Here is a 136012-nt window from a genome sequence, read left to right as displayed (position 1 = left end):
TCACAGGGTATTTCAAAAGGCATATTTCGAACCTTAGCGTGGGATAATTTTTCTGCTAGCTTGTATTAATAGCATTTTTTCTGCCTTTTTGACACACAAAGTGAGTTTGCACAGTATATTTTGCAAACCTTATGCATGCTACGACTGCATAATACTTCATATGTTTCTCAGCTATGTCGCCTGAGTACAGCAAACTTTAAATTTTTACGCTGTGTCCATGTCCCATTTTAGACTATTTTAGCAGGCTAAATAATCCAACTACCCCATAAAGGCGTACCATTTCTTAAAGAAGACATCCCAGTGTATTTCAAAAGGCATATTTTGAACCTTAGCATGGGATCATTTTTCCGCTAGCTTGTACCAAGTGTAGTGGTAATAAGCGTTTTTTCTGCCTTTTTGACACACGAAGTGAGTTTGCACAGTATATATTGCAAACCTTATGTGTGCTACAACTGTATAATATTACATATGTTGCACAGCTATGTCGTCTGAGTACAGCAATACCCCCGTATGTGTCTTTGCCAGGTATATGTGGATGTTGAAGGGACGCATTTGAGACGCAGCCAGTCAGTTTTTTTCTAACTTAAAAAAAGGTAAGTCTCTACATAAACCTGTCACAGCACTCTGATTGGTTGGCTGGAAATCCACCAATCAGAGTGCTCTGTGTCATTTTACACAGCGTGGGAAAGTTCTTTGGAATTTTCCCACGCTGTGTAAAATGACACAGAGCACTCTGATTGGCTGGATTTCAAGCTAACCAATCAGAGTGCTCTGTGTTATTTTACACAAAGCCGAGAATGAATTCAGTGATGGAGAGTTTTTTATTAAGACGTGGGTCCCTTGCTTTGAGGATGACAGAAATGTCTCCGTAATTAAAAGCTCTATTTTCTAAAATGTCCTGCGAAGCAATAAGGAGAGAGACTAGACTGACATCCTTGACATCCAGAATGTCTTTCTTAATGGCAGCTGGGACCGAATGTGCTGGGGTGATGTATGGTGAAGTGGAGGGAGTGATAGTAATGGCACTACCTTGTGTATTTGCAGGTGCTGGACCTGGAGCATCAGGTGCGTTGATAACCGTAGGGATGATGGTTTCTCTCTTGGTCATCCTCTCATTAAATGATTGAAGGGTAGACAAGATAGATGACAAATTGTCTTGAACTTGTCCTAAACCGCTGGCATGGGACTCCTGAGAGCTTGTGCCGGGCCTGGAATTGTTGGACTGGGCTGTTAGTAACTTATAGAGTTCTGCTTTCCTAGCTGTTGCCGGGAAAGGAACATTCCTATGGTGTAGTTCTGCTGCCAGTTTAGGAATGATCAAAGCTCTCAGAGACCCGGGGGTAGCTGGTATGAGAGATTCAGCGGGTGAGCTAGGTCTAACGGGTGTGCTGTGACTGGAGGCAGTGCCTGGAGAGACATGTCCTCTTCTTGGAGTGATTCTTGTGATATCCTATGAAGAGATTAGCAAATACAATACTATTTTGAGCCAATGGTAATATACCGTATATAGAACTGGCTTGCTAGCTAGTGAAGGTGGTGAAGAACTTAACTGCCCGTGACAGGTGAATTCCTGCTAACTGCCAAGTGGCAAAGAGAGGCTCTACCTATGATTTGGCCCGTGGGGAAATGTGGCCGCCGAACCATGTGGTGGGATGTGGGCCTCTCGGTGACAGTACGGAGAAAAATGTGTATGGCCGTGGCATGTGACACTCCAAACACCCCCTGCATGTGGGTTTAACGTGGGGTCATGAAGATCATGTAGAAAAGCTCTCTCCTTAATCCCTATATTTAGACAAATTGGAGGGAATGCCCGCCTGCCAACGTCAAGGCAGACCCCCCTAAGCGGGTCCTAACACTGACCCTTCAGCCTGCTTCCTTGAGCTTCTGGCAAAGATATCTCTAATGAGACAGAGAGGGGTATTTTTTATATACACCCCTATATACTTATTAACCCTAAATAGGGAACACATGGGATGGGCGGCAGCATTGTAACCAGGCTGTGTGATACAAAGTAAATACAAATACAAAAAGAGAAGTCCTGCGCTCACTCCCATCACAACTGGGCCGGCAGCAAGGACTACAGTACACATCAGCCCCAATATATAGAGATGTCGTGAACATAAAATTTCCGTTTGCGAACGCGAATTTCCGCAAATGTTCGCGAACCGGGCGAACCGCCATAGACTTCAATAGGCAGGTGAATTTTAAAACCCACAGGGACTCTTTCTGGCCACAATAGTGATGGGAAAGTTGTTTCAAGGGGACTAACACCTGGACTGTGGCATGCCGGAGGGGGATCCATGGCAAAACTCCCATGGAAAATTACATAGTTGATGCAGAGTCTGGTTTTAATCCATAAAGGGCATAAATCACCTAACATTCCTAATTGTTTGGAATAATGTGCTTTAAAACATCAGGTATGATGTTGTATCGATCAGGTAGTGTAAGGGTTACGCCCGCTTCACAGTGACAGACCAAACTCCCTGTTTAACGCACCGCAAACAACCACAAACAGTCCATTTGCACAACCGCAAACTCCCCATTTGCACAAGGTTGGATACCAAGCTAGCCATGTCCCGTACCTTGTCCTCACTGATGTAATTTAAGGTCTCTTCCTCCACCCAGCCACGTGGGTGGAGGGGACGTTTATATGGCATCGATTTTAGGAAGCGGGAGATGGAAAAAGATGCTTGGTCGGTCCTCCTACTTCAAATTTGGGGCACTGCGCGTGCAATCTAATGTGCCACCAGATAGGAGTGGTGTGTTAAGTAGTACTATTCTTATCAGTTTAATCCCTGTTACGTCCCCCTCATCAGGCCTTTTTTAGTCGAATGTATCGCCCACTGTCAGTCCCTTCGGGATCCATCCCTCATTCATCTTAATAAAGGTGAGGTAATCTAGACTTTTTTGACCTAGGCGACTTCTCTTCTCAGTGACAATACCTCCTGCTGCACTGAAGGTCCTTTCTGACAGGACACTTGAAGCGGGGCAGGCCAGAAGTTCTATCGCAAATTGGGATAGCACAGGCCACAGGTCAAGCCTGCACACCCAGTAGTCAAGGGGTTCATCACTCCTCAGAGTGTCGATATCCGCAGTTAAGGCGAGGTAGTCTGCTACCTGTCGGTCGAGTCGTTCTCTGAGGGTGGACCCTGAAGGGCTGTGGCGATGCGTAGGACTTAAAAAGCTCTGCATGTCCTACATCAACAACACGTCTGTAAAGCGTCCTGTCCTTGCCAGCGTGGTCGTGGGAGGAGGAGGATTACTTTCACCTCTTCCCCTATTAGATTCCCGTTGTGCTGTGACATCACCCTTATACGCTGTGTAAAGCATACTTTTTAATTTATTTTGGAACTCCTGCATCCTTTACGACTTGCGGTAATTTGGTAACATTTCAGGCACTTTCTGCTTATACCGGGGGTCTAGAAGCGTGGACACCCAGTACAGGTCGTTCTCCTTCAGCCTTTTTATACGAGGGTCCCTCAACAGGCACGACAGCATGAAAGACCCCATTTGCACAAGGTTGGATGCTGAGCTACTCATTTCCCGTTCATCGTCCTCAGTGATCTCACTGAAGGTATGTTCTTCCCCCCAGCCATGTACAACACCACGGGTACCAGATAGGTGACAACGAGCACCCTGGGATGCCTGTTGTGGTTGGTATTCCTCCTCCTCCTCAAAGCCACATTCCTCCTCTGACTCCTCTTCCTCACAATCCTCTTCCAGCATTGCCGCAGGTCCAGCAAGCGATGCTGATAAGGCTGTTTCTGGTGGTGATGGTGACCACAACTCTTCCTCTTCCTCTTCATGCTCATCTACGGCCTGATCCAGCACTCTTCGCAGGGCACGCTCCAGGAAGAAAACAAATGGTATGATGTCGCTGATGGTGCCTTCGGTGCGACTGACTAGGTTTGTCACCTCCTCAAAAGGACGCGTGAGCCTACAGGCATTGCGCATGAGCGTCCAGTAACGTGGCAAAAAAATTTACAGCTCCGCAGAGGCTGTCCTAGCACCCCGGTCATACAAATAGTCATTAACGGCTCTTTCTTGTTGGAGCAGGCGGTGGAACATTAGGAGTGTTGAATTCCAACGTGTCGGGCTGTCGCAAATCAAGCGCCTCACTGGCATGTTGTTTCGCCACTGGATATCTGAAAAGTGCGCCATGGCCGTGTAGGAACGCCTGAAATGGCCACACACCTTCCTGGCCTGCTTCAGGACATCCTGTAAGCCTGGGTACTTATGCACAAAGCGTTCTACGATCAGATTACACACATGTGCCATGCACGGCACATGTGTCAACTTGCTCAAATTCAATGCCGCCAACAAATTTCTTCCGTTGTCACAAACCACTTTGCCGATCTCCAGTTGGTGCGGAGTCAGCCACTGATCCACCTGTGCGTTCAGGGCGGACAGGAGTGCTGGTCCTGTGTGACTCTCTGCTTTCAGGCAAATCAGCCCCAAGACGGCGTGATACTGCCGTATCCGGGATGTGGAATAGTACCTGGGGAGCTGGGGGGTGCCGTTGCCATTGCCGCTGTGGAGCAAGACGCAGCAGCAGAAGAGGACTCAGCCGAGGAGGTTATGGAAGAGGATGGAGTAGGAGGAGTAGAGGAGGTGGCAGTAGGCCTGCCTGCAAGTCATGGCAGTGTCACCAACTCCTCTGCAGAGCCACACATTCCATGCTTGGCAGCCGTCAGCAGGTTTACCCAATGCGCAGTGTAGGTGATATACCTGCCCTGACCATGCTTTGCAGACCAGGTATCATTGGTCAGATGGACCCTTGCCCCACCACTGTGTGCCAGACTTCCTTTTGCACAATCGAGTACAGGTTGGGGATTGCCTGTTGTGCAAAGAAATTTCGGCCTGGTACCTTCCACTGTGGTGTCCCAATAGCTACAAATTTTTGGAACGCCTCAGACTCCACCAGCTTGTATGGTAAAAGCTGGTGGGCTAAGAGTTCAGACAAGCCAGCTGTCAGATGCCGGGCAAGGGGGTGAATTTGTGACATTGGCTTCTTACGCTCAAACATGTCCTTGACAGACACCTGACTGTGGGCAGATGAGCAGGAACTGCTCAAGGCGAGAGACGGAGTGGCGGATGGTTGAGAGGGGGCAAGGAGGACAGCAGTGGTTGACATGGCTGAAGATGCTGGACCAGGAGGAGGATGGCGGCTTTGAGTTTGTGTGCTGCTTGTACTCATGTGTTGATCCCATAGGCGTTTGTGATGTGCGATCATGTGCCTTCGCAAAGCAGTTGTACCTAGGTGGGTGTTGGACTTCCCACGACTCAGTTCCTTTTGGCACAGGTTGCAAATGGCATCGCTGTTGTCAGAGGCAGACACACAAAAAAATGCCACACTGCTGAGCTCTGCAATGATGGCATTCTGGTGGTGGCAACAGCATGCGTTGATTGGCGTGCTGTCTGGCTGACCCCGGGTGCCGATGCATGCTGTCTGACTGTGCCACTAGCTCCTTGCGATGACCTCCCCCTGCTTCCAACTCGTCTCCTCCTCCTCTCTGTCTCCCCATCTGAACTTTCCCCCTGTTCTTCTTCTCTTCTAGCGGGCACCCACGTGACATCCATGGACGCATCGTCATCATCAACTGCTTCACTTGTATCTGACAACTCAGCAAAGGAAGCAACAGCGGGTACAACATCATCATCATCACACCGTACGTCCATGTGTGTAATGCTGCCTGACTGAGACATATCCCTGTTATCTACATCCTCTGGCAATAATGGTTGTGCATCACTCATTTCTTCCAGCTGATGTGCAAATAACTCCTCTGACAGATCAAGTGAAGCGGCTGTGGTGCTAGTGTTGGTGGTGGCGCAGGCGGGCGAGTGGTAACTTGAGAGGTGCCCGAAGCTAAGCTGGAGGAGGATGGTGCATCAAGGTTCCGAGCTGAAGCTGTAGAAGATTGGGTGTCCTGTGTTAGCCAGTCAACTATGTCCTCAGAACTTTTTGAGTTCAGGGTACGTGGCCTCTGAACACTGGGCATTATTCTAGGGCCAAAGGGAATCACAGCACCACGACGGCCCCGCGGGGTGGCCTGCCTCTGCCTGTCATTTTTTTTTGATTAGTGGTACTATGCGTGCAAGCTACTGTGACAACAGATATGAGTGGCACTGTGCACAGGCAGAAGTTGGCAGAGTAGACGCTGTAGGCCTGACACACACGCTTGCAGACAACTAACTGCTATTCAATCTATTACAGTTAAAAACATTTTTTTTTTTAAATGTACACTACTGTTACACCAGATATGAGTTGCACTGGTGTGACACTGTGCCCTGGCAGGCCCTGAAACGCACACGTGTGAAGGAAACTGACTGCTATTATTTCACAGTCAAATTTCTAGGTTTTTTTTTAATGTACACTACTGTTACACCAGATATGAGTTGCACTGGTGTGACACTATGACCTGGCAGGCCCTGAAACGAACACGTGTGAAGGAAACTGACTGCTATTATTTCACAGTCAACAAAAGTGTTGTTGTTTTTAAATGTACACTACTGTTACACCAGATATGAGTTGCACTGGTGTGACACTGTGCCCTGGCAGGCCCTGAAACGCACACATGTGAAGGAAACTGACTGCTATTATATTACAGTCAAAAAAGTTATTTTTTTTTAAATGCAAGTTATTGTGACACCAGATATAAGTGGTGGCACTGGGCAAGTGGGCACAGTATACGCTGTGAGCCTGACACACACGCTTGCAGGCAGGCAACTGCAATTAGATTACACAGGGAAAAAAAAAAGCAGACTGATGTTCTAGCCCTAAAAAGGGCTTTTTGGGGTGCTGAGATCAGATGAGTCCTTCAGGACTGTAGTGGACACTGAATACACTAGCCTAGCTATTAATTTCCCTATTAAATCAGCAGCAGCTACACTGTCCCTCCTCTCACTAAGAATGCAGCTTCCGAATGAATCTAAAATGGATGCTGTCCAGGAGGTGGGAGGATCTGGGAGGGAGGGTCTGCTGCTGATTGGCTGGAATGTTTCTGCTAACTGTGAGGTACATGGTCAAAGTTTACTGAATGATGACGAATAGGGGTGGACCGAACATCGCATATGTTCGCCCGCCGTGGCGAACAAGCTATGTTCGCCAGGAACTATTCGCCAGCGAACTATTCGGGACATCTCTACCAATATATAGTAAAAACCAAAGAAAATAAAAAGTTAACTGCGCTCTCTCCTTAATCCCTATGTATATTTAGACAAATGGAGGTCATTTAGTTGCTCCAATGGCCATTGGAGGGAATGCCTGCCTGCCAACGTCAAGGCAGACCCCCCTAAGCGGGTCCTAACACTGACACTTCAGCCTGCTTCCTTCTGGCAAAGATATCTCTAATGAGACAGAGAGGGGTATTTTTTATATACACCCCTATATACTTATTAACCCTTAATAGGGAACACATGGGATGGGCGGCAGCATTGTTACCAGGCTGTGTGATGCAAAGTAAATACAAATACAAAAAGAGAAGTCCTGCGCTCACTCCCATCACCACTGGGCCGGCAGCAAGGACTACAGTACACATCAGCCCCAATATATAGTAAAAACCAAAGTTAAGAAAAAGTTTCATGCACTCTCTCCTTAATCCCTATGTATATTTAGACAAATGGAGGTCATTTAGTTGCTCCAATGGCCATTGGAGGGAATGCCCGCCTGCCAACGTCAAGGCAGACCCCCCTAAGCGGGTCCTAACACTGACCCTTCAGCCTGCTTCCTTGAGCTTCTGGCAAAGATATCTCTAATGAGACAGAGAGGGGTATTTTTTATATACACCCCTTTATACTTATTAACCCTTAATAGGGAACACATGGGATGGGCGGAAGCATTGTAACCAGGCTGTGTGATACAAAGTAACGTCATGTAGATCATACCTCCGCAAGAGGTGGAGGGAGGGGGGGGGGGGGGGGGGGGGTTGGCCTCATGAGAATGAAAACTTAAACATGTAGTAAGGCCAGCTCCTAACCCTTGCAGCCAGTTATCTATCCTTAGCAGGGGCTTGTCTTATGAGAAGCAGTGTAAACGTACGTACCTCAATAGGATGAGATAGAAATAGCTGGAGGGAAGATGTTGAACAGGCATACTAAATAGCAACTGTGAGTGACTATTTAGAAATAGTATCTCATGAACAGAAATCCAGACAAACTGGTGAAAAAATATTATAATTTTTCTTTCAATTTGACAATTATATTTTGTTGATTTTTCAAAAACACGCGGGAACAGAAAAGGAAGGGGGGGAGGGAGTAAGATTGAGACATACATAGTTTTTTGTTATTTTTGATACATAGTTCCTCGCGCTACCCCCCATGGCATATTTCGTAACCATGCAACTTAGTACAAAATATAATGATACAGACATTAGCTGAGTGTGAGGGTACAACGGTGACAAATGTGGGCTGTGCTATTTCCATTATGGTCTATATATAAGTTTTGAGCCTCTGGTTGCATGTAGTTGGGGCCACTCCTGGGCGATGTTAGTTAGACCATCTGTTGGCTTGGGTTGGGGCTAGGCCCCATTGTGGCCTGTGGCCACGATACTGTTGGGTGTATGGTTGGAGGAGGGGGCAAGTGGTTCTGTGTAGACCCTCTAGTCCCCTTAGTCTGCAGGGTAGGATGGAGTGTTAGTTGATGAAGGGGTTAGGGAGTGATGTGGAAGAGGTCATCTTCTCGATCAATTCGGTGCTGAGTGTAGTGCCCCAGAAAAGTTGTACCTGGGTGCAGGTCAAGGTTTCTTCTGCTCCATTTGGCAAGTCTTGGACAGTGTTGTGGGATAGTGAAGGGGGGGGGGGGGGGAATGCACATAAAACATAACAGGGGTGCACTGAGGTGGGGGTGGAGATGTGAACTGGGAGACTGCAGCATTTTTTTCCCTCTTTATCCCTTCGGCTTGTACTGAGGGTCTGTTGGAATTCTTTCCATATTCCATGTGCTGTGTGGCTCATCTTTCCTATTTTCGCCTGGTTCCACATCCGCACTTCATATTCCAGTGTGGCTGTCACCAAGGCTATTATTTCTTTTGAGGTGGCCAGGGATGGGGTTTTCCAATATTTAACTATCAGTGTGGACACTATATTCAGTATAATATATACTAGTTTTAATGTGATCCTGGGCATCCCTTCAGGGAATAGTTTGAGTAAGAATGCTTCCCGTGTTTGTTCTAGAGCATATCCTGTTGCTGCTTTAATTAACCCTGCTACTTCAGTCCATATCGTTTGTACTCTACTACAGGCCCACCAAATATGGAACATTTTTCTTGTGTACTTGACACCTCCAGCAGAGATCATTCACTGCAGGGTAGATTTTGTTTAGTCGTGTGGGGACCATGTACCAGCGGTACAATAGTTTACAGGATGTCTCCAGGTGTGACGCACACGATGATAAACCTGTATGTGCCTTGAATATTTTTCCCCAGTCCTTGTTTGTTAGTGTGTGTTTGATATCTTCCTGCCAAGCTGTCATGAACTTTCATGCTGTATTTTCCTGACCTGTTGTGATTTGTTTGTAATACGTTGATAATGGTTTTTGTGTTGGGTGCGACTAAACGCACATCTGTTCAAAGGTGGTTAGTGCTATGGTTGTGTTTGGTGTTGTGCACCACAAGTCATTTGTAGCTATGAGCGCTTTTAGTTGTAGGTATGAGAATGTGAGTCTGGTTGGGAGTGTGTACTCTGCTTGTAGCTCTGGAAAGGGGCTGAGGCCTTGCTTGTTGTATAGGTGGTGTAGATGAGAGAGAACCCGCTGCTGCCAAACGGGATAGGGGAACGTTTTGTTGCAAAGATAAAGTGTGTGTGCAATGGGGTTGGACCAGGGTGTGCTGTACACATTTTCTGTCTGTGGGAGTCCCATAGCTTGAGCATTAGGCGGGTAGATGGGGGGGTGTTTGGCGAAACCTCTCATAGGTGTTTTGGGGTCCAAATTGCCGCTGTGAGTTCCGTTACGCTACAGCACTGTCTTTCTATTTCTATCCATTGGGGTGCGTATATAGTGGAGTGGGCACCTATCATGTAAGTGAGGTGCACTGCATGATAGTAGGCTTTTAGGTTAGGGAAGCCCAATCCCCCGCTCCCAACCTGTTTCAATAGTAAGTCTCTTGGCACCCTTGGGAGTTTCCCTCCCCAGCTAAATTTGAGAAGTAATGATTGGAGGTGTCTTAGGAACGAATTGGGTATTTGGACTTGTTGCAAATGAAACAAATATAGGATTTTGGGTAGGACAGTGATTTTTATTGCTGCTATTCTCCTCAGCCATGACAAGAACTTGGGCTGCCATGAGTGGAGTAGTTGCTCCACCTCTTTGTAGAGTTTCTGGTAGTTCATGGGGAATAAGTCCCTGTAATGGCTACCCAGGTAGTGACAGGGTATCAGCCGTTGGAGACGTCCTTTTTCCTTGCAAGTTGCTGTGTAGTAGTGGAGTTGCTTATTCCCATCCACGAGATCCAAGTGAAGAGTCAGGCATAGCTATTAAAAGAGCAAGGTGGTTATGCTATAAAACCCCTTCCAAGAACGAGACAAGGCTACATTTTGAAGGGTCAAGAAGAACTGAATTTTAATGGCAGGTACTCTCCTTTTATGTGATTCTGCCCATGCAAGGGAGAAACCCACATAATTAACACAACAACCAATAAAACATAAGGTACATCCCACACATCTCCTCCCCTCAGATAAGCTTGTAACCCAATTAACAAAGACACATTTTTCCCCAAGTTTTGGATGTCCCCCTATTCTGGGGGACCAACATATTAAAAAATCAGCTAATTCAGTTCAGTGGTTCGGGAGTTATGGCACTTTAAAGTTTTGACCGACCGCACAGGCAAAGTAGTTGAAAATAGTTCCATGAATTTTGGCCTTGCGGTCGGTCTTTGTTCGTGCGATAAAAGTCCCAAAAGGCTTGCCATCCATGCGTAACTCGACGTTCGCTAGAATCCCCATATGCTATTAAGTCTTTCTACCGAACGGCAGGGTGTTTGGTAGTTTTGGCACGAATCTCCGGTGCTATGGAGGTCTCAGCGGTGTTTGCCTACTTGAGTGTCCGATTTTAGTTCCAGACACTCGACGGCAAAACACCGCTGTTCGGGAGTTAAGATGGCCGCGACCACGTGTAAAAGTCCCGAAATGGCGGCCACCCAGGCACTTCACAAAGCGTTCATGGATTTCCTATGAAGACTGTATTCGCGGATCAGGGAGGTAAATTACCCATAATTAGGTAGCAGGGTGGTCCGGGTTTCGGTAGTTTACATTCGTATAGTGAATACGTTAAAAGTCCCGAACTGCTGTATAGCAACATCCCCACGAAAGCAGGTAAGGATCTTCAATTTGTTACATGGCTCCCCTTTTGTGGAACACGCCGGCAGACCCGGATTGATCCTTTTTCGTGTCAACTTGGCCTGTCCGGCCGACGGTTAGGGCAGAAGTTCGGTTTGCCTGGACAGTCCATCCGCGTTCCCGTTGAACTTGCCAGGACGATATTGGATAGAAAAGTTATATGGTTGCAGTGCTAAGCTCCATCTCAATAAGTGTCCATTATCTCCAGCCACTCTATTCAACCATACTAGAGGGTTATGATCAGTAATAAGTGTGAATTCCTGACCATACAAATACGGGGTAAGTTTCTTTAACGCCCAGACCAGGGCTAAACACTCCTTCTCCACTTCCATGTAGCTTACTTCCCTGGGCAACAATTTTCTACTTAAGTACGCAACAGGGTGCTCTCCTCCATCTTCCCCGACCTGGCTTAGAACTGCCTCCAGTCCGTACATGGATGCATCTGTATGGACGACAAATCTTTTGTTAGGGACGGGGGCAGATAGAACAGGAGTGTTGATTAGCGCTTTCTTTAATGCTTGGAAGGCTGTTTCACTGGAGGGAGACCACAGGACTATTCTAGGCAGGTTCTTTTTAGTTAGGTCGGTCAGGGACTAAGCGATGGCGCTATAGTCAGGGACAAATTTCCTGTAATATCCTGCTGTCCCTAGGAAAGCCAGTACCTGGGTCTTGGTGTGGGGTGTGGGCCAGTTGGCCACGGCCTCCACCTTGGCTGGCTCCGGTCGCTGTTTCCCACACCCTACCCGGTGTCCCAAGTACTGGACTTCGGCCATGCCAAAGTGGCACTTTTCTGGTTTCAGAGTTAGGCCTGCTGCCCGAATCTGGTCCAGTACGGCCCCTACATGTTGCAAATGTTTCCCCCAGGTCTCGCTATAGATCGCAATGTCATCCAGGTACGCACATGCGAAGTCCTGGAAGCCATCAAGGAGCCCACCAAGCGTTGGAAGGTGGCGGGGGCATTCTTCATCCCGAATGGCATGACCTTGAATTGGTACAGGCCAAATGGGGTGACGAATGCCAACTTGGGGATGCCAACTTGGGGATCTGCCAGTATTCCTTGCACAAATCAATAGTGGTCAGATATCGTCCCCCGGCAATGTGATCTAATAGTTCGTCCACTCGGGGCATTGGGTATGCATCCGTCACTGTCCGGTCATTGAGGCGTCTATAGTCCACACAGAACCAGGTGGTTCCGTCCTTTTTGGCTCTATGACACCAAGCCTAAGCATCTCCTGTATCTCTTTTCTCATTTCCTCCTTAACTGCCTCAGGGATTCGGTAGGGGGTCTGTCTAAGGGGGGTTTGTCCCGGAGTCTCCACATAGTGGGTTGCTAACGTGGTGTACCCGAGTTCTTGAGAGAACAATAATCCCTTTTCGGTTAACAACTGTCTGATCTGCCCCTTTTCTGCTGGATTTAAGCGCTCCCCTAGTTGGACAGTACTGAGCAAACTATTGGGCCCTGTGCGCGCTAGCAGATCTGGGATAGGTAGACTGTCGGAGTCCTCTGTAGCAGGAATACATATGGCCACAATATCCTCTGGCCTCTCTTGGTATTCCTTCAGCAGATTAACATGGAAGGATTTCTGAATCGGTTCAACCTTGTTACTGGCAATTACATAGGTAGTGTCACAGACTTGTGCCAGTACCTTGTAAGGGCCCTGCCAGGAGGTCTGGAGCTTATTTCCTTTCACTGGTCTAAGTACCAGAACCTTCTGTCCCACCTGGAATGTTCTCTGTCGGGCGCCCCGATCATACCATCGTTTCTGTCGACCCTGGGAGATGGTCTTGTGCCATCCGAGCTAACTGCTTCGTGCGGTAGCGCATCTCCAAAACATATGGCACAATGGGGACACCCTCATGTTCCATCTCTCCTTCCCAGTGCTCCCGAATGAGGTCGAGGGGGCCTTGAACTCTCCTTCCATAGAGCAGCTCGAACGGAGAGAACCCAGTGGACGCCTGCGGCACCCTCTCAATATGCAAACAAGGGGTGCGTCAAGAATCGCTCCCAGTTTCTGTATTCCGTAGTAACTGTTTCAGGGTACCATTAAAGCGCTCACAGAGACCGTTAGTCTGGGGGTGGTAAGGTGAACTGAAGAGGGTCTTAATACCGCAGACCTTCCACAACTGTTGGGTTAAGTCTGCGGTAAACTGAGTCCCTCTGTCAGACAGTATTTCTTGTGGGAATCCTACTCTGGGGAATATCCCGACCAAGGCACTGGCGACCGTGTCAGCCTGGATATTCGTCAGAGCGACTGCTTCCGGGTAGCGTGTAGTATAGTCCACCACGGTAAGAATATATTTCTTACCGGATGGACTGGGGTTGGGTAGGGGCCCTACTAGGTCGACTGCCACCCTGCTAAATGGCTCTTCGATCATGGGCATGGGTGATAGTCGAGCCTTAGGGTGATCCCCTCTCTTCCCTACTCATTGGCAGACGTCACACATGCTGCAGTAATGTCGCACATCCTTCGAGATCCCTGGCCAAAAGAAGGTCTGGGTGATCCTGTATGTGGTGCGGTTACCACCTAGGTGTCCTGCCAAGGGAATATCATGGCCGATTCGAAGAAGCTCCAACCGGTACTTTCTAGGTACCACCAGTTGGCGCTTCTGCGAAGGGACACAGCCTCTTTTCCTACCTAGGTTAACCTGTATAACCTGTCGTTAACCCATATAAACCTTTCCTGCTCATCCCCCCCAGTGTCGGCTATTTCCCGGTACCTTTGAAGGGTGGGGTCCTCTCTGGTTTCCCTCCCAAACTCTTCTGGGGTATCCCAAGCTCTACTGTATTGGGTCTAAGGGTCAGTTCATTGCTTACCTGGGTCTCCCGTCCTGGAGTAGAGTCATCGGCAGCACGGGTCTGTGATCGAGTGGTCACTGGACAAGCAGCAGCGGTTGTGGGTAGGTAGGCCGAAGCTAGCGGGCCAATATCATTGCCCAACACGACTTCGGCAGGTAGCTTGTCCATAATGCCCACAGTGGTTTTCCCAGACCCGACCCCACAGTCCAAGTGTACCCGGGCAGTAGGTAAGCAGAACACAGCCCCTCCCGCCACACGTACAGCAACTGTGTGGTTAGACAAATGTTCCGGTTTGACTAGATGTCTTTGCATCAGGGTGATGGTAGCACCGGTGTCCCTCAAACCTTGTGCCACCTGACCATTTACTCGCACCTCCTGGCGATGATGCTGACGGTTATCGGGTGATGCGGCCTGGATCGGGTCGGCCTCATATTGGATGCCCAGGATGCCTAGGCAATGGGCGGCAGAGGTCCGAGGTGAGGTGGTCTCATCGTTGGGTGAGGGGCGCCTCCAGTTGTTAGCGTTGGGTCCCAAGGTGCAAAAACGGGCAATATGTCCAGTGTTGCTGCACCGGTGACAGGTTGTCTTAGCCAAATCTTGGGGGTAGTTGTTGGACCCCTGAGGGCGAGACAGCTCTGGGGGTACGGGAGCACAGAACTCCGGGCGAGGTACGGTAGCAGGGGCACGATGTTCTACCTTGTGAGCTGGTCGAGGAGTACTTTGACTCACTTTTCTCGTTTCGGCGTACTCATCGGCTAGCCGAGCAGCATCGGTTAAGGTGATGGGACGGCGGTCTCGCACCTAGTCCTGTAAGTCAGCAGACAAGTCCTGGAAGAAGTGTTCCATTAGAAACAACTGTAAGACTTTCTCTCCGGTATCTGCGTGGCAGCCCTTGACCCAGAGGGATGCTACTCTTTGTAGCCGGTTTGCCCATTCCATGTGGGAGTCCACAGCCTTTTTCTTGGACTCCCGGAAGCGGCGACGATAAGTCTCTGGAGTCACGGCATATCTGGTGAGGAGGGCATCCTTGAATCGCTGGTACTGCAATATATCCTCTGGGGTGAGAGCCCGAAGGCTTCGTTCGCCTTGCCGGATAGTTTCCCGGACAGGATAGTGACCCATTGCTCTGGGGGGTACTTGATGCAACTAGCACTGTCTCTCTCTCAAAATCGGCTAGATAGCCGTCAATCTCATCTTCATTCTCCACAAATGCTTTAAACGCTGTGAAAGGAACTTTGCCATGTTAGTTGGAGGGGGGGCCTGAACTGTCTGTGTAATAGGCTGCCGTGCCCTTACCCGGTCGATTTCGTGGCCCTGCTTCTCCCGGTACTCTGCTTTCACGTCGAGGAACAGCCGCTCAATCAGTTCTACTGACGTGGTTGGGTACATGGCTAGTCTCCTCTGCACAATGCGGTTGATGTCATCCTCTTCGATGATCGTGTCAGGGGTTCGGTGACTTCCATGGACTGATCCATTTCGTCCAGTTCCAGTAGGTCAGCTATCAGCTCTCTCCATGGTCTGTTACTGGCACTCCGTCCACGACTCTGCAGTAGATCTTTCAGTGTGAGTCTCTTCAGTCTGTCATACTGAGACTCCATTCAGCACTTGCTCTGTGGATGAAAGGACCATCCCAGCGCTTGCCACCAATGTAACGGCTACCCAGGTAGTGAGAGGGTATCAGTCGTTGGAGACGTCCTTTTTCCTGTGTAGTAGTGGAGTTGCTTATTCCCATCCACGAGATCCAAGTGAAGAGTCAGGCATAGCTATTAAAAGAGCAAGGTGGTTATGCTGTAAATCCAATTCCAAGTCATAGATACATTGTTACACATATAGTAGACACATACAGTACAGTTATAGATACATTGTTACACATATAATAGATATATACACCGTATAGTTATAGATACATTGTTACACATATAATAGACACATACAGTGCAGTCATAGATACATTGTTACAGATATAATGGACACATACAGTACAGTTATAGGTACATTGTTACACATATAATAGACACATACAGTACAGTTATAGATACATTGTTACACATATAATAGTGTCAATTATAGATACATTATAGATACATTGTTACACATATAATAGACACATACAGCACAGTCATAGATACATTGTTACACATATAGTAGACACATACAGTACAGTTATAGATACATTGTTACACATATAATAGACACATACAGTACAGTCATAGATACATTGTTACACATATAATAGACACATACAGTGCAGTCATAGATACATTGTTACACATATAGTAGACACATACAGTACAGTTTTTAGATACATTGTTACACATATAATAGACACATACAGTACAGTTATAGATACAGTGTTACACATATAATAGACACATACAGTACAGTTATAGATACATTGTTACACATATAATAGACACATACAGTACAATTATAGATACATTATTACACATATAATAGACACATACAGCACAGTCATAGATACATTGTTACACATATAGTAGACACATACAGTACAGTTATAGATACATTGTTACACATATAATAGACACATACAGTACTGTTATAGATACATTGTTACACATTTAATAGACACATACAGTGCAGTTATAGATACATTGTTACACATATAGTAGACACATACAGTACCGTTATAGATACATTGTTACACATATAATAGCTACATACAGTATAGTTATAGATACATTATTACACATATATTAGACACATACAGCACAGTCATAGATACAGTGTTACACATATAGTAGACACATACAGTACAGTTATAGACACATTGTTACACATATAATAGACACATACAGTACTGTTATAGATACATTGTTACACATATAATAGACACATACAGTACAGTTATAGATACAGTGTTACACATATAGTAGACACATACAGTACAGTAATAGATACATTGTTACACATATAGTAGACACATACAGTACTGTTATAGATACATTGTTACACATATAATAGACACATACAGTGCAGTTATAGATACATTGTTACACATATAATAGACACATACAGTGCAGTTATAGATACATTGTTACACATATAATAGACACATACAGTACAGTTATAGATACATTGTTACACATATAATAGACACATACAGTACAGTTATAGATACATTGTTACACATATAATAGACACATACAGTGTAGTTATAGATACATTGTTACACATATAATAGACACATACAGTGCAGTTATAGATACATTGTTACACATATAATAGACACATACAGTACTGTTATAGATACATTGTTACACATATAGTAGACACATACAGTACAGTTATAGATACATTGTTACACATATAATAGACACATACAGTACTGTTATAGATACATTGTTACACATATAATAGACACATACAGTACAGTTATAGATACAGTGTTACACATATAGTAGACACATACAGTACAGTAATAGATACATTGTTACACATATAGTAGACACATACAGTACTGTTATAGATACATTGTTACACATATAATAGACACATACAGTGCAGTTATAGATACATTGTTACACATATAATAGACACATACAGTGCAGTTATAGATACATTGTTACACATATAATAGACACATACAGTACAGTTATAGATACATTGTTACACATATAATAGACACATACAGTACAGTTATAGATACATTGTTACACATATAATAGACACATACAGTGTAGTTATAGATACATTGTTACACATATAATAGACACATACAGTGCAGTTATAGATACATTGTTACACATATAATAGACACATACAGTACTGTTATAGATACATTGTTACACATATAGTAGACACATACAGCACAGTCATAGATACATTGTTACACATATAGTAGACACATACAGTACAGTTTTTAGATACATTGTTACACATATAATAGACACATACAGTACAGTTATAGATACAGTGTTACACATATAATAGACACATACAGTACAGTTATAGATACATTGTTACACATATAATAGACACATACAGTACAATTATAGATACATTATTACACATATAATAGACACATACAGCACAGTCATAGATACATTGTTACACATATAGTAGACACATACAGTACAGTTATAGATACATTGTTACACATATAATAGACACATACAGTACTGTTATAGATACATTGTTACACATTTAATAGACACATACAGTGCAGTTATAGATACATTGTTACACATATAGTAGACACATACAGTACCGTTATAGATACATTGTTACACATATAATAGCTACATACAGTATAGTTATAGATACATTATTACACATATATTAGACACATACAGCACAGTCATAGATACAGTGTTACACATATAGTAGACACATACAGTACAGTTATAGACACATTGTTACACATATAATAGACACATACAGTACTGTTATAGATACATTGTTACACATATAATAGACACATACAGTACAGTTATAGATACAGTGTTACACATATAGTAGACACATACAGTACTGTTATAGATACATTGTTACACATATAATAGACACATACAGTGCAGTTATAGATACATTGTTACACATATAATAGACACATACAGTGCAGTTATAGATACATTGTTACACATATAATACACATACAGTACAGTTATAGATACATTGTTACACATATAATAGACACATACAGTGTAGTTATAGATACATTGTTACACATATAATAGACACATACAGTGCAGTTATAGATACATTGTTACACATATAATAGACACATACAGTACTGTTATAGATACATTGTTACACATATAGTAGACACATACAGTACAGTTATAGATACATTGTTACACATATAATAGACACATACAGTACTGTTATAGATACATTGTTACACATATAATAGACACATACAGTACAGTTATAGATACATTGTTACACATATAATAGACACATACAGTACAGTTATAGATACATTGTTACACATATAATAGAGATATACAGTCCCGTTATAGATACATTGTTACACATATAATAGACACATGCAGTACAGTTATAGATACATTATTACACATATAGTAGACACATACAGTACAGTTATAGATACATTGTTACACATATAATAGACACATACAGTACAGTTATAGATACATTGTTACACATATAATAGAGATATACAGTCCCGTTATAGATACATTGTTACACATATAATAGACACATGCAGTACAGTTATAGATACATTGTTACACATATAGTAGACACATACAGTAAAGTTATAGATACATTGTTACACATTGTGACAAGACCAATCTCGCCACATTGCATTATAGAAGCCTGGTTACCCACCCTTTTGCCTCTGGACTATGGCCCCATGTTAAAAAGCTTGATTTTCCCCTGCAAAGACACGAAAGCCGGGTCATTCGGTGCTTGCCCTGTTTTAGCGGTGATATACCAGATAGATATGCCATGGAGCCCATTCATATATTGAAAGACTATGGGAAAGACTTTGGCTCCATGGCAATTGAACTGTATGTGTGTGATCTGAGCACCGTTCAGTAATACTGTGCACTCAGATCTGAGCTATCTGGGGATATGTTGAATGTACCTGTTTATGCAATGGCTGCACAGTTATATATTTTTATGTATTTTATTGTCTTTTGCTGCCATGTGTTCAATTGAGTTTTGCCTCTGTCCTTGGAGATAATTGGATTACTTCCCAATTATCTCCAGGATAGAAGACTCTGTGGAACTGGTTTTGGGCAGAAAAGCCATGCTTCATTTGGTCACAAAGGACTACAATCTATCTTTTGAGCCAATGGACCAATTTGGATGATTTTGACATATGTTCGTATTTGGAGTATGCTGATGAAAATTTACGTTTTATGTGAATGTGATGCATACTTTTAAAGTTATGAATAATGTGGAAAAACTGTATTACTCTGCTTGTGATAATTACATTACCCATTGTGTAAGGTTATGCTGTATCACAGGCAGAGGGGAGGATTTTGTGAGTGAGTTTCTGAGTGTATTGTACGTGTTTATTGCTTGTTTTTCAAAACCCTGTGGGTGGTATGAACGTGTATATAAGAACAATAAACCCACAGCTCTGTCTGTTCACTGCTTGACCCTCAACACGGAGCTTTGTCTCGTTCTTGGGGGGATTTATTGTATGCTGTTCCAGTTTGACTGCTAGGAGTGTAAACCTATTCATATGGTTTTTCCTATTCGGCTGTTTACAGCATTCGTATGGTTCCGGTTCAGCTGTTTATGGCATTCACATGCTTCTCCGGTTCGCTGTATTGGTGTCTACAGTAGCTGTGCCTGTGTCTCTGGAAGGGAAGATCTACTAAATGGCGGTTTAAAACTTTTATGCCTGGGGGTGCCGTTACAATTGGTGGCAGCGGTGGGAGTGTTCCTACAGCCAGAAGGACAGCTACAGGAGACATCATTCCCTGGATTTACAAATTGAGGGCAACGCATGTCTGAGTACAGTGACCCTGACAGCACCAGGATGGAACCAGCAGTGGAGCATAGCTACTCTAGGAGAGAGTTCGATAATATGATGGGATTGCGGCTGAAGTTCTTCGGACACAATCCAGCTGAGAAATACGTGCAGTCCATGAGGAACCTAGTGTTCAAGAATCTGCAACACCGGTCAGAAAGAGAAGGTCAGCTGGCACGTTGGGAGGAACTCCAGCAGCAGGTACTGCAGGGAATTGGGAGCCCAGTCTCCATTCCCCAGCGGCAGTGTGATCTGCAGGGAATTGGGAGCCCAGTCTCCATTCCCCAGCGGCAGTGTGATTTATTGGGAATTGGGAGCCCAGTCTCCATTCCCCAGCGGCAGTGTGATCTGCAGGGAATAGGGAGCCCAGTCTCCATTCCCCAGCGGCAGTGTGATTTATTGGGAATTGGGAGCCCAGTCTCCATTACCCAGCGGCAGTGTGATCTGCAGGGAATTGGGAGCCCAGTCTCCATTTCCCAGCGGCAGAGTGTCCTACAGGGAATAGAGAGCCCAGTCTCCTTTCCCCAGCAGCAGGACTCTGTATTGGGAGCGGAGACAGTCGGTCTCCCTCCCCGCGTCTGGAAGTATTTATGGGATAGGAGCTTGTTACCCCCTCTGCCCAGCGGCAGCTTAACGTACCAGGGGGAGACAGTAGGCACACAATCGTGCAGATGGGACTGTGGTCTCTGAACTTACAGTACAGGGGGTAGGGACGGTCGGTCCTGCCCCCCAGCAACAGGGCTGTTTAGCCAAAGGGGAGACAGTCGGTCTCCCCCTCCAGCAGCAGAGCTGTGTATCCAAAGGGGAGACAGTTGGTCTCCACCTCCAGCAGCAGAGCTGTGTATCTAAAGGGGAGACAGTCGGTCTCCCCCTCCAGCAACCAGGCTCCAACCAGACTACTCTCGTGGTAGTGCTGGCACCAGGGCAGAGTACCGCTGGTCTCTGCCCACGCAGCAACCCACCAAGTCAGCATACCAGTCCCCCACACAGCCATGGTGAGGCACCTGGACATGGAAAAGTTTCTCCTTTAGCCAGGTGTAGTAACCAGTTATTGTGGGTGGGCTGTATCACTGTTGGTGCTTTGTGGGTGGTCTGCTGGACTAACCAGGGCACTGACCGGTTTTATGTGAATGTGATGCATACTTTTAAAGTTATGAAAAATGTGGAAAAACTGTATTTCTCTGCTTGTGATAATTACATTACCCATTGTGTAAGGTAATTGTATCACAGGCAGAGGGGAGGATTTTGTGTGGGAGTGTCTGAGTGTATTGTACGTGTTTATTGGATGTTTTCCAAAACCCTGTGTGTGGTACTAACGCGTATATAAGAACAATAAACCCACAGCTCTGTCTGTTCACTGCTTGACCCTCAACACAGAGCTTTGTCTCGTTCTTGGGGTGATTTACTGTATGCTGTTAGAGATTGATTGCCAGGAGTGTAAGCCGCTTGGGTGCTTTTCCTGTTCATCTGCTAGCAGCTATTCGTGAGGTTCCAGTTTGGGAGTTTGGAGTGCTACTTGGTATCTTGTTCGGGAGTACAGTTATAGATACATTGTTACAAAAAATAATGGACACATACAGTACAGTTATAGATAGATTGTTACACATATAATAGACACATTCAGTACAGTTATAGATACATTGTTACACATATAATAGACACATACAGTACAGTCATAGATACATTGTTACACATATAGTAGACACATACAGTACCGTTATAGATACATTGTTACACATATAATAGACACATACAGCACAGTCATAGATACATTGTTGCACATATAGTAGACACATACAGTACTGTTATAGATACATTGTTACACATATAACAGAGATATACAGTACCGTTATAGATACATTGTTACACATATAATAGACACATACAGTACAGTAATAGATACATTGTTACACATATAATAGAGATATACCGTAATGTTATAGATACATTGTTACACATATAATAGAGATACACAGTACCGTTATAGATACATTGTTACACATATAATAGAGATATACAGTACAGTTATAGGAAAATTGTTACACATATAGTAGACACATACAATGCTGTTATAGATACAGTGTTACACATATAATAGAGATATACAGTACTGTTATAAATACATTGTTACACATATAATAGAGATATAAAGTACTGTTTTAGATACATTGTAACACATATAATAGACACATACAGTAGTTATAGATACATTGTTACACATATAATAGACAAATACAGCACAGTCATAGATACATTGTTACACATACAGTACTGTTATAGATACATTGTTACACATAAAATAGAGATATACAGTACAGTTATAGGTACATTGTTACACATATAATAGACACATACAGTGCAGTTATAGATACATTGTTACACATATAATAGACATACAGTACAGTTATAGATACATTGTTACACAAATAATAGACACATACAGTACATTAATAGATACATTGTTACACATATAATAGAGATATACAGTACTGTTATAGATACATTGTTACACATATAATAGAGATATAAAGTACTGTTATAGATACATTGTTACACATATAATAGACACATACAGTAGTTATAGATACATTGTTACACATATAATAGACAAATACAGCACAGTCATAGATACATTGTTACACATACAGTACTGTTATAGATACATTGTTACACATAAAATAGAGATATACAGTACAGTTATAGATACATTGTTACACATATAATAGACACATACAGCGCAGTTATAGATACATTGTTACAAATATAATGGACACATACAGTACAGTTATAGATACATTGTTACACATATAATAGACACATACAGCGCAGTTATAGATACATTGTTACATATAATAGACACATACAGTGCAGTTATAGATACATTGTTACACATATAATAGACAAATACAGTGCAGTTATAGATACATTGTAACACATATAATAGACACATACAGCGCAGTTATAGATACATTGTTACATATAATAGACACATACAGTGCAGTTATAGATACATTGTTACATATAATAGACACATACAGTGCAGTTATAGATACATTGTTACACATATAATAGACAAATACAGTGCAGTTATAGATACATTGTAACACATATAATAGACACATACAGTGCAGTTATAGATACATTGTTACACATATAATAGACATACAGTACAGTTATAGATACATTGTTACACATATAATAGAGATATACAGTACCATTATAGATACATTGTTACACAAATAATAGACACATACAGTACATTAATAGATACATTGTTACACATATAATAGAGATATACAGTACTGTTATAGATACATTGTTACACATTAAATAGACACATACATTAGTTATAGATACATTGTTACACATATAATAGAGATATACAGTACCATTAATAGATACATTGTTACACATATAATAGAGATATAAAGTACTGTTATAGATACATTGTTACACATATAATAGAGACATACATTAGTTATAGATACATTGTTACACATATAATAGAGATATAAAGTACTGTTATAGATACATTGTTACACATATAATAGTGACATACATTAGTTATAGATACATTGTTACACATATAAAAGAGATACACAGTACCGTTATAGATACATTGTTACACATATAATAAACACATACAGTACAGTTATAGATGCATTGTTAAACATATAATAGAGATATAACGTATAGTTATAGATACATTGTTACATATATAATAGACACATACAGTACAGTAATAGATACATTGTTACACATATAGTAGACACATACAGCACAGTTATAGATACATTGTTACACATATAATAGAGATATACAGTACAGTTATAGGTACATTGTTACACATATAGTAGACACATACAATACTGTTATAGATACATTGTTACACATATAATAGAGATATACAGTACTGTTATAGATACATTGTTACACATATAATAGAGATATACAGTACAGTTATAGGTACATTGTTACACATATAATAGACACATACAGTGCCGTTATAGATACATTGTTACACATATAATAGACACATACAGTACAGTTATAGATACATTGTTACACATATAATAGACACATACAGTACAGTTATAGATACATTGTTACACATATAATAGACACAAACAGTACAGTTATAGATACATTGTTACACATATAATAGAGATATACAGTACTGTCATAGATACATTGTTACACATATAATAGAGATATACAGTACAGTTATAGATACATTGTTACACATATAATAGAGATATACAGTACAGTTATAGATACATTGTTACACATATAATAGACACATACAGTACATTAATAGATACATTGTTACACATATAATAGAGATATACAGTACTGTTATAGATACATTGTTACACATATAATAGAGATATACAGTACTGTTATAGATACATTGTTACACATATAATAGAGATACACAGTACCGTTATAGGTACATTGTTACACATATAGTAGACACATACAATGCTGTTATAGATACATTGTTACACATATAATAGAGATACACAGTACAGTTATAGATACATTGTTAGAAATATAATGGACACATACAGTACAGTTATAGATACATTGTTAAACATATAATAGATATATAACGTATAGTTATAGATACATTGTTACACATATAGTAGACACATACAATGCTGTTATAGATACATTGTTACACATATAATAGAGATATACAGTACAGTTATAGGTACATTGTTACACATATAATAGAGACATACAGTACAGTTATAGATACATTGTTACACATATAATAGAGATATACAGTACCATTATAGATACATTGTTACACAAATAATAGACACATACAGTACATTAATAGATACATTGTTACACATATAATAGAGATATACAGTACTGTTATAGATACATTGTTACACATATAATAGATATATAAAGTATTGTTATAGATACATTGTTACAAATATAATAGACACATACAGTAGTTATAGATACATTGTTACACATATAATAGAGATATACAGTACAGTTATAGATACATTGTTACACATATAATAGACACAAACAGTACAGTTATAGATACATTGTTACACATATAATAGAGATATACAGTACTGTTATAGATACATTGTTACACATATAATAGAGATATACAGTACTGTTATAGATACATTGTTACACATATAATAGAGATACACAGTACCGTTATAGGTACATTGTTACACATATAGTAGACACATACAATGCTGTTATAGATACATTGTTACACATATAATAGAGATATACAGTACAGTTATAGGTACATTGTTACACATATAATAGAGATATACAGTACCATTATAGATACATTGTTACACAAATAATAGACACATACAGTACATTAATAGATACATTGTTACACATATAATAGAGATATACAGTACTGTTATAGATACATTGTTACAAATATAATAGACACATACAGTAGTTATAGATACATTGTTACACATATAGTAGACACATACTCTACTGTTATAGATACATTGTTACACATAATAGAGATATACAGTACAGTTATAGATACATTGTTACACATATAATAGAGATATACAGTACTGCTATAGATACATTGTTACACATATAATAGAGATACACAGTACCGTTATAGATACATTGTTACACATATAGTAGACACATACAGTACAGTCATAGATACATTGTTACACATATAATAGAGATATACAGTACTGTTATAGATACATTGTTACACATATAATAGACACATACAGTACTGTTATAGATACATTGTTACACATATAATAGAGATACACAGTACCGTTATAGATACATTGTTACACATATAATAGACACATACAGCACAGTTATAGATAGTGTTACACGTATAATAGACACATACAGTACAGTTATAGATACATTGTTACACATATAATAGACACATACAGTACAGTTATAGATACATTGTTACACATATAACATACACATACAGTACAGTTATAGATAGTGTTACACGTATAATAGACACATACAGTACAGTTATAGATACATTGTTACACATATAATAGACACATACAGTACAGTTATAGATACATTGTTACACATATAATAGACACATACAGCACAGTTATAGATAGTGTTACACGTATAATAGACACATACAGTACAGTTATAGATACATTGTTACACATATAATAGACACATACAGTACAGTTATAGATACATTGTTACACATATAATAGACACATACAGTACAGTTATAGATATATTGTTACATATATAATAGACACATACAGTACAGTCATAGATACATTGTTACACATATAGTAGACACATACAATACTGTTATAGATACATTGTTACACATATAATAGAGATATACAGTACCGTTAGATACATTGTTACACATATAATAGACACATACAGTACAGTTATAGATACATTGTTACACATATAATAGACACATACAGCACAGTCATAGATATATTGTTACACATATAATAGAGATATACAGTACCGTTATAGATACATTGTTACACATATAATAGACACATACAGTACTGTTATAGATATATTGTTACTCATCTAATAAACATACAGTGCAGTTATAGATACATTGTTACACATATAATAGACACATACAGTACAGTTATAGATACATTGTTACACATATAATAGACACATACAGTACAGTTATAGATACATTGTTACACAAATAATAGACACATACAGTACAGTTATAGATACATTGTTACGCATATAATAGACACATACAGTACTGTTATAGATACATTGTTACACATATAATAGAGATATACAGTACTGTTATAGATACATTGTTACACATATAATAGAGATATACAGTACTGTTATAGATACATTGTTACACATGTAATAGACACATACAGTACAGTAATAGATACATTGTTACACATATAATAGAGATATACAGTACTGTTATAGATACATTGTTACACATATAATAGAGATATACAGTACTGTTATAGATGCATTGTTACACATATAATAGACACATGCAGTACAGTAATAGATACATTGTTACACATGTAGTAGAGATATACAGTACTGTTATAGATACATTGTTACACATATAATAGAGATATACAGTACTGTTATAGATACATTGTTACACATATAATAGACACATACAGTACAGTTATAGATACATTGTTACACAAATAATAGACACATACAGTACTGTTATAGATACAGTGTTACACATATAATAGACACATACAGTATAGTCATAGATACATTGTTACACATATAATAGACACATACAGTACAGTTATAGATACATTGTTACACATATAATAGACACATACAGTACAGTTATAGATACATTGTTACACATATAATAGACACATACAGTACTGTTATAGATACAGTGTTACACATATAATAGACACATACAGTATAGTCATAGATACATTGTTACACATATAATAGACACATACAGTATAGTCATAGATACATTGTTACACATATAATAGACACATACAGTATAGTCATAGATACATTGTTACACATATAATAGACACATACAGTATAGTCATAGATACATTGTTACACATATAATAGACACATACAGTATAGTCATAGATACATTGTTACACATATAATAGACACATACAGTATAGTCATAGATACATATCATAGGATACATTTACAGTAAAGATATACTCCACCCATGGAATCTGACTTCTTAACTCTTTGATTTCCAGAGGGATATATGACCAACACATTGCAAAGCAATCTGAATGACTTACCACCGTTTTTGATAGAGTTAATATATTGCACTCAGTATAAAGGAAACTGGTTATTATGAGTTACACTATTTCTGCTTTGTTAGAAGAATGTATGCTAAAATATAAAACTATTACAAATAGTGAGCGCAGAAGATTTAATTTTTAAAACAACTTGAGGATACAGTATGTACAGACCTGGACACAGATCATAAATGGACAAGTGATAGACAAGGGGTGTAACTCTGGAAGAAATGAAACCTGATTATCTGGCGGGTTTTCAAATTTGTTTCATGTTTCAGCCTTTATCACCAGTCTTACAGTAAGCGAGGGGACATGTTTTTTAGAGCTCTGCCTATATTCTAGAGGGAAAGATTAACTGGAGCCCTCCTGAGTGGGAACCTTAGATTGATTTAAAACATATAAAATTGATACAGCTCGATTTCACTCATTTTGAAGTATGTCGTGGAAATAGGAGAAATATTGTAATAATTGTAATAATATAAATGTCACAAATACTTTTATTCTGACCAGGTGATTAGCATATACACATTTTAATGAGGTCTCCATGTATGTTTTATTGAGTTGTTAGAAATATTTGTATTCAGCTAAAAAAAAAACTAAAGAAAAGTTCAGCTAAAGAAAGTGAAAGTAGATACCGACCTGGACACAGATAGTTAATGGTTAATATACAGCTAGGTGGAGCCTCGGGGGGGGAGAGATTGGTGCTGGTGTCTATTCAGGAAATTAAACCTGCTTTCTTTGGCGGGCTCTTCAAATCTGTTCTGTGTTTTTACTTTCATCGCCTGTCGTACGGTAAGAAATGTGTTCATATTCCTAGATCTCTGTCTTTTCATTCTAGAAGTTAAAAATTATTGGAGGCCTCCATCGTGGGAACCTTACATTGATTTATATAAAACATATTGGAAGTTACAGTTAGATTTATCTCATTTTTTCCTAGTATATCCTAGAACAGACCTGTCCAACCTGCGGCCCAAGAGATGTTGCTGAACTACAACTCCCATGATTCTTTGAATGGCGGGTCCTAAAGAACAGATATAAATTGTTATACATTGAATAGACATATAGAGCACAGATCTAGATGCATTGTTACACATATTATACCTAATTGTTTTTAACCTTTTGAATGCCACAGGTATGACTAGCACATTGCAAAACAATCTGAGTGACTTACTGCCAGCATTGAAAGAGTTAAACTATGAAACTATTACAAATTATAAGCGCAGAAAAGTTCATGTAAAAAAAAAACTTGAGGATACCTCACATGGGCTGGAACGCAGATAGTTAATGGACACATTCTATCCAGCAGGGTGTGAGAGTTGTGCTATACAGACCTGGACTCAGATAGTTAATGGACACATTCTATCCAGTGAGAGTTGTGCTATACAGACCTGGACTCAGATAGTTAATGGACACATTCTATCCAGTGAGAGTTGTGCTATACAGACCTGGACTCAGATAGTTAATGGCACATTCCATCCAGCAGGGTGTGAGAGTTGTGCTATACAGACCTGGACACAGATAGTTAATGGACACATTCCATCCAGTGAGAGTTGTGCTATACAGACCTGGACACAGATAGTTAATGGACACATTCCATCCAGTGAGAGTTGTGCTATACAGACCTGGACTCAGATAGTTAATGGACACATTCCATCCAGTGAGAGTTGTGCTATACAGACCTGGACACAGATAGTTAATGGACACATTCCATCCAGTGAGAGTTGTGCTATACAGACCTGGACTCAGATAGTTAATGGACACATTCCATCCAGTGAGAGTTGTGCTATACAGACCTGGACTCAGATAGTTAATGGCACATTCTATCCAGCAGGGTGTGAGAGCTGTGCTGTACAGACCTGGACACAGATAGTTAATGGACACATTCTATCCAGTGAGAGTTGTGCTATACAGACCTGGACTCAGATAGTTAATGGACACATTCCATCCAGTGAGAGTTGTGCTATACAGACCTGGACACAGATAGTTAATGGACACATTCCATCCAGTGAGAGTTGTGCTATACAGACCTGGACTCAGATAGTTAATGGACACATTCTATCCAGTGAGAGTTGTGCTATACAGACCTGGACTCAGATAGTTAATGGACACATTCTATCCAGCAGGGTGTGAGAGCTGTGCTGTACAGACCTGGACACAGATAGTTAATGGCACATTCTATCCAGCAGGGTGTGAGAGCTGTGCTGTACAGACCTGGACACAGATAGTTAATGGACACATTCTATCCAGCAGGGTGTGACTGCAAGAAATGAAACCTGATTTTTCTGGCCCTTGGTTTCCAGTTTTACCACCTGTCTTACTGTACATGATGCAACATATTTCTGGAGCGCGGACCTCCTGAGTGAGAACTTTTGATTGATTTCTATATCATTTATAGGAAGGATGACAGATTTCACTCATTTTCAAGTGTGTCCTAGCGAGCAAAGAAATTCAGTTTCACAGACTGTATAATAGGAGACAGATATATTGTTACATATACTGTATGATTATAGATTATTATTATCGCCATTTATATAGCGCTAAAAGATTCTGTAGCGCTTTACAATATTATGAGAGGGGGGATTTAACTATAAATAGGACAATTACAAGAAAACTTACAGGAACAATAGGTTCCATGGATGTTCGGCTATTTGAACAGCGTTTGGTAAGAACAAACTCCCAAAGGAGAGACATAGACTAAGTGCCATATGAACTCTCCAAATTTGGTATTTTTATTGTTACTTCGAATCCCCAAAGTAGACCGACCACACAGCCTAATTTTCTGGAACTGTTTTGAGCATGAAACCATGCATTCAGTCGGTCAAAATGTGACTTCCATAAAATTCCTGAACCCCTGAACTGATCTGAGTGATTTTTGGATATGTTGGTCACCCAGATCAGGGCTATCAGGAAATCAGAAAGCATCCCTCTGGACAGGGGAAAAAGAACGGCTAAGAGGGCGAGTAGACAATTGGTGGCAAGAGGCAGGATGGTTCTTGTTCCCCAGAGAAGATTCTGAGTTTGGATGCAGTAACAGCCTAGCGGATGGAGAGTCAGTATGCACAACTGAAGCGATCCACACTAAAGGATATCTTGGAGAAACGTGGGCAAACAGTGAACAATCATCCTAAGAGAGAACTGATACAGGAATTGCTGGAGATGGATAGTGCTAATGTTTTACCCGAACAGATGCTACCGAATGCGGGAGAACACAAACGAATGTGGAACATTCGGTCACGACTAACCCTGTTTGGTCCCAACCCTCCCGCTGACATTGTGATGCAGGTGATGGAAATTGTAGATGCAGAGGAAAGAGCTAAATTAGAAAGCAAAGCCCTAATAGCAGCAATTCAGCTAATTGAAATGGTCCGGGTGCAATGTCCTATTTGCACCCAGTGCTACAAAGTTAAACATTGCAGTTCCAGAGAAAGTATAATGTTTACATTGCAGCACTTAGCCTGCGCTCAGTGGCTGTCTACCAGACAGCCACTGGGGGTGCTTCCGGAATCGTAACGGACCTTTGATTTGGCAACTGATGCTGGACATCCTCACACTCTGCAAGACGACCTCCAGCGCCAGATTTTTCCCAATAGGAAAGCATTGATTCAATGCTTTCCTATGGGGAGGTCTAATGAGCGTACTGCATTTGCCGCGCATACAAATTAGACACCACTCGTCGCGGGATGTCGGAGGTGGCTGAGCTTTAACCCCAGTGCAGAGGGACATCGGCGCTGGGAAAAGGTAAGTAAATTAAGGGGTTTTAACCCTTTATTTACCGGGGAGGAGGGCGCAAGGGAGGGGGGAGCGCTAGTGCCAGGAATACAGCTTTGTATTCCTGGCACTACAGTATCTCTTTAAAATAAAGCAGTTATTTTGTTTATTTTTGAGTCTCAAATAATTTAAGGAGGGAGTTGGACACCAGAGATGTAAAGACCGGGAGACCGGGAGAATTATTCCCTATGACTAGGTTTCTCTTATCAAAGTAAGGGTTTACGCTGATTACTGAACAGTCATTCCTCCACCGAAAACCTTCCGAACGCAAAATCCAGAAATCCATTCTCTGCCAAAGGACCCAGCCATATACATTCCTCCATGTTACATTATAGGGCTGGTATAAACAGGTCTCTTCAACTCCCAGCTGGGCCCTGTCCATTCTCCTTTCTTACTCATAATATACTACAATACAACTTAATGGGAATAGTTTAATAAGGTGTTATTTTAGTCTCCATTTCCAAAAATATATTCTTTTTTTTTAATTGAAATTCTCCTCTCTTAATCAGAAAACCTTTCAGCTAAATCATGAGTGGAAAACGTCAATCTACAACTCCAGCTAAAAAGAAGAAAACATGTGATAAGGAGAACAACGAGGGGAAACAAGGAAATTTGGATGTATGGTTGGAAAAAATAAAACAAAACAAATCTGAAAACCCTCAACCTCGGCATGAAATTGTAAGTAACACGCATGGAAATCTGGCTGAAAATTGTAGATTATGCTAGCTTTAGTGTACCTATAATCTTAATTTTATTAATGACAGGAGGCGAGTATTTGCTTAAGTCTCTCTTTACTAGAACTCCACAGCAGCACAGAAAAACAACCAATCAGAAAAAAGTTAGGTACTATAAAACTCCCCTCCCCATGCAGCATTTCCTCTTTCAAGCTGCGACAAAACAGAACAAAAAGCAGAAAAAAATAATGGGGAAGAAATGAAGTCCTAGATACAATGAATATAACAATGTCCACCTTCAGAGAAGAACTGTCAAACCAGATAGCGTTGATGGACTGTAAACTGAAACGAGAGAAAAAACAACCAGTTTCCTAGCAGTCGGTCCATGAACCGGCAAGCTGACCCATCGGCTTTTTTTCCTGTAGTTGTAAAATATCGAAGGCCGCTTGCGGACGTAGGGCCGCGAGAAGAAACTGACACCCTGTCTCAACTCTTGACCTGTAGGGTGGTTCCTCCGATCGTGCCAGGGTCATCCGGCGACATGGCCTTGCAGGTAGATCTCCAACCTCAAGGAATGCGCCTAAGTCCACCCCCAAATAGCAATAGAACCGAGTAGGATCTTTCGTACCCCCCTGGTCTACCTGGCGAGATGTCTCATCCGAGAATAAATCTATAATGCAGGCAAGAGTGTGGTCAAACCAGCCGTATCCTAAGTCATTCCGATATTCCAAATTAACTGTGTAATCCTCGGACCCGGTAGAGAAAAGATTCCAAAAGGACGTCCATTCAGGGTTCTGAACTGAACTTGTGTGGAGGAACGGTGGTCGACTATCCTGGAATAGTGAATCCAGAAATATTCAAAGGGATGGGAAGTGCAAACCGGAGTGCAGATTTCCATCCAGATATGTCCACGTCTGAGAGTGAGAGATGTCCGTTTAGGAGTCGAGGCACACCAGGTACCCCCATAAAATCTCGTAGGTCTCCTCGACGGTAGTCGAAAAGTAGGTTAGTGGAATCCAAAACAAAACGGCTCCCGTGAGGGTTAAATAGAGAATAGACAGAGGACCCACCATCTCCGAACCCTGATCACCAGGTATGTGTTCCGAGGAGATGGGACAGACCTGCCATTTTAACACATGATCGTAATGACCAGGGAACTCAAGACAACCGGGATGTCCGGTCTTACCATGTGAACCATGCGTACGGTTACCTTCAGGCCGGAGAACAGGCCTTCCTTAACCTAGGTACCCGAGCAAGGCAGTGTCCATTTGCTCCATGAAGGTTTCCGTAACTCCTGTCATCTTGATATGGGAGAAAACTGTCCGCGCGGTTGGTCCGCAATAGTCTGGATATCCAAAACAGAAAGCAGTTCTCCGATTTATATGGTGCAGCATATACCAAAACCTGCACTCTTGTAATACCTGAGGACCTTAGCCGTACCTTAGCCGTACCATCTCCAGAAGTGTGTGTGTCAGGATCGGGACAGGGATCCAACACGCAGAGTACAAACAGGTACTAGGTACGTATACCGGACCTTAGAATGGCCGGACTAACGTAAGGAGTAAACAAAGAATGGTCTAGAGACAAGCCGAGGTCGAGGGAACGAGAGAGCAGGTAAGCGAGAGACAAGCCGAGTCAAAGGGTAATAGAGGTAAGCGAGGTAGAACAGACAAGCCGGGTCAAAACCAAAGAGACTGACAAATAACAAGAGCACTGAGTGACTAGACAAGCTAGAACCACGACAGGGCAATGAACCAATGTCGAAAGCCCTACTTTATACCCTGGTCCTAAACAGGTAATCACGCCCCCGACGAGTCCTCATTCGTGCTCGGGGCTTGATTGACAGGTCGGGTTGTCGTCATGACGTCGGCTACTGAGCGCCGCGTCATAAAAGGAAGTAGATCCCTCGCGGCCGGCTTGTAAACGACCGAGGGAACCGCGAGGAACGAGTGATTCAGCCCTTTTGCGAGGAAGAACGTCCAAGTGTCTCACCTCCACAGAGGTAGAGACAACAGGTACCCTGACAGTACCCCCCCTCTCAGAAACGCCCACTGGGTGGAAGGAACCGGGACGAGATGGAAAACGGGAGTGAAAAGCCCTGCGGAGGCGAGGCGCATGCACATCCTCCTGAGGTATCCAAGACCTCTCCTCAGGTCCATATCCCTTCCAATCAACCAGATATTGTAACTTCCCCCGAGAGATACGAGAATCGATGATGGAGTTGATTTCATACTCCTCCTGTCCCTCAACCTGAACAGAGCGAGGGGAGGATACAGTGGAGGAAAACTTGTTACATACTAGGGGTTTCAACAAGGAGACATGAAAGGAGTTAGGAATGCGTAAGGCAGATGGAAGAGCCAGACGATATGCAACTGGGTTAATTCGAGTCAAGACCTTGTAAGGACCAATGTAACGAGGAGCGAATTTCATAGAAGGAACCTTCAAGCGAATGTTTTTGGTACTCAGCCATACCCTATCACCTGGAACAAAAACTGGAGCCGCCCTTCTATGTTTATCAGCGTGTTTCTTGAACAACATGGAATTATGCAGAAGGATTTGTCGAGTCTGATCCCACAACTTCCTCAAATTGGCAACATGAACATCAACCGACGGTACCCCTTGGGAAGGAGAAACCGAGGGAAGAATGGAGGGATGAAAGCCATAATTCATGAAAAAGGGGCTAGAACGAGTAGAATCACAAACGAGATTGTTGTGTGCGAACTCCGCCCAAGGAATCAGACCAACCCAATCGTCCTGATGTTCGGAAACGAAACAACGCAAATATTGTTCAATCTTTTGATTAGTGCGTTCAGCAGCTCCATTAGACTGGGGATGATAGGCAGAAGAGAAATTCAATTTGATACCCATTTGAGAACAGAATGATTTCCAAAAACGGGAAACAAATTGGGAACCTCTATCGGAAACAATTTCGGAAGGTATCCCATGTAAACGAAAAATCTCTTTAGCGAATATCTCAGCCAATTCAGGAGAAGATGGGAGTTTAGGTAAGGGCACGAAATTAGCCATCTTAGTAAACCTGTCCACCACCGTGAGAATCACAGTCTGCTTTTTAGAAACAGGTAAATCGACAATGAAGTCCATAGCCAAACAGGTCCATGGTTTTTCGGGAATTTCCAAGGGATGCAAAAACCCACAAGGAAGCGTCTGAGGTCGTTTAGTCTTCATACAGACCTCACATGCTTTGACGAAATCCCTAATATCTTTACGTAATGAGGGCCACCAGAAATCTTTAGATATTAAGGAACATGTCTTGCGAATGCCAGGGTGTCCAGCCACCTTACTGTTGTGAAAGCATTGTAACAGTTCTAGTTGGAGTTCAGCAGGAACAAAATACCGTGACTCAAGACTCTGTCTAGGAGCCAGATGTTGTAACTTCATAATCTCGGCAAGCAACGGAGAATGAATCCTGAGGCTAGTGTTGGCGATAATATTGCACTTGGGAACTATAGAGGACAAAACCGTCTCAGATATAGTAGAAGGTTCATGTTGGCGAGACAAAGCATCGGCCTTAGAATTCTTAGAACCAGGTCTATAAGTGAGCACGTAATTGAAATGAGTGAGGAACAAGGACCAATGAGCTTGCCTGGCGGATAAGCGCTTGGCCTCCCCAATATAAGACAAGTTCTTGTGATCCGTCAAAATAGTAACAGGATGCAAGGTCCCCTCCAATAAATGTCTCCACTCCTTTAAAGCCATGATAACAGCTAGTAGTTCCCTGTCACCAATATCATATCTGCTTTCAGGCCCAGATAGTTTCTTGGAAAAAAAACCACATGGATGTAATGGTTTATCCACGCCTAACCTTTGAGACAAGATGGCACCTATACCTGTCTCTGAGGCGTCTACCTCGAGTAGGAAAGGTAACGTTGTATCGGGGTGAACTAAAATTGGTGCAGAAGCAAAAAGTTCCTTAAGTGTCTTGAAGGCAACGAGAGCTTCAGTAGACCAAGTCTTAGTGTCAGCCCTCTGTCTGGTCATATTGGTAATAGGAGCAATAATGGAAGAGTATCCTTTAATGAAGCGCCTATAATAATTGGAGAATCCAATAAACCTCTGAATGGCCTTGAGACCCCTAGGTAATGGCCAATCTAAAATAGACTGGAGTTTATCCGGAGAAATCCCGTAACCAAGAAAGTTTATCTGAGATTGGTCAAAACTACATTTCTCCAATTTGCAGTACAACCCATGTTGTAGGAGTTTGCGCAATACCCTTCTGACTTGTCTGTGGTGGGTCTCAATCTCTCTAGAGTGTATTAGTATATCATCCAAATATACAATAACACAATCATGTTGAAATTCTCTAAGAACTTCATTGATCAGATCCTGAAATACTGCCGGTGCATTACAGAGCCCAAAGGGCATTACCGTGTACTCATAGTGCCCATAGCGAGTATTGAACGCTGTTTTCCACTCGTCTCCCTGCTGAATTCTCACCAAGTTATACGCCCCTCTGAGATCTAACTTGGTGAAAATCTTGGAACCCTTTAAACGATCAAAGAGCTCAGTAATCAAAGGGATTGGGTAGGCATTTCTAATAGTTATTTTATTTAAACCTCGGTAATCAATGCAAGGCCTTAACGTGCCATCCTTCTTATTCACAAAAAAAAAACTGGCCCCGGCAGGCGAGGATGATCTCCTAATGAATCCCTTGTCTAGATTCTCACGGATATACTCCTCTAAGACTAAGTTCTCCTTAGTGGATAAAGGATATACATTGCCCCTCGGAGGCATAGTACCAGGTAGGAGATTAATCTTGCAATCAAAGGACCTGTGTGGGGGTAAAGTATCAGCATTCTTCTTGTCAAAGACTGCCTTTAAATCTAGATACAGAGACGGTATTTGTAAGTCTGTAGACTGGGTGGAGTTAACCAGTGTATTTCCTACGCAAAGTGGTGAGACTTTCTGTAAACACCTGTTCTGGCAAGCCTGACCCCATGAGGTTATCTCCCCTAGCTCCCAATCAATAATAGGGTTATGTTTCTTTAACCATGGATACCCCAGAACTATAGGAACAGAAGGGGACGAGATAAGCATAAGGGATATACCCTCCTCGTGTAAGATACCAACAGTCAAATTAATAGGTATAGTCTCATGAGAAATAACAGGTTCAGATAATGGTCTACCATCTATGGCCTCAACGGCCAAGGGGGTGTCTCTTAGCTGGGATGGGATAGAGTGTTTAGAAACAAAAACTTGGTCAATAAAGCTCTCGGCAGCTCCGGAGTCTATCAAAGCCATAGTTTTTATTACTCCCTTCTCCCATGCTAAAGAAACAGGTAGCAGAAGCCTGTGATCTTTGTAATTGTGTATAGAGGACAAAATAGAAACACCCAAGGCCTGTCCTCTAGAGAAACTTAGGTGCGAGCGTTTCCCGGGCGATTAGGACAATTTAGGCGTAGGTGCCCTCTTACTCCACAATACATACACAAGCCTTCCCTTCTCCTGTACTGTCTCTCCTCTTCTGAGAGGCGAGTATTGCCTATCTGCATAGGTTCAGAAAAAACTGGGATAGTGGTTTGAGGACTTTGAAATAAAGGAGCTAGTTTAAAGGAAGGTCTACGAGTACTATCTCGAGTGTTCTGTCTCTCTCTTAAACGTTCATCAATACGAGAAATAAAAGAAATTAAATCCTCCAAATTTTCAGGAAGCTCTCTAGTAGCCACCTCGTCTAGAATTACATCTGATAATCCGTTTAAAAATACGTCTATATAGGCCTGTTCATTCCACTTAACTTCTGCCGCCAATGACCTGAACTCTAGTGCATAATCCACAAGGGTTCGGTTATCTTGTCTAAGGCGCAACAGTAATCTAGCTGCATTGACCTTTCTACCTGGAGGGTCAAAAGTTCTTCTAAAAGCAGTGACAAAGGCATTATAATTATAGACTAACGGGTTATCATTCTCCCACAGAGGATTGGCCCATCTCAGTCTTATCAATGAGGAGTGTTATAATGAATCCAACCTTTGCCCTATCTGTAGGGTAAGAGCGAGGTTGTAATTCAAAATGAATACCAATTTGGTTTAAGAAACCACGGCACCTCTCCGTAGAACCACCATAACGTACAGGAGGTGTAATACGGGAAGAAGCACCTACAGTGGCTACTTCTAGACCTGAACTTACAGGGGAGATGGACGTGGCTCGCATCTCTTCCGGTGGATTACTAGAACGAGATAATAAAGCTTGCAGCGCTAGAGCCATCTGGTCCATTCTGTGATCCATGGCATCAAATCTAGAGTCGGAAGAACCAACCTGAGTGTTTGTACCTGCAGGATCCATTGGCCCTGTCGTAATGTCAGGATCAGGACAGGGATCCAACACGCAGAGTACAAACAGGTACTAGGTACGTATACCGGACCTTAGAATGGCCGGACTAACGTAAGGAGTAAACAAAGAATGGTCTAGAGACAAGCCGAGGTCGAGGGAACGAGAGAGCAGGTAAGCGAGAGACAAGCCGAGTCAAAGGGTAATAGAGGTAAGCGAGGTAGAACAGACAAGCCGGGTCAAAACCAAAGAGACTGACAAATAACAAGAGCACTGAGTGACTAGACAAGCTAGAACCACGACAGGGCAATGAACCAATGTCGAAAGCCCTACTTTATACCCTGGTCCTAAACAGGTAATCACGCCCCCGACGAGTCCTCATTCGTGCTCGGGGCTTGATTGACAGGTCGGGTCGGGTTGTCGTCATGACGTCGGCTACTGAGCGCCGCGTCATAAAAGGAAGTAGATCCCTCGCGGCCGGCTTGTAAACGACCGAGGGAACCGCGAGGAACGAGTGATTCAGCCCTTTTGCGAGGAAGAACGTCCAAGTGTCTCACCTCCACAGAGGTAGAGACAACAGGTACCCTGACAGTGTGTACCTAAGTGGTCCGGATCCAGTAGAGCCATTACAGGAGATAGAATAGAGGGATCCAGTCTAAAATGTATATCTTGCATGACTAGGCAGTCCTCTATAATGAAATCAGTTGCACGGACGTCAGATCTAATTGAATGCAGGAGGGACGCCCCTCTATGTAGTCATCAATGTCTTGCACAGGTACGAGCCTGTGTGATGAGCAAATGGCCGGCACTGTAGAGTGTCGAGTATATGAGAGAGCCGCGCTCTCTACTAATGTGATCGATTAACGTGATAGCGTCCGGCTCATAGCCTGAGCGGGCCGCGCCCGTTAATAACCAACAACAGAGTCTACATCCGTGACCGGTTCTCTCTATAAGAATGTGTCCTCCAAACATGTCCTCTGTATCCAGCACAGTATCTGGCCGAGGTTGAGGGAGGGCTGCGCCCTCTAATAACAAATCAGTGTCCGGTCCTGTATCTGAGAGGGGTTCGCTCTCTGTTCCTGAAAACAAAGCATTCTTGGATCGAGAAGATGGAGGGCCGCACCCTCCTGTGGTCCAAACTAGAGTCCCTAGAGACTCAGGGTGACCAATTGCAGGGTACACCAAATACTAATATCAGCATAAGGCTGATGGCAATCTACGGAAAAAACAACAATGAAAAAGAAAACTAGCAACTGACCACCCGGATCCTGTGTGCGCGCGCGCGCGGGGTCCAGGATGACCGTTGGTAGCCTGAGGAAAGCTGGAGACGTTCTCCGCAATCCACAAGCGCCCGGGAGGTCGGAGGAGGTCAAGTCAGGCCTCTCGACGACCCGAGCGAAAGGAAGTCACGAAAACGAAAAAATAATGTAGATAAGAGAAAAATACGTAAATTCTATTTCAGATAGAAGGCAAATAGCAGGCCGGAAGGTAAGACAGGTAAGCCCCACTGAACAGAGCCAGGAGCTAACCTAACGCAGGAAATACCCACCGATACCTCTAAGGATACCGGGAAGCAGATACGGAGGTAGATGTAAAAGACAAGGAAAAACACCGCGTTCTCCTGTAGGTGTCTGAGCACCGATCCTTGCCTGTGCGAAGTTCTCCTTGGAGATGTATGACCGGGGTCCTCTTAAGAAACCCTGCCCTTCAGGCATGAAGTTTAGGGCCTTCACCCTACCCACCATATTCAGATGGCCGTACACTGGTGTCCTCTTGGATAGTATGGCAATGGTGCTTGTCTGGACACCCGCTTATTTCCATGTCACTGGTGGGCACTGGCATTTCCTCAGTGATATTCCCCCAGGCCTGCGGCCTAAAAGGGGTTCGGCACCAATAGAGCAGGCCCGTCAGAAGGGCACAGGCCCAGCAGGTCAAACGAATGGATACGGGATAGTTGGCAAATAGGCACGGACATAGGCCATTCAGATGGGCACAGACATAGCAGGCCGTTCTTATGGGCACAGACATAGCAGGCCGTTCTTATGGGCACAGACATAGCAGGCCGTTCTTATGGGCACAGACAGTGGCGTACACATGACCCATGGGGCCCCGGTGTGAAAATCCGTGGGCCCCCTCCCCCCCCTCCCCCCGCGCAGAGTACTCTGCGCGGGCCGGGGCAGCAACACATGGCGGCGGGCACCTGGTCGCAGGGGTTGCAGGGCTGCGACCCCTGCGACCGCGGTATGTACGCCAGTGCATGCAGATGCACACACACTTAAAGGACCACTACAGACACCCAGATCACATCAGCTCAATGAAGTGGTCTGGGTGTCAGGTCCCTCTAGTTTTAACCCTGCAGCTGAAAGCATAGCAGTTTCAGAGAAACTGCTATGTTTCACTGAGGGTTAATCCAGCCTCTAGTGGCTGTCTCACTGACAGCCGCTAGAGGCGCTTCTGCGATTCTAAGACACTGAACGTCCATAGGAAAGCATTGAGTAATGCTTTCCTATGGGCGGTTTGAATGCGTGCGCGGCTCTTGCCGCGCATGCGCATTCGGAGCTGAGAGGCGGAGGGATCCCCATCGCCATGGGAGTCCGGCGCTGGAGAAAGGTAAGTGCTGAAGACACACACACTCTCACGAACAAACGCATACACACTAGTTAACAGACACACACATTTACTGACAGAGACACACTCAGCGGCAGACATACATACACACTCACTTACAAAACATACTCTCACTGACCAACACACACTCACTAACAGACATCAAACAGACTCACTAGCACACACACACACACTCACTCACTCACTAGCAGACACACACACTCTAACACACACACAAACACTCACACACACACAAACACTCACACACACACAAACACTCACACACACACACACTAACACTCACACACACACACACACACTAACACTCACACACACACACACACTCACTCTAACACTCACTCTAACACTCACACTAACACTCACACTCACACACACTAACACTCACACTCACACACACTAACACTAACACACACACTAACACACACACTAACACATTTTTTTTAATTTAATCCCCCCAGCCTCCTTACCTGGCCGTTCTTATGGGCACAGACATAGCAGGCCAATCCTGGGTTGTATATTATTGTTATATTATGATAACATGTTATTTATATAGCGCCATCCAATTCGTAGCGCGTTACAATGGGTATTGAATGAGTAATGGGGACCTCTGAGTTTCAGTAGAGGTCCCTAAGAATAGTAGATCCTCAGAGCATCCTGTGACATAGGACCTCTAGACACCAACCCTTTAGGCAGCGTAATGCCGTGTGAATAAACGGCACAGTAGTCAGCGATATGCACTGTCCGCAAAACTCTCAGCGATCGGAGATATACACTGTCAGCAAAACTCACATGTCAGTAAAACTCACAGCAGTCTGAGATATACACTGCTAGGAAAACTAAATCTCGAAGTACACTGGCAGTAAAACCAAATATGCGATATACGCTGCCAGAAAAACCCACAGCAATCTGTAAAATACACTGTGCAAAAACCACAGTAATCTGTGATACACGCTTGTCAGCAAGATTCAATTTTAGGAATATTAAGCCAATAAAACTCACAGCAGTCTAGCTGTAATCTGCCAACTAAGAGATAAAAGATTGATCTATATATTTATGATCACACAATGCATATAAAATATGTGGGTTATTAGAACCTAAAAGATAGAAATACAAGTCATAATGAGGAATGGCAGTCACAGATATCTACTGCAATAAAACTAATAGTCATATCTGAACAACAATCCGCCGGCCAGCAGGGCGACAAAAACAGAGAACCGACCACCAGAACGGAGGAGGGGCTGCGAGAAGGCGCACTCTCCTCCACCCGGTTGGCTGCCCGCGGCTCTGAGGAGGAGCTGAGTACCCCGGATGCCCGGCCGTGAGTACCCCGGATGCCGGTAAGCTCACAAAGGAGCTTGGGGAATCAGAGGAGGCAGTCAGACGGCTAGCCTCCTCAAACCCCGAGCCAAACACATGTAACCCGCGGCTAGCAATGGCGGGACCAAAGCATAAGGGAGATAGAGAGTGGGTAGCAGGGGGGGAGGGTAAAAGCAAGGGAGAGCGACCGGATAGGTATCTCCAGGGACCCCCATAAACCACCAGAAAGGGTAAAGGGGAGCCAAAAAGGCACATTAATCCCATGAAACAAAGCATAATTAATCTAAATCATAAAAACATAAGAAATCACCAAAACTAAGCATAATCTTCTAAATCATAATAAAACATAGGAAATCAAAATTAAGCATAATTAATAAAACATAGTAATAATAAAACATAGTAAATCACCAAAACTAAGCATAATAATATAAATCATAAACAAGTCATAATAAATCCCAAAGCCACCCACTATAAGCAGGAGGCAGTGGTACTCTGACCTGTACTGTCTGCAGAGCAGCAAAGAAAGAGGAAATGCTGCATGGGGAGGGGAGTTTTATAGTACCTAACTTTTTTCTGATTGGTTGTTTTTCTGTGCTGCTGTGGAGTTCTAGTAAAGAGAGACTTAAGCAAATACGAAGCCTCCTGTCATGTTATAAAATTCAGTTTTCAATGTGATCGGCAGCATTTTCTATTTCTGTTTCTAGAATCCAAGGCGGATAAATAATAAAAACACCTCCTCCTCCCAAAAAGCTGTAGATAAGAACACATTTAGATTTCATAGATTTTTAAAAAAGGCTTTTTTTGTAAAAACTGAATTTTCAAGGATATAATTGATATGTATGTGAGCAGGTTGTCGATCCAAGGATAAATCTGGTTGCCATTATGGAATCAATAATTGGAAATGGACACAATAGTTTTTGCCTTCTTTTGGATCAACACCATAAAATAATAGGCTTCATGGTTGAACTTGTCTTTGTTCAGCCTAGACAACTATGAAACTCCTATTCTTTTCAAATTAATAAAATAATAATGTGTAGAGAGGCAGCTCTGTAATAAGGCGAATTAGGCGGCCACCTAAATCCTTGCACTGCCTAAGTCACCCTTGGGGAAGACTGACTTGTGCAAGGCAACTCCAGTCAGTCCTGAGGAGGAGCGCTCTGCAACAATCAGTCTGCAGCTCTGTGGGGTGCAGAGCTGCAGACTGTGAAGTAAGTGTCTTGAGATCATGGCAATGCCCTGACTTCTGGAGATTGCGAGATTCTTAACACATGGTCTGTGGCAAAGAGCCAGCCTCCTGGACTACCAGAGAATGAGACCACTGGACCACCAGGGAACCATTTAACAAAATAAAAAGGTATTTCTAACAGTTCAACAACCTTCCACACTCTGCCCCCCCTCCACACTCTGTTACCCCCCCTCCACACTCTGTTACCCCCTCCACACTCTGTTACCCCCTCCACACTCAGTTACCCCCCTCCACACTCAGTTACCCCCTCCACATTCTGTTACCCCCCTCCCACACTCTGTTACCCCCCTCCACACTCAGTTACCCCCTCCACATTCTGTTACCCCCCTCCCACACCTGTTATTCACCTTCCACACTCTGTTCCCCCTTTCCACACTGTCACCCCTCATCCACACTCTCACCCCCCTCCCACACTGATCACACACAGCACTTTCACACCCATCACACACAGCACTTTCACACCCATCACACACAGCACTTTCACACCCATCACTCTCACACCCATCACACACAGCACTCTCACACCCATCACACACAGCACTTTCACACCCATCAGACACAGCACCCATCAGACACAGCACCCATCAGACACAGCACCCATCAGACACAGCACCCATCACACCCATCACTCTCACACCCATCACTCTCACACCCATCACACACAGCACTCTCACACCCATCACACACAGCACTTTCACACCCATCAGACACAGCACCCATCAGACACAGCACCCATCAGACACAGCACCCATCAGACACAGCACCCATCAGACACAGCACCCATCAGACACAGCACTCTCACACCCATCACTCTCACACACAGCACTCTCACACCCATTACACACAGCACTTTCACACCCATTACACACAGCACTTTCACACCCATTACACACAGCACTTTCACACCCATCACACACAGCACTCTCACACCCATCAGACACAGCACTCTCACACACAGCACTCTCACACCCATCACACACAGCACTTTCACACCCATCACACACAGCACTTTCACACCCATCACACACAGCACTTTCACACCCATCACACACAGCACTTTCACACCCATCACACACAGCACTCTCACACCCATCACACACAGCACTCTCACACCCATCACACACAGCACTCTCACACCCATCACACACAGCACTCTCACACCATCACACACAGCACTCTCACACATAGCACACTCAGCATTCTCACACACATCACTCTCACACATAGCACACTCAGCCCACACACATCATACACAGCACCCCTCAAACACAGCATGCATCGCACACACATACTGCACCCTTCACATACACACTACATCCCTCACAGACACCCACTGCACCAAACACACACACACACACAATACTTCCGAATATATATATATATATATATATATATATACACACACACACACACACATACTGCACTCCTAAACACATTACGTTCCAGACACACACTAGATCCCTTACCCAACTTTGGATCATATACGCACACTAGATCCCTTTATACACTCTGAATCCTTATATACACACACACACTCACTAGATCTCCTACACATTCTGGGTCCTTCAAACACACACTAGACTCCTGTATACACAAACACTGCACCATCTACACACACACACACACTACATTCCTAAAATACACACTCTGGATCCCTTATAAACACACTAGATTCATTGTAAACAAACACATACTACATCCCAAAACACACACTCTCTACAACCCCTACAAACACTACATCACCTATATACACACACACACTATAGCCTGTATGCACACACATACTACATCCCCTATACACACATTCTCTACAGCCCCTAGCCATATATGCATTACATTACACCAAAAACACAACACTACTAAAACCGACCTTATTACACAATACCACACCACCACTCACTCTACACACACGCAATACCACAAGCAGGCTCCAAACACATGCACAATACTCTTTACTGGCCCTTTTGTCTCCTGGTATCCATTTATAGAGACACCAGAGACAAGTTGCAAGGAAACACAGTGCAAGCATGTTATTAAATTTGCTTGCACTGTGCAGAACAAATACAGGGCTTTTTTTTCTCATGCTAGAGCTCTTTAGCAGAGCTCTGTGCATGGTCTGCCCTGGAAGAGCATTGAACCAACATGCTCACTTTGAGAGGGGGTGTGTTTGTCATTGGTGATGACGAAACACACCCTCTCTGCCCCGCCCCCTTCGTAGTGGGCCGCCGTGATAAAAAAATGCCTGGGCTGAATTTTTCTGTATATAGAGAGGAGCCATGTTTACACTGTATATAGAGGGAAGCCATGTTTACACTGTATATAGAGGGAAGCCATGTTGCTCTGTATATAGAGAGGAACCATGTTTACACTGTATATAGAGGGAAGCCATGTTGCTCTGTATATAGAGAGGAACCATGTTTACACTGTATATAGAGGGAGCCATGTTTACATGGTATATAGAGGGAAGCCATGTTACTCTGTATATAGAGGGAGCCATGTTTACATGGTATATAGAGGGAAGCCATGTTGCTCTGTATATAGAGAGGAACCATGTTTACACTGTATATAGAGGGAGCCATGTTTACATGGTATATAGAGGGAAGCCATGTTACTCTGTATATAGAGGGAGCCATGTTTACATGGTATATAGAGGGAAGCCATGTTACTCTGTATATAGAGAGGAGCCATGTTTACACTGTATATAGAGGGAAGCCATGTTGCTCTGTATATAGAGGGAGCCATGTTACTCTGTATATAGAGGGAGCCATGTTACTCTGTATATAGAGGGAGCCATGTTTACACAGTATATAGAGGGAGCCATGTTTACACAGTATATAGAGGGAGCCATGTTTACATGGTATATAGAGGGAAGCCATGTTACTCTGTATATAGAGGGAAGCCATGTTACTCTGTATATAGAGGGAGCCATGTTACTCTGTATATAGAGGGAGCCATGTTTACACTGTATATAGAGGGAAGCCATGTTGCTCTGTATATAGAGAGGAACCATGTTTACACTGTATATAGAGGGAGCCATGTTTACATGGTATATAGAGGGAAGCCATGTTACTCTGTATATAGAGGGAGCCATGTTACTCTGTATATAGAGGGAGCCATGTTACTCTGTATATAGAGGGAGCCATGTTACTCTGTATATAGAGGGAAGCCATGTTACTCTGTATATAGAGGGAGCTATGTTTACTCTGTATATAGAGGGAGCCATGTTTACTCTGTATATAGAGGGAGCCATGTTACTATCTGAGGTGGTTAACTATGATTTGGCCCTGGCATGTTTGTTAGTCTGGCCTGCATGGTTGTCTGGCATGAATAAAAGTAGCATGTTTCAACTATATTAGTAGTTAGACTAGTTTGCACTAAAACATGTGGGACAAATGGGGAGTTTGCGGTTGTGCAAATGGACTGTTTGCGGTTGTTTGCGGTGCGTTAAACGGGGAGTTTGGTCTGTCACTGTGAAGCGGGCGTAACCCTTACACTACCTGATCGATACAACATCATACCTGATGTTTTAAAGCACGTTATTCCAAACAATTTAGGAATGTTAGGTGATTTCTGCCCTTTATGGATTAAAAACAGACTCTGCATCAACTATGTAATTTTCCATGGGAGTTTTGCCATGGATCCCCCTCCGGCATGCCACAGTCCAGGTGTTAGTCCCCTTGAAACAACTTTTCCATCACTTTTGCGGCCAGAAAGAGTCCCTGTGGGTTTTAAAATTCGCCTGCCCATTGAAGTCAATGGCGGTTCGCCCGGTTTGCCGGTTCGCGAACGTTTGCGGAAGTTCCCGTTCGCCATTCGCGAACCGAAAATGTTGTGTTCGCGACATCACTAGACACCAGATATGAGTGGCACTGTAAACTGGCAAAGGTTGGCAGAGTACACGCTGTAGGCCTGACACACCCGCTTGGAGACAACTAACTGCTATTCAATCTATAACAGTGAAAAAAGATTTTTGGTTTTTAAATGCAAGCTATTGTGACACCAGATATGAGTGGCACTGTGAACTGGCAAAGGTTGGCAGAGTACATGCTGTAGGCCTGACACACAGACGCTTGCAGACAACTAACTGCTATTCAATTTATTATAGCCGTATAAGTATCTCATATTCATATAGTTATACATTAGTATATCTTAATCTCATATATAGATGAGAATATATGAAAGTTTTTTGGAACGCATGCACGCCAATTTTTAGTGTGACGTGCGTTCCATATAGATATCCCACGATACATTGCGGCCACTGTCAATCTGATCGCGCCGCGTCACTTCCTAGTGTGACGCGTGCGTTCCACAGTGGCACACAAGTTTATTCACAGACGCTGATCGATCGCGTTATTTCCGGTGCGATCCGGAAAACCGGAAACAAAGTAAACCCGGAAGGATTTTCAGATCAAGCCTACCCTATAAAGAAGGAACATGAAGAGGACGTCTCCCAGACTTTTGAAAAAGCCCTCTGAACGGGCGAAACGCGTCAAGTGGGACATTTATTGAGATTTTAAATCTTGTTTGTTAATATTTCCCTTTTTAGTAAATACCGTGTTTCCCCGAAAATAGGACCTACCCCGAAAATAAGCCGTAGCCGAATTTTCGGGGTGGGCTGCAATATAAGCCCTACCCCGAAAATAAGACCTAGGCATTTTACCTTTGCGGCCCGGCGGGACTTCCTTCTTCTATGAGGCGGGGGAGGAGCGTTGCGGGCCGCGGCATCGCGCAGCGTGATGACGACGTGCGCAGCGTGATGACGACGTGCGCAGCGCCGTCAGTCTGCCTTCACGGATCTTCAGCGGAAGGATCCATTCTGGGCGGTGAGGCACCCAGTGGTCTTTGAACTGTGAGTAGATACCGGTATTTTATGTCTGGGACTTAATTAATTAAAGGGGGGGGGGGGTGAATTAATTAAAGGGGGGGTGAATTATTAGAGGGGGGTGTGGATTAATTAGAGGGGGTGTGGATTAATTAGAGGGGGTGTGGATAATAATTAGAGGGGTGTGGGGAATAATTAGAGGGGGGTGGATTAATTAGAGGGGGTGGATTAATTAGAGGGGGGTGTGGATTAATTAGAGGGGGGTGTGGATTAATTAGAGGGGGGTGTGGATTAATTAGAGGGGGTGTGGATTAATTAGAGGGGGTGTGGATTAATTAGAGGGGGGTGTGGATTAATTAGAGGGGGTGTGGATTAATTAGAGGGGGGTGTGGATTAATTAGAGGGGGGTGTGGATTAGAGGGGGGTGTGGATTAATTAGATGGGGTGTGTGGATTAATTAGATGGGGTGTGTGGATTAATTAGATGGGGTGTGTGGATTAGAGGGGGGGTGTGGATTAATTAGAGGGTGTGGATTAATTAAAGGGCGTGTGTGGATTAGAGGGGGGGTGTGGATTAATTAGAGGGTGTGGATTAATTAAAGGGGGTGGATTAATTAGAGGGGGTGGATTTATTAAAGAGTGGGGGTGGATTCATTAAAGGGGGGGTGGATTAATTAGAGGGGGGTGGATTAATTAGAGGGGGTGGATTTATTAAAGAGGGGGTGGATTAATTAGAGGGGGTGGATTAATTAGAGGGGGTGGATTAATTAGAGGGGGTGGATTAATTAAAGAGGGGGTGGATTAATTAGAGGGGGTGGATTAATTAAAGGGGGGTGGATTAATTAGAGGGGGTGGATTTATTAAAGAGGGGTGGATTAATTAGAGGGGTGGATTAATTAGAGGGGGTGGATTAATTAAAGAAGGGGTGGATTAATTAGAGGGGGTGGATTAATTAGAGGGGGTGGATTAATTAGAGGGGGTGGATTTATTAAAGAGGGGGTGGATTAATTAGAGGGGGTGGATTAATTAAAGAGGGGGTGGATTAATTAAAGAGGGGGTGGATTAATTAAAGAGGGGGTGGATTAATTAGAGGGGGTGGATTAATTAAAGGGGGGTGGATTAATTAAAGGGGGTGGATTAATTAAAAGGGGGGTTCAATGTACATACCGGTACCGTAAATAAATAAGCCCTACCCTGAAAATAAGCCCTAGTGTGTTTTGTGTGACTAAAATTAATATAAGACCCAGTCTTATTTTCGGAGAAACACGGTAGTTACTTTTCCGTACTATTTACTCATTCCTTTTTTTTTTTTTTTTTTAATTCTTTATTTTATTGTGCAAGGAGTAACATACATGCATGCAGTGCCACGACAGCATTAGCAGGCTTAATAGAACAGTGTTATACATGTGTGACATTTGAGATAGCTGCACATTTTATAAATTTTATGGGTCAAGAATAATACAGATATATTCAATGGTAGCTACCTAAACAGGCTAGTACTAATCCTTGTTGGTGTCGGTGCAAATTGACAATTACAATACAAGTTCAGTAAAGAGTAATAGGTTTGAGTAATGTGAGTCTATGCTTGTACTGACACTTGTGGTGCTGGAATAAAACAGGTTATATGCGTCATGTATGATTATTGCAGTATGGGTTTAAGCAGCTGGAAATAGTAGATATTCCTCTCAAGCTAGGTATATGTTGCATAAGCTTAATCCAAACCACCAATTCTGCTGTGCTAACCACATTTTACAGGGGTTAAATAGGCATATATAGTGCTGTGCATGAAATCAAAACATAAAAATGAGTATTGCAAGTTGGGCTAGGATAGTCACTGGGTCAGTCCTGTGGATGAGATCAGATAAAGTCCCGAGTGGAACATATTCGAGTTGGGCTGTGCAGTAGGGGACCAGTGTGGATTTGTGAGGTCCATACCCTGTGCTGGCAGGTTGTTTGCGCCTCAGAAGGGGATCCGGGATGGAGGTGCAGCCATTGCAGTCGTTTCCAGGGCGTTTAAGGTGGGCCCAGTGGAATGCTGATGCCCTCCTCAGGTATAAGGGTTTTCTTTTTCGGCCCAATATCTGTGCTGTAGGCATCCCTTTGGTCTGCTCAATGTGGTCAGCCGGCACTTCTCTGGGGCAGGTGTCTGTAGAAGTCGGATGGCGTTGGATGGCTGCCTCTGCAGCAGGCTCCATCTTACTGGCAGGTCGCACATGTGGCAGGCGTGCGGCAGCCATCTTGAGGGATGCCGCCGGAGAGTGTGCCGTTGCAGAATGCTAGCTTGCGGCCCTGCTTGGAGTGATGGTAGTTGCTTGGGCAGACCGGGATAACCCCCCCGGTCCAGAGGGGGGGGGGACGCCAGACACCGTCAGGAGACCCGGGAGAGCGGCCGTCTCGTCCCGGCTCAAGCTTCCACGCGCCTTGGGCCTTCGTCGGGCCACCGTAGGTGCCGGGCTGACTCCTAGAAGGTATCCCCTCGTAGCTCTCGATCAGGGGATCATTGTGATCTGCTTAGCGGGTGGGGGGTGTGAGCCCCCAGTTAGCCCCGATTTTCCGGCCCCAAAGCGGGAGCTCAGACGGAACATATCTGATCCCGTCGGCGGTCCGGCCCCGCCCCCTCTACTCATTCCTTTTTTTGGCTTGATTCCTGATACCATCTATATCCTCAGGTGGGGATTATACCACCTATGCTGTTTTAACTAGAGCAGGTCCTGCTCTGGGAAATGTAAGTACATTTCTTTCTACTTATTTATTCCATATATCAGTATTTACTGCACCATTGGAGTCCCCTCTCTGTTTTTTCTACTGAGATTTGGAGGACTATCAACATTCCAAGCATCATTCTGACCACCACACATCCTTAGATGGGGATTGTACCGTCCACGCGTTATACAGCAGAGCTCTATTAAGCTCTAGCCTATGTGAGTGGTTTTCCTATACTATTTATTGTATTACAACTGTATCATATTGTATTGCACTATTATTTGTTTTTTCTCTTTGTTTCCCTGAGGTCTATTACTTTGCATCGAAGGTTTATGTATGTATAAATTTTGAGGCACAGTATACGCTATTTTTTATCTTATCTCTGTATTATACACTGTATCTCTGTATTACACACATTATCTCTATATTACACACAGTATCCCTGTATTACACTCAGTGTCTCTATATTACACACAGTATCCCTGTAATACACTCAGTATCCCTGTATTACACACTGTATCCCTGTATTACACTCAGTATCTCTGTATTACACTCAGTATCTCTGTATTACACTCAGTATCTCTGTATTACACACAGTATCCCTGTATTACACACAGTATCCCTGTATTACACACAGTATCCCTGTATTACACACAGTATCCCTGTATTACACACAGTATCCCTGTATTGCACACAGTATCCCTGTATTACACACAGTATCCCTGTATTACACACAGTATCTCTGTATTATACACAGTATCTCTGTATTACACACTGTATCCCTGTATTACACTCAGTATCTTTATATTACACACAGTATCCCTGTATTACACTCAGTATCTCTGTATTACACACAGTATCTCTATATTACACACAGTATCTCTGTATTGCACTCAGTATCTCTGTATTACACACTGTATCCCTGTATTACACACTGTATCCCTGTATTACACTCAGTATCTCTATTTTCCCACGCTGTGTAATTTGACTCATAACACTCTGATTTCTTAATCCACCAATCAGAGTGTTATGAGTCAAATTACACAGCGTGGGAAAATTCCAATGAACTTTCCCACGCTGTGTAAAATGACACAGAGCACTCTGATTGGTGGATTTCAAACCAACCAATCAGAGTGCTGTGACAGTTAAATGTAGAGACTTACCTGTCAGTCTCTTCATTTACCTGTCAGAGCACTCTGATTGGATGGTTTAAACCCACCAATCAGAGTGCTCTGAGCCTAATTGCAGGGCGGGGGAAGGCTTTATAAGCCTTCCCCCGCCCTGCAGAGCCTGCAGAGCTCAGTCTGCGCGAAGCCCTCCATGGGTGAAGATGGATTTTTTTTTTAATTTTTTTTGCGTCGGTTATTATGGTTTTTTATTTGCCCTTTTTTGGGGCTGAAAAAAGAAGATTTTACAGGTTCTTAGTTAAAGGTCCACCCTCATTATTTTTAGGGTGAGGGGGTAGGTAGGGGGATACTTTTTTTTGGGGGGGGGAGGGGGTGACTAGGGGTTTGGGGACCCCTAATCACCTGGGGGGGACATTTTTTTTTAGGGCTCCCACCCGCCGCTCAGTGAAGAGGGGGAGGGGGGTAAGAAGAGGGGGAGGGGGGGTAAGAAGAGGGGGAGGGGGGAGTAAGAGGAGGGCAGCCAGTAGCCAGCCAGCCAGCCCACAGGCCACCAGTTAGGCTTAAAGCCAGCAAACCCACAGCCTGCCAGCCACAGCCAGCAAGCCACAGCCTGCCAGCCGCAGCCAGCAAGCCCACAGCCTGCCAGCCGCAGCCAGCAAGCCCACAGCCTGCCAGCAGTAGCCAGCAAGCCCACAGCCTGCCAGCAAGCCCACAGCCTGCCAGCCGCAGCCAGCAAGCCCACAGCCTGCCAGCCGCAGCCAGTAAGCCCACAGCCTTCCAGCAAGCCCACAGACTGCCAGCCAGCAACAGTAATTAAGGTAAGAGGAGCCAACTTGGCCTAGGTATCAGCGAGCTATGTTGTGTTGCTATATTGTGAATAGGAACCAGAGTGTTGGAGAGACCCCCCTCCAGGCCCCATTAGACTCCATTGTAGTCTCTAATGGGACCTGGAGGGTATTCTTTCTAACACACTCTCTAAAGGACACTGAGATAGCCTCTGCTAGAAAGACCCCCCTCCATGGCCCATTAGCCCTCAATTGTAGTTTCTACTGGGGCCTTGAAGGGATTATTGCACTTTTGTTCCTTGTGTCTAAAGATTGTGTAGGGTATGGCTGGAGGCGGTGCATGGAGGCGGGACATGGGTGGCGCTTGCTGCGGAGTATGGGTGGGGCCTGTAAGGGGGCCCTTGATTTATTTTGCCCGGGGGCCCTGAGGGTTCTCAGTCCGCCCCTGCTACTGTCCAAGTGTACTGCTTGTGTTAATGTGTAAATGCAAATAAATACTGACTGTTGGGTTCCAGGGGGACACTGAAAAATGCATTTGCCAAGTCAATAGCAGTAAATACCTTAGAGGAGGTGGTGTCTGTGCCAACAAGGTGTGTGGGTTAGGAAGATTAGGGACAATGAGTTCAGTTACAACATTAATTGCCCTCAAATCATGTACCATACGGTAGACCACAGGTTTCCCTTTCTCTTGCTTTTTCTTAATTGGGTACAATGGTGTGTTACAAGGGGAGGTGGTCTGGACAATTACCCCTGCCTGCAGAAACTCTTGCACAGATTTCGAAATAGCATCTTCCTCTGCTGAACTTAGGGGGTATTGTTTTTGATAGGGAGGTTTGGCTCTGGGCAGGAGATTCACTTTGACTGCCTGTATCTGTCTTCCCTGTTGCCCATAAGGAATAAGGGATTGAGGACAAGTCAATGGTAGGTTCTGGCACGTGGCTGGGCATAGTGAGAGTTGCCAGAACATTTGAAAGTGATATCATTTGTTTGTCCTCCAAAGGCACAGACAATGTTACTGTTAAGACACTCACCGCGGAATGCAGGCTTTGCACGGCCGACCGCCAAACTCCCGAACGGAGTTTAAGGGAACGCGGTAACTCCCGACCATAGAATCAGCCGAACTCCTTTCACGGCTATAATAAATGAATAACTCCTTCCCAGTAGCAATCCCCCCACAAACGAGACCAAGCTCAGTCTTGAGGGTAAAAACGGATTCTGTTTAATGGGGGGCTACCTGCCCGGTATTTATGCAGGTCTCCCACCTGGTGGACACTCCCCTAGGGGACCAGATGGAAGACTGAGACATATATTGGACAGTAGCCAATCGCAGTGGCTTAGGTATAAGCACTCCCCTTTACACGCATAAATCCCTCCTCTCTATACTGGAGATAATTGGGAAGAAACCTAATTATCTCCAGGGATAGAGGCAAATCGCCATTTTAGCTATAACAATAAAAATACAATAAAATACATAATTCTGAAATTACCGAATGCATGTGGTTCGTGTAATGTATCCCCAGATAGCCTGGATCTGAGTGCATATTTATACTGAATAGCGCTCAGATCCAAAGTACACAATTGAATCGCCATGGAGTCAAAGTCTTTCACAAGTCTTTCAGTATACGATTGACTCCATGGGATGGCTATCTGGGCTAAGTCCATGCGTACGTTACAAACTCCCGAACGGACCGGTGTTCATATGCCTGGACGAAATAGAAGGACAGTCGGTAGTCTTCAGCGGTGTTCGGTAGATAAAGTGTCCATTTTTAGTTCCATAGAATCCTCGCCGAACACCGCTGGTCCTTCGCGTGTCCCAAAATGGCCGCCGCCTCGTGGTTGGCATACGAACGACGACCACCCATACGGATGGAATGGAGAGGTGTCTGAGGTTAACCACAACGTTCTAATTGGGGCCAAGAGGTTAACCAGCAGCACACTCCTCTCCTGAGTGGCCGTCCGTTCGGTAGTTTCAATCGGTACTTACGAAACACACGAACAGGGGCATACGGACAGGCAATTAAACGAAAGGGAGGCAAACAGACGAACCAGCAATCTTAGTCTGTACAGATGGATCTGTCACAGTTACTTTTCCAGTGGGGCTTTACTGGATATTTGCACTAAGAGCAGACAGTATATCACTGCCTAGTAGATTAGCTGGGGCATCAGTATATTTAGTAATTATTCTAGCCCAAATGGGACCAGCCTTTAGCGCAATAATCTGTTTTAAATCCATCCAAGTACACTGGTAAGTAGCTTGAATTGTGGATAGAGACTGGACTAGAGCTAAGGGGGTTGTAATGATATTGATGTTACAACGTTTTAGAGTCCAGTAGCCAGATCAGCAATGTTTACTGCCAGAGGTAGCCACTCGTTACCCAGGTGGTTGAGCCCCTGAGCCTTGAGTGGCCGTATGGTCTTAACCCCTTAAGGACCAAACTTCTGGAATAAAAGAGAATCATGACATGTCACACATGTCATGTGTCCTTAAGGGGTTAAGCAGAGATGGGAGACTGGAACAGAGAGATGATAATCGTCGTGAGGCAAGCCGAGGTCAGTGGGAAGGAGAAGCAGCAAAGTCAAAACGGTCCAAATTCAGCAACAGGTAGGAGAAACAGGAACAAGCTTGATTAGAGAGCACAGGAACCACAATAATCTGGCAAAGGTACAGAGACAGGAAGTGGCTTTTATAGGCCAAGAACCAGACACATGACCAGACACAGCTGAAGAGACTTGTCACTGATACCATTGCTTGTAGAGTCAAGGTTACCAGATCTCAGGTAAATTTGCAAAAGGCAGGCTGGTGTACTGGTAAAGAAGAGGTTTAGCAGCATGTAAACCAGGGTTCGAAACCCAGCAGAGTCAGTTCCTCACATTACCCCCACCTCTACAGGCGCAGCCTCTGGATGCCCTATTTCCTGGTTTAGCAGGGTACTGTGCATGGAAAGACTGAAGAAGATCAGGAGCATGAATATTGTCCACTGGTTCCCACGATCTATCCTCCTCACCATAGCCTTTCCATTGAACCCAATATTGAAGCTTGTTGCGGAAGATCCTGGAGTCAAGAATTTTTTCCACCTCGTATTCATCTTCACCATCCACGAGGATTGGTGGTGGGGCAGGCAGGGCTCGACCAGGGAAAGTATTTTTATGAAAAGGTTTAAGCAGTGCAACGTGAAACACCGGATGTATTTTCATGGAATCTGGAAGTTGCAGACGGAAGGTGACAGCATTGATCTGAGCGATGATCTCAAAAGGTCCCATAAACTTTTGACCCAATTTATGAGAAGGAATCCTGAACTTAAGATTCTTTGTTGACATCCAAACCTTGTCACCAACATGATAAACTGGGGCCTCCTTTCTGTGCCTATCAGCAGCTCTTTTGTAACATTCCTGAGCCTCCGAAAGAGTCTTATTCAACAGTTCTTGGGAATCTCGTAAGGCGGTCAGCCGGTCAGTGACTGCAGGAATGGAAGTAGTAATTGGGAGACTCACTAGAAAGATTGGATGGTAACCATAATTGGCCTAAAATGGGCTCAGAAAAGTGGAGCAGTGTTGGGCATTGTTATAGGCAAATTCCGCCGTGGGTAGAAAATCCAGCTAGTCATCCTGCAGGTAACTAATATAGGACCGCAAATATTGTTCTAAAGTCTGGTTGGTTCGCTCAGTCTGTCCATTACTTTGTGGATGAAAAGCTGACGACAGATTTACATTAATACCTAGAATAGAACAAAAATATTTCCAAAAATGAGATGTAAACTGCACTCCCCTGTCAGAAATTACTTCATCAGGCACTCCATGCAAGCGAAATATTTCCAGAATAACTAGGTCAGCAGTCTGTTTGGCTGAAGGGAGACCACGAGCTGGTATGAAATGACTCATCTTAGTTAACCGGTCCACAACAACAAGAATGGTGGTGTGTTCCTTAGAGGGAGGTAGTTCCACAATAAAGTCCATGGATATAGATCCCCAGGGACGATGAGGAATAGGAAGAGGCTGAAGCAAGCCAACAGGGGATGAGTGAGGAGTCTTATGTCTGGCACATACATCACAAGAGGACACATACTTCTTAACATCCTCATAATATTTAGGCCACCAAAAGGATCGGGTAAGTAGTTCTTGTGTCTTTCGGATTCCTGGATGACCTGCTGGTTTTGAGTCATGGTAGAGACGTAAAACGTCCAGTCGCACTGATTCTGGAACAAACAGACGTTGTTGAAAAATCCAAAACCCATTAAGCATGGTCATATGAAGATCACGAGGAGGATCACAAAAAACGGGATCTTCAGCGTAGCCCTTTTTAATGCGAGACATTAGATCAGAAGGAAAGGTAACTCCTAAAAATCTACTCTCAGGCAAGATGGCGGCTTTAGTTACTGTAGTATGGAGGGGATCAGCTATCCTAGACAAGGCATCCGCCTTGCCATTTCTGGAACCAGGGCGGTGTGAAATCAAAAAATTAAACCTTGAGAAAAATAGGGACCAGCGTGCTTGTCTGGCTGTGATCTGTGAGGACAGTAATTGGATGGGTGGCTCCCTCCAAGAGATGTCTCCATTCGGCAAAGGCAGCTTTTATAGCCAAAAGTTCTTTATTCCCTATGTCATAATTTCTTTCTGCTGGTAACATCTGGCGGGAATAGAAGGCACATGGATGTAACAACATCTTAGGTCCAGTCCTTTGAGACAGTATAGCCCCAACAGCTGAATCAGAAGCATCTACCTCTACAGTGAATGGCAATTCTGGCTGAGGATGTACCAGGATAGGGGCAGATGTAAACAGTCTTTAATCTGGAAAATGCAGTGTCAGCCTTATTGGACAACTGAAAAGGAGTCCCTTTACGTGTAAGTTCAGTGATCGGTGTAATAACGGCAGAGAAATTCTTAATGAAACGCCTGTAAAAATTGGCAAACCCCACAAATCTCTGAATATCTTTTTCATTCTTGGGGATGGGCCAGTCCAGCACAGCTTTAATTTTACTTGCGTCCATACTTAAACCTTTAGGAGTTATTACATATCCCAGGAATTAAATTTCTGTTTGTTCAAACTCACATTTTTCCAGTTTAATGTATAGGTGGTGGGTACGAAGGCGCTCAAGAACAATGCAGACCTGTTTTCTGTGATTTTCAAGATTATCAGAAAATATCAAGATATCATCCAAATATGCCACAACAAACTGATCCAGGATATCCCGTAGTACATCATTGATTAGATGCTGAAAAGTTGCAGGGGCATTACAAAGCCCAAATGGCATTACTAGATATTCGCAATGTCCGTACCTGGTTCTGAAAGCTGTTTTCCATTCATCATTTGGTCTTATGCGAACCAGATTATATGCCCCCCGTAGATCAAGCTTTGTAAATATTTTAGCTTAGCGAAGTCTCTCCAGACGTTCAGGAATGAGAGGCAAGGAATAGCGTTTTTTAACAGTGATTTTATTAATGTCCCTGTAATCGACACATGGCCGTAGACTGCCATCTTTCTTTTCTACAAAGAATATTGGAGCTCCTGCTGGAGAAGTAGATGGTCGAATAAAGCCTTTGGCAAGATTTTCTTGTATGTATTCATGAAGTGCTTTCAATTCAGGCTCAGAAAGGGAGTATATACGGCCAAATGGGATAGCAGCTCCAGGTAGCAGCTCTATGGGGCAATCATAATGCCTGTGAGGTGGAAGCTGATCAGCATTCTTCTTATCACAGACATCTGCAAAATCCCGATATTGTAGAGGAAGCTTAGTTAAGTTTGTAGCAACCATTTCTTTAATTGTTGTGGCAACAGGTGTTGCCTTAGAGGGTTGACAATTCATTAAGCAGTGTTCTGAAGGAAAGGACAAAGTTCTAGTCTTCCAATCAATCTGTGGGTTATGCAGAGCAAGCCAGGGTATACCCAAAATCACTGGAAATTGTGTTGAGGAAATTAGGTGGAAAGATATAGACTCATGGTGATTCACTTCCAGAATCAATTTTAAGGGCACAGTCTCATGTGTAACCGGGCCTGACGTAAGTGGAGAACCGTCTACTGTTTCCATTAACACAGGTGAAGATTTAGGGATAGACTGAATTTTATTTCCTGCTGCAAATTTAATGTCCATAAAGTTTCCGCCTGCTCCAGAATCTATCATAGCTGTAGTTGAAATTTTATTATCACCATATTGCAAAGTGATAGGCACCACCAAATGAGGATGTTGAGTCATCATACCCTCTTCACCCTGAGCCAGAGAAAACAAGGGTTGTGTGACAGAATCCAGTTGGTCTGAAATCTGGGATTGGTGTTGAATCTGTGCACCCTCAGCAGTCATAGCTATTGTTCTTTTAGACTTGCTAGGGCAATTGATGGCATAATGCCCTGCACTACCACAATACAGGCATAAATTGTGAGTGCGTCGCCACTGTTTTTCTTCATTGGATAATGACCCTCTTATTAGATCTACCTGCATAGCCTCAGGTTCAGAGTCTGTAGGTGTTTGTGGGGTCGGAGTAGAAATTCTTGAATAGAAAGTAGGAGTAGCACTTGGTTTAAAAGAGCCCTGTCTTTCCAATCTTCTTTCTGAAAGTCTCCGATCAATACGGATAGCCAACCGCACAAATGCATCAAACTCAACAGGAAGATCAACACGAGCTAGCTCATCTTTTATAGCTTCTGAGAGACCCCTTCTGCAGTGGAACCTCTGGGCTGATTGGTTCCAAGTAGTATCAGCAACCCACTGTCTGAATTCAGCAGCATATTCAGCCACAGAGCGCCTCCCTTGATGTAAATGAAGGAGAGTGGCTTCTGCTGTAGCACAGCGATTGGGGTCATCAAAAACTAGGCACATGGCCTCAAGAAAGTCTTTTAAATTTCCCAAGACTGGACTGTCCTGTTCCAGAAAAGGGGAGCCCCAAGCCAGGGCTTCATCTTTGAATAGGGAGAAAATAAATCCCACCTTCTCTCTTTCAGATGGAAAACGGTTAGTTAACATCATGAAATGCAAACGGCATTGATTTAGGAAACCCCTAAATTTTTTGCGGTCTCCTCCAAATTTTTCTGGTAGAGGCAAGCGGGCATCTTGTGCAGGTGTAACAGTAGTAGCAGCAGCAGCCGCAACATCATGTGCCCTGTAGCTGGTAAGCTCACTATGCATTGATCGAACTTCATTTTGCAGTTCAGCTACCTGATCCTGCAGCACTTGAATGGTCTGTGCCTGGGTCTGCATAGTTCTTGCATTAAAAGTAACCTGCTGGGCCAATGCAGAATCTGATCCGACGGTCTCCATGAATGGGCCAGATTATTCTGTAATGATATTGATGTTACAAAGTTTTGGAGTCCAGTAGCCAGATCAGCAATGTTTTCTGCCAGAGGTAGCCACTCGTTACCCAGGTGGTTGAGCCCCTGAGCCTTGAGTGGCCATCTGGTCTTAAGCAGAGATGGGAGACTGGAACAGAGAGATGATAATCGTCGTGAGGCAAGCCGAGGTCAGTGGGAAGGAGAAGCAGCAAAGTCAAAACGGTCCAAATTCAGCAACAGGTAGGAGAAACAGGAACAAGCTTGATTAGAGAGCACAGGAACCACAATAATCTGGCAAAGGTACAGAGACAGGAAGTGGCTTTTATAGGCCAAGAACCAGACACATGACCAGACACAGCTGAAGAGACTTGTCACTGATACCATTGCTTGTAGAGTCAAGGTTACCAGATCTCAGGTAAATTTGCAAAATTTGCAGTTCCTCACAGGGGTCTTTTCAACATCTGCCAGCTGCTGTATTCTTGACAGTTGTTCACTGGGTGTCCAGGGCTTATATTCTTCCCAGTATTGGATACCTGAGCTCGGCTGTCTCTTCTCATGGTATACGCTCTCAACTTTGGGTATCATGGGAGCAGTAAATTGTGGAGCTAATGGCCCCACTGGGGTGTCTATGGGGGCAACTAGGGGTACCCTAAAGTCTGGTGGACTACCCTCCTTCTTGTCCATTCTGGGACCCTAGAGGTCCAAAACATTGATAATATGGCACACCTTTTCTGGTGGTTTCTCTACAACCACATTTAGTTAATTCAACAGCAGTATCATGCCATTTTGGGGCATCTTCTAAGAAGTCATTATGTTCTAATCAACCTTTGTAATTTGCCATAAATTCACTCCATATATGTGGGTCTAGAGTGCCCTCTGATGGCATGCCAGCTTTCTTAAGTAACCTCTTAACATTCTTAATTGCTCCTTGTCCTTTGTGATGCTTGACATTTGTCAAAGCCGTAAATCCCCCTTGAGTGCTTTCAGAGCTACCCATCTTAAAACTTGTAAGGGTTAATTACTTCCTTACACAAGACAAACTGTACAAAAACAGTGCATAAAACACTTATGACCAATGCAGTGGAATTTTCACAGTCTTGTCTCCATTATTCTAAGCACAGATCAGGAGATCTGCCCTTGGAGGATTCTAACTCAAATTATAAAACAAATGACAAGGCAAACAATAAAAATAACTTAAAACCCACAAATATATTCCACTATCTCAAGATTCCTTTCACAAGACATAACACAACCTCCACCTGAATATAACCATAATACCACAGAAAACAAGTTCTTTAGATCAGACGTTTTTAAAATCCTTACCCACCCGGACAGGGGTCTCAAAGAGCACCAGAGTCAAAATCATTTATAGGTAGAAAAATAAAAGCTTTTTCTTACCCCCTGCAGCTGATTAACACCAAATTGTTGTGGATCCAAATAATGATCTTTGTTATATTCAGAGGAAGCCCAAATTATTATTACACGTGCACTTGGAGAAGCGAGAATTAGACACCAGACACCTGTTGGTATTCAAAATAAGCCTCTGCCGTTTTATTCATCAGCTGGGTTTTATACATTAAAAAGTAAGTGCTTACGTGCAAATACTCTTAGAACAGTAATAGGAAGGGAGTACAGATAAGACATAGGGATGAACATCATGAACACATAACAAATAAGTTCCAAGGTAAGAAAGAACAAAAAGATTAGAGTAGAGACATCTCAGGTGGGGGCTCTCTGCTCCCGGAACTAGACATATATGGTCTTAAATGTCGTGTTAAGCATCAAGCGTTACCTGAGTCCAAGTTAGCCAATTTTAATATAGGATATCATTATATGACACCTATAAGCTTGAGCCTTGGAATCAAGATAAATTCTATAACACCGGGCAGCCACCACGAGAAACAGACAGGACACAGGTCCTGAGCCAGGAGGTATACTACTATAATCACAAGGAAGCAAGGCCAGAATCTATTTTCAGAGAAACTGGATGATAGACCAGAGGACAGGAACACAGGACCAGAGGACAGAAACACAGGACCAGAGGACAGAAACACAGGACCAGAAGCAGGAACACAGGACCAGAGGACACGGGAACACAGGACCAGAGGACAGAAACACAGGACCAGAGGACAGAAACACAGGACCAGAGGACAGAAACACAGGACCAGAAGCAGGAACACAGGACCAGAGGACAGAAACACAGGACCAGAGGACAGAAACACAGGACCAGAGGACAGAAACACAGGACCAGAGGACAGAAACACAGGACCAGAAGCAGGAACACAGGACCAGAGGACAGAAACACAGGACCAGAGGACACGGGAACACAGGACCAGAGGACAGAAACACAGGACCAGAAGCAGGAACACAAGACCAGAGGACAGAAACACAGGACCAGAAGCAGGAACACAGGACCAGAGGACAGAAACACAGGACCAGAGGACAGGAACACAGGAACACAGGACCAGAGGACAGGACCAGAGGAGAGGAACACAGGAAAACAGGACCAGAGGACAGGAACACATGACCAGAGGACAGGAACACAGGAAAACAGGACCAGAGGACAGGAACACATGACCAGAGGACACGGGAACACAGGACCAGAGGATGCAGGATACAAGATCAAAGAGTGCAGGGTCAGAGTCACAAGATACTGGAATCTGACAAAGACTATAAAGGTGCTTAACAAGGGCCAACTGAAGTGCTAAATGAAAAGAAATTAGGAATAGTGCCACACAGGGAGAGTGGTGAATAAAGGTACTGCACAAAGGCATATCTACTAAGGAGTGAACTGTGACAGGCGATACCATATGCCTTTGTCAAGAGCTGACTGTGGACTGCACGCGCCACTTTTTAAACCTAGTAGATCACGCCCATTGGAGCTGTGACGTCAGAAGACACTCGCAAGTATTATCCATAGGGGGCCGTGTTTCAGTTTGGTAAGTGGCGTGTGTTGGGTTCGGCAAGGGAAAGAAAATTAACTCCCGAAATGCCGAAGTTGTAGAAGGGAACTGTAACGGATCACCTGGCACCCCGACTGGGTACCTCCGTTAATGGATGCTCCTAGCGCTTCCTGAGGACTCCAAGCACTCTGGCAGACACCACAATCACCGAATCCGAGAAACCTTTTAAATTCTCCCAAGCATATGAATACTGTAGACCATTGAATAGGAACCATACGAATAGGCTTGTACTCCTAGCAGTCAACTGGAACAGCATGCAATAAATCCTTCCCCCAATAATGAGACGACACATCACTTTGAGGGTAAAACAGGAACTCTCGACTGTCTCATCCAGCCTGGCTTTTATTACAATAATACACATACAGGCCACACCCAGGGGGAGGCATAAAATAACCAATCACATACATGGTTCAGCCCACACATCCCCTCCCCTCAGATAACATTAAACCCAATTATCCGGTACACTTTTCCAGCCAAGTTCTGGATGTACCCCAAAAACAGGGGGTACACCTTTAAATCCAGCATCGCTGGATAGCCCTTATTCAGAGGGACAACATATTCAAAATTCAAGTCATTCGGATGAACGGTTCGTGAGATATGGGGTTCCAAAGATTTGACCGACCGCATGGGTAAAGTATCCGAAAACAGTTCCATGCATTTTGGCCCTGCGGTCGGTCACAAACAAGGGAATGAAAACAGGCGAATTGCCTGTGTTATAGAGCCTGGAGAGGGTTTGAATGAATTCCCTTGTTTGTGGTAATCTTTCTACCGAACGGCGGGTCATTCGGTAGTTTCCATACGAATTTCTGGAAGTATGGAGGTCTCAGCGGTGTTTGCCTAGTCAAGTGTCCGATTTTAGTTCCAGACACTCGACGGCAAAACACCGCTGTTCGGTAGTTTAAGATGGCCGCCGCCACGTGTTTGTTTCCCGAATGGCGGCCACCCAGAGGACAAAGAATACATTACACTGATTGCCAATTACCCGTTTGCAACATTGTTGCAAACTGTAATTGGAGGCACACTTATTCCTGGGTGGTCTGGTTGTTCGGTAGTTTCACTCAGTATAATGAATGGAGTGATTCTACCGAACAATCAGTTGAATGCTGCATACATATCCCAGGTTAAACTTAACACACAAATACACATATAATATTACAGGCAGTACACTAGAATATGTAGCACAGTCTTAAAGGGACAGTAGTCCCAAAAGTCCCAATATGTCCATAGATGCTGTTAAAAGGGCCAGTAGCAGCAATATACAGTACAATATGCCCAAAATAACCCAGGGGCCATAGTCAGTAGGTAGGAGGCTAGCAAACAGGCTTCTCCAGGGCCCAGTGGCGAGGTTGGTTTCGCCACAGGAACAAACCTTCCAATACCCTCAATGGGGATTATTGAATAGGTATATATTAGTTACAGAGAGAAATTGTTTGATCATTAAAAAGATATACAGAGATGTAATATTGTACAGTAATACCAAAGGTGTAGTTCAGCTATTAGTCTATATTTAGACCTAATAGTGTATTGAAATTATCGGACTGGCATGATTGTATGAGTGTCAGTCTAGTGAAAGCTAAATCCGGTCACATTAAATCCTAGATTGGAACACATAGTATAAAATTAGGTGTTTGAAATTGGAACATTGTGAATTACCATGTTATCCTAAAGCTTATTAAAGCTGAATAACAATCTTTGAGTTGTTGTATTGTTTAGTTGACAATGATAATTATATAGAGATGTAGTCCTAAAGTTGACAAAAAAGTCTGTTAATGTATTATTGTTTTTGTTTTTTTTTATTCTCTTTTTATTATTGAATTTATCACCATAATTTAATTGTACAAAAATGTATATACAAATTCATATTCATACACATAAACACTTAGACAGGAAAAAAAAAAAAAAGACAAGAACACAAAACAACCCACCCCCCCACGAGAGCTCTTCATACTTCCAACTTTTACTTCTTATTTCAAATGGTATCTGTAACGGATCACCTGGCACCCCGACTCGGTACCTCCGTTAAAGGATGCTCCTAGTGCTTCCTGAGGACTCCAAGCACTCTGGCAGACACCACAATCACCAAATCCGAGAAACCTTTTAATTTCTCCCAAGCATATGAATGCTGTAGACCATTGAATAGGAACCATACGAATAGGCTTGTACTCCTAGCAGTCAACTGGAACAGCATGCAATAAATCCTTCCCCCCAATAATGAGACGACACATCACTTTGAGGGTTAAACAGGAACTCTGGACTGGCTCATCCAGCCTGGCTTTTATTCACAAACAGGTACATACAGGACACTCCCAGGGGGAGGATGAAATTGACCAATCACATGGATGTACCTCCCACACCTTTCCTCCCCTTAGATTAACACTTAACCCAATTATACAGTACACACTTTTCCCCAATTCCTGGATGTACCCCAAATACATATGATACACCCCTAAAACAGGTATCCCCTGATAGCCCTGATCTGGGTGAGCAACATACTCAAAAATCACCCAGATCGGACCAGGGGTTCGGGAGTTATGAGCAGGCAAAGTTTTGACCGACCGCATGGGTAAAGTATCCGAAAACAGTTCCATGCATTTTGGCCCTGCGGTCGGTCACAAACAAGGGAATGAAAACAGGCGAATTGCCTGTGTTATAGAGCCTGGAGAGGGTTTGAATGAATTCCCTTGTTTGAGGGGTTCTTTCTACCGAACGGTGGGCCATTCGGTAGTTTCTATACGAAATCCTGGAAGTCTGGAGGTCTCAGCGGTGCTTGCCTAGTCGAGTGTCCGTTTTCAGTTCCAGACACTCGACGGCAAAACACCGCCGCCGCCGCCACGTGTTCGGCTCCCGAATGGCGGCCACCCAGAGGACACAGACCACACTGCACTGATTGCCAATTACCCGTTTGCAACATTGTTGCAAACGGTAATTGGAGGCACACTCATTCCTGGGTGGTCTGGTTGTTCGGTAGTTTCACTCAATATACTGAATGGAGTGATTCTACCGAACAATCAGTTGAATGCTGCATACAAATCACCCAGGATAAACTTAACATATAAATACATATATAATATTGCAGGCAGTACACTAGAGTATGCTTCACAGTCTTAAAGGGACAGTAGTCCCAAAAGTCCCAATGTGTCCATAGATGCTGTTAAAAGGGCCAGTAGCAGCAATATACAGTATAACAAGCCCAAATATAAATCTTTAAATGTACCAGTTTTCCAGGGGCCATAGTCAGCGGGTAAGAGGCAGGCAGCCAGGCCCCTCCAATGCCCAGTGGCGAGGTGGGTTCCGCCACAGTATCAATATTACATTTGTAGTAATCTTTTTTTCCCAGTTTGCCCATAGGCTCAAGTTATCATTCAGAAACTTGCAGTGATCCTTCTCCATTTTAATTTGGTAAATCAACTGTATTGTTATTAATTTAATGTTAAATGCGGTATCTCCCTTCCAGTTCCTTGCTATTATTATTTTACAGGCTGTTAAACAATGAATAATTAAGAATTGATTTATTTTATTTAATTTTGCCCATTGGTAGTGTAATAGCATTGTTTCAGGTTTTAGGAATATTTTTACTCCACACAGTGTATGGATGATAAATTGAGCCCACTGCCATATAACGATCACTTGTTTACATGACCACCACATGTGGATATAATTTCCTTTTCCCTCTCTACACTTCCAGCACTTTGTGTCCATGGATGTATCAAATTTAGCTATTTTAGTTGGCGTCATATACCATTGATAGGCCAACTTGAAGTGTGTTTCTATCAATGTAAAGGAGTGGACATATTTATTAATTTTTTGTAAAGTAGCTAACCATTCATTTATTTCTATATTTATTTTTAATTCAGTGTTCCATTTTTTAATAGCACTGGATAAGACTGAATCATTCATTGGGTCTAACATTCTAACACAACTAGAGAACAGCTGCTTTGTTTTATTCTGGTATAATATTGATTTTAAGATATCATACATCTTACCCATTGTTACTAACTCAACTTTCTCCAAAAAGTGTTTTACCCTGAGGTAAGTATATACATCTTTAGCAGAGAGCTTAAACTCCTCTATCAACGTTTTATAGGGTTTGATTTTACCGTCTTTGGTCAGATCTTTTAAAGTACTTATTCCTTTTTCCTTCCATACTTTTAAGGAAATATTCTCCATGTTTAATTCAATTATATCTAAGTTTTGAAAATCAAATATTTTATCAACTAAATCAATTTTTTTCCTTATTTTTTGCCATATTGGAGTAATCTGTCCTAAGATGTATGATCTGGATAAATTGCATTTTTTTATTTTCCAGACTAAGTCTAGAGGATCTCTTAATTGGCTAGATTCCACTTCTGACCACCACCATACTTCCTCTTTATTTTGTTTTATCTGACCAGCCGTAACGTGCATAATAATCCCAGCTCCATAATATTTCCTTATATTTGGATATCCTAAGCCTCCCTTCTTTATTCCTCTTGATTGTACTTCGTTTTTAATTCAGTTTTTTTTCCCTCGCCATCAGTGGTGTATCTTGGTTTTGTGCTGCCCTAGGCAGGACAAAACTCAGACACCCCCCCCGCGCGCGCGCGCCACCCCCACCCATCCCTTCCCCCCTGCCCCGCCTTCTAAATACACACACATTCACTGACAGATACGCATACACTAGCTAACAGACACACACAGTCGGACACACACACACACACACACAGTCGGACACACACACACTAACAGACACACACAGTGAGACACACACTAACAAACACACACAGTCGGACACACACACTAACAAACACACACAGTCGGACACACACACTAACGGACACACACAGTGAGACACACACACTAACAAACACACACAGTCGGACACACACACACACTAACAGACACACACAGTGAGACACACACTAACAAACACACAGTCGGACACACACACTAACAAACACACACACAGTCGGACACACACAGTCGGACACACACAGTGAGACACACACACTAACAAACACACACAGTCTGACACACACACTAAAAAACACACACAGTCGGACACACACTTACAAACACACACAGTCAGACACACACACAGTGAGACACACACACTAACAGACACACACAGTGAGACACACACTAACAAACACACAGTCTGACACACACACTAACAAACACACACAGTCGGACACACACTTACAAACACACACTAACAGACACACACACTAACAGACACACAGTCAGACACACACACAGTCACAGACACACAGTCACAGACACACAGTCACACTAACAGACACACAGTCACACTAACAGACACACACACACTAACAGACACACACACACTAACACACACACTAACAGACACACACAGTCAGAGACACACACACACACTCACATTAACACATTTTATTTTATTTTTTATTTACTCCCCCCCCCCCTACCTTTGGGAATGCTGGGGGTGGGGGGGTTCTCCCATTCCCTGGTGGTCCAGTGGCTGCAGGACGGCACTGGCGGGCAGGCTGGGCGGCCGGCGAGGGAGCTCTTCCCCTGAGCTCTCTGCTCAGCTCCCTCGCGCGCCGCCCGCAGAGTGAGGCTGGGAGGCGGAGCCGGAATATGACGTCTTTTTCCGGCTCCCAGTCTCACTCTGCGGGCGGCGCGCGAGGGAGCTGAGCAGAGAGCTCAGGGGAAGAGCTCCCTCGCCGGCCGCCCAGCAACCAGCCCAGCTTGGGCATTTGGGGGCGGCGTTTTTTGCCGCCCCCTGGAAAATGCCGCCCAAGGCAAATGCCTTGTTTGCCTTGCGGCTAATACGCCCCTGCTCGCCATACAAAGTTAGAAAAAGAGTTGTTAATCATTGTTAACCATGCATTCGGGATTTATAATGGGAGCATTCTAAACATATAAATCCATTTTGGCAAAACGTATGATTTCAAAATATTTATTCTTCCTCCCCAAGATACTTCTAATTTTCTCCATTCTTTCAGATTCTTATTAGTTTCTTTTAGGAGATCCATAAAGTTTATTCGCATAAAGTTTTCTACTTTTTTGCTAATTTTGAGGTATGGGAACGTTTTAGCTTTAGTAAAATTGTATGTTTCTTGATAGGAATCTATTTCTTGATTCGACATATTGATATATATATAGCGATTGATTTTGTTTTATTTAATTTGTAATTTGATACTGCACTGTATATTTCAATTTCTGACATTGCATTTGGTATTGATGTTGACGGATTACTTAAAAATAGAATAGTATCATCAGCGTAAAGAGATATTTTCAGTTCTTTCTGACTTGCTATGAATCCCTTAATATTTTCGTTGTTTCTAATTCTGTTAGCTAAAACCTCTATAGTTAATATAAACAGTAAAGGGGACAACGGGCAGCCTTGTCTGGTCCCGTTGTTCAATTTAAACCAGTCTGAGCATATGCCAGGGCCAATTGTTCTCGCCGTTGGATCTTTATATTAAGCTAAAATTGCCTCAAGCAACCATCCCTGTATGCCTAGTTCTTCTAAAGTAAACTTCATAAAGTCCCAGCTTACCCTGTCAAAGGCTTTCTCAGCAGCTAAAGACAGGATCAGCATGGGACTTTCTTTACATTGTGATATATCTAGTGCATCTATCAAGCGTCTAATATTGCTGCCTGACATTCTGTCTGAGATAAAACCTGTTTGATCAGGATGGATTAGTTGTTTCGTAACTTCTTTTAATCTGCTAGCAATAATCACAGAAAATATCTTAATATCTACATTTATTGGTGATATTGGGCGATAACTCTGAACTTTAGTTGGATCTTTCCCTGGTTTCAGTATAGGTAGAATGTTTGCTTTAAGCATTTCTTCTGGGAATCTGCCTGTTACGGACCGTTTCAGCATAAAAGGGGAAAAATCCGTTTAGGCGATAATCCCCTTTTCACAGACAGGCACAGCTACTGTAAAAGCACCAAAACTCACGAATTGGATATAGGTGAATGCACCAAACTCCCGAACTGCATACTAGGGAATAAGGTAGCACTCCAAACTCCCGAACTGGAACCTCACGAATTGCTGCTAGCAGACGAACAGGAAAAGCTCCCAAGCGGCTTACACTCCTGGCAGTCAGTCCCTATCAGCATACAGTGAATCCCCCCAAGAACGAGAAAAGGCTCCGTGTTGAGGGTCAAGCAGTGGTCTGTTTATTCAGGGCTACCTGCCCCTGTATTTATGCAGGTCTCCCACCTGGTGGACACTCCCCTAGGGGACCAGATGGAAGACTGAAACAGCAGACAGACATGTATCATTTTCGTACACACAGCCACAATACTGTCCCATAATGCATCTTGGTTTCCTCCTCTCTGTCCTGGAGATAATTAATGAAGTAATTCAATTATCTCCCAGGACAAAGGCCAGACTCCATTATGCACATGGTGACACAGAAACAGACTATCACTTTAAAATACATACAGACACATTTTATACATAAAACACAGACATGTAACATATCCCCAGATAGCTCAGGTCTGGGTGCACATTATTAGGTGAATGGCACCCAGACCACACAAATAAATTTTAATTGCCATGGAGCCAAAGTCTTTAATTATACGAACAGGCTCCATGGCAGGCTATCTGGGTTACTACAGTTCACATAAAACAAACTACCGAATTTCCCTGCATTCACCAAATCCATACGAATTAGAACCAGGGGCTGGAGGTTCAGCGGTGCCTGCACGTAAAAGTGTCCGATTTTGGTGCATGAAAGCCGGGCAGAAAAGCGCTGGCTGCCCGGGGAGCTCCAGAACACCGCCACCTAGCGGCCGCAAAGTGTAACAGCAGGCACAAAGTTAACAAGCAATTAAGCTGCGGTTAACCGCAGCTTCAGGGAGGTAAATTGGCAGCACACTCCAGCTTCTGGGTGGCCAATTAACAACGCCGGCCGGCTTCCCACGGCTCTGGGGAGGTTGGTGAACGGCTGTTTGTTCGGTAGATGAAATCTACCGAACTGCTGTGCAGAAAGGGAGAAATAAATACTTCTGCACAGTAAAATTAACCCTTTAGCTGCCAGTCCATAATCCAAAGGCAGCAGGCGGGCAACCAGGCTCCTCCAATACAATGTGTCGAGATTGGTTTCGTCACATCTCTCCCCCTTTCCAAAAAGACTAACAGGGTACCTGACCTCTTGCCGGTCAGTACCCTTGTTAGTCCAGCAGCCCACCACAAAGCAGAAAAAACAGTACAGCCCACCCACAATAAATGGTTACTACACCTGGGTAGAGGAGAATCTTGACCATGTCCAGGTGCCTCACCACGGCTGTGTAGGGGACCGGTAGGCTGCCTTGGTGGGTTGCTGAGTGGGCAGAGACCAGCGGTACTCTGTCCTGGTGCCAGCACTACCACCGGAGTAGTCTGGTTGGAGCCTGGTTGCTGGAGACGGACTGTCTCCCCCTTGGATACACAGCTCTGTCGTGGGGGGGTAGGACCGACCGTCCCTATCCCCTGTGTGGTGAGTGCAGAGACCACGGTCCCATCTGCACCGGTGGGGGGTTTACAGTCTCCCCCTGGTACATTAAGCTGCCGCTGGGGAGAGGGGGTAACAAGCTCCTCTCCCGATATAACACTCTGCCCATTAATGATCCGCTGCTGGGGAGAGGTGGTAACAATCTCCTCTCCCATACATACTTCCAGTCTTTGCGGAGGGAGACCGACTGTCTCTCCTCCCAATACAGAGTCCTGCTGCTGGGGAAAGGAGGCTGGGCTCTCTATTCCCTGCTGGATACTCGGCCGCTGGGGACTGGAGACTGGGCTCCCAATTCCCGGCAAATAACACTGCCGCTGGAGAATGGAGACTGGGCTCCCAATTCCCGGCACATCACACTGCCGCTGGGGAATGGAGACTGGGCTCCCAATTCCCAAAAAATCACGCTGCCGCTGGGGAGGGAGGACACTGCTCTCCTCTCCCTGTATTTCCCACTGCCTTCCTGGCATACCACTCTGCTGCTGGGGGGCAGGAACAACCACCTCTGCCCCCTGTAACTCAGCCTGCCGCTGGGGAGGGAGGACACTGCTCTCCTCTACCTGTACTTCACATTGCCCTCCTGGCATATCACTCTGCTGCTGGGGGGCAGGAACAACTACCTCTGCCCCCTGTAACTCAGCCTGCCGCTGGGGAGGGAGGAGGCTGCTCTCCTCTCCCTGCACTTCACATTGCCCTCCTGGCATATCACTCTGCTGCTGGGGGGCAGGAACAACTACCTCTGCCCCCTGTAACTCAGCCTGCCGCTGGGGAGGGAGGACACTGCTCTCCTCTCCCTGCACTTTACACTGCCGCTGGGGAATGGAGACTGGGCTCCCAATTCCCTGCAGGACCGGTGGAGAGACCTCGGTCCCATCTCCACTGGCCACCTGGGGTTCTTCCCAGTAAAACTGTACAATATCTTCCCAGCTGAAGGGGTCTGGATCTGGGTCTGCGCTTCCCTGCTGAGCCTTCTCACTGGAGTGGAACAGATTTTGGTAGCCCTGTTCCAGCTCCATCTCCCGGGTCACCAAGTGGACCAGGTCTTGCTCAATCTTATGAGTGTCGTCCCAGTCATACCTGCTCTCCCTCCACTCAAAGAGATCCTGGAACCGGGCTTGTGTAGCGCTCCCAAACTCAGGCTCTGCAAAAGTCTCCCATAACAAGCCAGGACCATCAAACTCGTCTCCCTCTGACTTGTAATGCTCGGCTGTCCAGGGCAGGTACTGAGCTTCATACCACCAGAGCGCCTGGTAGGCATCCTCCAGCCACATTTCCTGCCATACTAGGTGTTCCAATTCCCTCACCCATTCCTCCAGGGGCTGCTCTCCCAGGAAGGGCATCCGCAGGGCTACTCGCTTCTGCAACCGCTGCTCCTCCTTGGGGAATCTCCCGTCCTGCTGGTATTCCACCATACCCAGTGCCTGGTACCAGATGCCTTTGCGTACTGCATCTCGTTCGTGCATGTCACCCTCATCGAACTCCACTGCTGGTTCCATGCTGGTGCTGTCAGGGTCGCTGTACTGAGACATGTGTTGCCCTCAAATTGTAAAATCCAGAGCGATGGTGTCTCCTGTAGCTGTCCTTCTGGCTGTAGGAACGATCCCGCCGCTTGCCACCAATTGTTACGGACCGTTTCAGCATAAAAGGGGAAAAATCCGTTTAGGCGATAATCCCCTTTTCACAGACAGGCACAGCTACTGTAAAAGCACCAAAACTCACGAATTGGATATAGGTGAATGCACCAAACTCCCGAACTGCATACTAGGGAATAAGGTAGCACTCCAAACTCCCGAACTGGAACCTCACGAATTGCTGCTAGCAGACGAACAGGAAAAGCTCCCAAGCGGCTTACACTCCTGGCAGTCAGTCCCTATCAGCATACAGTGAATCCCCCCAAGAACGAGACAAGGCTCCGTGTTGAGGGTCAAGCAGTGGTCTGTTTATTCAGGGCTACCTGCCCCTGTATTTATGCAGGTCTCCCACCTGGTGGACACTCCCCTAGGGGACCAGATGGAAGACTGAAACAGCAGACAGACATGTATCATTTTCGTACACACAGCCACAATACTGTCCCATAATGCATCTTGGTTTCCTCCTCTCTGTCCTGGAGATAATTAATGAAGTAATTCAATTATCTCCCAGGACAAAGGCCAGACTCCATTATGCACATGGTGACACAGAAACAGACTATCACTTTAAAATACATACAGACACATTTTATACACAAAACACAGACATGTAACATATCCCCAGATAGCTCAGGTCTGGGTGCACATTATTAGGTGAATGGCACCCAGACCACACAAATACATTTTAATTGCCATGGAGCCAAAGTCTTTAATTATACGAACAGGCTCCATGGCAGGCTATCTGGGTTACTACAGTTCACATAAAACAAACTACCGAATTTCCCTGCATTCACCAAATCCATACGAATTAGAACCAGGGGCTGGAGGTTCAGCGGTGCCTGCACGTAAAAGTGTCCGATTTTGGTGCATGAAAGCCGGGCAGAAAAGCGCTGGCTGCCCGGGGAGCTCCAGAACACCGCCACCTAGCGGCCGCAAAGTGTAACAGCAGGCACAAAGTTAACAAGCAATTAAGCTGCGGTTAACCGCAGCTTCAGGGAGGTAAATTGGCAGCACACTCCAGCTTCTGGGTGGCCAATTAACAACGCCGGCCGGCTTCCCACGGCTCTGGGGAGGTTGGTGAACGGCTGTTTGTTCGGTAGATGAAATCTACCGAACTGCTGTGCAGAAAGGGAGAAATAAATACTTCTGCACAGTAAAATTAACCCTTTAGCTGCCAGTCCATAATCCAAAGGCAGCAGGCGGGCAACCAGGCTCCTCCAATACAATGTGTCGAGATTGGTTTCGTCACATCTCTCCCCCTTTCCAAAAAGACTAACAGGGTACCTGACCTCTTGCCGGTCAGTGCCCTTGTTAGTCCAGCAGCCCACCACAAAGCAGAAAAAACAGTACAGCCCACCCACAATAAATGGTTACTACACCTGGGTAGAGGAGAATCTTGACCATGTCCAGGTGCCTCACCACGGCTGTGTAGGGGACCGGTAGGCTGCCTTGGTGGGTTGCTGAGTGGGCAGAGACCAGCGGTACTCTGTCCTGGTGCCAGCACTACCACCGGAGTAGTCTGGTTGGAGCCTGGTTGCTGGAGACGGACTGTCTCCCCCTTGGATACACAGCTCTGTCGTGGGGGGGTAGGACCGACCGTCCCTATCCCCTGTGTGGTGAGTGCAGAGACCACGGTCCCATCTGCACCGGTGGGGGGTTTACAGTCTCCCCCTGGTACATTAAGCTGCCGCTGGGGAGAGGGGGTAACAAGCTCCTCTCCCGATATAACACTCTGCCCATTAATGATCCGCTGCTGGGGAGAGGTGGTAACAATCTCCTCTCCCATACATACTTCCAGTCTTTGCGGAGGGAGACCGACTGTCTCTCCTCCCAATACAGAGTCCTGCTGCTGGGGAAAGGAGGCTGGGCTCTCTATTCCCTGCTGGATACTCGGCCGCTGGGGACTGGAGACTGGGCTCCCAATTCCCGGCAAATAACACTGCCGCTGGAGAATGGAGACTGGGCTCCCAATTCCCGGCACATCACACTGCCGCTGGGGAATGGAGACTGGGCTCCCAATTCCCAAAAAATCACGCTGCCGCTGGGGAGGGAGGACACTGCTCTCCTCTCCCTGTATTTCCCACTGCCTTCCTGGCATACCACTCTGCTGCTGGGGGGCAGGAACAACTACCTCTGCCCCCTGTAACTCAGCCTGCCGCTGGGGAGGGAGGACACTGCTCTCCTCTACCTGTACTTCACATTGCCCTCCTGGCATATCACTCTGCTGCTGGGGGGCAGGAACAACTACCTCTGCCCCCTGTAACTCAGCCTGCCGCTGGGGAGGGAGGAGGCTGCTCTCCTCTCCCTGCACTTCACATTGCCCTCCTGGCATATCACTCTGCTGCTGGGGGGCAGGAACAACTACCTCTGCCCCCTGTAACTCAGCCTGCCGCTGGGGAGGGAGGACACTGCTCTCCTCTCCCTGCACTTTACACTGCCGCTGGGGAATGGAGACTGGGCTCCCAATTCCCTGCAGGACCGGTGGAGAGACCTCGGTCCCATCTCCACTGGCCACCTGGGGTTCTTCCCAGTAAAACTGTACAATATCTTCCCAGCTGAAGGGGTCTGGATCTGGGTCTGCGCTTCCCTGCTGAGCCTTCTCACTGGAGTGGAACAGATTTTGGTAGCCCTGTTCCAGCTCCATCTCCCGGGTCACCAAGTGGACCAGGTCTTGCTCAATCTTATGAGTGTCGTCCCAGTCATACCTGCTCTCCCTCCACTCAAAGAGATCCTGGAACCGGGCTTGTGTAGCGCTCCCAAACTCAGGCTCTGCAAAAGTCTCCCATAACAAGCCAGGACCATCAAACTCGTCTCCCTCTGACTTGTAATGCTCGGCTGTCCAGGGCAGGTACTGAGCTTCATACCACCAGAGCGCCTGGTAGGCATCCTCCAGCCACATTTCCTGCCATACTAGGTGTTCCAATTCCCTCACCCATTCCTCCAGGGGCTGCTCTCCCAGGAAGGGCATCCGCAGGGCTACTCGCTTCTGCAACCGCTGCTCCTCCTTGGGGAATCTCCCGTCCTGCTGGTATTCCACCATACCCAGTGCCTGGTACCAGATGCCTTTGCGTACTGCATCTCGTTCGTGCATGTCACCCTCATCGAACTCCACTGCTGGTTCCATGCTGGTGCTGTCAGGGTCGCTGTACTGAGACATGTGTTGCCCTCAAATTGTAAAATCCAGAGCGATGGTGTCTCCTGTAGCTGTCCTTCTGGCTGTAGGAACGATCCCGCCGCTTGCCACCAATTGTTACGGACCGTTTCAGCATAAAAGGGGAAAAATCCGTTTAGGCGATAATCCCCTTTTCACAGACAGGCACAGCTACTGTAAAAGCACCAAAACTCACGAATTGGATATAGGTGAATGCACCAAACTCCCGAACTGCATACTAGGGAATAAGGTAGCACTCCAAACTCCCGAACTGGAACCTCACGAATTGCTGCTAGCAGACGAACAGGAAAAGCTCCCAAGCGGCTTACACTCCTGGCAGTCAGTCCCTATCAGCATACAGTGAATCCCCCCAAGAACGAGACAAGGCTCCGTGTTGAGGGTCAAGCAGTGGTCTGTTTATTCAGGGCTACCTGCCCCTGTATTTATGCAGGTCTCCCACCTGGTGGACACTCCCCTAGGGGACCAGATGGAAGACTGAAACAGCAGACAGACATGTATCATTTTCGTACACACAGCCACAATACTGTCCCATAATGCATCTTGGTTTCCTCCTCTCTGTCCTGGAGATAATTAATGAAGTAATTCAATTATCTCCCAGGACAAAGGCCAGACTCCATTATGCACATGGTGACACAGAAACAGACTATCACTTTAAAATACATACAGACACATTTTATACACAAAACACAGACATGTAACATATCCCCAGATAGCTCAGGTCTGGGCGCACATTATTAGGTGAATGGCACCCAGACCACACAAATACATTTTAATTGCCATGGAGCCAAAGTCTTTAATTATACGAACAGGCTCCATGGCAGGCTATCTGGGTTACTACAGTTCACATAAAACAAACTACCGAATTTCCCTGCATTCACCAAATCCATACGAATTAGAACCAGGGGCTGGAGGTTCAGCGGTGCCTGCACGTAAAAGTGTCCGATTTTGGTGCATGAAAGCCGGGCAGAAAAGCGCTGGCTGCCCGGGGAGCTCCAGAACACCGCCACCTAGCGGCCGCAAAGTGTAACAGCAGGCACAAAGTTAACAAGCAATTAAGCTGCGGTTAACCGCAGCTTCAGGGAGGTAAATTGGCAGCACACTCCAGCTTCTGGGTGGCCAATTAACAACGCCGGCCGGCTTCCCACGGCTCTGGGGAGGTTGGTGAACGGCTGTTTGTTCGGTAGATGAAATCTACCGAACTGCTGTGCAGAAAGGGAGAAATAAATACTTCTGCACAGTAAAATTAACCCTTTAGCTGCCAGTCCATAATCCAAAGGCAGCAGGCGGGCAACCAGGCTCCTCCAATACAATGTGTCGAGATTGGTTTCGTCACATCTCTCCCCCTTTCCAAAAAGACTAACAGGGTACCTGACCTCTTGCCGGTCAGTGCCCTTGTTAGTCCAGCAGCCCACCACAAAGCAGAAAAAACAGTACAGCCCACCCACAATAAATGGTTACTACACCTGGGTAGAGGAGAATCTTGACCATGTCCAGGTGCCTCACCACGGCTGTGTAGGGGACCGGTAGGCTGCCTTGGTGGGTTGCTGAGTGGGCAGAGACCAGCGGTACTCTGTCCTGGTGCCAGCACTACCACCGGAGTAGTCTGGTTGGAGCCTGGTTGCTGGAGACGGACTGTCTCCCCCTTGGATACACAGCTCTGTCGTGGGGGGGTAGGACCGACCGTCCCTATCCCCTGTGTGGTGAGTGCAGAGACCACGGTCCCATCTGCACCGGTGGGGGGTTTACAGTCTCCCCCTGGTACATTAAGCTGCCGCTGGGGAGAGGGGGTAACAAGCTCCTCTCCCGATATAACACTCTGCCCATTAATGATCCGCTGCTGGGGAGAGGTGGTAACAATCTCCTCTCCCATACATACTTCCAGTCTTTGCGGAGGGAGACCGACTGTCTCTCCTCCCAATACAGAGTCCTGCTGCTGGGGAAAGGAGGCTGGGCTCTCTATTCCCTGCTGGATACTCGGCCGCTGGGGACTGGAGACTGGGCTCCCAATTCCCGGCAAATAACACTGCCGCTGGAGAATGGAGACTGGGCTCCCAATTCCCGGCACATCACACTGCCGCTGGGGAATGGAGACTGGGCTCCCAATTCCCAAAAAATCACGCTGCCGCTGGGGAGGGAGGACACTGCTCTCCTCTCCCTGTATTTCCCACTGCCTTCCTGGCATACCACTCTGCTGCTGGGGGGCAGGAACAACTACCTCTGCCCCCTGTAACTCAGCCTGCCGCTGGGGAGGGAGGACACTGCTCTCCTCTACCTGTACTTCACATTGCCCTCCTGGCATATCACTCTGCTGCTGGGGGGCAGGAACAACTACCTCTGCCCCCTGTAACTCAGCCTGCCGCTGGGGAGGGAGGAGGCTGCTCTCCTCTCCCTGCACTTCACATTGCCCTCCTGGCATATCACTCTGCTGCTGGGGGGCAGGAACAACTACCTCTGCCCCCTGTAACTCAGCCTGCCGCTGGGGAGGGAGGACACTGCTCTCCTCTCCCTGCACTTTACACTGCCGCTGGGGAATGGAGACTGGGCTCCCAATTCCCTGCAGGACCGGTGGAGAGACCTCGGTCCCATCTCCACTGGCCACCTGGGGTTCTTCCCAGTAAAACTGTACAATATCTTCCCAGCTGAAGGGGTCTGGATCTGGGTCTGCGCTTCCCTGCTGAGCCTTCTCACTGGAGTGGAACAGATTTTGGTAGCCCTGTTCCAGCTCCATCTCCCGGGTCACCAAGTGGACCAGGTCTTGCTCAATCTTATGAGTGTCGTCCCAGTCATACCTGCTCTCCCTCCACTCAAAGAGATCCTGGAACCGGGCTTGTGTAGCGCTCCCAAACTCAGGCTCTGCAAAAGTCTCCCATAACAAGCCAGGACCATCAAACTCGTCTCCCTCTGACTTGTAATGCTCGGCTGTCCAGGGCAGGTACTGAGCTTCATACCACCAGAGCGCCTGGTAGGCATCCTCCAGCCACATTTCCTGCCATACTAGGTGTTCCAATTCCCTCACCCATTCCTCCAGGGGCTGCTCTCCCAGGAAGGGCATCCGCAGGGCTACTCGCTTCTGCAACCGCTGCTCCTCCTTGGGGAATCTCCCGTCCTGCTGGTATTCCACCATACCCAGTGCCTGGTACCAGATGCCTTTGCGTACTGCATCTCGTTCGTGCATGTCACCCTCATCGAACTCCACTGCTGGTTCCATGCTGGTGCTGTCAGGGTCGCTGTACTGAGACATGTGTTGCCCTCAAATTGTAAAATCCAGAGCGATGGTGTCTCCTGTAGCTGTCCTTCTGGCTGTAGGAACGATCCCGCCGCTTGCCACCAATTGTTACGGACCGTTTCAGCATAAAAGGGGAAAAATCCGTTTAGGCGATAATCCCCTTTTCACAGACAGGCACAGCTACTGTAAAAGCACCAAAACTCACGAATTGGATATAGGTGAATGCACCAAACTCCCGAACTGCATACTAGGGAATAAGGTAGCACTCCAAACTCCCGAACTGGAACCTCACGAATTGCTGCTAGCAGACGAACAGGAAAAGCTCCCAAGCGGCTTACACTCCTGGCAGTCAGTCCCTATCAGCATACAGTGAATCCCCCCAAGAACGAGACAAGGCTCCGTGTTGAGGGTCAAGCAGTGGTCTGTTTATTCAGGGCTACCTGCCCCTGTATTTATGCAGGTCTCCCACCTGGTGGACACTCCCCTAGGGGACCAGATGGAAGACTGAAACAGCAGACAGACATGTATCATTTTCGTACACACAGCCACAATACTGTCCCATAATGCATCTTGGTTTCCTCCTCTCTGTCCTGGAGATAATTAATGAAGTAATTCAATTATCTCCCAGGACAAAGGCCAGACTCCATTATGCACATGGTGACACAGAAACAGACTATCACTTTAAAATACATACAGACACATTTTATACACAAAACACAGACATGTAACATATCCCCAGATAGCTCAGGTCTGGGTGCACATTATTAGGTGAATGGCACCCAGACCACACAAATACATTTTAATTGCCATGGAGCCAAAGTCTTTAATTATACGAACAGGCTCCATGGCAGGCTATCTGGGTTACTACAGTTCACATAAAACATAAACTACCGAATTCCCTGCATTCACCAAATCCATACGAATTAGAACCAGGGGCTGGAGGTTCAGCGGTGCCTGCACGTAAAAGTGTCCGATTTTGGTGCATGAAAGCCGGGCAGAAAAGCGCTGGCTGCCCGGGGAGCTCCAGAACAGCGCCACCTAGCGGCCGCAAAGTGTAACAGCAGGCACAAAGTTAACAAGCAATTAAGCTGCGGTTAACCGCAGCTTCAGGGAGGTAAATTGGCAGCACACTCCAGCTTCTGGGTGGCCAATTAACAACGCCGGCCGGCTTCCCACGGCTCTGAGGAGGTTGGTGAACGGCTGTTTGTTCGGTAGATGAAATCTACCGAACTGCTGTGCAGAAAGGGAGAAATAAATCCTTCTGCACAGTAAAATTAACCCTTTAGCTGCCGGTCCATAATCCAAAGGCAGCAGGCGGGCAACCAGGCTCCTCTAATACAATGTGGCAAGATTGGTTTCGTCACACTGCCCTTTTTAACTGCAATATTAAAAATATGTTTTAGGTGACCTATCAATTGGTGTTTCCTTATTTTATAGAATTTGTTCCCAAACCCATCCGGACCTGGAGTTTTATGAGTTTCTAATCTATCTATTATTAAATTAATCTCTTCTTCCGTGATTTCTTTGTTTAGATTATTTACTTGTGTTTCTGTTATTTTATTCAATTTTGCTGATTTAATATATTTTTTATTATTTCTGAAGGAGTAGTTACTGAATGACTATATAAGTTGGAATAATACTCATTAAATGCTTTCCTCTTTCTGTTCTGGAAAAAGGGAGATGGTATCATTAGTTATTATTTTATCAATCTTATTGGCTGTATTTCTTTTTTCAGCATATTCAACATTATTTTATCAGCTCTATTAGATTTATGATAATATTTAATTTTAAGTTTATGCATATTTATTCTGATTTTTTCATAAGTTTTTTCCTGTATCTCAGATTTGATGTTATATATTTTTAACTGATTTTCCTTGGATGGGTTTGTATTATTTTTCTTATTTAGATTATATAGTTCAATGTAAAGATCTTGTACATTTGCGCCTTTTTCTTTTTTCTTTAATTTGTTAAGCATTATACAGTGTCCCCTTATTACTGCTTTAAATGAACACCATAGAGTGTCGTTCTCCACTTGTCCATTATTTTTTTCTTCAAAATAACATATGGTCATTTTATCTATATAGTCTTTATATTCTTTATTTAATAATAATGATTCATCTAGCCTCCAGGTTGTATTCTTACTGCACTTTAATCTATTACTATTTAGTTCCAGGCACACACTATCATGATCTGACCATATTACTGGTTTGATCTCTATTCTATATATGCTTTCTATCAGTTTAGCATCTCCAAAGACCAGATCTATTCGCGAATACGAATTATGAGGCCAGGAGTAAAACGTGAATTCTTTCTCTGCAGGATTATTAAGTCAAATAGTGTCAAATAGTCCTTCTCTTTTCATCAAGTTGTTAAAAGTCATTGCATTTTTTAAGACTTGTTTGTCCCAAATGGTTTGTTTTTCAGAGAACTTGTCTAATAAGGGGTCTTGTATGCTGTTAAAGTCCCCTGCATATACCGTATTTATTCGAGTATAACGCGCACATTTTTTTACCGATTTTTAATTTAAAATTAGGGGTGCGCGTTATACTCGAATAAATATACCTCCCAGGACCGCCGGGCTCATTACAAGCCCGGCGGTCCTGGGGGGGGCGGGCAGCAAGCGTTTACTCACCTCCGTGCAGCTCCTCCAGCTTCCCAGTGTAAATCTCGCGAGACCCGCGGCCAGCTCTGACGTCGTCAGAGCTGGCCGCGGGTCTCGCGAGATTTACACTGGGAAGCTGGAGGAGCTGCACGGAGGTGAGTAAACGCTTGCAGCCCGCCCCCCCAGGACCGCCGGGCTTGTAATGAGCCCGGCGGTCGGTATTATCGAGCACCCACTCAAATATTTATTCGAGTATAACAAGCACCCTAATTTTAGATTAAAAATCGGTATAAAATTTTATACCGATTTTTAATCGAAAATTAGGGGTGCGCGTTATACACGTGTGCGCGTTATACTCGAATAAATACGGTACCTTAATTCCTACTCCTACTTTCTCAACCTTATTTAATACTTTTCTCAATAGACGTATGGGGTTTTTATTGGGCAGATTAACATTAATTAGGGTGAAGAGTTCATCATTAACTGTAGCTACTAGGATGATAAATCTCCCCTCTAAATCTATTTCCATAAATTGAATGTTTATTTTTAAATCTTTTGCAAAAAATATTGCAACTCCTTCCTTTTTTTCCCTCCTCTCTAGAGGAACAGATTTTTAAGGGAAAGGATCTGCTATTCCATCTTTTTTCATCCTGTTTGCGCCAGTGTGTCTCTTGGATCATAGCAATTTGAACATGTTCCTTTTTTAAATACTCTTGAAAAGCTTGTCTTTTTTGAGGGATATTTAAACCTTGAATATTTAACGTTATTATTTTAACCATTCTCATAAATTGTATTATTGTGAGCTATGTAGTTAAAATGGTTATATAAAATAGTCAGAAACACATAGTTTGAAAAATAACAAAATTCATCAAACACCCTCATGTTAGTTAAATAGAGAAATGGTTAGTTAAATAATCAGTATACAGATTGTCCTTGTAGAAGTAAGGGACAAATATCTGTAGATAAAGTGGTCCTTATCAAGATTGTAAGATCCAGGGTAACTCTTGATTTATATTTGAGTCAGGTATTACCCCTGAGGCTGTAGAGACATATATGTCATTAGATATAATGTGCTAAAGGACAATTATTTAATAAATTCAATCAAATAAAGTGTGCAAATAAGAACCCTTCATTAAAGCCTTTAGGTTGGAGAGTTTTTAACCGATAGATCCAAAAGCTTTTCTGCTGTCTCAAGTACCTATCATAATTGCCCCTTCTTTTGTCTCGTCGCACCAATTCAAGTCCACAAAAGCGAAGACCCTGTGGATTACCTAAATGGTAAGATGACGGGCAATAGACACATAGAAACATAGAATTTGATGGCAGATAAGAACCATTTGACCCATCTAGTCTGCCCAAAACGTAGGGATTTCTTTGGTGAGTTTGGGGGACCTAACATGTTCTTTTATTCTGTCTTGAAGGGTCTGAATGTTTTTCTGAATGTTATTGTAAACTGCACTCACAAGTGAGTAGGTAGACTAGATCCGCAGTATTACAGTTGAAAAATGACATGATATTAAAACACTGCTTTCCATTGCTGTCCATAACCTTTGGTGTATTTTGATGTATTTGCAGACACATTTAAAAGAGCCTATGATGGGAGTACTCAACCAGGTATGTGTACTGGGACGTTGGATTTGGAAGTGACTCGGAACTAGAAGGTCTCTAAGGTTTCTACCTCTGCGTGTGGTGATTTCAGCTTTATGACCAAGTATTTGTTTCAAGTATACATCCTCCAATAGTAGAGGCCAGAACTTTTGAATGCCGCTTCTCACTTGATCCCACCCTGCATCTTACATTGCAATCATGCGTGGAGGGAAGTGAGGATTTGTGGATGTTTCAGATTGATTGGTAGCCAGTAGTGTATCCATGTCAGCCTCCAACGCTCTCCAACGCATTCTTTAAGCCTTTATTGGGGTAGCCCTTGTCTTTAAATTGTTGTCTCAGGATTTTAGCTTGGATCTTAAAATCCTCCATATTGATACAATTCCTAGTGGCCCTGAGATATTGGCCAATGGATATGCCCTATCTCAGTGGTCTAGCGTGAACGCTATCCCAGAGGAGAAGGCTGTTGGAGGCTGTCGTTTTTTTATAAAGTGTAGTCTGAATAGCTTGATTGTTGATTGAAATTGTGAGGTCTAAGAAGTTACGTTTGTTACCTCCAAATTCCGAAGTGAATCGTAAATGGATTCATTATCGATAAGGAGGGCTACAAATTAATTGAAGTCTTCAGAAGATCCCTTCCATACAATCAAAATATCGTCAATATATCTAGCCCAGAGGTGTATCACAGGGCTAAAAGACGAAAATCTATCAGGTGACCCAATTACCTCATCCCACCAACCCAGTTGGGGATTGGCATATGATGGGGCACAAGCCATACCCATCGCACTGCCCCGCACCTGGTGGAAGAACTTATCATTGAAGAGGAAGTCATTGTGGGAAAGAATGAATCTAAGGAGTTCCAATGTGAACTCAGAGTGTTCTTGGCAGCTTGATCCTCTCTTTTCCAGATAGTGTCGGACGTGTTGAATGCCCCTTTCATGAGGGATGGAATGCTGGCTGCCTGCCCAAAAGGCAAGTGCCTACTCTGCTTCTGTGTCCGGAGGCAGGGAGAGGGCTCTAGGAAGCAGCTCTCCTGTCCTCCTGCAAGCAATCTGTGTGGAGCGTTGCCGTGCGTTACTGTGGCAACGCTCCACACAGCATCACGCGGGAGGAAAGAAGAGTTGCTTTGCAGACTTATACTTACCACCACCGGACCACTAGGGCTGGCTGTTTCCCCCCCTCCTTCACCAAAGGCAAGAAGAAGGGGGGGTATGCAGATTTAATATATATATATATATATTTTTTTTTATGTCTCTTTACCCCACCACACATAGCACCCTTACCCACCACAGCACAGCACCCCCCCCCACAGCACAGCACCCCTACCCCCCACAGCACAGCACCCCTACCCCCCACAGCACAGCACCCCAACCCCCCACAGCACAGCACCCCTACCCCCCACAGCACAGCACCCCTACCCCCACACAGCACAGCACCCATACCCCCCCAAACACAGCACCTCTACCCCACACAGCACAGCATCCCTACCCCCACAGCACAGCACCCCTACCCCGCACAGCACCCCTACCCCCACAGCACAGCACCCCTACCCCCACACATAGCATCCCTCAGACAGACACACACAGCACCTCTCAGACAGACACACACAGCAACCCTCAGACACAGCACTCCACACACACTCCACACCCTTACAATCAAACACATACACTGTGCCCCTCAATGCAGTATGTGTGTGTGTGTATTCAGCAGTCTGTATGTATTCAGCAGTTCGTATGTGTGTGTATTCAGCAGTCTGTGTGCGTCTATTCAGCAGACTGTGTGTATGTATTCAGCAGACTGTGTGTGTGTATTCAGCAGACTGTGTGTGTGTATTCAGCAGACTCTGTGTGTGTACTCAGCAGACTGTGTGTACTCAGCAGACTCTGTGTGTGTACTCCGCAGACTGTGTGTACTCAGTAGTCTGTGTGTATTCAGCAGTATATGTATTCAGCAGACTGTGTGTATGTATTCTGCAGTCTGTATGTATTCAGCAGTCTGTATATGTGTGGGTATTCAGCAGACTGTGTGCATGTATTCAGCATATTGCGTGTGTGTATTCAGCAGACTGCGTGTGTGTATTCAGCAGACTGTGTGTGTGTATTCAGCAGTCTATATGTATTCAGCACACTGTGTGTATGTATTCAGCAGTATGCATGTGTATGTAGACCCCAGACTGTGCGTCTGTATTCAGCAGACTATGTGTATTCAGCATGGTATGTTTTCAGCAGACTGTGTGTGAGTACTCAGCAGACTGTGTGTGTGTATTCAGCAGTCTGTGTGTATTCAGCACACTGTGTGTGTGTATTAAGCAGTCGGTGTGTGAATGTGTTCAGCAGTCGGTGTGTATGTATTGCATTTGTTGGAGATACTAATAAATATAAGCTTCATTTTATCTATTTACATAATTATTTAATATTTGTATCATTGAACTCTCTGTTGTTGTTGTGTTCCTCTTTTAAAACAAAAGTTGTTAATTAGTTCGGACAACTGTACAAGTTGTGTTTTCTAAACTTAAGCCTCAGTATTCAGGCTTAATTGCCGTGTTGGCACTTTGAGGGAAAAAAAGTTGGCATGTATTGCGGTTTGGGCACTCGGACTCCAAAAGGTTCGCCATCACTGTCCTAGTATGTAAGAGAATTGACACACAGAAATACAGTTTGAAACCTTTTAAGAAAAAAATAATTCTAACTACAAAACTAACAATTATTCACTAAACTGAGAATTGTCAACGATCAAAAATGATTTCAAACTTAATTTTATATCTAAAGCCAAAGTAACTGAACTGGATGCATAGCAGACTTGCAGATTATTTCCAATTCAGCTATTTTTATCTTAAAGGGACACTGTAGGCACCCAGACCACTTCAGCTCATTGAAGTAGTCTGGGTGCAATGTCCCATGTCCCTTAACCCTGCAGATGTAATTATTGCAGTTTCTATGAAACTGCAATAATTACTGTAGCGGAATGCAGTAAGCCTGTCCTGTAAAATGCCTGTATAACTGTGTTCAGTATATTCTGCCTGTGTCTATTTTCCCATTTGTTATATTCCATGTAATAATCGTATGCTATTCGGTAGTTTCCGTCCGTACAAAATACATATGGAAACTACCGAACTGAGGGACCACCCCAGAGAGAAGTGTATTGGCAATTAAGGTTCCCATTCTGCCGAAACCGCAAGTTAACAAGCTCGTTAGGAAGGTATCTGGGTGGCCGCCATTCGGTATGCGTACACGTGGCGGTGGCCATCTTACACATGAAAATCTCAGCGGTGTTTGGTCGTCGAGTGTCTGGAACTCAAATCGGACACTCAAACAACCGAACACCGCTGAGACCTCCAGAGCTCCGTAACTGCCGAACGGAGAGTCCTAACGAATCCCCATTCGGTAGAAACAAAGTACCGAATGAGGGAACCAGTATCTGGGTGAATTGAAGTATGGATGGCAAATATAAATGTATGATTTAACTGCCGAACGGAGACCGACCGCAGGGCCCAAACACATGGAATCCTTTTCGGATACCACCTCGTGTGCGGTCGGTCAAACTTCACCCTCCACCTAACTACCGAACCACTGGTCCGATCTGGGTGAATTTCGGATATGATAGGCACCCAGATCAGGGCTACCTAGCGGTACCCTAATATTTAGCTTATGTGTTGGTTTAGGGGTACATCCATGTTTGGGGTAAAATACTGTATAAGTTAAGGGGATTATGAGTCACTCTGAGGGGAGGAGATGGGTGGGAGGTAACAAGCACTGTATTGGTTACTCTCCTAATTAATGTGAATCCCTCCCTTGCATGGGAGCATGCTTTATAAGGAACCCTGGAATAAACGAGAGTCAGTTCTACTCCTGAAACTGTGTGTCGTCCAGTTATTGGGATTGCTGTGGGGATATTGCTGTACCTTTTACCTGCTGGAAACTCTGCTTGTGGATTTACTATTGACTTGTTCCTGAGCCTCACTAAGATCGTAAGTGGAGAATAGCTGTGGGAATCAGCTCTCCGCTACAATTACGTCTGAGGGTTAACTCCTCCTCTAGTGGCCGTCTACAAGACAGACTATTCCGGTATAACCCGGGTATCGTGTGTTAATAACGAATAGGAGATTCACCTTGATACGGGAATAGCAACTCACAAACGCTTCAATTCACCGAACTGGACAATTACACGAAAACCCTCTGTGACGGACCGCTGGCACTCCGACCGAGTACCTCCGCCAGTCGATGCTCCTAGCGCTTCCTGAGGACTCCAAGCACTCCAACCGACACCATCAGCACTGTAGACCCCACTTCAAGCGATGCAGCTGCGCCGGGGTCTCGCCGTCACTCACCCACCCGGGATTCAAGGCCAGGATCCAGCTTTCAGTGGGCGAACCTCTCCTAAATCCAGAGAGCAGGAACCAGGAACAAAACAATCTCTTCCAAGAGCTTCCTCTGGGGAGTATGTGTGATTATAGCAATCCCCAGAGTGTAGTTTTCTCTTCCCCAAGCATGAGCCAAGGCTTCAAGAAAGTGTCAAGCAGTTCTGTTTAATGCAAGTCAGCACTTACATTTAAACCCCCAACAGCCTCATTTACATACAATAGGTTGCATAGATTGCTATAGTACAAGGAAGGGTGGGGTCAGACAATACAAACAAAACACTCCCACAGTGACATCACAATACCTCCTCTCTATCCTGGAGATAATTGAGAAGTAATCAAATTATCTCCCAGGACAGAGGCAAGACTCCATTAACCATATGGTTACAAAAATACATACAATTGCACAATGTTACAATTACTACATAAGACATATACATGCAACATATCCCCAGATAGCTTAGATCTGAGCACACATTATTACCGAATGGTGCTCAGATCACATACATACAGTTCAATCGCCATGTAGCCAAAGTCTTTTTCATAGTCTTTCGTTACACGAATAGGCTCCATGGCATAGCTATCTGGGGTAGCACTACTCACATACTGAAAGTCCCGAACGCCTCGGCAGAAATACACGACTAAACCTTTCTGCAGGGTAAAATACAGCTATCAGCACAGGGGCCATAGTCACATGGCAGGAGGCTGGCAATTAGTCCACTCCAGGCCCAAGTGGCGAAGGGCACTTCATCACACTCTCTCTCCTTGATACGGGACTAGCAGCTCACGAACACTCCAATTTCCCAAACTGAGAATCATATGAAATCCTTCTCTCCTGGAACAGGCAAAAGAATAATCCAAAGTAGCAATCCCCACAAACATGAGACCAAGCTCCGTCTTGAGGGTCAAACAGGAATCTGGTTTATTGAGGGCTACCTGCCCGGTATTTATGCAGGTCTCCCACCTGGTGGACACTCCCCTAGGGGACCAGATGGAAGACTGGGACAAGTAAGGTACAGTAGCTAATCACAGTGGCTCAGGTATAAACACTCCCCTTTGTACATGTAAACCCCTCCGTCTCTATCTCAATTATCTCCATGGATAGAGGCAAACCGCCATTTTACATGGTATAATAAAAACACATAAAAATCCATAACTGTAAAACTACCGAATGCATTCAATACATATAACGTATCCCCAGATAGCCTAGATCTGAGCGCACATTACTACCGAATGGCGCTCAGATCCAATACACACAGTTCAATCACCATGGAGCCAAAGTATTTCACACTGTTCTTTCGGTATACGAATGACTCCATGGGATGGCTATCTGGGTTAAGTCCATTCGTGCAATAAAAAGTTCCGAATGGACCGGTGTTCATATGCCAGATGACAAGAAGGGAGGTCGGTGGTTTCAGCGGTGTTCGGGAGAAAAAGTGTCCGTTTTGAGTTCCATAAGATCATCGTCAAACACCACTGTTCATTTGTGCGTCTAAAATTTGCGCTGCCTCGTGGTGGACATACGAACGATGACCACCCAGCATACAGTTCCAATTAAGAGGTGTCTGCGGTTAACCACAAGGTTCTAATTGAGGCCAATAGGTTAACCAGCAGCACACTTCTCTTCTGGGTGGCCGGCCGTTCGGTAGTTTTGTTCGGTATAATATGAAACAAACGAACGGGGACGTACGGGCAGGTAATTCCACGAATGTATAGGAAATAGACGAACCAGCAAGATAGTGCTTAGACAGAGGGATCTGTCACACAGCCACTAGAGGGACTTCCAGGATTGAAACGGACCTTTGGTCCATTATCTGACGCTGGACGTCCTCAAGCTATGCATTATGAGTCTAGTAACTCATCTATCCTAGGCATCGGGTATGCGTCGGATACTGTCTTCTCATTCAATCTCCTGTAATCCACGCAAAAATGGGTCGTACCGTCCCGTTTTGGTACGAGGACCACTGGAGAAGCCCAGGCGCTATCCGAGGGTTCAATTACCCCTAGCTGAATCATTTCCTCAATCTCCTTGCGCATATTCTCCCGTACCGCTTCAGGGATGCGGTACGGGGTCTGGCGCATGGGGAGTTGTCCCGGGGTTTCCACTCGGTGGGTAGCCAGAGGGGTGTATCCAGGTACATTAGAAAAGGTCTCCTGCTTTTCGTGCAGTAGTTGTTGTACCTCGATACGCTCCTGTGGGCTCAACCGATCCCCCAACACAACTTCTCCTAAATCCCCAGCTAGCTGTCCGTCTCCCAGCAGATCGGGGAGGGGTAGGCTGTCACATTCTTCAGAGGTGGGTGCGCAGATAGCCGTCACCTCCTCTGAACGTTCCTGGTAGGGCTTCATCATGTTCACATGGATCATGCGTCGCCCTCCAGTTCCTGCGCAGTGGCCAATTATATAAGTGGTGTCACATCGTTGTTCTACCACTTTATAAGGGCCTTGCCAGGCGGCCTGTAGCTTATCATGTCGGACAGGTTTTAAAATTAAAACTTTCTGCCCGACCTGGAAGCTACGGTCCCTGGCGCCCCTATCGTACCATGTGCGCTGACGCGTCTGAGCCGCCTGTAGGTTCTCCTTTACCGTCTTTGTTAGTGCTTCTAGGCGATCTCTGAGGGCCAACACATATGGTACAATAGGGGTGCCGTCGGCGCTATGGTCTCCCTCCCAATGTTCCCTAATTAAGTCTAGGGGCCCCCTTACCCTCCTCCCGAATAGCAGTTCAAATGGGGAAAATCCCGTAGATTCCTGCTGCACCTCCCTGTAAGCAAATAGTAGGTGAGGCAGGAATCTTTCCCAGTCTCGGTGGGTTTCCGCAAAGGTTCGGAGCATCTGTTTTAAGGTGCCATTGAACCGTTCGCAGAGCCCATTAGTCTGGGGGTGGTAGGGGGCACTAATTATGGGCCTGACTTTACAAAACTTCCAGAGATGTTGGGTGACCTCTGCCGTGAACTGAGTGCCCTGATCCGAGATGATCTCCCTAGGTAACCCCATCCGGGAGAAAATCTGCATCAGCGCCTCAGCCACAGTCTCAGCATGTATGTTGGTCAGGGCTACCGCCTCGGGGTAGCGAGTGGCGTAATCCACTACTGTCAAAATGTACCGTTTGCCCGAGGGGCTAGGTTTCCGGAGGGGGCCTACGATATCCACTGCTATCCTATAAAAGGGTTCTTCAATTATGGGTAGCGGGTGTAACTTAGCCTTACGCCTATCCCCCCTTTTGCCTACCCTCTGGCACGTATCGCAGGTATTGCAATATCTGCGTACCTCCTGGCTAATCCCTGGCCAGAAGAAACTTTGGGTCAGCCGATATCTGGTACGACTGACCCCCAAATGCCCGGATAGCGGAATATCGTGCGTTATTCGGAGTAATTCGGTTCGGTACCTCTGAGGTACTACATGCTGTCTTACAACAATTGGGTCTGACCCCGCTACCTGCTTATCCGACTCTCTGTACAATAACTGTCTGTCCCACACAAATCTTTCCCCCTCCGCCCCCGGTTGGTCAGAGGTGACCTTGTCTCTATATACTTGTAGGGTAGGGTCCGTGATCACCTCTGCTGCAAATTCGTCAGGGGGGCCCAAGGGATACAGTCTAGGGGAGGGGAGGAATCTCTTACCTGGACCTCCGGCAGTGCGTTGTAGCCCTGGGTGCGGGCCTGTTGCCTGGTGACTACTGGGTGTGCTTCCTCAGTAGCTTGGGGCTCAAATGCAGAGGTGAGTTTGCCCAGATCATTCCCCAATACCACCTCAGCAGGTAATTGCGGCATTAATCCCACTTCCACATTTCCTGACCCCGCACCCCAATGCAAGTGTACCCTGGCTGTATCTAGCCGATACACGGCTCCCCCTGCAACCCTGACAGCCACAGTCTTATTGGTTTTGGCCCTGTCAGAAACCAAGTGACTTTGGACCAAGGTGATGGTGGCTCCCGAGTCTCTGAGCCCCTGCATAGGCTTCCCCTCTAGGTATACGGTTTGCCTATGGTGCTGCCGGTTATCCGCCTGTGCCTGCAATGGGTTGGCCTCATGCAACACTTCCCACTGTTCCACAGCTGTGACTGGAGCTGCCGAGCCATAGGGAAGTGGTGTCTCGTCCTGGTAGTGGTGCGCTGCTGCTCTCGGTGGTGGTGGTGGGGGCCCTGGTCGGATCCAGGTGTTGCGGTCTCTAGATTGCGGGCAATCTCGCTGGAAGTGCCCCCACTTCTGACACCGGTGACATTGCACAGAAGCAGATGTGCGATATCTCGGTTGCGCTGCTGCCGGGGCCGGTGGAGGGAGTTGTCTCGGTGGGGGCTGAGGGTTAGTGGAGAAAGAGTTTCCTCCCAGCGGTCGCATAGCAGGTTTGGCACTCACTGCCTTGGTTTGTCTGCGGGCATCCATAAAATCATCTGCCTTTTTAGCAGCTTCGGTGAGGGATGTGGGGTTACGATCCCTCACCCATTCCTGCAGTTCTGCGGATATCCCCTCATAAAACTGTTCCAATAACAACATTTGTAACAAGTCCTCCATGGACCGCGCTTGGTTTGCCTGTATCCACCCGAGAGCTGCCCTTTGTAGCCGGCAAGCCCACTCTGCGTGCGAGTCCTTTTCTGCCCTTTTCAGTTCCCTGAAGCGCCTCCGGTATGCCTCTGGTGTCATTGCATACCGGGCCAGGATAACCTCTTTTACACGGCTATAGTTTCTGATCTCAATGTCCGGTATAGTGCGGTAGGCTTCAGCTGCCCTCCCTGATAGCCGTCCTGCTAATATGGGTACCCAATCTTCCCTTGGTATGTTATGCAGCGTACACAGTCTTTCAAAATCTTGGAGGAAGGCATCTATATCCTCCTCCGCTTCTACATACATTTTAAACGCTTGATAGGGGATTTTGGGCTTACCCTCTTGTGCCACAGCTCCCGCTGGACTTCTTTCTGGCGTTTGTGGTCTCCTTTTGCGCATCACAAACTCCTGTACCTCTGTCATGGTTTTAGAGATAATCTCTGTTGGTGGATTTTCTCCATAAAAGGCCAGCCTGAACTGTACTTGTCTTTGGAACTCCTCTTGTTCTGTTTCATTTCTTTGTTCCGTGACCAGAACCTCCTCTGCTCTGTATTCTGCCATCACTTCAGTGATGAGTGTTGCCTTTGATTTGCTGCTGGCTGAAACACCTTTTGCTTCCAGAAGGTCTTTCAATGTGGATCTCTTTAGTGTAGAAAGGTCAATCTCCATTAATCCTTGTTCCTCTGTGAGTCTGGATCCCAGCCCTGCCAACCAATGTAGCGGAGAGCTGATTTCCCGCAGCTATTCTCCACTTAAGATCCCAGTGAGGCTCAGGAACAAGTCAATAGTAAATCCACAAGCAGAGTTTCCAGCAGGTAAAAGGTACAGCAATATCCCAACAGCAATCCCAATAACTGGACGACACACAGTTTCAGGAGCAGAACTGACAATCTTTTATTCCAGGGTTCCTTATAAAGCATGCTCCCATGCAAGGGAGGGATTCACATCAATTAGGACAGTAACCAATACAGTACTTGTCACCTCCCACACATCTCCTCCCCTCAGAGTGACTCATAATCCCCTTAATTTATACAGTATTTTACCCCAAACATGGATGTACCCCTAAACCAACACATAACCTGAATATTAGGGTACCGCTAGGTAGCCCTGATCTGGGTGACTATTATATTCAAAATTCACCCAGATCGGACCAGTGGTTCGGTAGTTAGGTGGAGGGTGAAGTTTGACCGACCGCACACGAGGTGGTATCCGAAAAGGGTTCCATGTGTTTGGGCCCTGCGGTCGGTCTCTGTTCGGCAGTAAAAACATACAATTATATTCGCCATCCGCATTTCAATTCACCTGGATATTGGTTCCCTCGTTCGGTACTTTGTTTCTACCGAATGGGGATTCGTTAGGACTCTCCGTTCGGTAGTTACGGAGCTCTGGAGGTCTCAGCGGTGTTCGGTTGTTTGAGTGTCCGATTTGAGTTCCAGACACTCGACGACCAAACACCGCTGAGATTTTCATGCGTAAGATGGCCGCCGCCACGTGTACGCATACCGAATGGCGGCCACCCAGATGCAATCATAACAAGCTTGTTAACCTGCGGTTAGAAAGAATTGCGAACCTTAATTGCCGGCACACTTCTCTCTGGGGTGGTCCCTCAGTTCGGTAGTTTCCATAGGCATATTGTACGGATGGAAACTACCGAATAACATACGATTAATACATAGAACTATTACAATAGGAAAATTAACATAGGCATGATATACTGAACACAGTCATATAGGCATATTACAGGACAGGCTTACTGTATTCCGCTACACTGCTCCCCCTTGCCCACAAGCCGGCATACACAGTCTGATCCCATACGGATCGGCTTGGAGATGACCGGGGTGCTCACGGATCATTTCTCCAGATCAGTTTGTCGTGACAACCCGTCAGCGTTTCCATTTTGCTTACCCGGGCGGTACTGAATGTTAAAGTCAAAAGGCTGCAGCGCCAAACTCCAGCGCAGCAGCCTGGCATTGTCCCCAGCCATCCGGTTCAGCCAGACTAACGGGTTGTGATCCGTGAGCAGGGAAAAAGCCTGTCCATATAAATACGGTTGCAACTTCTTCAAGGCCCACACCACAGCCAGGCATTCCTTCTCGATGGCGGCGTAGCTTACTTCTCGGGGTAAGAGTTTGCGACTGATGTAAGCCACGGGATGTTCTCCGCCATCGGCCCCGACTTGGCTCAGTACTGCCCCCAATCCAAACATAGAAGCGTCTGTGTGTACAAGAAAACGTTTAGTTGGATTGGGAGCTGCCAAGACAGGGGTATTAACAAGTGCATTTTTCAGGTGTTGGAATGCCTGCTCACACTCCGGGGTCCAGGTTACTTGGCGGGGAAGGTTTTTCCGGGTCAGGTCAGTGAGGGGTTTGGCCAGGGCACTGTAATTGGGGACAAACTTCCTGTAGTACCCCGCTGTCCCTAGGAACGCTAACACCTGGGTTTTAGTCTTAGGGGTAGGCCACTGTGCTACCGCCTCTACTTTGGCTGGTTCCGGCTTTTGCTTACCACAGCCCACTCGGTGGCCCAGGTACTGTACCTCGGCCATCCCAATGCTACATTTAGCTGGTTTCAAGGTCAAACCAGCTTCCCTGATCCTGTCTAGAACCGCTCCTATATGGGCCAAGTGCTCCTGCCAGGTATTGCTAAATATGGCAATATCATCGAGATACGCGCAGGTATAGTCTTGGAACCCATCTAGGAGGCGGTCCACCATCCGCTGGAAGGTAGCCGGCGCGTTTTTCATCCCAAACGGCATGACCTTGAATTGGTACAGGCCGAATGGGGTGACAAAGGCGGACTTAGGGATGGCGTCCGGTGCCAATGGGATCTGCCAATACCCTTTACACAGATCAATAGTGGTAAGGTATTGACCTCTGGCCATCCGGTCTAGTAACTCATCTATCCTAGGCATCGGGTATGCGTCGGATACTGTCTTCTCATTCAATCTCCTGTAATCCACGCAAAAACGGGTGGTACCGTCCCGTTTTGGTACGAGGACCACTGGAGAAGCCCAGGCGCTATCCGAGGGTTCAATTACCCCTAGCTGAATCATTTCCTCAATCTCCTTGCGCATATTCTCCCGTACCGCTTCAGGGATGCGGTACGGGGTCTGGCGCATGGGGAGTTGTCCCGGGGTTTCCACTCGGTGGGTAGCCAGAGGGGTGTATCCAGGTACATTAGAAAAGGTCTCCTGCTTTTCGTGCAGTAGTTGTTGTACCTCGATACACTCCTGTGGGCTCAACCGATCCCCCAACACAACTTCTCCTAAATCCCCAGCTAGCTGTCCGTCTCCCAGCAGATCGGGGAGGGGTAGGCTGTCACATTCTTCAGAGGTGGGTGCGCAGATAGCCGTCACCTCCTCTGAACGTTCCTGGTAGGGCTTCATCATGTTCACATGGATCATGCGTCGCCCTCCAGTTCCTGCGCAGTGGCCAATTATATAAGTGGTGTCACATCGTTGTTCTACCACTTTATAAGGGCCTTGCCAGGCGGCCTGTAGCTTATCATGTCGGACAGGTTTTAAAATTAAAACTTTCTGCCCGACCTGGAAGCTACGGTCCCTGGCGCCCCTATCGTACCATGTGCGCTGACGCGTCTGAGCCGCCTGTAGGTTCTCCTTTACTGTCTTTGTTAGTGCTTCTAGGCGATCTCTGAGGGCCAACACATATGGTACAATAGGGGTGCCGTCGGCGCTATGGTCTCCCTCCCAATGTTCCCTAATTAAGTCTAGGGGCCCCCTTACCCTCCTCCCGAATAGCAGTTCAAATGGGGAAAATCCCGTAGATTCCTGCTGCACCTCCCTGTAAGCAAATAGTAGGTGAGGCAGGAATCTTTCCCAGTCTCGGTGGGTTTCCGCAAAGGTTCGGAGCATCTGTTTTAAGGTGCCATTGAACCGTTCGCAGAGCCCATTAGTCTGGGGGTGGTAGGGGGCACTAATTATGGGCCTGACTTTACAAAACTTCCAGAGATGTTGGGTGACCTCTGCCGTGAACTGAGTGCCCTGATCCGAGATGATCTCCCTAGGTAACCCCATCCGGGAGAAAATCTGCATCAGCGCCTCAGCCACAGTCTCAGCATGTATGTTGGTCAGGGCTACCGCCTCGGGGTAGCGAGTGGCGTAATCCACTACTGTCAAAATGTACCGTTTGCCCGAGGGGCTAGGTTTCCGGAGGGGGCCTATGATATCCACTGCTATCCTATAAAAGGGTTCTTCAATTATGGGTAGCGGGTGTAACTTAGCCTTACGCCTATCCCCCCTTTTGCCTACCCTCTGGCACGTATCGCAGGTATTGCAATATCTGCGTACCTCCTGGCTAATCCCTGGCCAGAAGAAACTTTGGGTCAGCCGATATCTGGTACGACTGACCCCCAAATGCCCGGATAGCGGAATATCGTGCGCTATTCGGAGTAATTCAGTTCGGTACCTCTGAGGTACTACATGCTGTCTTACAACAATTGGGTCTGACCCCGCTACCTGCTTATCCGACTCTCTGTACAATAACGGTCTGTCCCACACAAATCTTTCCCCCTCCGCCCCCGGTTGGTCAGAGGTGACCTTGTCTCTATATACTTGTAGGGTAGGGTCCGTGATCACCTCTGCTGCAAATTCGTCAGGGGGGCCCAAGGGATACAGTCTAGGGGAGGGGAGGAATCTCTTACCTGGACCTCCGGCAGTGCGTTGTAGCCCTGGGTGCGGGCCTGTTGCCTGGTGACTACTGGGTGTGCTTCCTCAGTAGCTTGGGGCTCAAATGCAGAGGTGAGTTTGCCCAGATCATTCCCCAATACCACCTCAGCAGGTAATTGCGGCATTAATCCCACTTCCACATTTCCTGACCCCGCACCCCAATGCAAGTGTACCCTGGCTGTATCTAGCCGATACACGGCTCCCCCTGCAACCCTGACAGCCACAGTCTTATTGGTTTTGGCCCTGTCAGAAACCAAGTGACTTTGGACCAAGGTGATGGTGGCTCCCGAGTCTCTGAGCCCCTGCATAGGCTTCCCCTCTAGGTATACGGTTTGCCTATGGTGCTGCCGGTTATCCGCCTGTGCCTGCAATGGGTTGGCCTCATGCAACACTTCCCACTGTTCCACAGCTGTGACTGGAGCTGCCGAGCCATAGGGAAGTGGTGTCTCGTCCTGGTAGTGGTGCGCTGCTGCTCTCGGTGGTGGTGGTGGGGGCCCTGGTCGGATCCAGGTGTTGCGGTCTCTAGATTGCGGGCAATCTCGCTGGAAGTGCCCCCACTTCTGACACCGGTGACATTGCACAGAAGCAGATGTGCGATATCTCGGTTGCGCTGCTGCCGGGGCCGGTGGAGGGAGTTGTCTCGGTGGGGGCTGAGGGTTAGTGGAGAAAGAGTTTCCTCCCAGCGGTCGCATAGCAGGTTTGGCACTCACTGCCTTGGTTTGTCTGCGGGCATCCATAAAATCATCTGCCTTTTTAGCAGCTTCGGTGAGGGATGTGGGGTTACGATCCCTCACCCATTCCTGCAGTTCTGCGGATATCCCCTCATAAAACTGTTCCAATAACAACATTTGTAACAAGTCCTCCATGGACCGCGCTTGGTTTGCCTGTATCCACCCGAGAGCTGCCCTTTGTAGCCGGCAAGCCCACTCTGCGTGCGAGTCCTTTTCTGCCCTTTTCAGTTCCCTGAAGCGCCTCCGGTATGCCTCTGGTGTCATTGCATACCGGGCCAGGATAACCTCTTTTACACGGCTATAGTTTCTGATCTCAATGTCCGGTATAGTGCGGTAGGCTTCAGCTGCCCTCCCTGATAGCCGTCCTGCTAATATGGGTACCCAATCTTCCCTTGGTATGTTATGCAGCGTACACAGTCTTTCAAAATCTTGGAGGAAGGCATCTATATCCTCCTCCGCTTCTACATACATTTTAAACGCTTGATAGGGGATTTTGGGCTTACCCTCTTGTGCCACAGCTCCCGCTGGACTTCTTTCTGGCGTTTGTGGTCTCCTTTTGCGCATCACAAACTCCTGTACCTCTGTCATGGTTTTAGAGATAATCTCTGTTGGTGGATTTTCTCCATAAAAGGCCAGCCTGAACTGTACTTGTCTTTGGAACTCCTCTTGTTCTGTTTCATTTCTTTGTTCCGTGACCAGAACCTCCTCTGCTCTGTATTCTGCCATCACTTCAGTGATGAGTGTTGCCTTTGATTTGCTGCTGGCTGAAACACCTTTTGCTTCCAGAAGGTCTTTCAATGTGGATCTCTTTAGTGTAGAAAGGTCAATCTCCATTAATCCTTGTTCCTCTGTGAGTCTGGATCCCAGCCCTGCCAACCAATGTAGCGGAGAGCTGATTTCCCGCAGCTATTCTCCACTTAAGATCCCAGTGAGGCTCAGGAACAAGTCAATAGTAAATCCACAAGCAGAGTTTCCAGCAGGTAAAAGGTACAGCAATATCCCAACAGCAATCCCAATAACTGGACGACACACAGTTTCAGGAGCAGAACTGACAATCTTTTATTCCAGGGTTCCTTATAAAGCATGCTCCCATGCAAGGGAGGGATTCACATCAATTAGGACAGTAACCAATACAGTACTTGTCACCTCCCACACATCTCCTCCCCTCAGAGTGACTCATAATCCCCTTAATTTATACAGTATTTTACCCCAAACATGGATGTACCCCTAAACCAACACATAACCTGAATATTAGGGTACCGCTAGGTAGCCCTGATCTGGGTGACTATTATATTCAAAATTCACCCAGATCGGACCAGTGGTTCGGTAGTTAGGTGGAGGGTGAAGTTTGACCGACCGCACACGAGGTGGTATCCGAAAAGGGTTCCATGTGTTTGGGCCCTGCGGTCGGTCTCTGTTCGGCAGTAAAAACATACAATTATATTCGCCATCCGCATTTCAATTCACCTGGATATTGGTTCCCTCGTTCGGTACTTTGTTTCTACCGAATGGGGATTCGTTAGGACTCTCCGTTCGGTAGTTACGGAGCTCTGGAGGTCTCAGCGGTGTTCGGTTGTTTGAGTGTCCGATTTGAGTTCCAGACACTCGACGACCAAACACCGCTGAGATTTTCATGCGTAAGATGGCCGCCGCCACGTGTACGCATACCGAATGGCGGCCACCCAGATGCAATCATAACAAGCTTGTTAACCTGCGGTTAGAAAGAATTGCGAACCTTAATTGCCGGCACACTTCTCTCTGGGGTGGTCCCTCAGTTCGGTAGTTTCCATAGGCATATTGTACGGATGGAAACTACCGAATAACATACGATTAATACATAGAACTATTACAATAGGAAAATTAACATAGGCATGATATACTGAACACAGTCATATAGGCATATTACAGGACAGGCTTACTGTATTCCGCTACACTGCTCCCCCTTGCCCACAAGCCGGCATACACAGTCTGATCCCATACGGATCGGCTTGGAGATGACCGGGGTGCTCACGGATCATTTCTCCAGATCAGTTTGTCGTGACAACCCGTCAGCGTTTCCATTTTGCTTACCCGGGCGGTACTGAATGTTAAAGTCAAAAGGCTGCAGCGCCAAACTCCAGCGCAGCAGCCTGGCATTGTCCCCAGCCATCCGGTTCAGCCAGACTAACGGGTTGTGATCCGTGAGCAGGGAAAAAGCCTGTCCATATAAATACGGTTGCAACTTCTTCAAGGCCCACACCACAGCCAGGCATTCCTTCTCGATGGCGGCGTAGCTTACTTCTCGGGGTAAGAGTTTGCGACTGATGTAAGCCACGGGATGTTCTCCGCCATCGGCCCCGACTTGGCTCAGTACTGCCCCCAATCCAAACATAGAAGCGTCTGTGTGTACAAGAAAACGTTTAGTTGGATTGGGAGCTGCCAAGACAGGGGTATTAACAAGTGCATTTTTCAGGTGTTGGAATGCCTGCTCACACTCCGGGGTCCAGGTTACTTGGCGGGGAAGGTTTTTCCGGGTCAGGTCAGTGAGGGGTTTGGCCAGGGCACTGTAATTGGGGACAAACTTCCTGTAGTACCCCGCTGTCCCTAGGAACGCTAACACCTGGGTTTTAGTCTTAGGGGTAGGCCACTGTGCTACCGCCTCTACTTTGGCTGGTTCCGGCTTTTGCTTACCACAGCCCACTCGGTGGCCCAGGTACTGTACCTCGGCCATCCCAATGCTACATTTAGCTGGTTTCAAGGTCAAACCAGCTTCCCTGATCCTGTCTAGAACCGCTCCTATATGGGCCAAGTGCTCCTGCCAGGTATTGCTAAATATGGCAATATCATCGAGATACGCGCAGGTATAGTCTTGGAACCCATCTAGGAGGCGGTCCACCATCCGCTGGAAGGTAGCCGGCGCGTTTTTCATCCCAAACGGCATGACCTTGAATTGGTACAGGCCGAATGGGGTGACAAAGGCGGACTTAGGGATGGCGTCCGGTGCCAATGGGATCTGCCAATACCCTTTACACAGATCAATAGTGGTAAGGTATTGACCTCTGGCCATCCGGTCTAGTAACTCATCTATCCTAGGCATCGGGTATGCGTCGGATACTGTCTTCTCATTCAATCTCCTGTAATCCACGCAAAAACGGGTGGTACCGTCCCGTTTTGGTACGAGGACCACTGGAGAAGCCCAGGCGCTATCCGAGGGTTCAATTACCCCTAGCTGAATCATTTCCTCAATCTCCTTGCGCATATTCTCCCGTACCGCTTCAGGGATGCGGTACGGGGTCTGGCGCATGGGGAGTTGTCCCGGGGTTTCCACTCGGTGGGTAGCCAGAGGGGTGTATCCAGGTACATTAGAAAAGGTCTCCTGCTTTTCGTGCAGTAGTTGTTGTACCTCGATACACTCCTGTGGGCTCAACCGATCCCCCAACACAACTTCTCCTAAATCCCCAGCTAGCTGTCCGTCTCCCAGCAGATCGGGGAGGGGTAGGCTGTCACATTCTTCAGAGGTGGGTGCGCAGATAGCCGTCACCTCCTCTGAACGTTCCTGGTAGGGCTTCATCATGTTCACATGGATCATGCGTCGCCCTCCAGTTCCTGCGCAGTGGCCAATTATATAAGTGGTGTCACATCGTTGTTCTACCACTTTATAAGGGCCTTGCCAGGCGGCCTGTAGCTTATCATGTCGGACAGGTTTTAAAATTAAAACTTTCTGCCCGACCTGGAAGCTACGGTCCCTGGCGCCCCTATCGTACCATGTGCGCTGACGCGTCTGAGCCGCCTGTAGGTTCTCCTTTACTGTCTTTGTTAGTGCTTCTAGGCGATCTCTGAGGGCCAACACATATGGTACAATAGGGGTGCCGTCGGCGCTATGGTCTCCCTCCCAATGTTCCCTAATTAAGTCTAGGGGCCCCCTTACCCTCCTCCCGAATAGCAGTTCAAATGGGGAAAATCCCGTAGATTCCTGCTGCACCTCCCTGTAAGCAAATAGTAGGTGAGGCAGGAATCTTTCCCAGTCTCGGTGGGTTTCCGCAAAGGTTCGGAGCATCTGTTTTAAGGTGCCATTGAACCGTTCGCAGAGCCCATTAGTCTGGGGGTGGTAGGGGGCACTAATTATGGGCCTGACTTTACAAAACTTCCAGAGATGTTGGGTGACCTCTGCCGTGAACTGAGTGCCCTGATCCGAGATGATCTCCCTAGGTAACCCCATCCGGGAGAAAATCTGCATCAGCGCCTCAGCCACAGTCTCAGCATGTATGTTGGTCAGGGCTACCGCCTCGGGGTAGCGAGTGGCGTAATCCACTACTGTCAAAATGTACCGTTTGCCCGAGGGGCTAGGTTTCCGGAGGGGGCCTATGATATCCACTGCTATCCTATAAAAGGGTTCTTCAATTATGGGTAGCGGGTGTAACTTAGCCTTACGCCTATCCCCCCTTTTGCCTACCCTCTGGCACGTATCGCAGGTATTGCAATATCTGCGTACCTCCTGGCTAATCCCTGGCCAGAAGAAACTTTGGGTCAGCCGATATCTGGTACGACTGACCCCCAAATGCCCGGATAGCGGAATATCGTGCGCTATTCGGAGTAATTCGGTTCGGTACCTCTGAGGTACTACATGCTGTCTTACAACAATTGGGTCTGACCCCGCTACCTGCTTATCCGACTCTCTGTACAATAACTGTCTGTCCCACACAAATCTTTCCCCCTCCGCCCCCGGTTGGTCAGAGGTGACCTTGTCTCTATATACTTGTAGGGTAGGGTCCGTGATCACCTCTGCTGCAAATTCGTCAGGGGGGCCCAAGGGATACAGTCTAGGGGAGGGGAGGAATCTCTTACCTGGACCTCCGGCAGTGCGTTGTAGCCCTGGGTGCGGGCCTGTTGCCTGGTGACTACTGGGTGTGCTTCCTCAGTAGCTTGGGGCTCAAATGCAGAGGTGAGTTTGCCCAGATCATTCCCCAATACCACCTCAGCAGGTAATTGCGGCATTAATCCCACTTCCACATTTCCTGACCCCGCACCCCAATGCAAGTGTACCCTGGCTGTATCTAGCCGATACACGGCTCCCCCTGCAACCCTGACAGCCACAGTCTTATTGGTTTTGGCCCTGTCAGAAACCAAGTGACTTTGGACCAAGGTGATGGTGGCTCCCGAGTCTCTGAGCCCCTGCATAGGCTTCCCCTCTAGGTATACGGTTTGCCTATGGTGCTGCCGGTTATCCGCCTGTGCCTGCAATGGGTTGGCCTCATGCAACACTTCCCACTGTTCCACAGCTGTGACTGGAGCTGCCGAGCCATAGGGAAGTGGTGTCTCGTCCTGGTAGTGGTGCGCTGCTGCTCTCGGTGGTGGTGGTGGGGGCCCTGGTCGGATCCAGGTGTTGCGGTCTCTAGATTGCGGGCAATCTCGCTGGAAGTGCCCCCACTTCTGACACCGGTGACATTGCACAGAAGCAGATGTGCGATATCTCGGTTGCGCTGCTGCCGGGGCCGGTGGAGGGAGTTGTCTCGGTGGGGGCTGAGGGTTAGTGGAGAAAGAGTTTCCTCCCAGCGGTCGCATAGCAGGTTTGGCACTCACTGCCTTGGTTTGTCTGCGGGCATCCATAAAATCATCTGCCTTTTTAGCAGCTTCGGTGAGGGATGTGGGGTTACGATCCCTCACCCATTCCTGCAGTTCTGCGGATATCCCCTCATAAAACTGTTCCAATAACAACATTTGTAACAAGTCCTCCATGGACCGCGCTTGGTTTGCCTGTATCCACCCGAGAGCTGCCCTTTGTAGCCGGCAAGCCCACTCTGCGTGCGAGTCCTTTTCTGCCCTTTTCAGTTCCCTGAAGCGCCTCCGGTATGCCTCTGGTGTCATTGCATACCGGGCCAGGATAACCTCTTTTACACGGCTATAGTTTCTGATCTCAATGTCCGGTATAGTGCGGTAGGCTTCAGCTGCCCTCCCTGATAGCCGTCCTGCTAATATGGGTACCCAATCTTCCCTTGGTATGTTATGCAGCGTACACAGTCTTTCAAAATCTTGGAGGAAGGCATCTATATCCTCCTCCGCTTCTACATACATTTTAAACGCTTGATAGGGGATTTTGGGCTTACCCTCTTGTGCCACAGCTCCCGCTGGACTTCTTTCTGGCGTTTGTGGTCTCCTTTTGCGCATCACAAACTCCTGTACCTCTGTCATGGTTTTAGAGATAATCTCTGTTGGTGGATTTTCTCCATAAAAGGCCAGCCTGAACTGTACTTGTCTTTGGAACTCCTCTTGTTCTGTTTCATTTCTTTGTTCTGTGACCAGAACCTCCTCTGCTCTGTATTCTGCCATCACTTCAGTGATGAGTGTTGCCTTTGATTTGCTGCTGGCTGAAACACCTTTTGCTTCCAGAAGGTCTTTCAATGTGGATCTCTTTAGTGTAGAAAGGTCAATCTCCATTAATCCTTGTTCTTCTGTGAGTCTGGATCCCAGCCCTGCCAACCAATGTAGCGGAGAGCTGATTTCCCGCAGCTATTCTCCACTTACGATCTTAGTGAGGCTCAGGAACAAGTCAATAGTAAATCCACAAGCAGAGTTTCCAGCAGGTAAAAGGTACAGCAATATCCCAACAGCACTCCCAATAACTGGACGACACACAGTTTCAGGAGCAGAACTGACAATCGTTTATTCCAGGGTTCCTTATAAAGCATGCTCCCATGCAAGGGAGGGATTCACATTAATTAGGACAGTAACCAATACAGTGCTTGTTACCTCCCACCCATCTCTTCCCCTCAGAGTGACTCATAATCCCCTTAACTTATACAGTATTTTACCCCAAACATGGATGTACCCCTAAACCATCACATAACATTAATATTAGGGTACCGCTAGGTAGCCCTGATCTGGGTGACTATTATATTCAAAATTCACCCAGATCGGACCAGTGGTTCGGTAGTTAGGTGGAGGGTGAAGTTTGACCGACCGCACACGAGGTGGTATCCGAAAAGGGTTCCATGTGTTTGGGCCCTGCGGTCGGTCTCCGTTCGGCAGTAAAAACATACAATTATATTCGCCATCCGCATTTCAATTCACCTGGAAATTGGTTCCCTCGTTCGGTACTTTGTTTCTACCGAATGGGGATTCGTTAGGACTCTCCGTTCGGTAGTTACGGAGCTCTGGAGGTCTCAGTTCGGTTGTTTGAGTGTCCGATTTGAGTTCCAGACACTCGACGACCAAACACCGCTGAGATTTTCATGCGTAAGATGGCCGCCGCCACGTGTACGCATACCGAATGGCGGCCACCCAGATACAATCATAACAAGCTTGTTAACCTGCGGTTAGAAAGAATGCGAACCTTAATTGCCGACACACTTCTCTCTGGGGTGGTCCCTCAGTTCGGTAGTTTCCATAGGCATATTGTACGGATGGAAACTACCGAATAACATACGATTAATACATAGAATTATAACAATAGGAAAATTAACATAGGCATGATATACTGAACACAGTCACATAGGCATATTACAGGACAGGCTTACTGCATTCCGCTACAACTATATCATTAGAATGCTAACTATGCTATAATTAAAAAGCTAACTATTAGCATAATTATTAGGCTAAATATGATGATGATTATTAAAGGCATTCATAAAGTGCAAATAAATTTTGCAGTGCTGTACAATTTGGGAAAAGCAAAGTACAATATACACAGACCAATGGTATCAGTAATAGGTTGTTTTCCTCTTATTTGCAGAAACCGGATAATGTCTCAAATCTAAAAAAAGAGTCTGGAGATCCAAGTAAACCTGTCTTCAGCTTTAAATGGGCGAACAGGAATATCCGAGGAGGTCAAATCATCAGCAAACAAGAATCTGACCCACTAATTGATGGTTTAAAGGTTTCAAAAAAATTTCTGAAGAAATACAACGCTTTATGGTATCTCCGAATCCATGCTTCGAAACTGGACGCAATGGTAAATCCACACGTACCACTTGGTGCTCTGCCTGAAGGGGAACAGTTTGAGCTTTGTCAAAGGAAGATCAAACTTCCTAAATTCCCCAATTACACAGAAGCATCAGATGGGATTCTATTTCGTGTGGCTAACAAAGGCCAAACAGAAGGGGGTGCTGTAAGGACCATATTACACCATGACTTGTACTGCCCAGGTGACAAGAAGCTGGGTGTCTTTGGATATAAGAACCAGACAATAAAGGGCGCCATTCTGGCTGATGGGAGGTTTAAGATCGGCTCTGATAGTGGATTCATTCTTAAAGGTGGGAAAGGAGAGGAGGAATATGAAAATCACATGCAATTGTCCTGTTTAAAAGATAATTACAAACAATACACATACACTATAGTTTTTCCTCCCGGGGAGCATTGTAAGCCTCCCGGGGAGCATCACTCAGTGATAGACGATCAGGAGTCACAGGAGAATATGATTTCTTACACCCCGTTACCTCAGTCCCAGTCACGGTATGAAGAGTTTACTAACAACTTTAAGCAATGTTATAAGAAAAAAAAGTCCTGGGAAATTGTAAAGGAGAATTTCTCCAATTATATCACATCAAAGCCAATTACCCTGGCTAGCACCCATCGATTACTCACCCAGCACCTAGATTCAGTGGGATTGATCATGTACAAGGACTCTGATACAATTACAGGGACCTGCTTCTTACTGACTGAGTCTTTGGTCATCACCTGCAATCATGTGGTAAGAGATATTCTGAAAGATACTGATTCTATTCAGAATTCCCACATTATATTTAATTACGAGAGTGATGCAGATAAACAAATATGCTACCCCGTTATTAATGAAATCACATCTAACATAGAGCTGGATTATTCCATTTTACAATTAGGCAATCTTCCTGGTGAAACACCCCCTCGTGGTTTGTTAGAGTATTTAGAGTTACCTCCTGCAAATGGAGCTGTCAGTATTATTGGGCACCCTGAAAACCAGTTCAAAATGATTGATTTGTGTTCGGTGATCAGTTATGGCTCGAGAAATAGTCAGTTTCTACATTTAGCAACAAAACACACATTTCCGGAAATCAGAGACCCAAACTTAGTAACATACAATACATGTTTTTACTCAGGATCCTCTGGCTCCCCAGTATTTAATGCCTTTGGAAAGCTAGTTGCGATGCACACAGGGGGTTATGTGGTTCACCTTTTCAATAAGAAAACAAGCATAATTGAGTATGGAAGGTCCCTGTTTGAAGTTATCGTTTGTGCGGCAGGAGAAATAAAAGAACTGCGCTCTGCTTTTAAGGAATTAGCTGAGCGCAATGAAGACCTAAAGAGAAAAATCCATGATCTTCCTAAACATGCATTATACCTACAGCCCATTATAAGGCGACTTCTGCAGCTTTGGGAATCAGAAACTGATCTCATCCCAACATGTGACAACAGCCAAACATCAATGGACACCGATTAGAACAACATCTGACTGTACACATGCCCCAGAATATAGATATCTATTTTCAAATCTGTAATAATTACTGGGGATCTTAACCCCTTAAGGACACATGACGTGTGTGACATGTCATGATTCCCTTTTATTCCAGAAGTTTGGTCCTTAAGGGGTTAAAGGGACATGCTAATCACCAAAACAACTTTAGCTTAACAAAGCTTTCTTTTAAATTCTTTATTTAGATTGGCAATCAGTACAGTGGATAACAAAAGACATATCGATTGAGCATAGCAAAAAAGTCACAAACAGTTGATAAACAGCTCATCGTGTACATGTCCAATTGACGATATTTATCAATGTGACATCAAGTGTATGTCGGTGCTATTAATAGTACGTGGGTCATCAATAATTTTCAAATATATTGTGTACATACAGAAAGAAGAGTTTAAAGGGACACTATAGTCACCTGAACAACTTTAGCTTAATGAAGCAGTTTTGGTGTATAGAACATGCCCCTGCAGCCTCACTGCTCAATCCTCTGCCATTTAGGAGTTAAATCCCTTTGTTTATGAACCCTAGTCACACTTCCCTGCATGTGACTTGCACAGTCTTCCATAAACACTTCTTTATTGCAAGTTCTGTTTAATTAAGATTGTCTTATTCCCTGCTATGTTAATAGCTTGCTAGACCCTGCAAGAGCCTCCTGTATGTGATTAAAGTTCAATTTAGAGATTGAGATACAATTATTTAAGGTAAATTACATTTGTTTGAAAGTGAAACCAGGTTTTTTTTCATGCAGGCTCTGTCAATCATAGCCAGGGGAGGTGTGGCTCGGGCTGCATAAACAGAAACAACGTGATTTAACTCCTAAATGACAGTGAATTGAGCAGTGAAATTGCAGGGGAATGATCTATACACTAAAACTGCTTTATTTAGCTAAAGTAATTTAGGTGACTATAGTGTTCCTTTAATGTAATCAGGAAGCAACCACAGGTTTACATAGGGATTTTCTTATTTGTACCAATATTATAGATTTCCATTTGTGGACTATATAGGTGATTGATGTCACACTCAATTCCCTATTGATGTTGTCCTTTTTTGATTAGGTTGCGAATAGGAAAGGGGGGAAAGTGAAGAGAGAGTAGAGCAGGGGATTAGGGATGACATGTGAGTGGGAGGGCAAAAAGGGGGTAACAACCGGCTTTGCAAGTGTCAGCTGGTAGATATCATGAGAGCATAGTTGCGGAGACATGTTGTTTGTGCATGTCTTTGGTATCTGTGCCTAGTCACTTTATCTATTTGTATTTATGTCACCATAGTGCTGACTGGTAGTGCCAGTGTTTAATGAAGCCGTTTTGATAGCTCTGTGCCATTGTAAATAGGGTGCCATCCCTAATTTTTAAAGAGATGCTTCATTGATTTTTTATTTCTTTTTTTACAGTTTAGTATACATACCCCTAAAGAAAATCTGCATGTATATATTGTTCTGTATGCTTTCTTTGGGGGAATGTAAAAAAATAAATTAAAAAAAATGGTTGTAAAACCTGCAGATTTTGTGTCTGCAGCCATTGCAAACTCTTTCATTTTCCCCCAGCACAAATATGATATATTTCAACACATATAGAACTTCTGCAAGCTGTGTGCTTTTTGTGTGTGGGGTTCTCTTATAAGTAATGATTATGCTTGTGGAGGAATTCTGCTAGTGTTATGTATGGGTGCGGCGGATGCTTTGGGAGGTGGCAAATGTGTGTGGACTGTCTGTGATGTTGTGTAAGTATATATATATGGACTGTGTGCAGTGTTGTGTATGCTTTCTTGTTTGTGTTATTCTGTGTTTGAAGGTGTAACGGATCGCCTGGCACCCCGACTTGGTACCTCCGTTAATGGATGCTCCTAGTGCTTCCTGAGGACTCCAAGCACTCTGGCAGACACCATAATCACCGAATCCGAGAAACCTTTAAATTCTCCCAAGCGTATGAATGCTGTAGACCATTGAATAGGAACCATACGAATAGGCTTGTACTCCTAGCAGTCAACTGGAACAGCATACAATAAATCCTTCCCCCAATAATGAGACGACACATCACTTTGAGGGTAAAACAGGAACTCTGGACTGGCTCATCCAGCCTGGCTTTTATTACACTAATCCACATACAGGCCACACCCAGGGGGAGGCATAAAATAACCAATCACATACATGGTTCAGCCCACACATCCCCTCCCCTCAGATAACATTAAACTCAATTATCCGGTACACTTTTTCAGCCAAGTTCTGGATGTACCCCAAAACCCGGGGGTACACCTTTAAATCCAGCATCGCTGGATAGCCCTTATTCAGGGGGACAACATATCCAAAATTCAAGTAATTCGGATGAATGGTTCGTGAGATATGGGGTTCCAAAGATTTGACCGACCGCATGGGTAAAGTATCCGAAAACAGTTCCATGCATTTTGGCCCTGCGGTCGGTCACAAACAAGGGAATGAAAACAGGCGAATTGCCTGTGTTATAGAGCCTGGAGAGGGTTTGAATGAATTCCCTTGTTTATGGGGTTCTTTCTACCGAACGGCGGGTCATTCGGTAGTTTCCATACGAATTTCTGGAAGTATGGAGGTCTCAGCGGTGTTTGCCTAGTCAAGTGTCCGATTTTAGTTCCAGACACTCGACGGCAAAACACCGCTGTTCGGTAGTTTAAGATGGCCGCCGCCACGTGTTTGTTTCCCGAATGGTGGCCACCCAGAGGACAAAGAATACATTACACGGATTGCCAATTACCCGTTTGCAACATTGTTGCAAACTGTAATTGGAGGCACACTTATTCCTGGGTGGTCTGGTTGTTCGGTAGTTTCACTCAATATAATAAATGGAGTGATTCTACCGAACAATCAGATGAATGCTGCATACATATCCCAGGTTAAACTTAATACACATATAATATTACAGGCAGTACACTAGAATATGTATCACAGTCTTAAAGGGACAGTAGTCCCAAAAGTCCCAATATGTCCATAGATGCTGTTAAAAGGGCCAGTAGCAGCAATATACAGTACAATATGCCCCAAATAACCCAGGGGCCATAGTCAGCAGGTAGGAGGCTAGCAAACAGGCTTCTCCAGGGCCCAGTGGCGAGGTTGGTTTCGCCACAGAAGGGATTGGCTTATGTGGTTTTCTTTGTAAATGTGGACTGTTTGTGGTATTTTGTGCATGTGTGTGTGTGGCAGGAACTGTGGGGTTGTGAGTGTAGGTTGTTTATAGTAGTGTGTGTATGTTATATTAGCTGCCAGTTGTATTATGTGGTTTCCTTCTGGGGTTTTGTGTGTGTGTGTGTTGTCTGGGATGTTAAATGTGTAAAAATGTGTTGCTTTTAGTAATTGTGTGTGTGTTTTGGCTGCAGTCTATGGTGTGTGTATATATTTGGGCTGTATGTAGTGTTGTGTGCAGGGGCTGTTTTTTGTATTTGTGTATGTATGGTCTTTCTGTAGTGTTGCTTGTATATTGTGTGCTGGTGTTTGGAGGTACAGACCACTAATTCTCTATGAATCATGAGAGAGCTAATGTTTACAATTAGAATGTATCTTCTGCACGGTTAATAGCCTTCTAGATGATGCAGGCACCTCCTGTGTGTGTGATTAAAGTTTAATTTACAGAGCAGGAAATAAAAACTTCTAAAGTTAAGTTAACATCTGATTAAAAATGTAACTTTTTTTTATGCAGGCTGTGTCAGTCACAGCCAGGAGAGGTGTGGCTAGGGCAGAATAAACATAAACAAAAGGGATTTAACTAGTAAATGGCAGAGAATTGAGCAGTGAGATTGCAGGGGCATGGTCTATACACCAAAACTGCTTCATTAAGCCAAAGTTGTTTTGATGCCTATAGTGTCCCTTTAAGAGTTAAATCATTTTGTTTATGCACCGCTAGCCACACATCCCCTGGATGTGACTCACACAGTCTCCACGAAATAAATGATTTTATTTTCAATCAGATCTTACAGTACAATGTGTTTTCTTCGCAAATTTGTATATCCTGCTCTGTTACTTGAACTTTAAACACAGAAAGAAGGCTGTTGTAGCGGGCAAGTAACAGAGCAGGAGAAAATAATTTCTAAATTAAACAGAATGTGCAATAAAGGAAGTTTAAACAATAGATCTCTTTTTACATGAAGTGTTTAGAAAAGCTGTGTAAGTCACATGCAGGGAGGTGTGACTACGGCTATATAAACAAAGTGATTTAACTCTTAAATGGCAGAGAATTGAGCAGTGAGACTGCAGAGGAAGGAACTATACACCAAAACTGATCATTACGATAAAGTTATAAGCATTTATCATATTTTGTTATCTCTTTAATATTTTTCTATTATTCCCTGATAGCTATAGAGCAGAAATCATGTTCTCTTTCTGTCATTTAACCCATACCACCCATTGGGTTGTTGGGTGGAGATACTGATGTGATAAGTTAAATCCCCAATTAGGTTATTTCAACCTTTGAGAAATGTAATAATGCAGCATATATCTTAGCTCTCTGGATTTTAAGCACCTCACTTAAAATGTCAGTGACATTAACCAAAATAGTTAATCAAACAATTCCTGATGCCCAGATAAAATATTGTCTCTGCCTCCCCAGTCCTACACGGCCCCTGACCAACCTAGAACACATTCTCTCTTCTATGTGAAAAGGTTATATAGACTGTGTCCTGTGGCAGGAGCAACATAATAATTATATTAACTGAGAGGAAGGAAAGAGCTCAACCAAACTGCTATCACTACATCACAGAAAGATGGACGTTGGTGAGAATTAAATTTGCCTTTTATTATACATTTCTTAAATTTCAAAAATTAGTATTAAGAACCTACACCAACAAAGTAAAAAGAAATTTAAAGAGACATATAATAACACGGGATATGGAGATTTTGTATTAAAATCTTATTGTGAATGAATCTAGCTTACTAGTACAAGATCTCCCTAACTAGCCAAAGCTGGGTAACGTATAGTCAATAATATGAATGATAAAGAGATGATAATGAAAGCAGCCAGTAGGTGGCAGTAGAACTTCCAGCCAATCACAGTAATAAATGGAGGGCACTAATGTACAGAGATTAGCTGATCGCAATTAAAGGACCACTATGGTGCCAGGAAAACAAACTTGTTTTCCTGGCACTATAGTGCCCTGAGGGTGCCCCCACCCTCAGGGTCCCTCTCCCAAAGCACTGAAGGGGGAGGAAGGGGTTAATCCCTTACCTTTTTTCCAGCGCCGGGCTCCCTCTAGCGCTGGGAACTCTCCTCCTCCTTCCGACATCATCAGCTGAATGCGCATGCGCGGCAAGAGCCGCGTGCACATTCAGCCAGTCTCATAGCAAAGCATTCTCAATGCTTTCCTATGGACGCTGGCATCTTCTCACTGTGAAAATCACAGTGAGAAGCGCGGAAGCGCCTCTAGCGGCTGTCAATGAGACAGCCACTAGAGGCTGGATTAACCCTATTGTAAACATAGCAGTTTCTCTGAAACTGCTATGTTTACAGCACGCAGTTAACTCTAGATGGACCTGGCACCCAGACCACTTCATTAAGCTGAAGTGGTCTGGGTGCCTATAGTGGTCCTATAAGAGAATGTCCTCCCTACTATACTATAACTATCAGAATAATCAGCAGTGAGAAAAAATTTAACACAGAACTAGAGGGAAACCCACTGTACTATAAGAAACTAGAAACTTAAAAAGACACTGTAGCTAATTTTTTTTTTTTTTTAATTCTTTATTTTTGTTTGTGCATGGAATAACATTTTAGCTCTCCGAACCACAACAGTTACAGAAAACCATTGGATAACAGTGATTGACATGGCATAGAGATAGCTGTGCACATTTTTAGAAAAAGGTTGAACTATATATAAATGTAAACAGAGTCAACATGTATTTTAAAAGACGAGTAAGTACAAAGCATGGAGTTAAAGGAGTGTTGGCTTGTTATATACAAATCTTATGAAGCTTTAGCTTCATTGGAAACCAGAGCCTGACTTAACCATTCACACCTTTAAAAACAGTTCCTGCTAGTATGACTGATTATCCGTTTAACTATGTTGTCACAAAGTAAGTTATATAATGTATTCTCTTAAGAACATCAAGTATGCAAGAAAAAGGAAAATAAAAGAAACGAAACAATGGCATTGAGGACTATCGTGTTAGCCTAGATCATGGCCCGTAAGTGGGCACAATAGTGTGTCTATGGTTGTCTAGTAGGGGCTATAAGCCTGATTCTCCCCTGGGGGACACATGCATCTCTTGTGGCCTTTGGTACTTTGTCCCCTTAAATTATATAATATATTATTGCAAATTAAGCCTATGTACAGCAAAATAAACATAATGTGGTGTCTAGGAGGGCCTGTCCTGGGTGGAGGTTCCCGTATGTAGTAATCTGGCCGCCGTGAGGTTATATGGACTTCACTGCTTGCCAGTAATTACGGGTACCGAGAAAGAGTGTGTGATCTAATGAGCGATCCCCTATAAGGCAAATGATCCCACTAGTTTGGGGCCATCCCTCGCTATGTGGGAGGTGTAGGTAGGGAAAAATGTTAATGTGTCAAACTGAAATTGGGGCCTAGTCTGTTGTGCTGTCTTGGTGGGGCGCACTCGGTGAACTGAGCTACTGCTCTGATAAAATGTAAGCTATAGCAGAGGTTAAAGGGTTGCGCTGCAAGTGTTTGTGAGTCAAGGTTTTAATTGTCCCTTGCAACTACAGCATTTGTTCCGCTGCAATTGGATACCGCCTGATGGGTAGCCGGGTTGGCCACTACAGTCTGCTGACTTGTTAAGGAGGGTTCTGGTCACTGTTTCGGGCTGATCCGTTCTGGCTGGTTGCCGGAGTGGTCGTTCCCTCCGTTGTTCCATTTGGCGGCTGCATTGTAACGGGCAGCCCCAGCGTGTTGAGGAGCTTGGTCGGGTCTTCCCCTGCTGAGAGGGCCAGGACAGAGTCGCCGTGGGGCACTACCAACGTGCCGGACGCTCCCCATCTGTACCGGACTCCGTGCTCTCTGAGGGCCCTGGTGATGGGCTGGAATCTGCGCCGCTCTGCTAGTATCGAGAAAGGTAGGTCATCAAAGATTCTTATGCGGCTGTTTTCCACCGCCACGGTGTCCTGGTTTCTGGAGCGGGACAGTAAGGCTGACTTGACTGAGATATCTCGTGTAATCACGATGGTGTCCCTGGGGGCGTCTGCAGGGGCTGTGGGGGCCTTCCGGACTCGGAATGCCGATATCAAGGGCTGTATTCCGTTCCCCACCTGCACCCCCAATGCTACGGCTACCTTAGTAGCAAACTCCATCAGGGCCTCCTGGTTCACGGTTTCCGGTATGCCTCTGAGCCTAATGTTTTTCTTGCGGTGTCTTGCCTCCAGAGTCGTGACCGAGTTGGTAAGTCTCTGGATCTGCAGGGACATGGCTTGTATTTGCGTTTGAGAGACTGCTATTAGGCCGTCTCGTTCCCCCTCTCTGGATTCTACTTCATTTACTCGGTGGGTCAGGGTAGTTATTTCAGACTGTACCCCCGCGAGGTCTGCTTTCCATACCGCCCGTAGGTCCAGTAGGAGTTGTTTAATGTCCCCTTTAGTGGACGGGGATGTGTCTGTGTCTGATTCTGCCCTTTGGTGTATTCCACTCACTGTCTGTGGGGCCTCGGTATCTTCCTCCTCCATGGAATCCTCCGAGTTACTAGATCCTCGTGCTGTGTCAGGGGCCATCTTGGTCCGGGCCTGAGGCCGCGGCCCGTCGAAGGATCGTCGAATATCAGTCTGGCAGTATCCCTCCGTGTGGGTTAACTTGCGGTGTTTGCGCCCCATCGTGATATAGGAGGTATAGGCAAGAATTTATATCTAAATATGCCCGATTTTGTGTTTTTTTGGCCGTTTTTGCTGTCTATGTAGCAGGAGCTCTGCACAGGCACGTCTTGTCGGTTGCTCAGCTGGCCACGCCCCCCCTGTAGCTAATTTAAGTGGTCTTGGTGCAATGTCCCATGTCCCTTAACCCTGAGCAGGTAATTATTGCAGCTTTTAAGATATTGCAATGATTACCTTTGACGGTGAACTCCACCTCTAGTGGCTGTCTATTAGACAGCCACTAGAGGGACTTCCTGGATGTTAGGCGACTTTTGGTATAGGGTTAATGATGGGTTTGAGTTAATGCAGTTTTAGCATTAGTGATGGTGTATAGTTCAGGTTAGGGATTTTTAAAAAAATGTTTTACTTATTCCTGGTTTAAGTATACTTATAGGATTTTTTTTTTTTTTAAATTTTTTATTGTTTTATCACATCGTATCAACAAAACATATAGCATTATAATACATTATTTTACAAAAAAAATAACATAATACATTACAATACAATACAAAACAATACAATACATTACAATACCGTACAATACGCTGTTCGCTGAGATTAACCCTGGTAATAACTTATTCGGTCTCAGGGAGTAATTTTAGTTTTAGTTTGAACCTATGGAGTAACCTCCGGTGCACTAAAACTCCTCTTACAGTTACAGCATAATACCCAGCGAACAACATATCGTTTCCCATGCCGACGGGATTACTGGGATAGCCAATTCCTTAAAGAACTCTCGAGAATAGGTTAATTTATGCATACTTGTACACTCAAGTTCCGCCTAACCCTCTCCTTCAATTTTCTTCAACCAGAAGGCATTATATACCTTCTTTGGATCTCTTCCTTGAACCCTGTCCAACTGACCTTCCATTCCAAGTTGAAACCTGACTTGGGAAATCACCCTGTCCAAGGAAATTGGAGAAGAGTTCTTCCAGTTACGTGCTATACTTAATTTGGCCGCTATCATAAAGTGAATGTAAATTGCCTTTTCTTTTTGCTTTAGTGAATCAATATTGAGGTGGAGTAAGGCGTTCTCAGGTAGCTTTGGAATGGACACGCATAATACTTATAGGATATTAATAGAAAGCTATTTCTGTCATAAAAAAAAACAATATATAATGTGTATGGGTGTATAGAGAAACCCTTAGATATCGCTGGAACAAACACATTGAGAGCAGTGAGCTTTTATACACTTTGAATTGTTTTTCTATTTCTATATTCATTATCTTTTTTTCTGTACTCCGTGCATTGTTTGTACATTTGGATATATTTTAAGGAAATAAATACTAATATTAAAATGAAAAGAAACTTTGTTTTATTTTTATCATAATGTTTTCCCATGATGAAATAAATAAATATTATTGTAGGGGGTAAATAGAATTTCAGTATTCTGCATAACGTTCTCCTATAAACCCCATTATGGTGGTTGTAAACAAAAAAAAGCAATGTTTTTTTTTTTTCTCACCTATATGGTAGTTTGTCTTCTTTAGAGGCAGACTTCATGTGGACCTACTTGATTTGTTTGGCTATAATAACAGGGATCAGATTCCAGGGTAGTGTAGGGGCCACAGCAATCAGGAGAAGAGGGGCCAATGTGAGCTTTACATATTGATAAAATATCCAATACAGGCTGATTTCAAATATTATTCCAATTCTTTACTCTACTAAATCATTCTCAATATATAAAGTTTTAATTATGTTTTAATGAAAATAATGTGATGAACACGTTTTTACTGCTCAATCATTTAACTCAACCAATAAATTGTTCAAACTTGTACTAATAGTATATGTATGAAATTCATTTACAACTGTGCTTTCTTGTCAAAATCGATTTATTTCTGCATTTTCTGTACCCTGAAGATTATTTTCAAATGTAGAAAAATAATGTTAAAGAAATGAAAACTGATTAAATTAGAAAGGACTTGTTAAAATGTACTTCTTGATTTCTGCATTTTTTTTTCTAAATGATGAAACAGAGGTTTAATATTACAGGGAGTAAATAGAACCAGTATTCTGGATGAGGTTCCCCTATAAACTCCATTATAGCCCTCCAGGGAAGGCTCAGAATCTCCTTCCACAACGCCAAGTTAGATCAATCAGAGCGGACCCTAAATCCGGCAATGTCAGGGAGGAGGACAAACGATTCCATACTCTGACAGACATGACAGAAATGCAGCCGAGAATAGGAAAATATATAGATATATATACAAAGAAAGGAGCATTAACATTCTTGATAAATACCCAGGAGGGTTGAAACGGTAATGTAATCGGTTAAATTGTTTAAATACACTATTGAACACCGGCAGAGTGCTCCTTTCTTTACTTTGTTTATATTTTGCTGGAAAGCACCCGTGTATTTTTTTTTTTTTTTATAATTTGATTGTTGAGGGTTTAGTGCCAGTGCCTGGACTTTTATTTATTTATATATACAGTATCTCACAAAAGTGGGTACACCCCTCACATTTTTGTAAATATCTTTTCATGTGACAACACTGAAGAAATGACACTCTGCTACAATGTAAAGTAATGATTAAAGATATTAACCCTGAGAGAGGTCAAAAAAATCTCCCACTAGCCAAAAACATAGGCTAGGGGAGACCTATAACCCTATCCCCTAGTTAAAAGAGGGGTCACCTGGTTGTACTAGTATAGCAGGGGTTAACCCTAATTACTAGAAATAGAAAAAAAGAAAGGACAATATCCAAAACATCCACTCCTAATGGAGATTGGTGTATAGCAGGTTATCCCTCTTAAGTGGAACGTCTCATCTGTCTCCTAGGGCTGGTATGTAGTAGACATGTGCAATTCGTTTCGGTCTGAATGAAAATTCGTCCGATTGAAAATTCGTCCGAATTTCGGCCAATTCGTACATTCACGTGCTTCTGAATGTCCGAATAGCTGAAGTGCCGAATTGTCGAAGTCCCGAAGTGCCAAAATTACTGAATTTCCGAAGTGTAGTAGTGCCGAATTGCTGAAGTGCCGAAGTTTCGAGGTGTCAAAATGCCGAAGTTCCGAAGCACAGTATTTCCTAAGTACTAATATACTTTCCCACTGAAAGAAGAAGAATGTTACATTGTATACAATTTTAAATAAAAAGTATACAAACATAGCCAGGATTCAGCTGTAAGCATTCGCAACACTTACAACAATCAAGTAACACACATTCATATAAAATGTAAGTTACTTGGCCAGTCAGTGTAACGACAGGAATGAATAAGTAGATAACTCCCTAATTCCCACGGTATTAGGGAGCTATCTACTAAAAGGCTGAAAGACCTGAATTGGTCTTTCAGCCAAATTTACTAATACTAAGTAAAGATTACTTAGAATTAGTAAATTATACCCCTACTCGCTTTATCGCATGTAGGGGCATGTCTATTAAACAGTGAGAAGCCTGTGGCTGCTCACTGTTAAAAAAAAAAAAAAAAAAAAGGTCCCCCCTCCTGAGCCTCCACCCGCAACGTGCGAGTGGGGGCTTTTAAACTAAAGGGGGAACCTATTGCCTCCAACCCTGAGCGGCAGGTGGGGGCCCTAAAGTAAAAAAAGGGGGGGGACCTATTGCCCCCCCACCCTGGCCCCCACCCTTGAGAGGCGGCTGGGGGCCCTAAAGTGAAAAAAGGGGGGAGGACCTATTGTCCTCCCCACCGGCCCCCACCCCTGTGCGGTGGGTGGTGGCCCTAAACAAGAATAAGGGGGGGACCTAATGTCCTCCCCCCTAGCCCCCACCCCTGAGCGGTGGATGGGGGCCCTAATGTCCTCCCCCTGGCCCCCATCCCTGAGCGGTGGATGGGGGCCCTAATGTCCTCCCCCTGGCCCCCATCCCTGAGCGATGGGTGGGGGCCCTAAATACAAATTGGGGGGGACCTAATGTCCTCCCCCCTGGCCCCCACCCCTGAGCAGTGGGTGGGGTCCTAAACAAGAATAAGGGGGGGAACCTAATGTCCTCCCCCTGGCCCCTACCCCTGAGCGGTGGGTGGGGGCCCTAAATACAAGTTTAACTCCTCCCCCCCACCCAGGTGACTAGGGGTCCCCAAACGCCTAGTCACCCCCTCCCCCCAAAAATTAACCCCTACCTACCCCCCTCACCCTAAAAATAATGAGGGGGGGGACCTTTAACTAAGTACCTGTAAAAATAAAAATAAACTTACCATTTGATGTTTTATTTCTTCTAAAATGTTCTTTTTTCAGCCCCAAAAAAGGCCAAATAAAAATCCATAATAACCGACACAATTAAAAAAAGCAAAAAACAAAACCCGAGCGCTCAGTCTGCGCGGAACCCTCCATCGGTGAAGATGGATTTATTTTTTTTGCCTTTTTTGGGGCTGAAAAAATAAGTTTTTAGAAGAAAGAAAAAAATCGAATGGTAAGTTTATTTTATTTTTTTACAGGTACTTAGTTAAAGGTCCCCCCTCACTATTTTTAGGGTGAGGGGGGTAGGTAGGGGTTAATTTTTTTTTGGGGGGGGGGTGACTAGGGGTTTGGGGACCCCTAGTCACCTGGGGGGGGGGTAACATTTTTATTTAGGGCCCCCACCTGCCGCTCAGGGGTGGGGGCCAGGGGGGAAGACAATAGGTCCCCCCATTGGTATTTAGGGCCCTCACCCGCCACTCAGGGGTGGGGGCCAGGGGGGAGGACATTAGGTCCCCCTCTTATTAGTATTTAGGGCCCACACCCACCGCTGTAAGTGTACAGACGGTATAACAGTGTAAATTTGCTGTCCCCTCAAAATAACAACACTCAGCCATTAATGTCTAAACCGTTGGCTACAAAAGTGAGTACACCCCTAAGTGGAAATGTTCAAATTGGGCTCAATTATCCATTTTCCCTCCCCGGTGTCATGGGACTCGTTAGTGTTACAAGGTCTCAGGTGTGAATGGGGAGCAGGTGTGTTAAATTTGGTGTTATCGCTCTCACACTCTCTCATACTGGTCACTGGAAGTTCAACATGGCACCTCATGGCAAAGAACTCTCTGAGGATCGGAGAAAAAGAATTGTTGCTCTACATAAAGATGGCCTAGGCTATAAGAAGATTGCAAAGACCCTAAGAGACAACTGCCGTAACAATCATCCCCAGCCAGCCAGAATCATTGGGGCTAGGGATGAATAAAACATGCTGTTCCATTAAAATGAGGAGAAAGGACCATCAGGTCCATTAAAAACAAAAGATTAATATAGTGTAGCCACATTAAGAATACCTTCACTAAATATAGGGGAAGGAAATTCCTGGTACTTCTGTAGTCCCATACTATCACTAGGCTCATTAGTCTCTTTAGGTTTTAGGGATGTGCATTGGCAAAAAATTTGGTTCGGCAGTTCCAAAATTCAGGACTTCGGCAATTTCCTACCCCTAACCCCAACCCTACCCCTATCAGGGTTAGGGGTAGGGTTAGATTCCTGTAATCATTCCCATAATTTCCCCCCCCCCTCCTGTTTTGACACTTTTTTGAAATCCGAAGCACTTCGGCACTTCCAAAATTCGGCACTTTGGCAATTCGGTACGGCACTTCCGAAATTCGGCAATTCGGACATTCCGAAGCATCCGAATGTCCAAATTGCCGAAATACGGCCGAATTTAAAGGCGGACTGAAACAAATTGCACATGTCTAATAGGTTTACCTAAGAATACCCACTGTAGCCTTTCCTATAGGGTCTGTCTTCTTGTTTGCTTTGCTCTATACAGTGGCGTACTAAGGGTGGGCAGGGGGGGCAGGCCGCCTCGGGTGCCACTCAGTAGGGGGGTGCCAGGCTCTGTATCTCCTGCTCTCCCGCAGCTCCGGCAGACCGGCGCTCAGTTTGTGAGTCAGAGCACAAGGAGGGGATGCCCAGCCTGTGTTCTGACTCACACACTGAGCTGCAGGGAGGCTATTTCGGAGTGTACCAGCAGGGGGCGCAGAGCCAGGTTGCTCCCCGGCGGTCACTCCGTACATGCAGGGGATCAGCTCTCTAGATCCCCTGTGTAAGGAAACCAAGTGTATTTAAACCTCCTTCGGTAGTTTCTTCCCGAACCGCCAGAGCCTAGTCTATATAGCTCTCCGTTCGGTAGATGCAATAGACAAAATCCATTCGAAATAGCAATAGCTTCACAAGATAATTCCCTTAGTAAAGCATACGAATTCCAAATAACAGCTGAAGTCAAGAATCAGGATACAAGATGAACTGGGTTTAATTAACACACACAGGCTTTTATGCAAGTCCCCAAGCAAGGGGACATCCCACAGGGTGGGACACAGTACAACCAATCATTTACAGGAGAACCGTAAAACACACCCAGCACAAACATACAATCCCTCCCCTATGCCTGTGATATAATTACTGAACACAATGGGTTAATGTAATTTATCACAGGCAGGAAAAATTAACTTTTATTACACACACTGTAACTTTAAAAATATGCATCATATTCACATAAAACATAGATATTCCGAATCAGCGTACTTTAACCCCTTAAGGACACATGACGTGTGTGACACGTCATGATTCCCTTTTATTCCAGAAGTTTGGTCCTTAAGGGGTTAAATATAAACATAACCAAAATTCAGCCAATTCCATCCAAGGGTTAAAAAGTTAGATGGAGGTCCCTTTATGACCGACCGCAAGCACATTTTCCTGCCCAAAACAGTTCCTTAGATTTGGGCTGTGCGGTCGGTCTATTTCAGGCTGACAAAAATGACTAAGTCCCATCGCCGAAAAATCATTGTGGAAGAAGGTAAGGCTCAGCGGTGTTCGCGGAACTGGGTAGCCGATTTCAGTTCCATGAATTTGGCTCCACACACCGCTGACCGCATTGAAGAAGAAAAAAGATGGCCGCCGCCACGTGTTGGTTTGCATGAACTGCGGCCACCCAGCGTTCGGCAATTTACCTACAGCAGGCTCCCAGCCTGGGAGGTAAATTGCCTGCACACTTCCACTTCTGGGTGGTCTGCCTGTGTGGTACTTGGTTCAGTAAGCCCCATTTACTGAACCAAGTGGGAGAAAGCCAGGAACACAGTATATTAACAGTCTGGGGATACTGGGGACAAAGTCTTAAAGGAGCATTGTCCCAAATAAGTCTGGGGACACCGTCTTAAAGGGGCATTGTCCCAAACAAGTCTGGGGACTTGTCCCAAATAGGCCTGGGGACACAGATTTAAAGGGGCATCGTCACACAAAGTCTCAATGTGTCCCCAGATGGTTCTTAAAGGGCCAGCATGTTCCATTACAAGTCCAGAAGCCACAATGCAGTTCTTAAAGGGTAATTTCTTCACACTGCTCCCTTATAAGTCCATGGGTCGGCATACCCGCCTAGACCCTGTTGGGTTGGCTTGGGGATGTCCGAGGAAAGTATTTTTAAGAGTCCAGTTCGGTCTGGTGGGACAGACCGTCCGCATTACCATTTTGTTTGCCCGGACGGTACTGCATTGCAAAATTATAGGGCTGAAGGGCTAAGCTCCACCGTAATAGCCTGGGGTTGTCACCAGCTACCCGGTTTAGCCATACAAGGGGGTTGTGGACGGTCATAAGGGTAAATGGCCGTCCATACAGATAAGGCTGAAGTTTCTTAAGTGCCCAAACTAGGGCTAGGCACTCTTTCTCCACGGTGGCATAGCTGACCTCTCTGGGCAAAAGTTTACGGCTGAGATATGCCACTGGGTGTTCCATGCCGTCGTCTCCCACTTGGCTCAACACGGCTCCCAGCCCAAACATGGAGGCATCTGTGTGGACAAGAAATTTTTAGTGTGGTTGGGTGCTGCCAACACAGGAGCCTCACTCAATGCCACTTTAAGTTTCTGGAAAGCGTCCTCGCACTCTGGGGTCCAGGAGACCTGTTTTGGGAGGGCCTTTTTGGTAAGGTCGGTGAGGGGTTTGGCCAGGGCGCTGTACTCTGGGACAAATTTTCGGTAGTAACCGGCCGTCCCTAAAAAAGCTAGTACCTGGGTTTTGGTACGGGGTTGGGGCCAATTAGCAATGGCCTCTACTTTAGCCGACTCTGGACGCTGCCGACCGGAACCTACCTTGTGGCCGAGATACTGTACCTCGGCCATGCCTACATGACATTTGTCAGGTTTCAAGGTGAGCCCTGCGAGGTGGATTCGCTTAAGTACCCTGGACACGTGACCCAGGTGGTCCCCCCGTGTGGCTATAGATGGCAATATCATCTAGATACGCACATGCAAAGTCCTGGAACCCCTCCAGGAGCCTATCGGCCATCCTCTGAAAAGTAGCCGGGGCATTCTTCATCCCAAAGGGCATAACCTTGAATTGGTATAGCCCAAATGGGGTGACGAAGGCTGACTTGGGAATGGCCGCAGGCTCCAAGGGGATCTGCCAATACCCCTTGCACAAGTCCAGAGTAGTCAAGTAATTTCCCCCAGCCATACGATCTAAGAGCTCATCTATTCTGGGCATGGGGTAGGCGTCGGTTATGGTGCGATCATTGAGCCTCCGGTAGTCTACACAGAAGCGCGTGGTGCCGTCGCGCTTTGGTACTAGTACTACCGGAGAGAAGCCCAAGGACTTTGTGAGGGTTCTATAACCCCTAACTCTAGCATATCCCTTATCTCGGTGAGCATACTCTCACGTACTGCCTCAGGGATACGATATGGTTGCTGCCGTAACGGCGTTTCTCCCTGGGTTTCTATGCGATGTACCGCAGTGGAGGTATAGCCTGGGATGGCTGAAAAACATGGGTTTAAGTTTGGACCCAAGCTGACTTGGTCAATAGTACACGGGGAGGTGTCTAATAAATCAGGAAGGGGTAGTCCCTCACTATCCTCAGTGGCGGGAGCACACACTGCGCCCACATCTTCCGTCCTTTCAAAATAGGGTTTTAGCATGTTCACATGAAAAGCTTTTGTCAGCCTTTCATCTGAACATTTGCTCACAATGTAGGAAGTCTCGCTGATGCGCTCTACCACCTTGAAGGGTCCCTGCCAGGCTGCTTGCAGCTTGTCCTTCTTAGCAGGCCTCAAGGCCAGTACTTTCTGCCCTAGATCTAGTACCCTATCCCTGGCTCCCCTATCGTACCACTTCTTCTGGCATTCCTGGGCCATCTGCAGGTTCTCCCGAACTGATTCAGTGAGAGCCCGCAAACGGTCCCGGAACTCCAGAACATACTGGACGATAGGTACTCCCCCCTCATCTGTCTTGCCCTCCCAGTGCTCCCGTACGAGATCCAGTGGGCCCTGAACTTTTCTCCCGAAAAGGAGTTCGAAGGGGGAAAACCCAGTGGATGCCTGGGGCACCTCGCGGTAGGCGAACAGAAGGTGGGGAAGATATTTTTCCCAATTCCTGTAGGACTCTGCGAAGGTTTTTAGCATCTGTTTGAGTGTGCCATTGAAACGTTCACAGAGCCCGTTAGTCAGGGCCGGTGCAAGGATTTTTGCCACCCTAGGCAAAAAAAAAATTGCCGACCCCCCATATGTCCTGCCCACCATGTGACATCACAATGCCCCGCCCATATGCTCTGCCATATGGGCCAACGCCAGTCTGCACAAAGTGTCTTTTATCTGAAAAGCTGTAGTGCTTCTGGTGACTATAGTATCCATTTAATGTGAGGTAAATTAGAGATTAGTGCCACTAATAATATATTAGATTGCCTACTTACCACCAGATGAGGACAAGAGGCTGATGATGGGCTCAGTCTGGCTCCACAGGTCTGGTGAAGAAGAGGCTCTCTGGAGACTGTTTGTTTGTAACAGTGCTCACAACAATTAACGAACAGGAAGTAGCTCCATTTTTGGGGCCCCTTACACAGCTCAAGGTCTGGGCCCGTGAGTATGCCTACAATGCCCACCAATAAATCCACCTATATGGCCCACCCATGAGTTCTCTCACAGGGAGTGGAGTGTATATGTGTAGGGGATGTTTTATGTGTTATTGCAGAGGATGTAATGTGTGTGTGTTCTCATAAAATGTAGTGTACAGGGATACCAATTTGTGTAAGGGATGTAGTGTGTGTGTATAGGGGATGCAGTTTGTGTTTGTATGTAAGGAATGCATTGTATGTTTCTGTGTGTGTGTGTGTGTGTAAGGGATGCAAGGTGTGTTTCTGTGTATGTAATTGAATGCAGTGTGTGTCTGTAAGGGGTGCATTGAGTGTGTAGTGAGATGCATTTTGTTTCTGTGTGTAAGAGAATGAGTGTTTGTGTGAGCGTAAGGGATGCATTGTGTGTTTCGGGTGTGTCTATGTGTGAGTAGGGATACATTGTATGTTTCTGTGTGTGTGTGGGGGGGGATGCATTGTGTATGTGTGTAGTGTAAACGAGAGGGTTTGTGGGGTAGGATAGGGACTGAGAAGGAAGCAGCTCTTTTAAAAAAAAAAATGTCATAGTGCTCTCCCCTGAAGTCAATTAGTGATTTCCCCTTCCCTCCTGTCTCAGTATTCTCCCCTTCTGTGCCATAGTGCTCTCACCCCCTTAGTGGTAATCTCCCTCCCCTCAATGATCATTATCCTCTTCCCCCCCTTAGTGGTCCTTACCCTTCTCCCCTCTCCTTAGTGGTCCTCCCTCCTTACCTCCCTTTGGTGGTCCTTCCCCCCCCCTTAGTGATCCTCCCTCTGCCAACCCCCTTAGTGGTCCTTACCCCCCTCCTTCAGTGGTCCTTACCACCCCCTCCTTCAGTGGTCCTTACACCCACCCTTCCCTATGTGGTCATTACTCCCCCCCTCCCTATGTGGTCCTTACTCCCCCCCTCCCTATGTGGTCCTTACTCCCCCCCTCCCTATGTGGTCCTTACTCCCCCCTCCCTATGTGGTCCTTACTCCCCCCCTATGTAGTCCTTACTCCCACCCCTCCCTTCTTCCCTCACTCAGTTGTCCTTACTCCCCCCCCTCCCTCAGTTGTCCTTACTCCCCCCTCCCTATGTGGTCCTTACTCCCCCCACATGTGGTCCTTACTCCCCCCACTCAGTTGTCCTTACACCCCCACCCCTCCCTCCTTCCCTCCCTCAGTTGTCCTTACTCCCCCCCTCCCTCAGTTGTCCTTACTCCCCCCCTCCCTATGTGGTCCTTACTCCCCCCATGTGGTCCTTACTCCCCCCCACTCAGTTGTCCTTACACCCCCACCCCTCCCTCCTTCCCTCCCTCAGTTGTCCTTACTCCCCCCCTCCCTCAGTTGTCCTTACTCCCCCCTCCCTATGTGGTCCTTACTCCCCCCCATGTGGTCCTTACTCCCCCCCACTCAGTTGTCCTTACACCCCCACCCCTCCCTCCTTCACTCCCTCAGTTGTCCTTACTCCCCTCCTCCCTCAGTTCTCCTTACTCCCCCCCTCAGTTCTTCTTACTCCCCCCCCTTCTCCTTACTCCCCCCTCCCTCAGTTCTCCTTACTCCCCCCTCAGTTCTCCTTACTCCCCCCTCCCTCAGTTCTCCTTACTCCCCCCCTCCATCAGTTCTCCTTACTCCCCCCTCCCTCAGTTCTCCTTACTCCCCCCCCCCCTCCCTCAGTTCTCAGTTGTCCCTACCCCACTCTTCATTCCTGCCTTTGTACCGTGGCTGGGCGGCGTGGAACGCGGGACAGGTACCTCTGTTTCCTGTACCCGGCCGCCGGCAGTGCTCACTTCCTGTCAGTCCGCCGGCGGCCGGGTACAGGAAACAGAGGTACCTGTCCCGCGTTCCGCGCCGCCCGGCCATGCTACATTGAGAGACCGGCAGGAGGGAGCGCTCTGCGCTTCCCTCCTGCCGGTCACTCAAACCCGGCCGCCCTCCATACAGCAGTGCTGCGCCGCCTGAGGCTTGCAAGAGCGCTCAGGCGGTGCAGCATGAGGAGGCGCAGCGGGGACTCCGGGCACAGGGATCCGGTGCCCCCTGCTAAGGTGCGCCCTAGGCGGCTGCCTAGGTCGCCTTACAGGTGGCGCCGGCCCTGCCGTTAGTCTGGGGATGATAGGGGGCGCTAAATAGGGGCCTCACTCCACAGCTCTGCCACAATTGCTGTGTTAGGAGGGCCGTGAACTGAGTTCCCCGATCGGACAGGATCTCCTGGGGGAAGCCCAAGCGGGTGAATATTTTAACTAGGGCCTCTGCCATAGTCTCTGCCTCTATGTTCGTGAGGGCGACCGCTTCTGGGTATCTAGTGGCGTAGTCCACTACAGTTAAAATGAACTTTTTGCCAGACTGGCTAGGCCGGCTGAGAGGTCCTATTAAGTCCACCACTACTTGGTGAAAGGGCTCCTCTATAATGGGTAAAGAGTGGAGTTTGGCTTTCTGATGGTCACCTCTTTTCCCTATCTTTTGACATATGTCACATGTCCTACAATAATACTTAAGGTCCTGTGTGACCCTAAGCCAGAAGAATGTTTGGGTTAACCTGTCTCTTGTTTTTTTAACCCCTAGATGTCTGGCTAGGGGAATGTCATGACTGAGGTTTAGTAACTCAGCCCGAAACTTACGGGGTACAATTAACTGTCTTTTGGTGACCTGAGTGGCCCTGTGTCGCAACCCCCCTGTCACTCGATACAGTAATCCCTTATACCGCTCAAACCTTAATTGTGGGTTGTCCCCTGAGGTAACGGCTGCCTTCCTATATCCCTCTAGTGTGGGGTCTGTACGCTGCTCCTGCTAAAAACCCTGGGGGGTATCCCAGAAAGGGGGTGGGGGTCGGGTAAAGGGGGTATTTCAACTCCAACCTGGTTGTCCTCAGAGTGCAGCGGTGCTTCCAGTCTGGCTTGAGCTCGGGTGGTAACCGGGTATGCCTCTGAAGGGGTGTCCCGTGCTAGTTGGGAGGTTAAGCATCCAACGTCATTCCCCAATAAGACCTCGGCTGGTAGTTCCTGCATAATGCCGACCTCCAACTGCTTGGACCCCGAACCCCAGTCGACAAGGACGATGGTGGTGGGTAGCTTATGTAAAGCCCCCCCAGCCACTCTTACAGCGACTGTGCGTCCGGTGCGGGTTTGAGCCTTGACCGTGTGAGGTTGTACCACAGTTAAAGTAGCCCCAGAGTCTCTCAGCGCCCGGGCCCCCACGCCTGTTTTGCCACTTTTCTGAAATCCGAAGCACTTCGGCACTTCCAAAATTCGGCACTTTGGCAATTCGGTACGGCACTTCCGAAATTCGGCAATTCGGACATTCCGAAGCATCCGAATGTCCAAATTGCCGAAATACGGCCGAATTTAAATTCGGACTGAAACGAATTGCATGTCTAATAGGTTTACCTAAGAATACCCACTGTAGCCTTTCCTATAGGGTCTGTCTTCTTGTTTGCTTTGCTCTATATGGTGGCGTACTAAGGGTGGGCAGGGGGGGCGGTCCACCTCGGTTGCCACTCAGTAGGGGGGTGCCAGGCTCAATATCTCCTGCTCTCCCACAGCTCCGGCAGACCAGCGCTCAGTTTGTGAGTCAGAGCACAAGGAGGGGATGCTCAGCCTGTGTTCTGACTCACAAACTGAGCTGCAGGGAGGCTATTTCGGAGTGTACCAGCAGGGGGCGCAGAGCCAGGTTGCTCCCCCGCGGTCACTCCGTACATGCAGGGGATCAGCTCTCTAGATCCCCTGTGTAAGGAAACCAAGTGTATTTAAACCTCCTTCGGTAGTTTCTTCCCGAACCGCCAGAGCCTAGTCTATATAGCTCTCCGTTCGGTAGATGCAATAGACGAAATCCATTCGAAATAGCAATAGCTTCACAAGATAATTCCCTTAGTAAAGCAAACGAATTCCAAATAACAGCTGAAGTCAAGAATCAGGATACAAGATGAACTGGGTTTAATTAACACACACTGGTGTTTATGCAATTCCCCATGCAAGGGGACATCCCACAGGGAGGGACAACATGGAACCAATCCCGTACAGTGAAAACATAAAGCACACCCAGCACAAACATATGATCCCTCCCCTCTGCCTGTGATATAATTACTGAACTCAATGGGTTAATGTAATTTTTACAGACAGGAAAAATACACTTTTATTACATACACTGTAACTTTAAAAATATGCAACATATTCACATAGATATTCCGAATCAGCATACTTTAAATATAAACATAACCAAAATTCAGCCAATTCCATTAAGTGGTTAAAAAGTTAGCAGGAGGTCCCTTTAGGACCAACCGCAAGCACATTTTCCTTCCCAAAACAGTTCCATAGATTTGGGCTGTGCGGTCGGTCTATTTCAGGCTGAAAAAATGACTAAGTCCCATTCGAATGCACAAACGAGGCCATTCGTGAATTTAGCGTAGTATAGCAGTGAGTTCAAACTGCCGAACGGGACTTCGTCTCTGCGGCTTCAAAATCATTGTGGGAGAAGGTAAGGCTCAGCGTTGTTCATGGAACTGTGTAGCCGATTTCAGTTCCATGAATTTGGCGCCACACACCGCAGACCGCATTGAATGAACAAAGATGGCCGCCGGCACGTGATGGTTTGCACGAACTGCGGCCACCCAGCGTTCGGCAATTTACCTACAGCAGGCTCCCAGCCTGGGAGGTAAATTGCCTGCACACTTCCACTTCTGGATGGTCTGCCTGCACAGTGAATAGCTCGGTAAGCCCAATTACCGAACCATAAGGGAAAAAGACATTTAAAGTTATTTCCAAAGTCTGGGGACACTGGGGACACCGTATTAAAGGGGCAGTGTCCCAAACAAGTCTGGGGACACCGTCTTAAAGGAGCAGTGTCCCAAACAAGTGTAGGGAACACCGTCTTAAAGGGGCAGTGTCCCAAACAAGTCTGGGGACACTGGGGACACCGTCTTAAAGGAACAGTGTCCCAAACAAGTCTGGGGACACAGTCTTAAAGGGGCAGTGTCCCAAACAAGTCTGGGGACACCGTCTTAAAGGGGCAGTGTCCCAAACAAGTCTGGGGACACCGTCTTAAAGGGGCAGTGTCCCAAACAAGTCTGGGGACACCGTCTTAAAGGGGCAGTGTCCCAAACAAGTCTGGGGACACTGGGGATACAGTATTAAAGGGGCCTTGTCCCAAATAGGCCTGGGGACACAGATTTAAAGGGGCATTGTCACACAAAGCCTCAATGTGTCCCCAGACGGTTCTTAAAGGGCCAGCATGTTCTATTACAAGTCCATAAGCCACAATGCAGTTCTTAAAGGGTAATTTCTTCACACCCTGCACCTGCTGCCTGCCTGGGAAAGAGCTGTTGCCCCTGCACCCTCCTAAATGGTAAGTAACTATTATACCCCCCTGCCATTATACCACCACCCTCCCTGCCCTATACCCTACCCCCTGCCATTATACCACCACCCTAGCTGCCCTATACCCTACCCCCGCCATTATACCACCACCCTAACTGCCCTATACCCTACCCCCCGCCATTATACCACATCCCTCCCTGCCCTATACCCCCCCGCCATTATACCACCACCCTCCTGCCATTATACCACCACCCTACCTACCCTATACCCTACCCCCCCGCCATTATACCACCACCCTAACTGCCCTATACCCTACCCCCCCACCATTATACCACCACCCTCCCTGCCCTATACCCTGCCCCCCTGCCATTATACCACCACCCTCCCTGCCATTATACCACCACCCTCCCTGCTCTATACACCACCCCCGCCATTATACCCCCACCCTCCCTGCCATTATACCCTCCTGCCATTATACCACCACCCTCCCTGCCCTATACCCCACCCCTGCCATTATACCGCCCCTGACATTATACCACCACCCTCCCTGCCATTAAACCCCCCCGTCATTATACCCTCACCCTCCCAGCCATTAAACCACCACCCTCCCTGCCCTATACCCTACACCCCCTGCCATTATACCACCACCCTCCCTGCCATTTGACCACCACCCTCCCTGCCCTATACCCCGCTCCCGCCATTATACCCCCACCCTCCCTGCCATTATACCCCCCTGCCATTATACCACACCCTCCTTGCCATTATACCCCCTCGCCATTATACCCCCCTGCCATTATACCCCCACCCTCCCTGCCATTATACCCCCCTGCCATTATACCACCACCCTCCCTGCCATTATACCACCACCTTTCCTGCCTTATACCCCACCCCCTGCCATTATACCCCCACCCTCCCTGCCATTATAACTCCCCTGCCCTATACCTCCCCTGCCATTATACCCCCACCCTCCCTGCCCTATACCCCACCCCCTGCCATTATACGCCTTGATCCTTTCTTGATTGCTCTGATTGCCGATTGCCTGATTGCCCTGATTCTCTGAATGACTCTCTCTCTTCCCTTTGTCTTAACTTTTAAAGAAACAGATTCTCTGTTCGTCACTAGTTTATGAACCAATAGGAACACTAGATGTTTGGTTACCCTCTAAATAGCAACTTAATATTTGGTCTATAGATGGCAGTCTCGTCCCACTAAACATACCTATCCAGGAAAGAGTTAACTTTTCCTGGTGGCTATTTTGACGTAATTTGGCTTATCTATATGTTGCCTATAAGTCACATTATCTGTCAGATCAAACCGTTTCTTTGGGCTTTCTTCAGACTATGTGTCTCCATTTTCTGTAGTAATTCCTAATATGACAGTTCTTCAACTATTTCTGACCCCTTCAATACAATGGGAATCTGTTAGATATACAGGGAGTGCAGAATTATTAGGCAAGTTGTATTTTTGAGGATTAATTTTATTATTGAACAACAACCATGTTCTCAATGAACCCAAAAAAACTCATTAATATCAAAGCTGAATATTTTTGGAAGTAGTTTTTAGTTTGTTTTTAGTTTTAGCTATTTTAGGGGGATATCTGTGTGTGCAGGTGACTATTACTGTGCATAATTATTAGGCAACTTAACAAAAAACAAATATATACCCATTTCAATTATTTATTTTTACCAGTGAAACCAATATAACATCTCAACATTCACAAATATACCTTTCTGACAATCAAAAACAAAACAAAAACAAATCAGTGACCAATATAGCCACCTTTCTTTGCAAGGACACTCAAAAGCCTGCCATCCATGGATTCTGTCAGTGTTTTGATCTGTTCACCATCAACATTGCATGCAGCAGCAACCACAGCCTCCCAGACACTGTTCAGAGAGGTGTACTGTTTTCCCTCCTTGTAAATCCCACATTTGATGATGGACCACAGGTTCTCAATGGGGTTCAGATCAGGTGAACAAGGAGGCCATGTCATTAGATTTTCTTCTTTTATACCCTTTCTTGCCAGCCACGCTGTGGAGTACTTGGACGCGTGTGATCATGTTTTTCTTGAAGGATGCAGACTTCTTCCTGTACCACTGCTTGAAGAAGGTGTATTCCAGAAACTGGCAGTAGGACTGGGAGTTGAGCTTGACTCCATCCTCAACCCGAAAAGGCCCCACAAGCTCATCTTTGATGATACCAGCCCAAACCAGTACTCCACCTCCACCTTGCTGGAGTCTGAGTCGGACTGGAGCTCTCTGCCCTTTACCAATCCAGCCACGGACCCATCCATCTGGCCCATCAAGACTCACTCTCATTTCATCAGTCCATAAAACCTTAGAAAAATCAGTCTTGAGATATTTCTTGGCCCAGTCTTGACGTTTCAGCTTGTGTGTCTTGTTCAGTGGTGGTCGTCTTTCAGCCTTTCTTACCGTGGCCATGTCTCTGAGTATTGCACACCTTGTGCTTTTGGGCACTCCAGTGATGTTGCAGCTCTGAAATATGGCCAAACTGGTGGCAAGTGGCATCTTGGCAGCTGCACGCTTGACTTTTCTCAGTTCATGGGCAGTTATTTTGCGCCTTGGTTTCTCCACACGCTTCTTGCGACCCTGTTGACTATTTTGAATGAAACGTTTGATTGTTCGATGATCACGCTTCAGAAGCTTTGCAATTTTAAGAGTGCTGCATCCCTCTGCAAGATATCTCACTATTTTTGACTTTTCTGAGCCTGTCAAGTCCTTCTTTTGACCCATTTTGCCAAAGGAAAGGAAGTTGCCTAATAATTATGCACACCTGATATAGGGTGTTGATGTCATTAGACCACACCCCTTCTCATTACAGAGATGCACATCACCTAATATGCTTAATTGGTAGTAGGCTTTCGAGCCTATACAGCTTGGAGTAAGACAACATGCATAAAGAGGATGATGTGGTCAAAATACTCATTTGCCTAATAATTCTGCACTCCCTGTAGAAAGTAAAATTAATTATTTTATCTTCTCTGTCACCTATGTCTGGGTTTAGAATTTATTCTATTCCATTAGCAATTAGACAGTCTCTTATCACTTGGTTTGTTTATACAAGACATTCTTAGCTCTGGCTCAGTAGTTAGTGTAACAGAAAGGATAGAAATCTTGCGTCTTTTGTTAGCTTGAAAATAACAAAATGGAGTCTGGTCTGTTCAAAGTGACTCCAGAATATACACTTTGTATTTCTATCATAGCACAAAATGTCTGCCGATAAAAATACCCTGACACTCTTAGGAAGCATTTCTATATACCAAGATTGTCCAACTTGACTCAAGCCATTGTACGAAGATGTGTGTTATGTGCTAAAAACAATGCGAGGCAAGGTCCAGTGAAACCACCGGGAGTCCAGTACATGGGAGGGCTCCGTATGTCCGATCTCCAAATAGACTACACGGTAATGCCTAAATCCGGCGGACATCGTTACCTACTGGTAGCTGTGTGCACCTACTCAGGATGGGTCGAAGCATGTCCCACTCGTACAGAGAAAGCAGGAGAAGTTGTGGGATTTCTGTTGTGGGAAATAATACCCCGATATGGACTACCATGTTCTATAGGATCAGATAATGGTCCAGCCTTTGTTCACCAGTGCCTACAACAACTGACTCATATGCTTGGTATTAAGTGGAAACTTCATACGGCATATAGGCCTCAGAGTTCTGGGAAAGTGGAAAGGATGAACAGAACTATTAAGAGCCAATTGGCAAAAATGTGTCAAGAAACCCAACTCAAGTGGAATGTTCTTTTGCCAATAACTCTGTTGCGCATTCGTAGTACACCTACCAGAAGGATGGGTCTCTCACCTTTTGAAATTATGTATGGGCATCCACATGGAATAAAAGGGAATCATGACGTGTCAGGCACGTCATGTGTCCTTAAGGGGTTAAGGGGGGATTTGAGTCAGTTGGGAGAAGGAATTACCCGGCAGCAGGTTGTAGAATTGGGTAAAACTATGGAGGAGGTACAGAAATGGGTACAAGATAGGTTACCTGTGAATATTTATCCACCTGTCCATTCTTATCATCCAGGAGATCAAGTTTGGATAAAGGAGTGGAACAGTGTACCGTTGGGACCAAAGTGGAGGGGTCCTTATGTTGTTCTTTTGTCTACCCCAACAGCTATAAAGGTGGCCGAAGTGACTCCGTGGATTCATCACTCCAGGGTTAAACCAGCAGCAGCAGATTCTTGGCAAGCTACACCAGATCCTGAGAATCCCTGCAAGATCCGGTTGAAGCGTGCAACTCAGTTGGAGTGACAAGGAGATATTGGGACATCTAGAGTAATTATAGAGATCAGCAAGTAGGTGTTTTGACGGCCATAATAAAGCCTGACCACCTGCCTACGTTACATAGTCAGAGTGTCTTGAAGGGATCTCTGTGAAGGAAAGTGAGGATCAGAAGGACTCCATTCCCTGCAGCCCTCACATTCCTGGAAGCTGAGGTGCCATCGCACGGTTGAAGAGTTGGAAAGAAGATGTCAAGAGGAATGTGTTTAATAATGTATATATGTGTGTTTTTAATTATTCAGGAAGGTAGAGGTACCGACACACCAGGCTGCGAGGTTTGCATTAAGACTACGAAAACAGGCAATCACATTTCCCAGACCCTTATTTGGCATTCACAGTATGAGTGAAAAGGACATGTAGTGTAGATACTTAGGCATAGATTATAGTGTATGCCATTTAGGAGCAGGAGAACCTAAGTGTTTTAGCCCTGAGTATCAACCCTGTACAATTTGGTTGACTATTCGG

General features: G+C 45.5%; 1 protein-coding gene across 1 annotated transcript; it reads left to right on the top strand.

The window, feature by feature from the left end:
- Positions 1–32665: 32665 nt before the first annotated feature.
- On the top strand, positions 32666–108420 carry LOC134601580 (serine protease FAM111A-like). The gene is made up of 3 exons (XM_063446103.1): positions 32666–32815; positions 84613–84651; positions 106667–108420. The coding sequence occupies exons 1-3, from the start codon at positions 32666–32668 to the stop codon at positions 108347–108349; spliced, it is 1872 nt and encodes a 623-aa protein (XP_063302173.1). The 3' UTR covers positions 108350–108420.
- The last annotated feature ends 27592 nt before the right edge of the window (positions 108421–136012 follow it).

This window comes from Pelobates fuscus, chromosome 3 (assembly GCF_036172605.1).
Source record: "Pelobates fuscus isolate aPelFus1 chromosome 3, aPelFus1.pri, whole genome shotgun sequence".
In the NCBI taxonomy this organism is placed as follows: Eukaryota; Metazoa; Chordata; class Amphibia; order Anura; family Pelobatidae; genus Pelobates; species Pelobates fuscus.
The sequence above is the reverse complement of the archived record's forward strand: the minus strand, read 5'-3'. Positions and strand labels throughout refer to the sequence as shown.

Bases quoted from the DNA above. Each gene is read 5' to 3' on its own strand.
- LOC134601580 (XM_063446103.1), top strand. From the start codon at position 32,666: ATGAGTGGAAAACGTCAATCTACAACTCCAGCTAAAAAGAAGAAAACA. The intron at 32,816-84,612 runs GTAAGTAACACG...ATGTATTTGCAG, and splicing joins CTCAACCTCGGCATGAAATT to ACACATTTAAAAGAGCCTAT. The intron at 84,652-106,666 runs GTATGTGTACTG...TCTTATTTGCAG, and splicing joins TGATGGGAGTACTCAACCAG to AAACCGGATAATGTCTCAAA.